Source organism: Plectropomus leopardus, chromosome 16, assembly GCF_008729295.1.
Source record: "Plectropomus leopardus isolate mb chromosome 16, YSFRI_Pleo_2.0, whole genome shotgun sequence".
NCBI lineage: Eukaryota > Metazoa > Chordata > Actinopteri > Perciformes > Serranidae > Plectropomus > Plectropomus leopardus.
Genome location: NC_056478.1, coordinates 7,661,221 through 7,805,399, shown reverse-complemented (window position 1 = coordinate 7,805,399; position 144,179 = coordinate 7,661,221). Strand labels below are relative to the sequence as shown.

Below are 144,179 nucleotides of genomic sequence, written 5' to 3'. Positions count from 1 at the left end.
TATATTCCAAATTCTAAATATCGACAAAGATTTTACTTTTTTTTGTAAATGCATATTGTCTCCAAATATCAGTTATTGGTCTCATCAATGACTATTAATCCCCATTGGTATCGGCCCTGAAATATCATCGGTTGACTAATCCCTAGTCTTGTAGCATAAAGAAAACACCACATAGAGGTGTTAAAAACTTGATTTTCATTGGCGGGGACGAAAACTATCTGATGCTGCTCTCTTTGTCCTTGTCCATCTGTCTCTGTCCTCCAGTAATCCTAATTACTGTGCAGTGAACAACAATTATGTTCGTAATTGCTTCCTCTCTGGCATTCACCAAACACACACACACACACACACACACACACACACACACACACACACACACACACACAAACACTCTTATCTGCTTGATTTTTCAGATGAATCCCATCTCAATCTGAAACAGGTGTGTTTTTTTATCGTGTCTCAGGAGGGACAGCAATCAACACGAGACGCCAGGGACAACACCTTCATCTGTCACTTTGGGCACTCATCTCCGCTGTTCTCCCCTTCCCTTCACACCTGTTCTTCCCTCCTCGCCCTCTCGTCCTCGTCCTCCGTCTCCCGGCTCCTCGTCACAGAGATAAGATCGTCCGACGAGATTCAGAATGATAAGGTCAGAGATCACTGCGCTCGCACACACTGATACACTTAAACCAGAGAGGCATGCAAACACCGGGGACACACACCCCACCCGCTGCCCCAGATGTGCTTGGTTACCATGGCAACCCCACATGAGGAAATGAAGTGCGCTGTGTGTTTGTGCATCTGTGTTTTGCACTAAGCCTTTCATTCAGCAATAATTGAATGTGAAGGAAGGTCGGAGCAAAGAGTTGACTGTGCATACCGTTTGCTGCTGTGGTATTGACTTTACAGGTCTGTGTGTGTGTGTGTGTAGAGGTGTGCGTGCGTGTTTGGCTTTTTGTGTCTGTTTGCAGGTAAATAAACAAAAGGGGCAAAGATGCTATCTCTTTATACAGAGAAATCCTTCACGACTGTAACTATGTCATGAAACCACAGAGTTAAATTTGTAACTGAGGCTTTAAAACAGAGAACAGTGTATTTTAAGCAAGTCCTTTAAGCCATATGACCACGTAACTGATCAACAGAATTGCTTGTATTTGACCATTAATGTCGCAGTTTGAACATGTGGTTGTGAAACCATTGCAGTTGAACAAAAACTACAAACTACATTTAGAAATAAAGATCATGGTTAGCCTTTAAATAAATATTTTTGTTGTCAGCATATCTCACGTGACATATGTGCGATGGCACGTCATTCAAATAACATAACGTTTACTTTGGTTTCACACAGAGGCACAAACACCAGTCTCCTGGGTAAATGTCCTGTGTTTGTTAGACCCATCAACCTCCCTTCCCTCCTGCTGTAAGCGGGCTTTGTCGTACTTTATCATTGATGTATAAAGAGAACTGGATACAGCGTTAGAAGCAAGGACTCGTTCATTTCTGGAAAGCTGCTCCGTTTCAAAGGAAACTAAAAAAGTTCTATTTCCCTGTTATGAAATGAACCAGATCTGCCCACTAGAGACTTTTGGCGTCTGAGCGGCTAACTTCCAGTTTAGCGCTCCACTGACTTGAATGGGGATAAAACCATTAATCATGTGGCTCTTTTAGACTTCAGAAGGTTATTGGACCAAAAGTATTACATCAAGAATGCATGATAATATCAGCACGTCATCTGTATCAGCTGATATTCGCTTCAAAGTAAACTATCGCAATCAGCAAACATGCTTTTTCTTGTTTTGCACAATGAGTGAATATCATAAATGAATAACATTGTATTTTATGTCTTAATCTACTGGTAGGCCATCAAGATAAGAATATGCATAATATAAGATGTTAATTTCAATACAGAAGAGACTTTGATTGCTAAAATTAGGTAGGAAAAAAGTGGATATATCTATGCTGTATTGTTAATCGGATAAACGTGTTGTTATACATCAGATGCAAAAAAAAAAATCCACTGTCATGCATCCCTAGATAGTATCCTGATAGAGAAAGGAGTCATTTTGAGGAGGTTGTGATGCTCAAAAATAAATATCCATTGATTTATAAATGTCTCTTTCATAATATAAACCACTGAGAAAAAGTCTTTTTACGGTGTTGGCCACAATGTTAAACTGGCTTTAAAGCACAGTGCTGTGACTGGGGCCCTGGTCTGTACGTCACCTGACTGAGTCTGATGGAGTGCAGTTAGTTTTGGAAGTATTTAGGTAGATCACCAAGTTATTTGAATTTATTCTCCAAGTATCTTGAATATCTGCAGAAAATTTCATGACAATCCATCTGATAGTTGTTGATATATCCCCCTCTGAGCCACAAATGGAGGCCCAAGAGAAAAGAAAGACCAAAGAAAACATCCTCTGAGGATCACAAATGATTATACAGACTTTAATTGGAATTTTTCCGATAGTTATTGGGATTTTTCAGTCTGGACTAAAGTGGTGGATCAACTGACATTTCCAGTCAAAAAGTCGATATTGCCTTTTTATTGTCTTGTGATCTTGCATGTTTGACTTAATGTTTATTCCTACGTTAACTGTGTTGTGTTTCATTGCTATCAATGTTTAGCTGCAAACAGAAGCTCTGTAGCTCACTCAGTTGCTTGGTCATTCCACAAATAAATTCCCCACTCTTTGGCAACCACAGTTTTTGCCCTAGGATGCTAAATTTTTGCATGACTATAAAACCCCCCCTGTGTGAGTGAGGGTGTGTGTTTGTGGTCATGCACATTAGCTAAAGGGGGCACTAAGGTTTGTAGTTGCAGCTATTGCAGATTTGTTTCCTTACTTCCTTACTGGTTTGGTTTGACAGATTTATCTAACATGTGGCAAAAAAAGAGTTTCCGAAAGAGTCTTTTCTTCTTAGGTATTTTGGTTGTGAGTGGGAAGCAGTAATCTTTACTGGAATAGATGGCGCCCTTTGAGCTCATTGAACATTTTCTCTAACTACCCCCACTGTATGATCCTCCACTGTGTGATCCTTCTTTTGTCTTGTGATGGTTAGGTGGGATGCTGGGTATAAAAAATTTTTTTTTGTCCATTTGTGTATGTGTGTGTGTGTTTCTGATACATTCCTCTTTGTTGTTTCTAAATAAAAACTTAGATCATGAAGAGGTTCAGGTTAAAGGAATAGAGAAAAAGTGATTTATGACTCTGTGATCAATCCAAGATGACACATTCATATCATACACCAGTCCATACACAGTTCTTTAGACTTCTATACCGCCGTGCTATTTATAAACCCGATTTTCCCACGCAACGCCAGCAGAGCTGAAACACAAACACGCATATGGAACGACAGCTTTACTCGACCATGCTGTGATATGAAAACTCCCCGTGCATCCGTATCCCACAGGCCTGTGTGTTGCCACATTGCATTGAGGGCCAGAGTGCAATGGGTGAGCCACAAGCCCAGCAGCACTTGAGATGACCTACATCTCAGATGGGCATTATAGAGAGATCAAGCGATGACTCACACACACTCAGAAAGAAGAACGGGATTAAACGGCCAGAGTACATGGCATTAGTTGTGATGTGATTAAGTCACAGTTGACCTGAAACTTTAATGAAGAGGAATAATGATATTAAGCTTCATGTCTTGAAAAGTAAAATCAATATTCTTCAACAAAAAGCCACTCTCCTCTAAAAGCAAGGACAACTAAGAGTTAAATTTGCTTTGTCATCAGGATGGAAATCACCAGAGATGTTCAGGTCTCTAATGTACTTAACTAACAGCTTGCATGATGTTTATGTAATGTAGTTACAGCTGACCCAGTGAAGATCGAATGTAATTGAAAGTGGATAAGTAGGATGATTGATTATTGGTCTTAACCTTATTGTTTTTCTTCTACACGGACTCAAATACTGTGCTGAGGGGAGTAAGAGCAGCTTTCAACGTGAACAATGACGGCTCACAGAGAAACCTCAACCTCTCGAAAAGTCTTCACCGGCAGGACTCTCGTTCTGGTAACTAAGAGGCATTTAATCTCGCCTCGGAAATATTGTTTGTTTATTTGCACATAAACATGTAAAAAAGAAGGAAAAATGACAAAAAAAGAAATGAAACAACTGAAACATTGTGCAGGAGAGTTTAGAAGCCAAAATTTGCTTATGGAGATACCTCCCCATTAAATACGTATAATTGATCACAAAAAGGTAAAGACAAAGAATGCATAATTGATAAAAAAAAGTTTAAGAGTGGCAGTGATAAAAAGGTGATAAAAATGTAAACAGGAAAACTTTGTGTCTATACAAGTGAAATGGATTAAAAATTAATGAACTACCTGTCTGTTTAGCTCCTAAATACTCTTATTTTCCATCAAGCAGCCCTTTTGTCCGATTTTGGATGTTTTTTCGACATTGTATAGTTTTCAGCTGTTTTTTGGACCTGCCATATTTTGTCATTTTTCTCCATACTATAATATGGCATTTTCTGTATTTTTTTTCAACGTGGTATTTTGTGGGTTATTTTTAGCCATGTTTAGGTGTTTTTTGAAATTGTATACTGTTACATTCTATACTAAATTGATTTTCAGCTGTTTGTAGGAATTGTCATATTTTGACATTTTTTGCCATACAATAGCCTTGCTTCTTTGGTCATTTTTTCACAATACTAATTTTTGGGGTTTCTTTTCGTTTTTGGATGTTTTTTCACCATTCTATACTATAACATGCCTCTACATGCTACACTAAGTATTTTTCAGCTGTTTTTTGGACATGTCAGTTTTCGCCATTTTTGCCACGCTATAGCCTTGCTTCTTTGGTCAATTTTCGACATGCTATTTTTTGGGGTTTCTTTGGGTTTTCAACATTGTTTGCTATAACAATCCTCTACATGCTGTACTAAGAGGTTTTCAGCTGATTTTGGAAAATTTCATATTTTGACATTTTTCTCCATGCTTGCTTCTTTGGTCATTTCTTTGACAAGCTATTTTTGGGTTTTCAGACAATATTTGGAGATTTTTTTCAACATTGTATACTATAACATGACTCTTCATGTTATACTAAGTGGTTTTCAGCTGTTTTGGGGACATGTTATATTTTGACATTTTTTGCCATACTATAGCCTTGCTTCTTTGGTCATTTTTCCACATGCTATTTTATAGGGCATTCTGGTTGTTTTGGATGTTTTTTCACCACTGTGTGCTATAATATACCTCTACATGCTATACTAAGTGGTTTTCAGCTGTTTTTAGGATATGCCAATTTTCACCATTTTTGCCATACTATAGCCTTGCTTTGTCATTTTTTCCACAAACTATTTTATGGGGTATCTGTCCGTTTTTGGATGTTTTTTCACCACTGTGTGTTATAATATGCCTCTGCATGCTGTTATTTTTTTTTAATAAATTTTCCATACTATAGCCTTGCTTCTTGCATACTTTTTTCGACATGCCATATTATGATGTTTTTAGCTGTTTCTTCAGCTTTCTATGCTATGGCGTGTTTCAGCACGCTATTTAATGAGGTTTTGAGCAGTTTTCAGCTGTTTTTGGGACATGTCATTTTTTGACATTTTTGCCATACTATAGCCTTGCTTTTTTGGTCATTTTTTTTCGACATGCCATATTATGTTGTTTTCAGCCATTTTTGCAACTTTCTATGCTATGGCGTGTCTGGGCATGCAATTTAATGAGGTTTTAAGCATTTTCCATCTATTTTTGGGACGTGTCATTTTTTGACATTTTTGCCATACTATAGCCTTGGTTTTTGGGTCATTTTTTTTTTTCGACATGCCATATTATGTCGTTTTCAGCCATTTTTGCAACCTTCTATGCTATTGCGTGTTTCAGCACGCTATTTAAAGAGGTTTTGAGCAGTTTTCAGCTGTTTTTGGGACATGTCATTTTTTCACGTTTTTGCCATACTATAGCCTTGCTTTTTTGGTCATTTTTTTTGACATGCCATATTATGTCGTTTTCAGCCATTTTTGCAACTTTCTATGCTATGGCGTGTCTGGGCATGCAATTTAATGAGGTTTTAAGCATTTTCCATCTGTTTTTGGGACGTGTCATTTTTTGACATTTTTGCCATACTATAGCCTTGCTTTTTGGCTCATTTTTTTTCGACATGCCATATTATGTTCATTTTAGCCATTTTTGCAACTCTCTATACTATGGCGTGTCTGGGCACGCAATTTAATGAGGTTTTAAACAGTTTTCATCTGTTTTTGGGATGTGTCATTTTTTGACATTTTTGCCTTACTATAGCCTTGCTTTTTTGGTCATTTTTTTCGACATGCCATATTATGTTGGTTTTAGCCATTTTTGCAACTCTCTATGCTATGGCGTGTCTTGGCACGCTATTTAATGAGGTTTTGAGCAGTTTTCAGTTGTTTTTGGGACATGTCATTTTTTGACATTTTTGCCTTACTATAGCCTTGCTTTTTGGGTCATTTTTTTCGACATGCCATATTATGTTGGTTTTAGCCATTTTTGCAACTCTTTATGCTATGGCGTGTTTCAGCACGCTATTTAAAGAGGTTTTGAGCAGTTTTCAGCTGTTTTTGGGACATGTAATTTTTTCACGTTTTTGACATGCCATATTATGTTGTTTTGAGCCATTTTTGCAACTCTCTATACTATGGCGTGTCTTTGTCACGCAATTTAATGACAGTTTTTAAACAGTTTTTCAGCTGTTTTTGGGACGTGTCATTTTTTGACATTTTTGCCATACTATAGCCTTGCTTTTTTGGGTCATTTTTTTTCAACATGCCATATTCATGTTGTTTTGAGCCATTTTTGCAACTTTCTATGCTATGGCGTGTTTTGCACGCAATTTAATGAGGTTTTAAACAGTTTTCATCTGTTTTTGGGACGTGTCATTTTTTGACATTTTTGCCATACTTTAGCCTTGCTTTTTGGGTTGCCCATTTTTTCAACATGCCATATTCATGTTTTTAGCCATTTTTGCAACTTTCTATGCTATGGCGTGTTTCAGCACGCTATTTAAATGAGGTTTTGAGCAGTTTTCAGTTGTTTTTGGGACATGTCATTTTTTCACGTTTTTTGCCATACTATAGCCTTGCTTTTTTGGTCATTTTTTTCAACATGCCATATTATGTCGTTTTCAGCCATTTTTGCAACTTTCTATGCTATGGCGTGTCTGGGCACGCAATTTAATGAGGTTTTAAGCATTTTCCATCTGTTTTTGGGACATGTCATTTTTTGACATTTTTTGCCTTACTATAGCCTTGCTTTTTTGGTCATTTTTTTTCGACATGCCATATTATGTCGTTTTAGCCATTTTTGCAACTCTCTATGCTATGGCGTGTCTGGGCACGCAATTTAATGAGGTTTTAAACAGTTTTCAGCTGTTTTTGGGACGTGTCATTTTTTGACATTTTTGCCTTACTATAGCCTTGCTTTTTTGGTCATTTTTTTCGACATGCCATATTATGTTGGTTTTAGCCATTTTTGCAACTCTTTATGCTATGGCGTGTTTCAGCACGCTATTTAAAGAGGTTTTGAGCAGTTTTCAGCTGTTTTTGGGACATGTCATTTTTTCACGTTTTTTGCCATACTATAGCCTTGCTTTTTTGGTCATTTTTTTTCGACATGCCATATTATGTTGGTTTTAGCCATTTTTGCAACTCTCTATGCTATGGCGTGTCTGGGCACGCAATTTAATGAGGTTTTAAGCAGTTTTCAGCTGTTTTTGGGACATGTCATTTTTTGACATTTTTGCCATACTATAGCCTTGCTTTTTTGGTCATTTTTTTTGACATGCCATATTATGTCGTTTTCAGCCAATTTTTGCAACTTTCTATGCTATGGCGTGTTTCAGCACGCTATTTAAAAGAGGTTTTGAGCAGTTTTCAGCTGTTTTTGGGACATGTCATTTTTTGACATTTTTGCCTTACTATAGCCTTGCTTTTTTGGTCATTTTTTTTCGACATGCCATATCATGTCGTTTTCAGCCATTTTTGCAACCTTCTATGCTATGGCGTGTTTCAGCACGCTATTTAAAGAGGTTTTTGAGCAGTTTTCAGCTGTTTTTGGGACATGTCATTTTTTCACGTTTTTGCCATACTATAGCCTTGCTTTTTTGGTCATTTTTTTTGACATGCCATATTATGTCGTTTTCAGCCATTTTTGCAACTTTCTATGCTATGGCGTGTCTGGGCACGCAATTTAATGAGGTTTTAAACAGTTTTCAGCTGTTTTTGGGACGTGTCATTTTTTGACATTTTTGCCTTACTATAGCCTTGCTTTTTGGGTCATTTTTTCGACAACATGCCATATTATGTCGTTTTCAGCCATTTTTGCAACTTTCTATTCTATGGCGTGTTTTAGCACGCTATTTAATGAGGTTTTGAGCAGTTTTCAGCTGTTTTTGGGAATGTCATTTTTTTGACATTTTTGCCTTACTATAGCCTTGCTTTTTTGGGTCATTTTTTTCGACATGCCATATCATGTTGTTTTGAGCTATTTTTGCAACTTTCTATGCTATGGCGTGTTTCAGCACGCTATTAAATGAGGTTTTGAGCAGTTTTCAGTCTGTTTTTGGGACATGTCATTTTTTCACGTTTTTGCCATACTATAGCCTTGCTTTTTTGGTCATTTTTTTTCGACATGCCATATTATGTTGTTTTGAGCCATTTTTGCAACTTTCTATGCTATGGCGTGTTTTGCACGCAATTTAATGAGGTTTTAAGCAGTTTTCATCTGTTTTTGGGACGTGTCATTTTTTGACATTTTTGCCTTACTATAGCCTTGCTTTTTTGGTCATTTTTTTTCGACATGCCATATTATGTTGGTTTTTAGCCATTTTTGCAACTCTCTATGCTATGGCGTGTTTCAGCACGCTATTAAATGAGGTTTTGAGCAGTTTTCAGCTGTTTTTGGGACATGTCATTTTTTTCACGTTTTTGCCATACTATAGCCTTGCTTTTTTGGTCATTTTTTTCGACATGCCATATTATGTTGTTTTCAGCCATTTTTGCAACTTTCTATATACTATGGCGTGTTGGGCACGCAATTTAATGAGGTTTTAAGCAGTTTTCATCTGTTTTTGGGACATGTCATTTTTTGACATTTTTGCCATACTATAGCCTTGCTTTTTTGGTCATTTTTTTCAACATGCCATATTATGTCGTTTTCAGCCATTTTTGCAACTTTCTATGCTATGGCGTGTCTGGGCACGCAATTTAATGAGGTTTTAAGCAGTTTTCAGCTGTTTTTGGGACGTGTCATTTTTTGACATTTTTGCCTTACTATAGCCTTGCTTTTTTGGTCATTTTTTTTCGACATGCCATATTATGTCGTTTTCAGCCATTTTTGCAACTTTCTATGCTATGGCGTGTTTCAGCACGCTATTTAATGAGGTTTTGAGCAGTTTTCAGCTGTTTTTGGGACATGTCATTTTTTTCACGTTTTTGCCATACTATAGCCTTGCTTTTTTGGTCATTTTTTTTGACATGCCATATTATGTCGTTTTCAGCCATTTTTGCAACTTTCTATGCTATGGCGTTCTGGGCACGCTATTTAATGAGGTTTTAAGCAGTTTTCATCTGTTTTTGGGACATGTCATTTTTTGACATTTTTGCCATACTATAGCCTTGCTTTTTTGGTCATTTTTTTTTCAACATGCCATATTATGTTGTTTTCAGCCATTTTTGCAACTTTCTATGCTATGGCGTGTCTGGGCACGCAATTTAATGAGGTTTTAAGCAGTTTTCAGCTGTTTTTGGGACATGTCATTTTTTGACATTTTTGCCTTACTATAGCCTTGCTTTTTTTGGTCATTTTTTTCGACATGCCATATCATATTATGTCGTTTTCAGCATTTTTGCAACTTTCTATGCTATGGCGTGTTTCAGCACGCTATTAAATGAGGTTTTGAGCAGTTTTCAGCTGTTTTTGGGGAATGTCATTTTTTGACATTTTTGCCTTACTATAGCCTTGCTTTTTGGGTCATTTTTTCGACATGCCATATTATGTGTTTTCAGCCATTTTTGCAACTTTCTATGCTATGGCGTGTTTCAGCACGCTATTTAAATGAGGTTTTGAGCAGTTTTCAGTTGTTTTTGGGACATGTCATTTTTTTCACGTTTTTGCCATACTATAGCCTTGCTTTTTTGGTCATTTTTTTCGACATGCCATATTATGTTGTTTTCAGCCATTTTTGCAACTTTCTATGCTATGGCGTGTTTTGCACGCAATTTAATGAGGTTTTTAAGCAGTTTTCAGTTGTTTTTGGGACGTGTCATTTTTTGACATTTTTGCCTTACTATATAGCCTTGCTTTTTTGGTCATTTTTTTTCGACATGCCATATTATGTTGGTTTTAGCCATTTTTGCAACTCTCTATGCTATGGCGTGTTTCAGCACGCTTTAAATGAGGTTTTAAGCAGTTTTCAGCTGTTTTTGGGACATGTCATTTTTTTTCACGTTTTTGCCATACTATAGCCTTGCTTTTTTGGTCATTTTTTTTCGACATGCCATATCATGTTGTTTTGAGCCATTTTTTGCAACTTTCTATGCTATGGCGTGTTTTGCACGCAATTTAATGAGGTTTTAAGCAGTTTTCATCTGTTTTTGGGACATGTCATTTTTTGACATTTTTGCCTTACTATAGCCTTGCTTTTTTGGTCATTTTTTTTCGACATGCCATATTATGTTGTTTTAGCCATTTTTGCAACTTCTATGCTATGGCGTGTTTCAGCACGCTATTTAATGAGGTTTTGAGCAGTTTTCAGCTGTTTTTGACATGTCATTTTTTTGACGTTTTTTGCCATACTATAGCCTTGCTTTTTGGTCATTTTTTTCGACATGCCATATTATGTTCGTTTTAGCCATTTTTGCAACTTTCTATGCTATGGCGTGTTTTGCACGCTAATTTAATGAGGTTTTGAGCAGTTTTCAGCTGTTTTTTTGGGACATGTCATTTTTTGACATTTTTGCCTTACTATAGCCTTGCTTTTTTGGTCATTTTTTTCGACATGCCATATTATGTCGTTTTCAGCCATTTTTGCAACTTTCTATGCTATGGCGTGTTTCTGGGCACGCAATTTAATGAGGTTTTAAGCAGTTTTCAGCTGTTTTTGGGACATGTCATTTTTTTCACGTTTTTTGCCATACTATAGCCTTGCTTTTTTGGTCATTTTTTTTTGACATGCCATATTATGTCGTTTTCAGCCATTTTTGCAACTTTCTATGCTATGGCGTGTCTGGGCACGCAATTTAATGAGTTTTAAGCAGTTTTCATCTGTTTTTTGGGACATGTCATTTTTTGACATTTTTGCCATACTATAGCCTTGCTTTTTTGGTCATTTTTTTCGACATGCCATATTATGTCGTTTTCAGCCATTTTTGCAACTTTCTATTCTATGGCGTGTTTCAGCACGCTATTTAATGAGGTTTTGAGCAGTTTTCATCTGTTTTTGGGACATGTCATTTTTTGACATTTTTGCCTTACTATAGCCTTGCTTTTTTGGTCATTTTTTTCGACATGCCATATTATGTTGTTTTTAGCCATTTTTGCAACTCTCTATGCTATGGCGTGTTTCAGCACGCTATTTAAATGAGGTTTTGAGCAGTTTTCAGTTGTTTTTGGGACATGTCATTTTTTCACGTTTTTGCCATACTATAGCCTTGCTTTTTTGGTCATTTTTTTGACATGCCATATTATGTCGTTTTCAGCCATTTTTGCAACTTTCTATGCTATGGCGTGTCTGGGCACGCAATTTAATGAGGTTTTAAGCAGTTTTCATCTGTTTTTGGGACATGTCATTTTTTGACATTTTTGCCTTATACTATAGCCTTGCTTTTTTGGTCATTTTTTTTCGACATGCCATATTTATGTTGGTTTTAGCCATTTTTGCAACTCTCTATGCTATGGCGTGTTTCAGCACGCTATTTAAAGAGGTTTTGAGCAGTTTTCAGCTGTTTTTGGGACATGTCATTTTTTGACATTTTTGCCTTACTATAGCCTTGCTTTTTTGGTCATTTTTTTTCGACATGCCATATTATGTCGTTTTCAGCCATTTTTGCAACTTTCTATGCTATGGCGTGTTTTGGGCACGCTAATTTAATGAGGTTTTGAGCAGTTTTCAGCTGTTTTTGGGACATGTCATTTTTTGACATTTTTGCCATACTATAGCCTTGCTTTTTTGGTCATTTTTTTTGACATGCCATATTATGTTGGTTTTAGCCATTTTTGCAACTTTCTATGCTATGGCGTGTTTTGCACGCAATTTAATGAGGTTTTAAGCAGTTTTTCATCTGTTTTTGGGACATGTCATTTTTTGACATTTTTGCCTTACTATAGCCTTGCTTTTTTGGTCATTTTTTTTCGACATGCCATATTATGTCGTTTTCAGCCATTTTTGCAACTTTCTATGCTATGGCGTGTTTTGGGCACGCAATTTAATGAGGTTTTAAGCAGTTTTCATCTGTTTTTGGGACATGTCATTTTTTGACGTTTTTGCCATACTATAGCCTTGCTTTTTTGGTCATTTTTTTTTTTTGACATGCCATATTATGTCGTTTTCAGCCATTTTTGCAACTTTCTATGCTATGGCGTGTTTGGGCACGCAATTTAATGAGGTTTTAAGCAGTTTTCATCTGTTTTTGGGACGTGTCATTTTTTGACATTTTTGCCTTACTATAGCCTTGCTTTTTTGGTCATTTTTTTTCGACACATGCCATATTATGTCGTTTTCAGCCATTTTTGCAACTTTCTATGCTATGGCGTGTTTCAGCACGCTATTTAAAGAGGTTTTGAGCAGTTTTCATCTGTTTTTGGGGACATGTCATTTTTTGACATTTTTGCCTTACTATAGCCTTGCTTTTTTGGTCATTTTTTTTCGACATGCCATATTATGTTGGTTTTAGCCATTTTTGCAACTTCTATGCTATGGCGTGTTTCAGCACGCTATTTAAATGAGGTTTTGAGCAGTTTTCAGTTGTTTTTGGGACATGTCATTTTTTCACGTTTTTGCCATACTATAGCCTTGCTTTTTTGGTCATTTTTTTTCGACATGCCATATTATGTTGTTTTGAGCCATTTTTGCAACTTTCTATGCTATGGCGTGTTTTGGCACGCAATTTAATGAGGTTTTAAGCAGTTTTCATCTGTTTTTGGGACATGTCATTTTTTGACATTTTTGCCTTACTATAGCCTTGCTTTTTTGGTCATTTTTTTTTCGACATGCCATATTATGTCGTTTTAGCCATTTTTGCAACTCTCTATGCTATGGCGTGTTTCAGCACGCTATTTAATGAGGTTTTGAGCAGTTTTCAGCTGTTTTTGGGACATGTCATTTTTTGACATTTTTGCCATACTATAGCCTTGCTTTTTTGGTCATTTTTTTCAACATGCCATATTATGTCGTTTTCAGCCATTTTTGCAACTTTCTATGCTATGGCGTGTCTGGGCACGCAATTTAATGAGGTTTTAAACAGTTTTCAGCTGTTTTTGGGACGTGTCATTTTTTGACATTTTTGCCTTACTATAGCCTTGCTTTTTTGGTCATTTTTTTTCGACACATGCCATATTATGTCGTTTTCAGCAATTTTTGCAACTTTCTATTCTATGGCGTGTTTCAGCGCTATTTAAAGAGGTTTTAAGCAGTTTTCAGCTGTTTTTTGGGACGTGTCATTTTTTGACATTTTTGCCCTTACTATAGCCTTGCTTTTTTGGTCATTTTTTCGACATGCCATATTATGTCGTTTTCAGCAATTTTTGCAACTTTCTATGCTATGGCGTGTTTCAGCACGCTATTTAAAGAGGGTTTGAGCAGTTTTCATCTGTTTTTGGGACATGTCATTTTTTGACATTTTTGCCTTACTATAGCCTTGCTTTTTGGGTCATTTTTTCGACATGCCATATCATGTTGTTTTTGAGCCATTTTTGCAACTTTCTATGCTATGGCGTGTTTCAGCACGCTATTTAAATGAGGTTTTAAGCAGTTTTCAGCTGTTTTTGGGACATGTCATTTTTTGACGTTTTTGCCATACTATAGCCTTGCTTTTTTGGTCATTTTTTTTCGACATGCCATATTATGTTGTTTTGAGCCATTTTTGCAACTTTCTATACTATGGCGTGTTTTGCACGCAATTTAATGAGGTTTTTAAGCAGTTTTCAGTTGTTTTTGGGACGTGTCATTTTTTGACATTTTTGCCTTACTATAGCCTTGCTTTTTTGGTCATTTTTTTTTCGACATGCCATATTATGTTGTTTTAGCCATTTTTGCAACTTTCTATGCTATGGCGTGTTTCAGCACGCTATTTAAATGAGGTTTTGAGCAGTTTTCAGTTGTTTTTGGGACATGTCATTTTTTGACATTTTTGCCTTACTATAGCCTTGCTTTTTTGGTCATTTTTTTTCGACATGCCATATTATGTTGTTTTGAGCCATTTTTGCAACTTTCTATGCTATGGCGTGTTGGGCACGCAATTTAATGAGGTTTTAAGCAGTTTTCATCTGTTTTTGGGACATGTCATTTTTTGACATTTTTGCCTTACTATAGCCTTGCTTTTTGGGTCATTTTTTTTCGACATGCCATATTATGTTCATTTTAGCCATTTTTGCAACTCTCTATGCTATGGCGTGTTTCAGCACGCTATTTAATGAGGTTTTGAGCAGTTTTCAGCTGTTTTTGGGACATGTCATTTTTTGACACGTTTTTGCCATACTATAGCCTTGCTTTTTTGGTCATTTTTTTTGACATGCCATATTATGTCGTTTTTTCAGCCATTTTTGCAACTTTCTATGCTATGGCGTGTGTCTGGGCACGCAATTTAATGAGGTTTTAAGCAGTTTTCATCTGTTTTTGGGACATGTCATTTTTTGACATTTTTGCCTTACTATAGCCTTGCTTTTTTGGTCATTTTTTTTCGACATGCCATATTATGTTGTTTTAGCCATTTTTGCAACTCTCTATGCTATGGCGTGTTTCAGCACGCTATTTAAAGAGGTTTTGAGCAGTTTTCAGCTGTTTTTGGGACATGTCATTTTTTTGACATTTTTGCCTTACTATAGCCTTGCTTTTGGTGGTCATTTTTTTTTCGACATGCCATATTATGTCGTTTTCAGCCATTTTTGCAACTTTCTATGCTATGGCGTGTTTCAGCACGCTATTTAATGAGGTTTTGAGCAGTTTTCAGCTGTTTTTGGGACATGTCATTTTTTGACATTTTTTGCCATACTATAGCCTTGCTTTTTTGGTCATTTTTTTTTGACATGCCATATTATGTTGGTTTTAGCCATTTTTTGCAACTTTCTATGCTATGGCGTGTTTTGGCACGCAATTTAATGAGGTTTTAAGCAGTTTTCAGCTGTTTTTGGGACATGTCATTTTTTGACATTTTTGCCTTACTATAGCCTTGCTTTTTTGGTCATTTTTTTCGACATGCCATATTATGTCGTTTTCAGCCATTTTTGCAACTCTTTCTATACTATGGCGTGTTTCTGGCACGCAATTTAATGAGGTTTTAAGCAGTTTTCATCTGTTTTTGGGACATGTCATTTTTTCACGTTTTTGCCATACTATAGCCTTGCTTTTTTTGGTCATTTTTTTTGACATGCCATATTATGTCGTTTTCAGCCATTTTTGCAACTCTCTATGCTATGGCGTGTCTGGGCACGCAATTTAATGAGGTTTTAAGCAGTTTTCATCTGTTTTTGGGACGTGTCATTTTTTGACATTTTTGCCTTACTATAGCCTTGCTTTTTTTGGTCATTTTTTTTCGACATGCCATATTATGTCGTTTTCAGCTATTTTTGCAACTTTCTATGCTATGGCGTGTTTCAGCACGCTATTTAAAGAGGTTTTGAGCAGTTTTCAGCTGTTTTTGGGACATGTCATTTTTTGACATTTTTGCCATACTATAGCCTTGCTTTTTGGGTCATTTTTTTTGACATGCCATATTATGTTGTTTTTTTAGCCATTTTTGCAACTTTCTACTCTATGGTTTCAGCACGCTATTTAATGAGGTTTTTAGCCGTTTTCACTTGTTTTTGGGACATGTCATTTTTTTTTACATTTTTTGCCATACTATAGCCTTGCTTTTTTGGTCATTTTTTTTCAACATGCCATATTACCAAACCATTTTTGCAACTTTCTATGCTATGGCGTGTCCAGCCACTCATTTAATGAGGTTTAAGCAGTTTTTGTGTTTTTGGGACAATGTCATTTTTTGAGAATTTTTTGGCAATACAAGCTTGGGATGGTCATTTTTTTTAAAACATGCTCATGGCAGCTTTTTTGCAACTTTCTAACTATGTCAAAAGCTTAGTTTTTGGGCATGTCATTTTTTACCTCAGTACAGGAGTTACATTTACAACACATGCAGTGTAAGCAAGATAAAGCAATGTCACCAAAAGCACACAGTGATTTTGTTCTTCTTTTATCTGGAAGTTCCGTCGTTTTTCATCCCTCTCTCCATTTTTCCATCTCTCCTAATTGGCTGGCCTTGGGGTGGGTAGAAACTTCCATGCTTTTGTGTCATGTTCAGGTAGAAGCTTCCTCCTCCTGCAGCTGGAGAATTTCCATCCCTCAGCCAGTTTTCCTGTCCATAGTGGTTCAAATGGCTGCTATGCTGCTTTTTTTGGTCATTTTTTTTAAACATGCCATATTAGTCAGGGTGTGGCCTTTTCAGCATGTTTTGCAACTTTCTATCTATGGCGTGAGCACGCTATTTAATGAGGATCTTTGCGAGCATTTTCAGCTGTTTTTGGGACATGTCATTTTTTGAAATTTTTGCCATACTATAGCCTTGCTTTTTTGGTCACATTTTTATACATGTCAATATTATGCCGAAAAATGACATAGCCAGAATTTTTGCAACTTTCTATGCTATAGCGTGTCCAGCACGCTATTTATAGTTTTAAAACGTTGTTTTAACAAAGCATTTTTTGACATCATGCATTTTTGAAAAAATGTTATGTTTTTTGAATTTTTGCTTTTACTATGGCCTTGCTTTTTTGACATTTTTGCCATACTATATAGGCTTTTTGGGTCATTTCTTTTTTGGTCATTTTTTCGACATGCCATATTATGTTGATTTTTAGCCATTTTTTGCAACTTTCTATACTATGGCGTGTCTCGGCACGCAATTTAATGAGGTTTTAAGCAGTTTTCATCTGTTTTTGGGACATGTCATTTTTTGACATTTTTGCCATACTATAGCCTTGCTTTTGGGTCATTTTTTTGACATGCCATATTATGTTGGTTTTTAGCCCTTTTTGCAACTCTCTATGCTATGGCGTGTTTTGTCACGTAATTTAATGAGGTTTTAAGCAGTTTTCGTCTGTTTTTGGGACATGTCATTTTTTGACATTTTTGCCATACTATAGCCTTGCTTTTTGGGTCATTTTTTTTCGACATGCCATATTATGTCGTTTTCAGCCATTTTTGCAACTTTCTATGCTATGGCGTGTTTTGCACGCTAATTTAATGAGGTTTTGAGCAGTTTTCAGCTGTTTTTGGGACATGTCATTTTTTGACATTTTTGCCATACTATAGCCTTGCTTTTTGGTCATTTTTTTGACATGCCATATTATGTTGGTTTTAGCCATTTTTGCAACTTTCTATGCTATGCGTGTGTCTTGGCACGCAATTTAATGAAGTTTTAAGCAGTTTTCAGCTGTTTTTGGGACATGTCTTTTTTTGACATTTTTTGCCATACTATAGCCTTGCTTTTTGGGTCATTTTTTTTTTTTGACATGCCATATTATGTTGTTTTTAGCCATTTTTGCAACTTTCTATGCTATGGCGTGTTTTCTCACGCTAATTTTAAAGAGGTTTTTAAGCAGTTTTCATCTGTTTTTGGGACATGTCATTTTTTTGACATTTTTGCCATACTATAGCCTTGCTTTTTTGGGTCATTTTTTTTTGACATGCCATATTATTGTTGGTTTTAGCCATTTTTGCAACTCTCTATGCTATGGCGTGTTTTTCAGCACGCTATTTAATGAGGTTTTAAGCAGTTTTCATCTGTTTTTTGGGACATGTCATTTTTTGACATTTTTGCCTTACTATAGCCTTGGTTTTTGTCATTTTTTGTCATGTTTTTGGGTCATTTTTTTCGAACATGCCATATTATGTTGGTTTTTAGCCATTTTTGCAACTTTCTATGCTATGGCGTGTTTTGTCATGCTAATTTAATGAGGTTTTAAGCAGTTTTCAGTCTGTTTTTGGGACATGTCATTTTTGACATTTTTGCCATACTATAGCCTTGCTTTTTTGGGTCATTTTTTTTTTTTGACATGCCATATTATGTTGTTTTTAGCCATTTTTGCAACTTTCTATGCTATGGCGTGTTTTGCACGCAATTTAATGAGGTTTTAAGCAGTTTTCATCTGTTTTTGGGACATGTCATTTTTTGACATTTTTGCCATACTATAGCCTTGCTTTTTTTTGGTCATTTTTTTCGACATGCCATATTATGTCGTTTTCAGCCATTTTTGCAACTTTCTATACTATGGCGTGTTTTCTCACGTAATTTTAAAGAGGTTTTAAGCAGTTTTCAGCTGTTTTTGGGACATGTCATTTTTTGACATTTTTTGCCATACTATAGCCTTGCTTTTTGGGTCATTTTTTTTCGACATGCCATATTATGTCGTTTTCAGCCATTTTTGCAACTTTCTACACTATGGCGTGTTTTGCACGCAATTTAATGAGGTTTTAAGCAGTTTTCATTTTGTTTTTTGGGACATGTCATTTTTTGACATTTTTGCCATACTATAGCCTTGCTTTTTTGGGTCATTTTTTCGACATGCCATATTATGTGGTTTTAGCCATTTTTGCAACTTTCTATGCTATGGCGTGTCTCGACACGCAATTTAATGAGGTTTTAAGCAGTTTTCATCTGTTTTTGGGACATGTCATTTTTTGACATTTTTGCCATACTATAGCCTTGCTTTTTGGGTCAATTTTTTCGACATGCCATATTATATGTTGTTTTTAGCCATTTTTGCAACTCTCTATGCTATGGCGTGTTTTGTCACGCGTAATTTAATGAGGTTTTAAGCAGTTTTCGTCTGTTTTTGGGACATGTCATTTTTTGACATTTTTGCCATACTATAGCCTTGCTTTTTGGGTCATTTTTTTTTCGACATGCCATATATTATGTCGTTTTCAGCCATTTTTGCAACTTTCTATGCTATGGCGTGTTTTGTCACGTATTTAATGAGGTTTTGAGCAGTTTTCAGCTGTTTTTGGGACATGTCATTTTTTTAACATTTTTGCCATACTATAGCCTTGCTTTTTGGGTCATTTTTTTTTTTGACATGCCATATTATGTTGGTTTTAGCCATTTTTGCAACTTTCTATGCTATGGCGTGTCTTGGCACGCAATTTAATGAAGTTTTAAGCAGTTTTCAGCTGTTTTTGGGACATGTCATTTTTTTTGATTTTTGCCATACTATAGCCTTGCTTTTTGGGTCATTTTTTGACATGCCATATTATGTTGGTTTTAGCCATTTTTGCAACTTTCTATGCTATGGCGTGTTTCCGGCACGCAATTTAAAGAGGTTTTAAGCAGTTTTCATCTGTTTTTGGGACATGTCATTTTTTGACATTTTTGCCATACTATAGCCTTGCTTTTTGGGTCATTTTTTTTGACATGCCATATTATGTTGGTTTTAGCCATTTTTGCAACTCTCTCTATGCTATGGCGTGTTTCAGCATGCTATTTAATGAGGTTTTAAGCAGTTTTCATCTGTTTTTTGGACATGTCATTTTTTGACATTTTTGCCTTACTATAGCCTTGGTTTTTGGGTCATTTTTTGTCATGTTTTTGGGTCATTTTTTCGACATGCCATATTATGTTGTTTTTAGCCATTTTTGCAACTTTCTTTGGGACATGTCCATTTTTTTTTTCTTTGCTATGGCGTGTTTTGTCATGTAATTTAATGAGGTTTTAAGCAGTTTTCGTCTGTTTTTGGGACATGTCATTTTTTGACATTTTTGCCATACTATAGCCTTGCTTTTTGGGTCATTTTTTTGACATGCCATATTATGTCGTTTTCAGCCATTTTTGCAACTTTTATCTATGCTATGGCGTGTTTTGTCACGTAATTTAATGAGGTTTTGAGCAGTTTTCAGCTGTTTTTGGGACATGTCATTTTTTGACATTTTTGCCTTACTATAGCCTTGCTTTTTGGGTCATTTTTTTTGACATGCCATATTATGTGGTTTTAGCCATTTTTGCAACTTTCTATGCTATGGCGTGTTTTGTCATGCAATTTAATGAGGTTTTAAGCAGTTTTCAGCTGTTTTTGGGACATGTCATTTTTTGACATTTTTGCCATACTATAGCCTTGCTTTTTGGGTCATTTTTTTCGACATGCCATATTATGTCGTTTAGCCATTTTTGCAACTTTCTATACTATGGCGTGTTTCTCACGTAATTTAAAGAGGTTTTAAGCAGTTTTTTCAGCTGTTTTTGGGACATGTCATTTTTTGACATTTTTGCTTACTATAGCCTTGTTTTTTGCTCATTTTTTTTCGACATGCCATATTATGTCGTTTTCAGCCATTTTTGCAACTTTCTATGCTATGGCGTGTTTTCTCACGTAATTTAAAGAGGTTTTAAGCAGTTTTCATCTGTTTTTGGGACATGTCATTTTTTGACATTTTTGCCATACTATAGCCTTGCTTTTTGGGTCATTTTTTCGACATGCCATATTATGTTGGTTTCAGCCATTTTTGCAACTTTCTATGCTATGGCGTGTTTTCAGCACGCTATTTAAAGAGGTTTTGAGCAGTTTTCAGCTGTTTTTGGGACATGTCATTTTTTGACATTTTTGCCATACTATAGCCTTGCTTTTTGGGTCATTTTTTCGCCATGCCATATCATGTCGTTTTTCAGCCATTTTTGCAACTTTCTATGCTATGGCGTGTTTTGTCACGCAATTTAATGAGGTTTTAAGCATTTTTCATTTGTTTTTGGGACATGTCATTTTTTGACATTTTTGCCATACTATAGCCTTGCTTTTTGGGTCATTTTTTCGACATGCCATATTATGTTGGTTTTTCAGCCATTTTTGCAACTTTCTATGCTATGGCGTGTTTCGTCACGCAATTTAATGAGGTTTTAAGCAGTTTTCATCTGTTTTTGGGACATGTCATTTTTTGACATTTTTGCCATACTATAGCCTTGCTTTTTGGGTCATTTTTCGACATGCCATATTATGTTGTTTTTAGCCATTTTTGCAACTTTCTATGCTATGGCGTGTTTTGTCACGCTATTTAAAGAGGTTTTGAGCAGTTTTCAGCTGTTTTTGGGACATGTCATTTTTTGACATTTTTGCCATACTATAGCCTGCTTTTTGGGTCATTTTTTTCGACATGCCATATCATGTCGTTTTCAGCCATTTTTGCAACTTTCTATGCTATGGCGTGTTTTGTCACGCTATTTAAAGAGGTTTTGAGCAGTTTTCAGCTGTTTTTGGGACATGTCATTTTTTGACATTTTTGCCATACTATAGCCTTGCTTTTTGGTCATTTTTTTTGACATGCCATATCATGTTTTTTAGCCATTTTTGCAACTTTCTATGCTATGGTGTGTTTTGTCACGCAATTTAATGACGTTTTAAGCAGTTTTCATCTGTTTTTGTGACATGTCATTTTTTGACATTTTTGCCATACTATAGCCTTGCTTTTTGGGTCAATTTTTTCGACATGCCATATTGTGTCATTTTCAGCCATTTTTGCAACTCTCTATGCTATGGCGTGTTTTGGCACACAATTTAATGAGGTTTTAAGCAGTTTTTCAGCTGTTTTTGGGACATGTCATTTTTTAACATTTTTGCCCTTACTATAGCCTTGGTTTTTGGTCATTTTTTTTCGACATGCCATATTATGTCGTTTTCAGCCATTTTTGCAACTTTCTATGCTATGGCGTGTTTTGTCACGCAATTTAATGACGTTTTAAGCAGTTTTCATCTGTTTTTTGGGACATGTCATTTTTTGACATTTTTGCCATACTATAGCCTTGCTTTTTGGTCATTTTTTCGACATGCCATATTATGTTGTTTTTAGCCATTTTTGCAACTTTCTATGCTATGGCGTGTTTTGTCACGCAATTTAATGAGGTTTTAAGCAGTTTTCATCTGTTTTTGGGACATGTCATTTTTTGACATTTTTGCCATACTATAGCCTTGCTTTTTGGGTCATTTTATCGACATGCAATAGCATGTTGTTTTTAGCCATTTTTGCAACTTTCTATGCTATGGCGTGTTTCGGTACGCAATTCAATGAGGTTTTAAGTAGTTTTGAGTTGTTTTTGGGACATGTCATTTTTTGACATTTTTGCCATACTATAGCCTTGCTTTTTGGGTCAATGTTTTTTCGACATGCCATATTGTGTCATTTTCAGTCATTTTTGCAACTTTCTATGCTATGGCATGTTTTGTCACGCAATTTAATGAGGTTTTAAGCATTTTTCATCTGTTTTTGGGACATGTCATTTTTTGACATGTTTTTGCCATACTATAGCCTTGCTCTTTGGGTCATTTTTTCGACATGCCATATTATGTTGGTTTTAGCCATTTTTGCAACTCTCTATGCTATGGCGTGTTTCAGCACGCTATTTAAAGAGGTTTTAAGCAGTTTTCATTTGTTTTTGGGACATGTCATTTTTTGACATTTTTGCCATACTATAGCCTTGCTTTTTGGGTCATTTTTTCGACATGCCATATCATGTCGTTTTCAGCCATTTTTGCAACTTTCTATGCTATGGCGTGTTTTGTCACGCAATTTAAAGAGGTTTTGAGCAGTTTTTAGCTGTTTTTTGGGACATGTCATTTTTTGACATTTTTGCCATACTATAGCCTTGTTTTTTGGTCATTTTTTCGACATGCCATATCATGTTGTTTTTAGCCATTTTTGCAACTTTCTATTCTATGGCGTGTTTTGTCACGCAATTTAATGAGGGTTTTGAGCAGTTTTCAGCTGTTTTTGGGACATGTCATTTTTTGACATTTTTGCCATACTATAGCCTTGCTTTTTGGGTCATTTTTTTTTCGACATGCCATATTTTGTCGTTTTCAGCCATTTTTGCAACTTTCTATGCTATGGCGTGTTTTGTCACGCAAATTTAATGAGTTTTAAGCAGTTTTTTCATTTGTTTTTGGGACATGTCATTTTTTGACATTTTTGCCATACTATAGCCTTGCTTTTTGGGTCAATTTTTTCGACACATTATGTTATTATATGTTATTATTATATTTTTAGCCATTTTTGCAACTCTCTATGCAATGGCGTGTTTGTGTCTCGGCACACAATTTAATGGTTTTAAGCAGTTTTCAGCTGTTTTTTTGGGACATGTCAGCTTGTTTTTTTTTTTGACATTTTTGCCTTACTATAGCCTTGGTTTTTGGTCATTTTTTTTTCGACATGCCATATTATGTCGTTTTCAGCCATTTTTGCAACTTTCTATGCTATGGCGTGTTTTGTCACGCAATTTAATGAGGTTTTTAAGCAGTTTTCATCTGTTTTTGGGACATGTCATTTTTTGACATTTTTGCCATACTATAGCCTTGCTTTTTGGGTCATTTTTTCGACATGCCATATTATGTTGTTTTTAGCCATTTTTGCAACTTTCTATGCTATGGCATGTGTTTTGTCACGCAATTTAATGAGGTTTTAAGCATTTTTCAGCTGTTTTTGGGACATGTCATTTTTTGATGTTTTTGCCATACTATAGCCTTGCTTTTTGGGTCATTTTTTTTTTCGACATGCCATATTATGTTGGTTTTAGCCATTTTTGCAACTTTCTATGCTATGGCGTGTTTTCAGCACGCTATTTAAAGAGGTTTTAAGCAGTTTTCATTTGTTTTTGGGACATGTCATTTTTTGACATTTTTGCCATACTATAGCCTTGCTTTTTGGGTCATTTTTTTTCGACATGCCATATCATGTCGTTTTTCAGCCATTTTTGCAACTTTCTATGCTATGGCGTGTTTTGTCACGCTATTTAAAGAGGTTTTGAGCAGTTTTTCAGCTGTTTTTGGGACATGTCATTTTTTGACATTTTTGCCATACTATAGCCTTGGTTTTTGGGTCATTTTTTCGCCATGCCATATTATGTTGTTTTTAGCCATTTTTGCAACTTTCTATTCTATGGCGTGTTTTGTCACGCAATTTAATGAGGTTTTGAGCAGTTTTTCAGCTTTTTGGGACATGTCATTTTTTTGACATTTTTGCCATACTATAGCCTTGGTTTTTGGGTCATTTTTTTTTTCGACATGCCATATTATGTCGTTTTCAGCCATTTTTGCAACTTTCTACGCTATGGCGTGTTTTGTCACGCAATTTAATGAGGTTTTTAAGCAGTTTTCATTGTTTTTGGGACATGTCATTTTTTGACATTTTTGCCATACTATAGCCTTGCTTTTTGGGTCAATTTTTTTTCGACATTCGACATGTCATATTATGTTATTATATGTTATTTTATATTTTAGCCATTTTTGCAACTCTCTATGCTATGGCGTGTTTCGGCACGCAATTTAATGAGGTTTTAAGCAGTTTTCAGCTGTTTTTGGGAAATGTCATTTTTTAACATTTTTGCCATACTATAGCCTTGGTTTTTGGTCATTTTTTTTCGACATGCCATATTATGTTTTTCAGCCATTTTTGCAACTTTCTATGCTATGGCGTGTTTTGCACGCAATTTAATGACGTTTTAAGCAGTTTTCATCTGTTTTTGGGACATGTCATTTTTTGACATTTTTGCCATACTATAGCCTTGCTTTTTGGGTCATTTTTTAGACATGTCATATTATGTTGTTTTTAGCCATTTTTGCAACTTTCTATGCTATGGCATGTTTTGTCACGCAATTTAATGAGGTTTTAAGCAGTTTTCAGCTGTTTTTGGGACATGTCATTTTTTGACGTTTTTGCCATACTATAGCCTTGGCTTTTTGGTCATTTTTTTTTCGACATGCCATATTATGTTTTTTTTAGCCATTTTTGCAACTTTCTATGCTATGACGTGTTTTGTCACGCAATTTCATGAGGTTTTAAGCAGTTTTCATCTGTTTTTGGGACATGTCATTTTTTGACATTTTTGCCATACTATAGCCTTGCTTTTTGGGTCATTTTTTCGACATGCCATATTATGTTGTTTTTAGCCATTTTTGCAACTTTCTATGCTATGGCGTGTCTCGACATGCAATTTAATGAGGTTTTAAGCAGTTTTCAGCTGTTTTTGGGGAATGTCATTTTTTGACATTTTTGCCATACTATAGCCTTGCTTTTTGGGTCATTTTTTTTCGACATGCCATATTATGTGGTTTTTAGCCATTTTTGCAACTCTCTATGCTATGGTGTGTTTCAGCACGCTATTTAAAGAGGTTTTAAGCAGTTTTTATCTGTTTTTGGGACATGTCATTTTTTGACATTTTTGCCATACTATAGCCTTGCTTTTTGGGTCATTTTTTCGACATGCCATATTATGTTGGTTTTAGCCATTTTTGCAACTCTCTATGCTATGGTGTGTTTCAGCACGCTATTTAAAGAGGTTTTGAGTAGTTTTTAGCTGTTTTTGGGACATGTCATTTTTTGACAGTTTTGCCATAATATAGCCTTGCTTTTTTGGTTATTTTTTGGTTTTAGCCCTTTTTGCAACTTTCTATACTATGGTGTGTCTCGGCACGCAATTTAATGAAGTTTTAAGCAGTTTTCGGCTGTTTTGGGAAATGTCATTTTTTAACATTTTTGCCTCGTAGCCGTGGTTTTGGGTCAATTTTTTTGACATGCCATATTATGTCGTTTTCAGCCATTTTTGCAACTTTCTATGCTATGGCATGTTTTGTCACGCAATTTCATGAGGTTTTAAGCAGTTTTCATCAGTATTTGGGACATGTCATTTTTTGACATTTTTGCCATACTATAGCCTTGCTTTTTGGGTCAATGTATCGACATGCAATAGCATGTTGTTTTTAGCCCTTTTTGCAACTTTCTATGCTATGCCGTGTTTCAGCACTACTTCGTCCTGCTCTTCCGGGGGACCCCGAGGCGTTCCCAAGCCAGCTGTGAGACGTAGTCTCTCCAGCGTGTCCTGGGTCTTCCCTGGGGCCTCCTACTGGTGGGACGTGCCCTGAACACCTCACCAGGGAGGCGTCCTGGAGGCATCCTAATTAGATGCCCGAGCCACCTCATCTGGCTCTTCTCAATGCGGAGGAGCAGCGGCTCTACTCCGAGCTCCTCCCGGATGACCGAGCTTCTCACCCTATCTCTAAGGGAGAGCCCAGCCAAACTCATTTCGGCCGCTTGTACCCGCGATCTTGTTCTTTCGGTCACTACCCAAAGCTCGTGTGACCATAGGTGAGGGTAGGAACGAAGATCGACTGGTAAATCGAGAGCTTTGCCTTTCGGCTCAGCTCCCTCTTCACCAAGACGGACCGGTGCAGAGTCCGCATAACTGCAGACGCTGCACCGATCCGCCTGTCGATCTCCCGTTCCATCCTTCCCTCACTCGTGAACAAGACCCCGAGGTACTTAAACTCCTCCACTTGGGGCAGGACTTCATCCCCGATCCGGAGGGGGCACGCCACCCTTTTCCGGCTGAGAACCATGGTCTCGGATTTGGAGGTGCTGATTCTCATTCCAGCCGCTTCACACTCGGCTGCGAACCGATCCAGTGAGAGCTGAAGGTCGCGGCCCGATGAAGCCAACAGGACCACATCATCTGCAAAGAGCAGAGACCTAATCCTGAGGTCACCAAACCGGACCCCCTCAACACCCTGGCTGCGCCTAGAAATTCTGTCCATAAAAGTTATGAACAGAATCGGTGACAAAGGGCAGCCCTGGCAGAGTCCAACCCTCACCGGAAACGAGTTCGACTTACTGCCGGCAATGCGGACCAAGCTCCAGCACCGGTCATACAGGGAACGGACAGCCCGTATCAGGGAGTCCGAAACCCCATATTCCCGGAGAACCCCCCACAGGACTCCCCGAGGGACACGGTCGAATGCCTTCTCCAAGTCCACAAAGCACATGTGGACTGGTTGGGCAAACTCCCAAGCACCCTCAAGGATCCTGCCAAGGGTCCAGAGCTGGTCCACAGTTCCACGACCGGGGCGAAAACCGCATTGCTCCACCTGAATCCGGGGTTCGACTATCCGGCGGACCCTCCTCTCTAGTACCCCCGAATAGACCTTACCAGGGAGGCTGAGGAGTGTGATCCCCCTGTAGTTGGAACACACCCCCCCGGTCCCCCTTCTTGAAAAGAGGGACCACCACCCCAGTCTGCCATTCCAAGGGCACTGCCCCCGATGTCCACACAATGTTGCAGAGTCGTGTCAGCCACGACAGCGCCACAACATCCAGGGCCTTGAGGAACTCCGGGCGGACCTCGTCCACCCCCGGGCCCTGCCACTGAGGAGCTTTTTGACCACCTCGATAACCTCAGCCCCAGAGATAGAGGAGCCCACCCCCGGGTCCCCAGGCCCTGCTTCCCCAATGGAAGGCGTGCCGGTGGGATTGAGGAGGTCTTCGAAGTATTCCTTCCACCGATCCACAACGTCCCGAGTCGAGGTCAGCAGCGCCCCGTCGCCACCATACACAGTGTTGACGGAGTACTGTTTCCCCCTCCTGAGACGCCGGATGGTGGTCCAGAACCTCTTCGAAGCCGTCCGGAAGTCGTTTTTCCATGGCCTCGCCAAACTCCTCCCATGCCCGGGTTTTCACCTCGGCGACCGCCGCCGCACTCCGCTTGGCCTGTCGGTACCTGTCTGCTGCCTTCGGAGTCCCACAGGCCAAGAAGGCCCGATAGGACTCCTTCTTCAGCTTGACGGCACCCCTTACCGCCGGTGTCCACCAGCGGGTTCGGGTGTTGCCGCCCCGACAGGCACCAACCACCTTACGGCCACAGCACCGGTCGGCGCCTCAGCAATGGAGGCACGGAACACGGCCCACTCGGACTCAATGTCCCCAGCCTCCCCCGGGACATGGTCAAAGCTCTTCCGGAGGTGGGAGTTGAAGCTCCTTCTGACGGGAGACTCTGCCAGACGTTCCCAGCAGACCCTCACAATGCGTTTGGGTCTGCCAGGTCTGACCGGCATCCTCCCCCACCATCGGAGCCAACTCACCACCAGGTGGTGATCGGTTGACAGCTCCGCCCCTCTCTTCACCCGAGTGTCCAAGACATACGGCCGCAAGTCCAACGATACGACTGCAAAGTCGATCATTATACTGCGGCCTAGGGTGTCCTGATGCCAAGTGCGCATATGGACACCCTTATGCTTGAACATGGTGTTCGTTATGGACAATCTGTGGCGAGCACAGAAGTCCAATAACAAAACACCACTCGGGTTCAGATCGGGGGGGCCATTCCTCCCAATCACGCCCCTCCAGGTCTCACTGTCGTTGCCAACGTGAGCGTTGAAGTCCCCCAGCAGAACGAGGGAGTCCCCAGAAGGAGCACTCTCCAGCACCCCCTCTAAGGACTCCAAAAAGGGTGGATCCTCTGAACTGCTGTTTGGACCATAGGCACAAACAACAGTCAGGATCCGTCCCCCAACCCGAAGGCGGAGGGAGGCTACCCTCTCATTCACCGGCGTAAACTCCAACGTACAGGCACCGAGCCGGGGGGCAATAAGTATTGCCACCCCTGCCCAGCGCCTCTCACCAGTGGCAACTCCAGAGTGGAAGAGAGTCCATCCCCTCTCAAGAAGACTGGCTCCGGAGCCCAAGCCATGCGTCGAGGTGAGGCCGACTATATATAGTCGGAACTTCTCAACCTCGCGCACCAGCTCAGGCTCCTTCCCCACCAGAGAGGTGACATTCCACGTCCCCAGAGCTAGCTTCTGCAGCCGAGGATCGGACCGCCAAGGTCCCTGCCTTCGGCTGCTGCCCAGCTCACATTGCACCCGACCCCTACGGCCCCTCCTACGGCTGCTGAGCCCACGGGAAGGAGGTCCCATGTCACCTCTTCGGGCTGTGCCCGGCCGGGCCCCATGGGTAAAGGCCCGGCCACCAGGCGCTCGCCATCGAGCCCCACCCCCAGGCTTGGCTCCAGGGGGGGGGCCCCGGTGACCCGCGTCCGGGCAAGGGGAACTCCGAACCATTGATTGACATCATCATAGGGATCTTGTGAGCTACACTTTGTCTGGTCCCTCCCCTAGGACCTGTTTGCCATGGGTGACCCTACCAGGGGCATGAAGCCCCCGACAACTGAGCTCCTAGGATCACTGGGACACGCAAACCCCTCCACCACGATAAGGTGGTAGCTCAGGGGTAGTTGTCCTCAAAAAAAAAAAAAAAACATGAAAATGAGTCCTACTATAACATGTCATAAAAAAAAAAAAAAAAACTTTGTAAGGATGATCTTGAGATATTGCATTGACAAGAATGCAGGCACAAATGGAGTGGCATTTCTAAAGTTCAATTTTATGCACTCTTGCTGTTCAGGCAAAAATTAACTAATTAATCTATTTACTTTTTATTTTATCTATTTCCTTTTTAGTTTATCAACGAAACATGACTCTCCAACAAGTTTTGAATACTGGCTGTAAATAGGAGAATGAGACTGAAAACATCATCAATGTTTCAGTTCTCCTGTGTGCTGTAACACCCCAAGGCACCACTTTAATTAGAATTTGATTTACTGACCCAACAAATATTCCCCCAGGATTTGGAATCAACTCTTTCTCTCACTATTGGGTTTATCGCCAATTGTCATATGGCAAAAATCCCAGATCCAACTTGCCGCCAAAGTCCTAAGTGTTCTTGGCTCAGAGCTGCACTTTCCACTAAATTCAATGCATATCTTTTTTAGAGATATCCCTCTGGCACAAAGCGGGGAAACAATCTAATAATGTCTCTTTCTCTCAATTTCCAAACCACAGAAGGTAGACTGAAGCAAACTGTAGATAATGGACTCCCCCTACTGGTGTAACATGTTATTACTCTACTGTAATTTGACAAAGTGGCTTCGCTCACCCCTCTCAGAAACTGGGACTGCGGTCAGAAAGTTTAAATAATCTCCTTTCCTAACCACTTGTCCTTAACCTCCAGGGAAAACGTCCAGAGGTCAAGGAAAGATGTGGAGACTTCATCAGGACTCAGGAAAAGACAATAAAGGTGTTCAGAGAATTCGACTGCACTTCTCCTGCTCTGTGATGATGCAACGGTGTATGTTATTGACGTGGATCTGCTGTGATGAAACTACAGCGTTCACATGATGGACTACAAAAAAGCACATCCTCACTGGATTGGTGTGTATGCAGCAAAAAGGTTTATCATTTATCATCATGAATCCTTATGTGATTTTGTGAAATAGCCTAATAAATATGACAATGTGTACGACATGTTACATCGACTACTGTGCATATGATAATTCTTACATTTTAAACATGATGAATTGGAAACACCAGTTGTCTTAAAGCATCCCCTAGTGTTATTTGCTGATTCTGATCTTAAAGGCTAAAGATGTTTATTGTCACTATATTTTCACTAGAAGCTCTATTAGAGAGAACAGTCAATTGTAAATATTAAATACACATAAAACATGATTAAAAAAATAAAAACAAAATGAGAATATAAAAGGTGCTCCAGTGTATCCTATACTAAGGGAGATTATAAAGGAAGCATTGACTCACCTTTTCTTCATATTAGGAGAATTTGAACAGCTCTTATCATGGCAGCCGCTCAGGTATTTCAGTTCATCTCACTCAGTTAGGAACCTTCCTCAGTTCAGGTGTTTCTCTGTGAAAGATGACAGCTAAACAACAGAGTCCAAGGCAATACAAATCAAATGAAAAGCTTTTCTAAACAGCTTAACAAGCAAACAATTTTAATAATAATAATAATAATTACATTTTGGCCGGATTCATTCAAAGACGGAAAGATGCTTTGCCAAATACTAATAACATATAGATATTCCTTGATTTCGACAGACGCATCTGCTGATACTGCTTTTACCCGTTTCGGGACCACTTCACCCCATTTATTGGCTAAAACGATATATAACTCAACTTTACGTGCCTAATTTGTTCTGCAATATCACAAGAAGTGGTAAGTGTGTTTAAATCTACCACCAAATTAAATTTTACAGAGTAGATAAAATAGAGTATTTACGATAAGATTCGAACCGGCGATCTCTTGCATTTTAACCAAATAATTAGTCCACTGAGCTAAACCTCATAATAATAATTGTATGGCTTGATTTCCATATATGTATTTGGCAATACTGCTTTTACCTGTTTTAGGACAATTTCCTCTCGTTTATTGTCATAAACGACATACAACTAAACGTATAACTAAACGAAATCGACCTGGTCTTTTGTACAAAAGCTTGACTGATAGATGAATCGAGCCCATAGTCAACTAAGTTATTTTCGGGGCAAAATTCAGTAACGGCAGCGACGTCTGTCGGAAGTCGACGGATAGATGAGTCCGGCCAATATTCCTTGATTTCGACAGACGCATCTGCCGATACTGCTTTTACCTGTTTTGGGATCACTTCACCTCATTTATTGTCAAAAACGACGTATCACTCAACTCTACGTACCTAATGTGTTCTGCAATATTACAACAAGTGTGTAGACTGTATGAATCTACCGCCAAATAAAATTTTATGGTGGAGATAAAATAAAGTATATTCGGGTGGATTCAAACCAGCATTCTCTCGCATTGTAACCAAATAATGTGACCACAGGAATAACCCTCTAGTAGTGCTGCCATGTAAAATCAATGTGGAGTTATGCATAAAAGCTCGACTGATAGATGAGTCCAACCGATAGTTAACAAAGTTATTTTCAGTGCAAAATTCAGTATCGGCAGCGAAGTCTGTTGAAAGTCGACTGATAGATGAGTCCAACCGATAGTTAACAAAGTTATTTTCAGTGCAAAATTCAGTATCGGCAGCGAAGTCTGTTGAAAGTCGACTGATAGATGAGTCAGGCTGATATTCCTTGATTTCGACAGAGGCATCTGCTGATACTGCTTTTTACTTGTTTGGGGACCACTTCACCTTATTTATTGACAAAAACGACATATAACACAACTTTACGTGCCTAATTTGATTGGCAAAATCACAACAAGTGTCTAAACTGTATAAATCTACCACCAAATTAAATTTAATGGCATAATCAAAATAAAATGTACTCACCAGGATTTGAACCACCAGTCTCACAATTTCTAACCAAATACTCAGTCCACTGAACCAAAGCACTGTTCATGAAACTGCCATCATATTATACATACTAACGGTGGTGACATCTGTCGGAAATTTGACTGATAGATGAATTGAGCCAATAGTCAAATGTCTAAACTGTATGAATCTACAGTCAAATTAAATTTTACGGCATAAATAAAAGAAAGTATTTCCAATAACACTCAAACCCGCAATCTCACACATCATAACCAAATGCATAATCCACTGAGTCGCATCCTGCATATTTCAAGTAGTATTTGGAATTTCAAAACTGCAATTCATTTGGCAGAAAAATAATAGTAATTTTTTGTCACTCCAAGAGGGTCTTTGTACTGGTCGGTGTTTGGGCTCTAATGAAATATTTGCTCTTGACTTAAAAAAAAAAATCAATCCAAATTATGTTTGTTGTACAAAATATCTCTGTACACCTTAGCATGCAAAAAAACCCTCCGAACACTTGGTTGTTATTAGTCATGGAATATGACAACTGAGCAAGTTTTTTTATTTGTATCAAATAATTTAAGTTTCTCACTATCACTGTCCCCATTCATATTTTAAGAGACTAAAAAATGAGCCTAAAAAGTTTGAAAACTGAACGACAGTACAGAGTTGTTGCTATAGAGATGATGCACTGTCAGATTTTTTGAGCGTTGCAGACCTGCGCATTGCAAGTAGTTGCATTTTTAACTCGTTCTGTTGCAAATGTTTGGTCTGAACAAGGCTTTATTCGTCCATACAGATACAAAGTAACCAGAGTTTTGAAAAATGTGAACCTTAGAAGGTGTTTTAAAAACTAATTTAATCTAAGACTGTATTCATGTGGATGAGCGACCTAAACTTAGGGGAAAAGTATGTTTACAAAAGTATCTGTATGCATGCAGACAGAATTTCTATGCACTTACCGAAGCCCCGTCAGTGATTCATCCTGAGTTTCTCAAACAGAGTCAGCCAGGGTTTAAGTACAAGATTTAAGTTCAGGAAAGACAATCAGATCTTGTTTATAGAAATGTTATTTCAATCTTTACTTTGAGCAAAATCCACCTCAAAGACAAAATCAAACTCAAAATCATGATGTCTACAATGCGGTTCTGTGTGCGAGTCCACTGTCATGTAACCATGTGTTTGTGTTCACCCAGGCCACCTACATAGGAGTATGTGTGTGCTGTGTGGAGGAGGGGGAGGCGGCGGCGGAGGACGATGACAGCGAGGAGGTGGGGGGCTGCGGGGTGGAGGAGGAGGAGGCCGAGGACGTGGAGGCAGCAGTGGCAGCTGATGATGAAGTCTCTATCTTACTGCTGTGAGTGATGAAGCGCAGTCGCAGCTTCATGGCCGGACGCAGAGTCATGATGATTTTCTCCACCTAAAAAGAGAGAGACAGAGAGAGAGACAAGGAAAAAGACAGAAAGGTAAAGAACAGAGGTGAGTACACAGATGAGCAATGTAGTGATAACCAAAAAAATCAGGAAAGAAGCTAGATTGGTTTAAGAAAAACAAAATGCATGATTTGGATTTGGGTTTAAAGAGACAGTTCACCTCTAAATCAAAAATACATCTTACTTGTAGTGCTAGTTAAGGAATGTTAGAGATGTCTGTCTTCTCTACCGATAACGTAACTAGATGGCACTTGGCTTGTGGTGCTCAAAACGTAAAAAATAAACCAATTCAACAGCAATGTCTCAGAAATCATGACTCGGTCTTGAGTACCAGGTCATGATTTCTGAAAGAGAAACTGCTGTTGAGTTTTTCAAATTTATATTTTTGGCGCTTTGAGCTCCACAAACTGAGTTTCATCTAGTTCCTTTATATTGGAGAGAAGACAGACACCTCACGCCAAAACAATCTAAACTGATAAATAGCACTACAGGTGAGTGAAAGAATGTATTTTTGAGGCAAACTTTCCCTTCAAGGCTGCTCAGTGTTCAAAGAGGGCTCCCTCTATTAAATTAATTACTTGGAAAGACAATTCAAGTACACTTGATGAAGCCTCAAGCACAAATGGAAGTACTGCTTTATCTCCTCTAATTAACTCTGGGGTCGGACACTGGTGGGGAGCTCGCTCTCTGTACAGGAGGTGACAGATTCAAGCTAAAAATGGAAAACGAAAACACGAAACTGTCTCCTGAGGAGCTGCGAGTTCACAGATGTCACCGTACTTGAAGTCTGGGTGACAGTGATCCCAATTTGTCTCTATTTTTAGTTTTTCCATTAGTTTGTTGGTTTACTATTAATGTAGGTTACAAAAAAATGTATGTTCAATGTTGTGCTTTATTTTTTTAATAAAAGACACTCACCTGCTCCTTCACGCTGTCTCCGGTGTACATGTATTTGATGTGATAGAGGAAATCACAGATTGGGTCCATGTAGCTGAGATGTTGGCAGTGTTGGTCCACCGCCTGGAGCATCTCGTAGAAGGCCACGCCAATCTGAAACACGCAAACACGAGGATATATACATAAAAAAAAAAACTACAACTAAAGCACAAATTTTGTAAAAGTATTTGTTGATGCTGTTGATTTATTTGCTGTTAATGAATAAATTTGCTAAAACCAGACTAAAATTAAAAGTGAGTTCAGAATCAAAACTAAAACGTGACTTTACATCAACTACGATTATCAGTAAGTGACAGAAACTACTTTTAAAATTATTTTCAAAATTAGCATAGCACTACTGCGCATTAATTTGTGTTTTAATAATTATTGTGCTTGTCATATATGGCCAAACTTTTGTGTGTACCTCCAACATGCATCGTGTCCTCTCTTGCTGGAAGCGCTGCAGGAACGGCCCCACCAGGTGATACACGTAGAGCAACTGGAACTCTGTCTGGACGACGGGCTTCAGCGTCTCCGACAGGAATCTACACACACAGACACAAATTCATGATAACAACATTGAATTATATGTGGTCTTAAGCAGTGGTGGTTCCTAGCTGGTGTTCGTGGGTCATGGGACCATTCTGAATGGACCACAAGTGACCTGTAAACATGTCAAGTTTGTAAAAAACAAAACAAAAAACAGGTTATTTGGAACTACAGGGAATTTCTGGAACAGAGCTTTTATTCTGAAGTGCCATTTCTGTTTATTCTTGCAATATGTTTCATTTTTTTGTGTTTTAAACCGTGTTGTTTACATTCTGTGAAATAAAACTGAATATGTGGTAATTTGTAATGTGTGGACCTTAAACTAATGACTAAGGTTTAAATCTGGGCCTGTGACTTGACCAGTTGGGAACCGCTGGTCTAAAGAGCATAAAGAAGGATGCCAGGGTGAGAATAATAGGACAGAGACTGAGGAAGACTTCCTTACTTTGGGATCAGAGACAGCTGTCCGATGGACGAGTGATGCCACACAGCGTGCGCTAATGCCAGCACGTAACTGCAGTTCATTTCGCTGTAGCTCTGGTGGCAGGCTGTGAAGTCGAGCAAGGCGAAGGGATAACCCGCCCACTCGGTCTCTGACGTCAGCGCTGGAGAGCTGATCACTGACACGATGCGGTCGTGGAGGACGATCCAGTACGGCTCCTGGAAGAGAGGAAATGGAGGAGGTCACGGTGAATGAACTCCACATGAAGTCATCAAATAGTTAAGGACTGGGGTGATTTTTTTTTTTACAGGAAGTGCAGTTATCACAAGTCCAATAGCGTTCATCCAAGCTGTGATGTTCTCTCTGGGAACCAGAGGCTGGCTGAAAGAAGAAAGAAAACATGATAAATAACTTACATCAAACTCTTGGTACAAAACACACTCCTATTAAAATGATCAAAATTATCTTCATTTCATCTTCATTTTGATTTCTCCAAAATTTTCCATGATTTTTACTAATCCCATGACTTTTCCAAGCCTGGAAAATGTGATTGTGAAATTCCATAACTTTTCCAAGTTTTCCATGACTGTGGGAGCCCTGTAAAGACAATCTGAGCTGAACTGTCTGAGGTTTTGTACCTCTTCAACACGACATTGAGCAGAGCGTTGCCGACATCTTTTCCCGGCACGGCTAAAGCCATCAGCTCCACGCAGGTGACGTGCAGAGCGTGGGCTGCAGGGTTGGGGAACTCGTTGAACCTCCAGTCACAGTTGGGGAACGGACCCGGTGACTTGCCAGCCATGGGTGAGAGAGAGTTAAGGAGGGTAAAGATCAACAAAGCGCGGCGCAGCCAGAAGGCGGAGCAGCTGCGCCCGGTTAAAAAGTCACTCCCGGCTCCCTTACAGTGGAGATGGGGAAGAAAACAAAAATGGGGACTAATTTATCTTGCATCGTGCTGTACTTAGGTGGAGCGTAACATATCAAGTATTAAATTAATCTGCACATGCTCCACTTCAAAATGATGAACTTTTCTATGGATGTCAATTTCTGAGCTATGGCCAAGGTCAAAATGTGGCCTGCAACAAACTGTAACGCGAATCCAAACTTTCAGCCCCTCCTGGCTGGATAAGAGGAGTGAGACATCAGCAGAAAATGACTGTGCAAAACTGTCAATAAAACAGATTTTTCAACAATTGTACATCCCCACAACTACGAGAGATCCCCAAGCAATAGCAGTGCACACAAAATATTAGGCTGATTGGTCCGGTAGTTTGAAAAATTAGTGGCGGACAGACAGATGCACACACTCACCAAATGCATGATCAAAAAATAAACTAAAATTAAGAAAAATGTTAAATACAGTTTTGCAAGACTAAAATTTATCCTATCCTTTAATATTTTATATTTTAGTGCTCTGTAAAGCCCTTAAAATATCCCTGTTGTATGAAATGTGCTATACAAATAAAGCTGCTTTGCCTCTGTTGTTGCAGCTAAACTGGCTCCAATAAAATCCTATGGGACCTGGGATTTCATTAACTTGAATGTAGAAATTACAATCCAAAGAGACATTAGGGGAAACTGGACATATTGGCAGGAAGGTAAATAAATTATTTAGGTGCCCGGGAGGCCTGTGACTTTTTATTAGCCAGGATAAGGATTGCTTAGAGAGGACAGTGATGGATCCATTCACACACAGAAGGAGATTAATGAAGGATATTGTCCACCAGACGTCCAATCAGCTTGCAGTAGTAGGTGTCATCAGGGATCCACACGTTGTCCTCTCTGGGGTTCATGCCAAACTTCAGGTAGGTTTCACTCAGGCACCACCCAGGGGTACGGTTGTCCTATAAAAAATACACATTTAATATATCTGAAAATAAATAAATAGGAGCTGTAATTACACATGAAAAAGAGACCAACAAGGAACTTCACACCACACAGATGCTTGTTTTAACCCTTTGAAACCTTAAAAAAATGGTTTAATTTCTTTCGGAAACATGGGGAGAAGGTAATGAGCAATTTAACAAGACGTGGTTCAAAGAAGAGCAAAACAATTGGTTAAAAAGTTACAAGAAATTTACCTGAAAGAAAAAAAAAATGTGTGTGTGTGTGTATTTACTTTATATATTGTATTATATTTTTTTCTGTAACAATTTTAAATATCAAATTATATTACATGTAGTTTTCTGTGCATTTTTCCCTATTTTATTTAGATAACTTTCTCTTAATTCTCCCTTGTTTTTAAAGCTAATTTTAAGGTCATTTTCTTGTCCCCTTGACTAAGTTCTTGCAATTTGTGATGCATTTTTTTTTGCCAAGTTGGCCACTGCCTTTTTTCAAAATGTTTCAAAGAAGATATCATATAAATTTAATCAGGTTTCATGGGTCAAATAGCTTGTGAAAGGCGTCTGAATGCAGCGCAGGAAAACTGTTGGTGATCTAGGTTTCAAAGAGTTAATAAACAATGAGTCATCACATAATGAGCTTTTGTCTCAGATGTGTTTATCTTTTTTTCCTTCATCTTCCCTCTGTGTACCTTCAGTGAGGACATGATGGCGTGCACCAGTTTTCTCTTCAGGTTCGTTCTGTCTCTCAAATGTCGCTCGTAGTAGTGAAGCGTGTTGTACAGGTAGGTGACGGGTCGGTCTGCGCACAAACAAACAGGAGTAAATACACATCAGTGCGCAGAAACAACGATCTACAACTAACATTCACATCCCAGGAGAGCTTCCTCATTTCATTCATGTAATAATTCATCGCTGTTATTCTTTCAAAACCTGCTCCCTCGTTCATCCACACGGATATTTTAGGATAGTTTTACACACCGTGAAACTTGTACAGTCCTCCCAGATGGTCCAGCAGTGTTTCCAGAGACTTGGAGACAGGAAGAAGCTCCAGGAAACGGTGGATGACGATGTCAAAGACGGGCAGGAAGCGCAGGCACACGTTGCCAAAGTATATGGGCAGATACTGAGGCTGGAGCTGCATGGGAGGGTTGACTTGGTCCGCAAGTCCCTCGAAGTACAGCTTCTCCGGGTATTTCTGGTGAAGGATCAACAAACACTGATGACCTCAGATCATAGACATGTGACCTCAGATTATGTAAAAAATAATGGACATAGCCACTATGACATCACCCATTGCTTTGAGGGCTGCTTTTTTGAAGCCTTGAATTATTGACTGTTGTCATCCTGGATTTTACAAACTGTTTCTTTTTTGTACAAAAAAAAGGCGAGTTTTTTGTACCTTGTGATAGCTCATGTGCTTGTTGTGCCAGTCGCTCTGCAGCCAGTGCTCGGGAGCGTTCTCCTTGACAAAATCGTTGACTCGGTTCCTGAAGTCGTTGGGCTTCAGCAGCAGGAGCTGGATTATGAAGTAACAAACCTGAGCCTCGTTGCCTTCATGGCTACGCATCGCCTGAACACAGAAGAAAAGTGAGACACAAAGCATGGGTCCCATAGTATTTATGAACATTTCTCTGTATGCACATTTGTCCTCACCAGACACAGGATTAGTCTGTCCAGGGTGACTATGTTGTACTTCCAGACCATGTCGTTGAGGATCTCAATGCACTTGTTGAGTTGCTGTCCGCCGGCTGATGTTGAGAACTCATAGACGAGGAAGTCTGCAAATGTTCTCACGTGAGCCACGAGTGCGCGAGCGCCGATACGCTCCAGGACCCTGAGGGACACAAAATCAGGCTGCAGTTAGCCAATCATCCCAAAACGACTCTGTCTGCTCCAGCTGGATCAATTAACCACAGATGTTGTTTAGAGACTTGAGGTTACCCCCCCACACACCCCTCCTCGGGCCAATTAGTGCATATTTAAAATGCCAGAACATCAGTGGTGAGATGCATCATTACCACATGCTTCATCAAAACACACTCTGTGGTGTCGGGGACTCTGAATACAACGTGGAAAAATGCGTTAATGATAAGGACTGGGACTCTGCTCTAATTAATCTATGTAAATTCACAGACTTGTTTTTAATTTGACATTTTTTTTATTTTTCTGTTGATCAGTATCAACCCTAATTACTTCCACTGTGTTCAAAAATAAAACCCGAATTTCTTTTAAATTTTTCATGTGTTACTCGTACTTTATATCGTCACTGTCAGGCGGAAACCTTAACCACTACTTTTAAGGAAATGAAAAAAAAAAGTAACATACATACTTGAACACTGCACCGAACACTGTGCCGTTAGGGTTTGTATTGCATTTGTATTGTATTATTGTATTGCATAGTTAGATACTTGCATGTATTATATTATTATCAATATTTTTACCAAAATCATGCTCAAGTGCAGTTATGAAGTTTCAGCTGGATGACGTGCCATTTTAATAATCCTGTTCCATTTCTCGAAAGGCTTTGAAAGATTCACTGTCCTTTTTAATGCAAGAAAACAAGAACGATATCCGGTGCATGAAGTCGATAAGTGCAAAGGTGAACGTGGATCAGCAACAAAAAAAATGTGAGAACCCAAACTAAAATGCAGGTGAACAAGTGAATAAAAATCATTATTATTTCTCGTCCAACCCGTAAGAAATCATAGTGTCCATCTTATTGTGGTACTAATTATTGTTTATGGTATGATTATGTAGTATAATAGGTAAGATAAGCAATAAAAAACAAATGCATACATGGCATCTACAGTTGATTTACAGGGAAAAAAGAAAAATAAAGTATGGAGATACAAGGTTTCTATACGAGAGCAACAAATATAATAAATGTTTGTGCGTGAACTCTGTAAAAGCGTATTTGTAGACACACAAAATCATGACACTGAACCTGAAGCCTATCTGGTTGATGTGATCCGTCTCCAGCAGCATCTTCCACAGCAGACAGAGGAACAGCGGGGGGGAGCCCTGCATGGAGAAGTGGGTGATGATGTCATTCTCGTTGGCCATGGACTTCCACTTCCTGTACTCCTCTTCCACGTTCTTCTTCAGGTTGAATCGAGACTCCTGAGGAACATTGTTCTGTTTGAAGAACGCCTGAGAGGAAGAGGGAGGGCGGAGTGATTAAAACAAGATCATTGCAGCTGAGATTAAATAAAGCTGAATTTGTCGTTGACGCCTCTGTGACCGTGGCTCACCTGCAGTGGAGCAGGGAAGCAGGAAAGTGTGTGTGAGGCCCAGTTATGAGGTGTGAAGTTCATGATGGTCTGGAGGATGTCTTTACACCAAGTGCCATGGATGGAGTCGGACCCTGTGAAAAAATCTACACACAAACACAAAGCAGGAAAAAACTGCACAGTGAATTAAATTTACAGGTAAGAAAGAATGAACAAGAAAGGAAAGACGCCGACAAACTTGAGAATAAAATGAAAGATCAAAACAAAGAAAAGGACAAGTCAAGTCAAAGGTCTAAAGGAGTAAATGCAGAGCGAGAGCGACCTGTGACGTGTGTGGCTCTGGCCAGGGTGAGGATCAGGGCTCGGTTCAGCTCCTCAGACTCTGCCGACAGAACTGTCTTTGGGTCGTTGAGGAAGCGGGTGAACTGCGGCTGCACCTCTGAACTCCCCAAGGCTGTGATCAACCGCAGAGCCGTGCTCTCGACACTGAGGACAGAGACACAAAGACAGCAGGACATGAGAGAGAACATTATATTCCTGATGACTGTATTTGTGTGATAAAATGTATTGTAGAAACTGAGAAATTCTCGTTTGCTGTGGGAATACTGAACTCAATGCAAATGAAAATGTGTGCTGGGAAATTTTATGAGTTTCAGTAGTAATTAGGGATCGGAGCACATCCGATTTTATTGCACATTGTGATTACAAAAAAAAAAAAAAAAAGAAAAAATAATCCACACACACAATAAAACGTAGCAATTTAAAACACGTCAAAGCAAACAATGTCATGCACGGCCAGGTAAAATGCCTGAGCTCATATTCGCGTATGTGCTCAGGCACTCGTAAGCTACTCATAAGCAGAGTGTTTTAAATCGTGATGTTTTGGGAAAAAGCATGTGTTTGGGAAGTATCGAGCATACAGTTACAATGAGACTTATCCTGATTATGCTGCATGAGTTTGTAAAAAGAGGATTTGATGTAGATCGTTTCACTGGCATTGCGTTGCTGGGCAACAGCTAGGGTCCAGGTTCACTCTCTGTCAGTTGATGTCGTTCACATATAACGGTTATGAGAGGAGCTTGAAATATTGATACTGTCTTAAAATTACAATTTTATGGTTTATACTTTTAATTTATTAAGATTTATATTTTAAGATCCATTTTTGCTTATTTCCCATGTTGTTTTTTTTTCTTTATCTGACTGATTGACTGACATATTCTCTAAAAGATTTTAACAGGAAATACAAAAGGGCCCATTTCGAGTGTTGACATTGTAATGTTTGAGCTGTCTTTGGTTTTGCTATTTTTAAAACCCTTTTTACTTCAACTCATTGCAAATGTTTGCCTTTTTTTGATTCTTTGCTCACCGGAGGCATGTGAGAAAACAGTTTTCTTCAAAGATTTAACTTGACACGCGGAGACTAATTGATATAAGAACGTTCATTTAATAAAATATAAAATGACTCCAGTATATTTTAGTGACATCTAATGAGTTTGCAGCATTTTTTGATGGTAATTGAGATAATATTGTGAAACATAAGTATTCTGTCCAGGATAATTGTGTAATGAAGTGGTCTTATGTTGCAGTGCCTAATGTGAGTAATCCTTTAGTGAGTTACAGTGAGTATGCTGGATGTAAGTCCACATTACCACAGATGCAGCTGGTTCTGGTTGGTCTGGGGCACGGCAGCAAGACTGTGCAGGTGACTCAGCAGCTGGACTCTGTAGTGCGGCTGGATGTGGTGCATCCTGTAGCTGAACATCTCCAGTAACGTGTGAAGGATTCCCCACGCGTGAGACTTAAACACGTTAGGCAGCAACTGGCCTGAACAGACAGAGTGTCAAATTATTCAACATGTGTTTGTTGCCCCAAGAGACAAATTCAACACAAATGCTCTGAGCCAGCCTGCTCGAAATGCAACCCAATGGATGAGCAGTGATGACTGAATATAGATCAGACTAGAACGTGCTGGAAGAGTTATACACTCTTACAAATTCTGTACTGCGACTCTGAAAAACTTCTCTTCAGGGAACAAAATGATGCTATACTGAAATGAGGTATGCAAATCACGTTTTCTCCATCTGAGCTTGACAACTTTGCAACACAGCGGTGAATTTTAATGTTTCTATCACTCACTGATGAATCCTTTGATGCCGAGTGACTCGATCTCCATGTAGACCAACAGTCTGCTGTATGTTTCTACCAGTGCAGGGGCCAGAGCGATGCTGGATTTGGCGTGGGCCAACTTTATTACCCGCGTGGCGATACTGTGAATCAGACTGGAGGCAGGCAGAAAGGGACAAAATTAATGCATTTCAATAAACTGTGTAGTTCTCTGTATAAATCATTGTTAATTCCTTTTTTAAAATCATATTATATCATTTTTAAAGGGTAACTTCAGTATTTTTCAACCTGGACTGTATTTTCCCATGGTTTGTGTCTACGTGAATAATGGGAACAGTCTTTAAAATTGGTTCAGTATTGAGTGAGAGCTCTGCAGTCAGCAGCCCTCAAACAGGCTGCAATGTAACCACTCTGGGCATTGGTGAAGGGGCGACTGCAGCATCTGTTCTAAGTGATGCATGTGCTTGTTTTTGCCACTGACAGGCTCAGACTATTTTAGAGGCATCTGCAACATTATGGAGAGGAAAAACTTCTGTGAAAGAGTGAGATCCCTTTTGTTTAACCAGAAGCAACACTGAAATCACCACTGCAAAAACCACCAGACATTTAAATAAACAATCATTTTAGCCCTTATAGAGGCAGCATATTTTCACATCTAACTAAGTGAATTTCAAACTAAACAGAGATTTTGATTGTTGGACCAGTGGAAAGATGAACCAAGATGGTTTATTTGGTTTCTGTGGACTTTAAATGAAGTGTGTTTTACTATGATAAAATTGCTGTTAATTTGAATGGAGTCTAGTGGGTTTTTGTACTTGAGATTTTGGACAAAAAGGTCTATCCCTGTGGGGATCCTTTCCATAATGTTGTAGGACACTTAGAATAAAAAACTAGGCTATAAATGGCAAAAAAAACCCTCTTTTTGTGGATGTAAAGTGACACAAAAACATGAGAAAATACTGTCCAAGTTTCCCCTTAGTTCATCTCTGCATCCTTTGCTTTCACTGACCTCATCTTTGCATGCACCGTGAGTGAATCCAGCAGGTTCATGGGCAGCGGGGTGACAGACCCGGACGCCATGCAGTTGGTGCCGGGTAGGTTGATCCTCATCGATCCGTTACCATAGATGGTCTCTACCAGGACGCCCATCGGCAGAGTGAAGCACTCGGAGTTGGTGCTGTAGGCGTTACACAGCAGGGCGATCTTGTAGTCGGACATGCCCAGAGTCTTGTTTCGCAGAGACTGCTGCAGAAACCTAACGGACGGGAGGGAGGGGGACAGGTATTATAACTGGGTACTTTATTTTGGTGTACACTTGAGGTATGTATTGTGTAAAGTACATATTACAGAGTCTTGTATTTTAAAAGTGCGTACTCATGGTGTAGTTTCAGAGAGTGTGGTATGGGTATCTGTAGTTTGGAGTTGTCGTTCTGAGCTTTGCGGTTCAGGTGGATCCAGATGCAGGTCATGGCGAAAGAATGAGTCGACTGGGGCTTGTTAATGTCTGGAACTGGGATGCACTTGAGAGGGAGAGAAAGTGCGGATACATGTGATGGTTTTACATATAAAGTCCTTACTGCCACTACTACCAAAACTTCTACCTCTACTACTGCACTACAGCAAAAAATATATCAATAAATAAATAAATAAAATTAAATGCTATAGAAAATATGAAAAGTAAAATACAGTCTTGGAAGATGTGTACCTCTTTTTCTGGGTAAAGCAGGTCGAAGAGCTTCATGACAGGCAGGAAGTCAGCTAAGGCGTTCTTCTGAATGCTTCCTGATATGAACTGCAGCAAGACCCACATCAGGTGGTCCCTTCCTTTAATGAGACCTCTACCTGCCAGCTATAAAGAGAGAGAGAGAGAAACTCAACATCAAGGGACACAAGAATTTATACCTGTTTCCTAATTCAAACACCCACTCTAAATTTCATCTTTAATAATCTTAATTTTGGGTTATACATAGCTCTTTAACGGATCCCAACAATTGGTTTTTGAAAAATATGTTACCTAAATACTACCTAAGCTGCTTTCCGGTTGCTTCTTTTGAAGCACGTTTGGTTTTAGTGTGAAAATGTATTTCCTTTAAGCAGTTTTAGGAAGCATTAAAGATGAAGGTTCAACAATGGCTGCTAGATAGGATTATCTTAAAAATGTGGAAATCTTAAGATTTTTTTAATGTGTTATTTTGCATCTTGAGCTAAAGTATGTCACGTAGTTCTTGCTGCGGTCGAATTCCTCTTTTTGCATAGGGACGTTCCTAACTGAGTGAGATGAACCAGAAGTAGCTGAGCGGCTGCCATGATAAGAGCTGTTTAAATTCTCCTAATATTAAGGAAAGGTGCGTCAATGCTTCCTTTATAATCTCCTTTAGCACAGGATACACCAGACCATCCTTTACCAAAGGAAAGGAGAGAATCCGCCCCACAATTCTTTGCAGCAACAACTTATGATGGGTGACATCGGCCACTAATTGGGGAATCAGCTGTTTCATGACATCACAGATCCACAGTCTGTATGAGCCGAAACAACTTTAAAACACGATCACGTCAACATTGAGCTGTTTACAGAGCTGCTTCTTAAGCTGTTATATACACAGGCTTATAATCACAACAGGTGAGGCAGAGGTTGACCTATTTGTTTCAAAGTGTCTGTTAGAAAAAAATGAAAAAATAAAAAATGTGCAAATGTAATTCATTCCTCTGATCTGACATGATAAGTACAAGTGTTTCGGTCTGCTAAACTGAGGAGATTTGCGGTGGCTTACATAAATCAGCAGCTTAACAGGCTGAGAAAGACCAGAGAATAGCCTGGACAGTTTTGGAGCAGCTTTTATATCCATAAACTATCTTGGACGCGAGGGACTTCTACTGCAGGGGCAGTCATTTTTATGGCAGCTAATAATGGAGCGGACAAAAAGCAGACGCATGAGATGTCCAGGGAATGCGAGTGGCTTCAGCAAAGAGAAAACTTAATGTCTGACACCATTAAAAAAAACAGCTTGTTATATTAGAAATGTTGACACATGCAGTCCGGAGAGAAATCGTATCTGAGGTGAGGAAGCCACATTGTTGAAGCACTGCTGTCTGAGCAGGTTTGCTCTGGTTCATGTGAGTGTGTGCATGTACATGGTCATGTAAGCACGTTCATACTGTACACTACCTCCTAGAGATAATATGCTCTTCAGCACGTTGTCTTTTTTAGGTATCTACTGCAACTGTACGTAGGCCTTTAAATCAAGCTGTTCAGCAACTTCAGCTCATGAGGGTGCCTACACTGCAAAGTGCAGACACACTACTACTATTCCCTGTACTTATTAGTGTGGATGCTGAAGCAGGTAAACTAATGAGTACAGGGTTATAAACCACTTTTAAGTCAAAGCTAAAAAAAACAATCCTTTTTACACTGCCTACACCACCCACTGAAAACATATTTTTAAAATGGATTTTAATCATTTTAAACCATTTTTTTGATCTTTGCATCTCAAGTCTGCACTTGTGTTTTTTCTAATGGTGATTTCTATTTGTAAATGTTTAAATCATTTAGTAATTAATTTTACTGTTTATATCTCTTTACTCTTTTTCTGTAAATCTGTATCCTTTATGATTTTTTATATATTATTGCTCTGTAAAGCACTTTGAATCGCCCTGTTGGATTAAATGTGCCATACAAATAAAGCTGCCTTGTCTCTGATCATTTTGAACTTTGCTTTTCGGCAGAAACACTATATTCCCTGACAAAAGTCAAAGTCTTGTTGTATTTTGTAAACATATGTGAGAATATTGTGAATAAACCAAATCAAGGCAAGATCCTCTTCCACTTTAATAGGATCACAAACTCTTCCTTCCTCTGCTCCTCTTCCTCCTCTTACCTTCTGATGTAACGACAGCACCATGTGAGGGAAGCTTGCAAACTGAAACAACACAAAGAAGATGAGCTGGGAGGAGAGGTGCTGCCACAGCAGCTGGCTGGTTCCCCCGATGTCGGCGTCAAAGTGTTCCTCGGTCTCGGAGCGCTCCATGGCGTACACCACGAGGTCCACCAGCTGCTCCTCCAACACCGGGCAACGCTGCTTATGCTGAGGGGGGAGGACGGGAGTGTTAAAGGATAAAGAAAATAGTGGGCAGGAGACAGAGGAAGTTAAACAGAGAAAAGGAGGGAAAAGACATCAGAGGACAGAAAGAGACAAAGGAAAAGGAATGACATAAAGACAGAAGGAAAGGAAGGGAGAGGAAGGACAGACAGAGGGAGGGAGAGAACGTGGAGAAGATTATCGTTAAATGACACACACATTTTTTTATGTTTCACATGCAGCACAGCATCTCCTTCCTGCCTCTGTCAGCTGGGTAAACCATTTATCTTTATCTGCAAATGATCTGGTAATTTTCTTTTCATGTTATTATGCTAATCTTAAATGTCCACATATTTCCAGAAATTTTCTATTTTGTAATTTGGACATCATGATAATGGTTCTAATACTTACATGTAGATTAATGTGCATTTTCCATATTATTAAATATACTAAATTAAAATAATGCAAATAATGTTAATTCAAACATACTGTAACATTAACAAAAATAAAACTGAGCTCTGCAAAAGTCCTGTGCAAGTATTACCTGTTTTTCTGGGATGACCGTTTCATGTCAAGACAAAATGTTTTCATATAGAACGTAATAATATGTAAATCTCATTGCAGTATCTGAACCAACAATGCTGTAACTTGTATAGGTGAAGGGGACTTTTGATGAAAGAGGGAAGACGAGAGGAAAGCGGATTAAGAGAAAGTCAGAAGAAATGGCTGAGGGGGGAGGATGGAGAGAGGCAGAGATAGGGAGGCAGATGATGAAGGGAAGGCAGGTGAACAAGATCTTAAAGGGATAGTTTCAGATTTTTTAAAGTGGGCTTGTATGAAGTACTTATCCACAGTCAGTGTATTGATACAGGAGATGGTGGTTCCCAGTTTGGGAAGGCAGCAGCACTGGCAGAAGCAAAACAATAAGTACTGCTGTGGACGAGGGCCGCAGTAAAACGGTTTCTGCCCAGCAGCATTAAACACTGACTTCAGGCCGTATAGAAGAATTCACTAAGTGCATGTTCATGTGGGCCAAGTGGACTCATCTGCATGAGCTACAGGAGGGTCGGCAGATTATTGGCCCGGCCAATTATCGGGGCTGATATTTGGCATTTTGCTAATTATCTGTATCAGTGTTTCATTGAAATGATTGCCAATAAAATTAATTAATGAAAAACTGTGCGTATTACACTCAACCAACATAGGAAAGGCAGTCTGCAATACATAAAAAGAGTGTCAGCATGGGAGAACTTTTACTTTTCATTAAACTTTATTAAAAAAAAAAGTTGCAGGGACTTTGCTGTAAATTATGTTGAAAGTTTCAGATTTGATTAAACATTTTCTAATGCCATTTAAATATTATATTCCAAAATCTAAATTTTCGACAGAAAAATGTATTTCATTTTATTGTAAATGCACATTGCTTGCAAATATCGGTTATTGGTCTTATTAAGTACTTATGCTCAGTATCGACCCTGAAAAAAACAATATCAGTCGACCCCTTGGCTAGAGTCGACGTAACCTGAGGATAACTTTGTAACTTTGAGTTGCATATAAAATATTCAAAGTAACTGACATTGCAGACATGATTTCATGTCCAAATGGTCTTGTGTTATTCAGATATCTTCCTATTAACCAGCAGTGGGAATCTTTACTTCACCCACCAGACAGACAGAAGGAGTGTGGATCTCTGCAGTGGCTGCCACTGAAGGACTTTTTCACACAACTGAGACACAAAACAGCAAACAGCACACCACAGAGCAGCACAATATGACACACAACAGCACTGCACAGCATTAAACACCAAACCAAATCAAACCAAACCAAACAGTGCAACGCGTTCCTGCATGCAGGCTAACTGGGTTTGGGAAGGTGGGAAGGTGGGAAGGTGGTGTGATTGGTAAGAAGAGGAGAAGCTGTGAGGCTGACCGTCACTTCTCTTCCTCTGCCACCAAACACACACACACACACACACACACACACACACACACACACACACACACACACATGCTCACACAGAAAGAGAGGGGAAAAGAGAAAAACAAAGAAAAAGAGAGAGAAAAAGAGAAGGATCCACAGGCTACCTTCCATCTAAAAGAAACATCCCAAAGCCAGTATCCTAGCAACATAAAACCACACCAGTGGCTGGTTTAATATCCACCTCCACTACAAACATACCAACTCAACCAACCACTAACAGATGTGTATCTGGACAAACATTTTCACGTGTCGCAACCCACAATTTTTCCCCATTTTAGCATCTACATGCCACTAAAAGTGATCACTACAAGTTACCAACCACTGAATAAGTTTTTAACCCGTCTGCCTGACAGCTCATGTCAGACTGAGTTTAAAAGCTGTGTTACCACTAAATTGTCAAGTAAATTTTAAGCAAATTTTTGAAATATATTGCAAAACAAAGAAGAAAAAAAAAGAAAATAATTATATGCGTTTCTATCAACAGATTTTGCGCCTTTTTAAAAAAAAAAAAAACTAGGGTCCACAAAGTGTAGTTTCGTCATAAATTGGAAGTATAAGCTACACTTTGCCAGTAAACAGCAAGAAGCAAGATGTTGCCAACTGCAAATAAAGCAACAATTGTCCATGATTTTTTCAAATTAATGTAGTGATTCTAATGCACGGGAAGAGAGCAACAGCAGAAACAGCCAGTCATTCAGTGAAATGATTTCTATGTCAGAATTTATTCTGCAAAGATGTGCATATGATCTCTTTTTTCAACAAAACAAAAGAACATTTCAAGCAAGCATGGAAACCTTTTGGTGCAATTGAGGAAGTTTTGGCTTTTTTTGTGTTTCCATACAGCTTTTCTAATGCAATTCTTCAAAATGTAATGTGCTTATGGAATCACAGCTCTTGGGATGACTGACTTTTGTGGCTTGAAATGCCTCTATCAGTAGTTGTTTCTGTTTCTGTTTTATATAAATTATTAATAAATCATGTAAACCAATTATCTGAGGAGTGGGGCACAATGTAATGCTTTATGGAAATATCCAAATAAGTTTGAATGGAGACATTTTAACATAATTTTAAAATGATAATTTAAAATAAACAGGCAGAAAAGCTGTTGCTGCGTAACCTTCGATGCAAAAGGTACAAACTGTAAGAACAAAAAAAAAAACAACCCAACAACAACCAAAAAAAAAAAAGTCACAAGAAACCACGCGTCAACCAATAAACATCACATGACACGAGGTCGGAGTTCACTCATCCACTCAGACAGCCGATAAGAGTGCCAACCTGGGCAAAACACTGGTCAAAAAAACACAACAAAATCCACACTTTGACATGTCTTCTATTTTTAAGCTGCCTGTGCAAATGCAATTAAAATTTGTACACTGCTATCCAAACTTTGTAATTACAAAAAATATCACTCCATCCCAAACCTGGAAAGACAAGACGAACCTCTGGAAAGTAGATAGATATATAAAGGAATAAATAGTAAAGTTAGCAGAGCGTGAACATGAGAAATTACCCACCAATAATTTAAGACACCTTTATCATTCTTTCTAAATGCAATTAATTAACTGGATGGCACAAGTCGCATGGTAATAAGGTTCACTAATATACTGCAGCATCAAAAGTTAGTTTAGAGTTTAAGTAGAAGACATGGCAATCAGATAATCAGAAGATCCACCAACTCCTAAAGTCTGACTATAAATAAACAGATTGATAATTACTAAAATGATCTGCAGAATTGCTGATATATAAGAAGAGTTGATCTTTCTGTAACTATTGCAGTGTTCATGAATTGCAAAGTATAATGAAATGTAGTGCAGCATGAGTCCAAAACACTTTTCAGTCTAAATGGAGTTTTGCCCAGGTCAGCACATCAGAAAGCAGCAAAAAAGGTCAGACACAAGAGGACCTCGCTAACAACAGGCAAAGACCAGACTACATTCACACATGCAGTGCAGCAGGACTTGAAATGTCAACAGCAGGGTTTAAATCAGAAATACTTTGTGTCATGTTGTTAGCTGGATTCACAGACCAGGCTGGGACTGAATACACTGTTTTCCAATGACAAAAACGACCTTCTACAACAAATTCAGTCTGAAATTAAAAACTGTTTGATAAGTGTCAGTGAGCTCAGCTGACATTAAGACAACCTGGGTTGTAAAGTAAAATCCTATCGATCAATAGATGGAAATTAGGCACTGACAGCTGGATGGCAAATATATACAGAATATAAGGAATCAGATAGTCCAAAGCTTTATTCATAACGTTGACTTTGCATGTATCAATTCTTCAGTTATGGGCAAAAACATGTTTTATGATGTCACTGTGACCTTGACCTTTGACCACCAGAATTTGATCAGTTCATTCTTGTGGCCAGCTGTAATTTGTGCCAAATTTGAGGAAATTCCCTCAAAGCCATCATCTGATATTGTGTTCAGGACAATGAGCCGGTAGCAAAGTTGACGACCTTGACCTTCGAACACCTAATTCTAATCAGCTCATCATTGAGTGTAAGTTAATGTTTGTGTCAAAATTTGAAGAAATTCTCTCAAGGCGTTCTTGAGTTATCACTTTCACAACAACGAGACAGACGAGGTGACAGGGACCATGACCTTTGACCACCAAAATCTAATCAGTAAATCCTTGAGTGTAAGTGGATGTTTGTGAAAATTTGAAAAAACTCCCTCATGTTCTATCGTTGGCACGGAGGCATATAAATCTATTTTGGCTCTAACACAATTATATCAAAAAGGCTAACTCATTTAATGCGATATATCATTTTATCAAACGGAGGATTTTTTTTAAAGATTTTTTTTTTTTTAATGAATGATACAATGAAATCTCAATAGCTTCATTGCAGCCTTAATAAAAAGTATTTACAAGCAATTCAAATATCGCAGAAAAAAACTGAATTTGGGCAGTAAAACATCGAACATCGAAGAGCTGACTTACTATTTCCTTTTTATGAGCATTTGTGGTGACCTGTAAGTAACGGCTTATTCACCTTCACAAAAGCTTGCACTATTATGATATGCCATGACTTCTATTTGGGGAGGGGTTACTTGTTTTGCCCAGAATATCGTCTTACATACAGACACTGAAGGTTGGCCATCTGCAGCCTCAGTTATTAAATTTTATTGTTTTGTGTACTCTGCTGCATTAAACTCTGAGATAAGGTAGTGCATGAAGCAGATTGAAAATTTACTTTGCACACAACCTTATTATTTGAACAAGCCATCCATGGTTAACGATCCATAAAGTCAGTCTGTCCATTGATTAACCTGCTGCCTCTCGTTTATTTTTATCTGTGTTCATTTGGCTACATCTGTCTCTTTGTACTGAGTATATCTCTATGAAGCCCTGCTGTGACCATCTCAAGCTCTGTAGCATTTCTCTTCACTCCATCGCAAGGTTTCTTTTTTTTTTTGTCCAGTTTCCCCCTTTTTTTTTCCTTAAAAAAGAGCTAAGAGTCCAAAGGGCTGGTTAGTTGGTTGGTCAGCAGACCAGGAAGAGGAACACCGACATACCTGGGCAATGTTCAGAGTCTAGAGAGCGCATGGCAGAGAGACAGACACAACACACAACCAGAGGACAAAAAAAGAGAGAGAGAGAGAGAGAGAAACAAAGAAAGAAGGAGAAAGAAACGGAAAGGGGAAAAAGGGAGAGACAGAAAGAGAAAGTGGTGACTAAGGAGCTAGGCTGTTCGCTGTCGGTCCAGCACAGTTAGAATCAACTCAGCCAATTCAGACACACAAACTGGACTCTGAGTTTTATGTCCAATATATGTGAAATAATTAAAATAATTCTGGTTATGAGTATTGCTTTATGATTAAGAAAAACCGAGCATGGCTGAGTTGAAACTGCATGAACCGAACAGGGAAAACTAACACCAGTGCATTATGGGTCAAGCTCACAGCATTGGCTTGCTTTATAAATGGATTTATATAGCTGTGTTAACAGGACAAAAAGATAGGAGATTGGAGAAAGGTGGGGAGGAGAAACAAAAAATAAAAAAAGAGAGGAGTATGAAGAAAAGGAGCAGGTAAAAACAAACAAAAGAAAGAAAGAGTTAAAGAATAAGACTGAAAAAAATGAGAATAAGGGATAAAGGAACAGCGGGAGCAGGAAGGGGAAAAAGGGAGCAGAGAGAGTGGGGTGGCAAAAATTAAGGAGAAGAGTCAAAGTGAAAGTGAAAGGAACGGTGAGTGCAGGTGGTACAGAAGTAAAGGAACATAGAGCAGAGGAAAAGTTTGTCTTACCTGCTTGTTGAGTCCCAACATGTTGCACACCATTTCTCTTGAGTATGGCTGTTCTAACACATAACGCAGCAAGCCCGTCTGCGGCTCAAACAGGTCCTACATTACAAAAATAAAAATGAAAATAAAAAAATTATTGCTGCTTTTGTGTTTGTGTATGTGTGTGTGTGTCTGTAGTAGTGGAAGAAGTATGCAGCTCCCTAGCTCTTTCCCTACGTACTAATATCACACTATAAATATTCTGTTCTGTATTTCTAAGTCAAAGAAAGTAAGTGTATTCAGGAAAAGGTGCTTAAGGTATTAAATAAATTAAATCCTATGCAGAAAAACCTAAAAAAAAAACCAACAAAAAACAAAAAACAAAAAACACACCCCTAAAAAATGCTCAAAAATTTTCAAAAAAAGAACAAAAATGACTTTGAAACAGTTGTTCAATTAATTATTTCAGCTGTATTTGTATAAACTGTTTGGTAATTTAAAACAGAAAATATTAACTCTTCTTGAGATCTTACGCAAAATTCTTAATTTACGAAGTAAGTCGTGACTAAAGCTGTTAAATAAACATACTGAAGTTAACAGTACAATGTTTCCCTCTGAAATATACTCCAGTAAGGTACAAGTACCACAAATTTGTACTTGAGTACAATACTTTAGTAAATGTACAAAGTTACATTCCTCTGTGTGTGTGTGTGTGTGTGTGAATGCCTGTGTCGTGTACGTGTTAATGTGATACCTTGTCAAACGGGAGCATGCCTCTCAGAGGGAAGCGCAGAGTAGTGGGGTCTAACTTCCAGGAGTTGCAGATGGCCCCGCTGTTATTCACCACCGGTAACAAACTGCACCGTCCTGTGGACACATTCACACACTGACTGACTAAACAGACAACCTGCACATTTAACCCCAGTTTAAAACATGTTGGGACGGTGTGTAAAAAAAAGGAGGAAAGGAAAATATTCATATTTTTTCTCCTTTAGATCATGTTTCCCTTTTGGTAATATTTCGGTTTCAAAAAGTAATGGACTTCAACAAAGCCTCAGCAAAGAAGAGTTTGCCAAAAAACAAGAACCCTCGAAAGCAACACACACTTCAAACTTTATGTAGCGGAGCAATATTTTTTTGTGTTTATGAGTCTCTTACCACAGATCGAGTTGATTCTGGCTGTGGGTCTGAAACTGTCCACAAAGTCTGATATCAAACTGCCAAGAAGCTACAAACAAAAACAGAATAAAAGAGAGAAAATGCAACCGAAAGATTTGTCATATGAGAATGAGAAAGCTCTGAACATACTCAAGAAACCTGCTCTTACCCAGTGTGACAGCTGTCCCTCTGGGTACAACTTTCTGATTTCTGTGACGGCAAAGTAGGCTGGCAGGAGGCACGCATTTCTGTCTAGGATATACTCTACCACCTGGAGTACACACAGCGTGAGACACTTAAGTTATAGATTTGGTATGCTTACAGATAATCATTCAAAACAAGCCGTCAGTGAAAGACAAATCACATATAATTGCATTTATTAAGTGGAAGATAGAAGGAAAAATACCTCTCTGGCAGCAAGAAGCTGCTGAACTATCGCTGAGCTCACAGTGGTGGGAATGGTTTGAATTTTATCCAGTACAGCTTTTAACAGGTCTCGAACACCCTAAAACACACACACTTTAGATCAGAACATATCATATATATAAGAGATAGTATTTGTAAAATTTTATGATACCCAAATGGAAATATTTAAGAGCTTCTTATCAGTGAGCTTGCTGATGTATTGTCTCAGCTGTACTTGTGTGTGTGAGTGTGTGTGAGACCTTGTAGTCCACCCCTCCAATGATCTTGCGAATCAGTCTGAAAGTTAAGGCCCACAGCTGAGTCCTCTCCCATTCCAAACTGTCCGAGCTTATCAGAGCGACACACACCATCCTTCAGACAGACAGAGATTCATTAGATGTACGACTAAGACAAAAACAGACATAACAGATAAGAGTGCTAAAAATTTGCTTTATTTATGTCACAGCTTTCAACAGATTAAAGGGTAAGTTGTTTTTTTTTAACTAAGAGCCCATTTTCCTGTGTTTTTTTGTTAAAGTAACTAATCGGAAAAACTTTTTTTTTTTAATTGGTCCAGTATTGAGCCAGAGGGCTGCAGCCAGCATCCACAAAACAGGCTGCAGCATCTCATTTTTGACAATGGAAGGCAATGAGCATGCAAACACATTGACCAGTTTGTTAGTAAATAACCTAAAAATATGACCCTTTAGATAATAATTAGACACCGACTAAAAGAAAACTTGTGCATTTTTCAACTCGGACCATATTTCCCATGTTTTTGTGTCTTAGTGACGAATGGGAACAACAGTTTCTGAAATAGGTCCAGTGTTGAGTGAGACTCATGCAGCGGAGAGGAAGGCTGCAATGTAACCACTCGGAGCATGTTTCTATCATCAACGTACGTTCAATAAAAGTGTTTGTTTATGCCTCCAACAAGCTCAGATTATTATTTAGAACGTATGAAAAAGATCGCTACAGAAATAAACTTTTTTGTTTAAGAGTAAGATCCTTTTTGTTTAACCAGAAACAGCCCTGAAATCACGCCAAAGCCACCAGACTCAATTTAAATAAACAGGTAATTTTTAAGTGTATAGATCCAGCCTTTTTTGCATCTAACTGGGTGAATTAAGGATTTATTTGGATCAAACCAGAGTTGGTGGTTGTTGGAACAATGGAAAGATGAGCCAGGAGGGCTTTTGTAAGTGTTAATTTGTTTTTTATTGACTTTGAATTCAGTTTGTTTTAAGATGATAAATTACTGTTTATTTAAATGGAGTCTGGTGGCTTTGGTGATTAGTGATTTTAAGGCTTTTTTTGGTAATTAAAAAGGATCTTACTATTTCTGTAGAAATCCTTTATCTAATGATGTCAAACACTTAGGATAAAAATCTAAGTCTGTAATTGGCAAAAGCAAGAACTTTTAGTGAATGAAAACTGTGTGCACATGCCTAGAGTTGTTACATGGCAGCTGCAGCGCTCTTATTCAAAACTGTTAAAAAATTGTTGTTCCTTTTTTTTCACTTAGACAAAAAAAAAAAACCAAAAACATGCAAAAATAGGGTCCAGGTTAAAAAATACCAAACTTAACCATAATACTTTCAGTATAGTATAATCATAAACCATAAGGATGATTAGTCTATTCTAATTATATCTAAAGGCCATCACTGACAATGATAATGTAGCCTAAATCAACAGGATAACATCGGACTCAAAGTGTCAGTTCATGCATGCTGCAAACCTTTGTGTGTACGAGGGTGTGTGTGTGTACCTGGGTGGTAACAGACTGGTTTCCACAGCCATCGCTAGACAGTCGTGGAGAAAGGAGATCCTTTTGGGACTGTGCTGGCTGTGTATGAACCGCACTATCCACTGCACACATTGTTCATGAGACTCCTGCAAAAAAGGGAGGGTATTGAAAAAATGATCCAGCCATTTATTTATCATTTTATGTGCGAGTGTGTGTCTGTGAGCGTGTATTTAGACACCTGTGGTAGCGTCCCCCAGTACTGTCTGAAAGCTCCGAGACAACTGATCAGTTTAGTCCTCTCGTCCTCTGGAGTGTCCATGAACATCCTGAAAAAACAAAACAATATTTTAGCTTGCAGCAGTTTATTTTACATTTTATTATTGTAATGTATTTTGGTTTTTTTTAATTAACATAACATGTCTAACAAATCAACATCACACCTTTTACTGTGCAAATACTCAGACCTGCTTTAACCACATAATTACAAAACAACAGGAGGTGTGTTTGGAGTCATCTTACCCAGCAAAGGCCTCCTCTATCATCTCCGTTTTCTGTGAAGAGGGAGAGAAAAATTAAATTAGGGAAAATTATGGGGGAGGACATGACAGGGTTTTTTTTTTTTTTTTAAATTTCTCTTCTACACAAGGTTTCCGCAGATCCTTAAATAGTCTTTAAAGGCTCAGAATTCATTAATTTAAAAAAAGGCCTTAACTTGTATTAAAATATCAATTAAAAGTCTTAAAAATGCTAAACCATGAGTAGTATTTTGTGATTTTTTTGCTGATATTCCATTCTAATATCTCATAATGATTGGTAACATATGGTTTTGTTAGAATAAATTATCGATAAGCTGTAAAAACTGTATAGTTACAACTAACAGCTTTCTGTTTCTTTCTTAGTCATAATAATCTCAATGATAATAATTCTCTCCTCCGTTGCCTCAGTAAATAGTGAGTATTTCAGAATTTGCTACAAAGCAAAACTGATGCTGGTGGAGATTAAGGTGAGTTTATCTTATTCAAACATTGTTGGATCTGAAATCCATCTTCTCTTATCTAGTGTTATTCCTCACCCTAAAAGCCTCTAACACTATCAACAGGAAAATGAACCTCCAGAAAAACTTGTAAATTTGAATCAACGTCGCCATTAATAGCACGAAAAAATCGCAGTTAGTTAAAAATCAAAACAGCTTTTACAATAAGGCAATCCGTAACTTTAAGGTACATTGTAAAAGTGAGTAAGTAAGTCTGCGTACTGAAAAAAGTGCAACGAATTAGCAATAAAGTACGTGAACACAAAACGCTAAATCTAAAACATCCGATTTATTTAAATACTAACGTTACGTTAGCAATGAAAACGTGCAACTCGTAGCTGTTAGTTTACATGTGTATGCTATGTTATTACGTATTTGTATGTGAAAGCTAACAGCATCTAGCTGTTGTTGTTGTTGTTGTAGTCATTCATTTGCACAGCAGGTTTCTGGTTGGACACATAAAGGCTAATGTTGTCTGACATGCTAACTAATGTTAGCTTTAAACCCGGTTAATAAAGATGCAAATTACCACAACATCTTCAAAGATGCTCTGGAGCTGCGTTTCCATCGAAAGCGCCATGTTTGCATCAAAAAGGTGTCGGTTTTTAAACAAACATCACACAAATCAACTCATTTCAGCAGGAGCAAACGATGCTACCGACAAGCTACATGCTAATAGGCACTGGAATCAAAACGCCGCCAGACGTGCAACTGCAAAAAGAGTCCGGAGAGACACCGGAGACACAAGATGCAAAGTTCCGCCTTGTTTTGTCAACAGTAAGGGTAACCGCTGTAATGATAACACATGCTAAGTATAATATACTTTTATAAAAAAAACCCAAAACAAATAATACCATACCAGTCGACAGATCTTTTTTATAAAATAATTTTAATTACCATACCAATTAAATTACCAATTTTTATAGTATATAGGCTAATTAATTATCTGACCTCCTAATGTGAATTTTCAAATAAAAAATAGGCTACACGAAGACACTGAGATGTTTTGCCTACAGTCCATGATACAGACACACCCTTAGGGACTGTTTGTCAGTTATGAAGGGGAAGGGGGTGGTGCAAAATGGGGGAAGCATGTCAAATGTATATATTTTTTAGCACTGGATAGGGACTTTTGTTTTTATTTATCATATTCCATTTATCATAGCCCTAAACTCTAAAAATGGGAATTATTGTTGAATTTTAAAATTTTCCATGGTCTTTGTACGCTTCTGTCAGAAAAAAAACATGACTAAATCTGTGCTTAAAATAGTGATATTTCATCAAAATAAAAAACAAATGCGAAAAATAAACCTTTTGTTCTAAATAACCAGCATGCACGACAACAGTGGAAAAACCACTGCTTTTTTCAGCTTCAGGATTTCATCTTCAGGTATAAACTTAAACATTAAAGGGTTCGTTTTTAAAATCTAGCAACCAATTGACGGCGGGGGGTTCATGCATTTTCCCTGGGTCACTCAGGAAGGCTCAAATGTTTTAATTTGGTGATGTAGCCTACTTTTAACAAGAGAAGGCTAGGCTTAGTCATTTGTGATGCAGGAGATTTAACCAATTGAAACCAGGGCATATTGGCTTTTTTTTTTTATGAACATAGGAAGAAGGCAATAATCAACTTCAGGAGAAATCATCCAGAAATTAGTAAAAAAAAAAAAAAAAAAAAAAAGCACAAGAAAATTATCTGGAAATGATCACAAACAAACAATTGCAAAAAAAAAAAAAAAAAAAAAATCAATAAACGGGAAAGTAAAAAATAAAATAAACAAAATACAGAAATGCTCTGAAAAAATGCTATTTTTAAAAAATATATATATAATAATGATAATTATACATATATTTCACATTTTCCCGAGCTTTAAAAAAAAAAATCTTAATCTACTAACTCTTGCCAAATTGCTTTTTCCCCAATGTTTTTGAAAGAAATCAAACCAGTCTGCTTTCGGTTTAAATGTTTGTGAAAGTGAATACAGCACAATAAAAGTGATGTCGATTCAAGTTTCAAAGGGTTAAAGAACATTTAAATGAGTTAGTTCTTTTACCCAGTAGGCCAGGATCAGATAACATTTTCCACCAATAGGAGCAGGTCTTAGTAATATGTTGTAACACACACACACACACACACACACACACACACACGCACACACACACACACACACACACACGCACGCACACACACGTGTACGGGTGTGTCAGGTGCACAAACAAGTGCGGTCACATTCCTTCCTCATTCACGGAAACGCAGGTGCTGTTTGCTAGAAGGTGGCTGAGGTGTTTCTGGTTACACTGACATATAACCATTCGGACCCTGATATACTTCCTCCTTGGTCATGTGTTTTCATTAGTTCATTTATTATTTAATCGCGTGGAGAAACATCGGGCCGGTGACGCGTGTTGTGTCGGAGGAGCTGAGCTGCTGCCGGAAGGCTGGAAATGTTGGTGTTTCTTGGGAAATTATGAAAACATGACCGCTCCGTGCAGAGATGTGGACAGTGGTGTTTTTTCTGAACCTGGTGACTCTACATTGTACAGGTATGGCAGCATTAAACTTACATTATGAGTATTTTCCTTCTTTATTTACTCATTCTTTACCTCCTTACCTATAAGACCCTGTAACTACATGCAGCAACTAACGTCGAATCAAGCATGTAGCCTATTACATTATTATAAAGTTACTTTACTTTGAATATGAGAACAAGTGAAACATTGTGCAGATTTATTGCACCATACTGATACCGATCTGAATCTGATTTATAGGGCTCTCTTATTGTCCAGGTAGTTTTATGGTGTTTACCCAAATTTAATCTCACACTGTTTCATCATTACAACCCGCTTTACTCAAACAAAGAAGCAAACAAATGAATTCATGGTGTCTTTTTTACACCCATCCTATAAAGTTATAGTTGCATGCTTGACACACTAATAATAAATGCCATAAAAACTTATTTTATACATACGAAAATTAAAAAATCAAGACTCAGAATTGCAATTGTTTCTAAGCATTTAGCGTTTCTAAGTATTTAAACATTTGACCCCTAACTAAATTGTTTTTTTCTTGAGTTTTTCCCCCCAAAAAACATGGGGAAAAGGCAATGAGCAACTTCGTAAGAATTGTTTCATAAATTGAAGAGAAAAAAAGAAGCAGATTTACAAAATGACTTTTTAAACAGCTATGGAAAAAATGTACAGGTAAAAAAAAAGCTTGAGAAAAAGTGTATTTCTAATTGTCATAATTACATATTTAAAACTTTGTTACAGAATCATTGTACTTTTAGCACTTTCTTGAGCTGCATTCAGACACCTTTCACAAGCATTTAACCCTTTGCAAATTGGTGTGATTTTTTTAAACATGAAAAAAAAAAAAAATAAATCAAGCAGCTTTTCTAGGGTTTCAAAGGGTTAGTAATAAATAACAATAAACACTCAATTTAGGCATATTAAATAAACATCAAGTATCAAAATGGCAACTATTACTATGCACACAGCAGTCAAGGCTTACTTGACTTACTTTGTGCTTGTGTGTCATGAGTTTATAAGGTAGGGCAGACCGTGGGTCACTGAGCTGTTATTTGGGTGTGTGCGAAACATGGGATTAAAATGAATAATGTGTGGAATTTAAATTCAACTCTCAGAACTACAAAACTGGTTCTCAATATGAAGATGACTTTTGTCAGTGTGTGGTTCATGCACCTTTTTTTTATGACATGTCATATACACAGAGAGATTAAATTTGTTAAATTCAAATGCTGCAATGTAAGGGAATTAACAAGGAAAATACAGCTGTAAAGTACAAGTGAAAGTTAAAGAGTCAATCAACCACTCTGGAAAAAACAGTTTCAAAAATAGTGTTGCATGACATGAACAGAAACTGGTAAAAAAACACATGTTGCGTCATTCTCGATCTCTTTCCCCTCAGTCTCGTCCTCTCCTCCCAGCCCAATCAACGTGATCTTCACCTCAGTCAACCTGAGGAATGTGCTGCAGTGGTTTCCTGGAGGTGGCACTCCGAATGACACACTCTTTACAGTGCAGTACGCCATGTAAGTGAAGATTTTAGAGTTCAAAGGTGCAGCTTGTAGGATTTTTGGGGGATGTGTTGGCAAGAACCGAATACAGACTATTTTTTCTTTGGTGTATAATCACCTGAAAATAAAAAATATTTAGTTACATTAGAACGAGCTGTGTTATCTCTACAAAGAGCGCAGGCCCTTGATTTGTTTTTTGTTTCTTTGAACAGAACATAATGCAGAAAATAATAATAATAATAATAATAATAATAATAATAATAATAATAAATAATAATAATAATAATAATATAGCACCTATAAAAAACAGTTGTTTACAAAGTGTTTTGGCAGACAAAGCAAAAGCAGGAACTCAGGGAAAAATACAAATAGACGTCAACAATCAAGCCAAACAGAGAAAGCAACAAGAATAAAGCAAATTTTTAGAAGTTTTTTAGAAAATATAAAAATAAATGCAATGAAAGACGATAAAAGAGGAAATCTAACAAGACAAGAAAGAAGAGATGATTAGTTATTTGTAATGATTAATTCCCAGTTAAATTCATTTTTGTTGATTAAGATTAGTTAAACTATAAATTATCTTGCCTCCATTATATATGTGTTTTTAGTAGTATTTGATAACCATATCTGAGGGTTAATTGCATTGCAATTGGATAATTAAATATTAGCATCAGCCACAAAATCCAGCATCAGTCAGCCTCAATTTTTTTAGTGTTTTCACTGGTTTTAGTCACCTGGTCTGTTTTTTTTGGAGAGAAAGAAATCTCTGCAGACAATTCAAAACCTCCTGAACAATGAACACTGAGGGAATTTTAACCAGCAGAAATTTAAGATTTAAGTGCAATCCTGCTGCTGGATGTCACTAAATCCCTGTAAATTGTACACGTGGTTCCTTTAAATTTTACGAAGATAGTAATAAAATGTGTGCATTTAACCAAACGAGCTGCAAATAATTCTAGCTGCAAAATTTCTATTTTTCCTTCTTCTTTGTTGGTACTGGTGGACTTTCCTGGTTAAAGGTAAGGTTATAAAGGGCTTATCTTCAGCAGGTCTCAGAGGATTTACCGATGAAAAGAAGACAGAAAAAAAGGGGAGGAAAAACAAAAGAAACACGTAACTAGATCTAATGTAAAGATTGTGTAAGCTTTTGCTTTAGGGGGAATTGCAAAAGAAAAGGAGTGCATTTTGAGCTCATTTCCTGCGTTGTTATTATCCCAGCTTGTGAGAAAACTGAGTCCTCCTCTGATCTGTGTGTGTCTCCTCTGTGTTTCCACCCTGCTGGGACGGACAGGATAGGATGTCCCCTATAATTAACCCCACCTGTGTATATTGTTTGTGACACTGCCAGAATAAAAACTGACGAAGGGTCTCACCTCAAACATCTGGATTAAAAAGTCAAATTGGAGTGTTGTCCTCATCTTTACTTTATTTCTGTCCTCTGTGTTTCCCAGCTATGGGGACAGTGTTGAGGACAGCAGAGGAAGACGGGTGCAGTGGAGGGCGGTACGGCGGTGCACAGAAATAGTGCGGAGCTGGTGTGATCTGAGCAATGAGACGTGGGATCTGGAGCACGGATACTATGGCAGGGTTCGTGCTGTGAGCCAGAGAGCGTCCTCCAAATGGGCTCTGACAGGGAGTAGATTCGATCCAAAGACGGACAGTAAGTTGAAGTGACATTCTCAGGAAGAAGGCCGATAACCTTGATGACATAGTTGATACTCTTACTTTACTTCATCTTTAGATGTTTAAAATCTACTCCTTTGTCTATCTGTATAGCTACTTTTGGCCCTCCACTGGTTTCTGTGGAAGTAGAGGACAACAATGCTGTCATCACTATGAAGGGGACCAATGAGACATCAGCCTAACAACCACACCCCAGCGGTGTCCATGGCAACACTCTACCCCCAGATGACTTACAACCTCTCCATCTACAACACCGATCAAGGCCAGACGGTGAGTATATATATATATATATATATATATATATGCCTGGATCGACATTAGTTTACATGTGCAGCGTTTCAGACACTTAAACCACAGAAAATTTGATTTCTTTTTAAAAACATGGAGAAAAATGTCAATGAGCAACTGGCAAGAAATGTACCACAAATTGAAGAAAAACAAAAAAACAAAAACAAAAAGGAGACAAGAAAATGATTTTAAAATTAGGTGTGGGGGATTATTAAATATTATTTCAAAAATACAGAAAAATGTCCAGGAAACCATAACTCTATGTAACAGAACAAATACAAATAAAATATATGTATATGTTTTTATTTTTAGCATTTTCTTATGGTTGTTTTTTGTTTTTGTTTTGTTTTTAGGTAATTTTGTTGTATCTTTTACTAATTCCTTGCTAATTTTTGGACCATCTCTTAAGAAGTTACTCATTACCTTCTTCCCATGTTTTTGAAAGAAATCCTGCTGATTTGCTTCTTCTTGAAAGATTTCTCTCAATCAAGCACAGCTGAGTATCCTCCTATACAACTGATTAATCAAAATATGTGCCTGATTTTTAGCACCATTTCCCCGTGGTCTCCAGTTACAAATATCGCCTAATGGACTACAATACGAAGTATTGCTTCTCTGCCAAGACCAGTTTCGTGTCCATGCCAGCCGTGTGCCAGTCCTCAGAATGGCACTGCATAACAACGCCTCAAGGTACATTCACATTACATGTGTGGGAAAGAATATTGTGCTCCCCAGTTTCACGAGCAGAAAGGAATGTGACTAAACGTGAAATGAAAGAGAGGCGAGAATAGTTTGTGCCTGAGACGTCTTCTATTGTTTGTGTATGAGTTGTCAAGTAAGAAAAAGAGCCTTGTTTTCATTTTGTTGTGGTTTGGTGTTCACACAGTGTTCACTGTATGCACTTGTATGCACATGCTTGTATGTATTTAAGAGATAGTTTGGATCTTTTGAAGTGTGGTTGTATGAGGTGTTTAACCAAAGTCAGGGTGTTAAACACAGTAGATGTCAGTCAGCATCGCTCCAGTCTGGAGAAGCAGGCTGAAGCACCGACACTGAGGTTAAGAAATGTACTGCTGTGGATGGGAGCAGCAGCAAAAATATATTTGATCTGACAAAAACAGTGATTTTCTTCGATAACATGGGGGGAAAAAAGCCAAGACCAGTTTGGCATGAAATGACCCACAAATTACAAGAAATTAGTAAAATGTGACAAGAAAGTTAACAAAAAAATAGATTTTTTAAAAAGGGGAGGATTATTAGAAAATTATCCCAAAAAACAGAAAAATGTCCTGAAAACTATATTTATCACAATTTTATATTTAAAATTGTTACTGAAAAAACATATAACAAAATGTATAAAATAAGTACACTTTTTTTTAATTTTTTTCTAGCACTTTTTAGGTCATTTTATGTTTTTTTGTCTTTTTATTTTTTTCCTGCATATTCTTAGGCAATTTTTAAGCAATTTTTACTCATTTTTTGCTAACCTTTGCACTATGTTCTTGCTAAGCTACTTGTTGCCTCCTCCCCATGTATTTGAAAGAAATCAAACCAATTTGTTGACTTTGGTGTTTTAAAAGATTGGTTCAAACTAGTGTCCTGACTGACATCTACTGTTTGTAATACACTGACTATGGATAATAACCTGATAATAACCCAACTTCAATGAATCCAAACTATCCCTATAATGTCCCTGATCCCTGTCTTCCTCTAGACCCTGTGATTGACCAGCTGCGGTGGATGGTGTTGTGTTGTAGTTCCAACTGTGTGCATCTCTGTGCTGGTGGTGGTTGGCTACCTTCTCTATCGCTACGTGTCGGGAAAAGAACAGAAGAGCCCATATTTTCTGGTAACCGACTCTCTAATATACTGGTACTTACATGGCACTGAGCCTGTGGCAACCCTGATATCAGATATGCTGATAGATTATAACTCATTTGGCTGATAACCGATACCGATATCAATATATCCACTTTTTCCTGTCTAATTTTATCTGTTTGTAATATCAACAAAAAATAGGCATGTTGGCTGATTCCAATATTTCATTTTAAAGCTAATATCTGCCAATATTATGGTGCATCCTGAGTTATTACCATCTCTAGTGATGAATAAATAATAGTTTCTACTATTGCATGATAATATTATGTTAATTTCCAAACTGTTTAAATAACTTATGGTCACTCTTTTACTGATACACTCTTTCTACTTCAAACACTAGAACCCGCCTGCTTTTCATCCGCCACCTTTGACGCTCCCACCTGAGAGACCCAACATCATCCTCATCACCGTCCTCAAAGACCTACCACCAGAAAGTGGCCAATCAGATCCTGCAAACGCCAAGCAGCCGTGTCATGTCGCACTACCTCCACCAGGATACTCCTCCCAGAGGCCTGAAAAACCCCCCCCCCCCCCCCCCCCCCACACTGCCACAGCTCGAGGAACCCCTGGATGATCTGTCTGTCGACTATGCGTTTGTTGCTCCTAAAGTTGATATCAGCAGAAAAGATGTGACTAATCAGATATGTGGACAACAAAAAAATGCACAGCAGGAGAAAGTTACGAGAAGAAAGAGTGGAGAGTTGAGGACGGGCACTTTGTCGGACACACGCAGACGGATATGAACACACTTTTACAAGCGCATGCATGGTCACAGCCAGTGTTACCACCATCACTGTCTCTGCAGGGAACATGTGCAGGAGAGATGAGTAAAACTGAGGAGGATAGAGACTTTCCAGGTTTATTTCTGAACACAACCCCACAATCTAGCCTCTTTGGTATTTCTTTAAATCTAAAAACAAATGAGGGAGCAGGGGAGGAAGAGGTGCATGGAAGGTTAAGAAAATTTGGAGAGATAGATGTAAGTGTGGAGGAAGAACGTGAAAGTGAGGAACTTCCCCTTCTTTCTGCTTACACCTGTCAGAACATCACGGCCACGCCGACCTCCTACGCTGACCAATCAGATGTCTTACCAGACGACTATGGTGTTCTGAGAGTGGCTGCAGCACATAACATAGAGGGGGATGATGAAGAGGAGCAAGAGGGAACTATTTGCATCAACTGGGATCCCCAGACCAGGAAACTAGTGTTGCCAGAGATGGCATTGGAGTACAGCGAGAAGGGAGGGTTGGATGAGTTGATGCAGGGAGATAAAGGGAGGGAGAAGAGGATGGGAGGAGGAGAAGAGGAGGGGTACTGCATGAAGGGCGAGCTGAGGTTAGAAAATGTGTTTGTAAGACAAGGGTCCGAAGAAAGGGCGGAGGCAGAGAGGGAGGGAGAGAAGGAGAGAGCAGGGGGAGCAGGGTGGGAGGCAGGCGGATGATTTGTTGACCAAATGGAATTTGGTTATCTCGATGGACGAGTAGATGATATTCATCACTATATTTACCCCCAATATTACGCAAAACGCTCCTTTTCTGTACTTACAATATGCACTTAATCCTTTAAGGTCCTCACTAAATAAAAATAAATAAATAAATAAATAAATAAATATATATATATATATATATATAATTTCTTTGGGGCAATAACAACAAAAGTCACTTTTTTTCTTCAAACAGACCCTATAGTTTAAAAAATAAATTAAAAAGCCCTCTACCAAACAGTTGAGACGTCCCTTCATGGTATTTGTAAAAAAAACATTTAAAAAATTAAAAATTACAGACCATTACAATGCTTGTAATTAGTTAGTATAAGTTAATATGTATTTTTTAAAAATTGCAAATTTATTTTATCTTAGCATCACTACCTTTTAGCACGACTTAGACGGTAAAAAAAATAATCACAATTACGAAAATCATTTCAGTATTGATATGAGGATAATATAATTAACTTTTTCTTTATTCTTAATCTGTTTTGTTAATTTCAAAAGGACAATCAACTGTTTGGCAGAACATCTTTTTAAGAAATTTGACCCATATTAGATTTTTATTTTTTGTACAACGTTACATTAATCTGTTCTTCAAGACTTCTGAAACTGTAAAATATCGACAAAATATGCCTACTTTTGAAAAATGAGATACCTCAATGGATTTGTAATACAGTTCGACACATTTTTCATGAAGGTATAGTAATTTAAAATGTGTTGTACCAAATGGCTGAGGTTATGATAGACAAAAAAAATCAGAAAAATATCATTATACAATATAAAAATACATTATACGTGATGATATCAGATTCTTAGAAGCACTTTTTACTGTAGTCGGGCTACTTTCATACCTGTGAATGCTGCTGCTTTATTATGAATATCAAGCCTAACTATTACACGAATCAATGTGAATACTTATGAAGAAATCACACTGTGATAACTCTGAAGGAAATTAACTGTGTTAACTGTAATATTTTATCAAGATATACTACACTAATGAGTGTTTTCTGTATTTATTTGTGCTCGATATGAAGTCAGAGAGCTTCTCAGAGATAACCAGAGGTACGGGACTCGAGTCACATGACTTGAGTCAGACTCGAGTTGCAAATTTGAGGACTTGAGATTTGCTTGACTAACATCAATGAAAGAATCAATGTTGACGTTGACTTGGTACTTGTGACATGAGACTGAAGCTGAAGACTTTGATAGTCTAGTACTGTTAATAACTTTATTAATTTATTCACAGTATTTACATGAACTTTAAGTAAATTTGGTAAATTCTATGAACTTTAGTTTATAAATTCTCATAGTCTATTCTTTTTGGTGTTATTTGATTTAATTACATAAATGACATTTTTTTGGCTTACATTAAAATAACTTAACTCAACTGGATGGAAATGTTATATTTAACGGAAATATGTAAACCTGACAAAAAAGACCAAATAATTACTTTGAGTGTTGAACAGCTAGGGCAATCTGGTAACTTCTGAAAATTACATCACTGTACTCTAATGCAGCCTTTAAATTGGGAAAAGACTATTACAGTATCCAAAATCTAAGACGATATCCAGTCTCATATCACAATATTGATATAATATCAATACATTGCCGAGCCCTACTTTGGTGTTTCCTTTTAGTTTTGCGGTATGTTTTTTTTGGTATTCTGTGTAACAATGGTTTACTGTGGATATTCCATGACTCTTTATTTCCATGTTTACTTGATAACACTGTCTAGCCCTCGTAGTTGTGAGTAGTTTTGGGGGGTTTCAGCATCAGTCTGTTTCTGTTTTTGTTCCAGGTGAAGCACGTAAACAGTTCTTGTTTAAACATCTTGGGACAGTGTTTCTTTGTACTTTGTGTTTGTGGTAAACTGTGCTGAATCATAATGTAATTAATTCCTCATTTTCTCAGTCAGATATTGCAGCATTCATTTTTGATACAAATCCACCCTTGCTAAATATGTTATAGGAAGGAAATACTGATATTTAAAGTAAAATGACATGTATTTTAGTGAATAATGTGTTCATATGTGATGGAGTCAAAAGCACTTCACTCTTTATAATTTTTTTCTACTCAGTGTAGAGATTTTATAAATAATGAAGCTGCTTGACCTATGGTTTGTGTCAGTTATATATGTGTTTTTATTATTAGTATTATTTAATTTATACCACAGAAAAAAATCAACATTATTTTTGCAATCAACTTAATTTTTTTCTGCAAACAAATAACTGTCTGCAGTGCAATTTTACAACACTTTCTCTTTGTTCTTGTCAGCTACATTTTGTGTGTATTTGAGCTGAGATCTTCAAAAACTTGTTTTATGCTGTCTTATCTACAAGTTATGATGTACTTCTGGATTCCATCTACCTGAGCTTTGTTTGTTATTTAGATGAATGCTTTATAGATTATGCGTCATTAAGTAACAATAGAGGAAACCATATTTGTGTGATAGTTGTTCCTCCATTCTCTGTTTGTTTTACAATGTCATATGAAGGAAGCTTTGATCTTCACTGTATTGACACAGTTACCGGTATTGTCTTTTCGCATGGACACATTTGGGGACTTTCGGGCAGTGAATTATTGGAAAATCTCTTCCTGGACAGTGGACAGTATCCAAAGCCATGTGAGAATTATGAAAGTCTACAGGTGCATTTAGTTTCAGATTCATGTAATTACACAGCTCAGGTTATCTGCGACGTGCTGAGAAGTTTGGTGCATGAAGTTTTTTTCATTTTGTTTAAATGTTTTTACTATGGGAAAACAGTTTGTGATATTTTTGTTATAGTTTTGTATGTTGCAAGACAGAATTATTGTATATTTGAAAAAAAAAAGATAATAAAGTAAACTTGTTGACTATTTCCTTTTCTCACCAGAAGTGTTTTACTGTGTTTACCAGCTTTGACAGATTCTCGTGAAGAGACTACAGCTTCAGAGCTCTAGCATATTTGGGGAAATGTACACAGTGCATGGTTAAACTTTAACTTTTGTCGCACACCTGCCTTGACAAGAAGAGAGTGAATAGAGACATCTACTGGTCAAACTGCAAACAGCCACCATTATATTTCCCTTTAAAAGCAGAGCTGGGACAGTTATTTTCACATCCATATTAACTTTTCTCCCTCCTTTTCCATGCATCTGATATCATCTGCTCAAAAAATGTCCTCAGACATTTACAAATAATGATTATTGATACTGTGACTGCCAGTGTACGTGCTATCACTGCTACAAAAATCAACAATATCAAAACACATGAAGCCCTGTATTGAAAATATGACCTAGGTAAAAGTTTACAAATATTATAATCCAAAGTATCAAAAGTAAAAGTACTTGTTATGCTGGAAAAATGACCCCTGTGAACAGTGTTTAAAAAGGTGTTACACCACAGATACTGAATACATGCCTGAATATGAAATGTCATTAGTAACATAATCCATTCACATTACTCAAACTATGTCATCTAAATAAATCTACTGGATTACTTTTGGAATACTTCAATAATGAACTCATTTGTCTGGATCTCACATTTCTATGCTGAAAACACACAACAAGGTCCTGTTGTGAATCTTCTCTACCATTTGTCTCTGATATTGAATGAATTTTAAGTAAATGTTGCACAAAATGGAAATACAGAAAGTACAGTTTTAGAATAAAAAATATACTTAAATTATCAAAAGTATAAGGAATCAATATGCAGAATATCCCATTTCAGAATAACCTATTATAAAGTTGGATTATAAATACTGGTGCATTGTTATTATTTATTATTGTCTTTTTTGGTGCTCGCGGTTTCAGTGAAATTAGCTGAATAATTGAATTGACTCTTGCCAAGCTAATGATGTGTGCAGCATGTCCATATTGTCCATATTTAGTATATATACATACATGTATATATATATATGTAGTAGATAACAAACATAATAATAATAATAATAATAATAATAATAATAATAATAATAAAATGAATTTAGAGGGAGAAAAAAGAAAGGGGGGTGGGGGTTGTCTCTCTATATAGAATTGATTTTTTTATTTTTTTTAATTCCTCTGACTGAAATGTTGGTTGACATTGAAACCCGTATCTACCTTTAGGTGGCGCGCTGCGGTTTAACGGCGAGCTCTCCTCCTCCATCATGGCGTCGCCCTGCCCTGCTTCAGCTCCAGCATCACTGGGCGGGACCTCGGTGAGTCTGGCAGCCAGGCGTTGGGCACTTCCGCCGGGGTCGGGTTTCCTTCAACTCGGCATTTAAATTGAGCTGCAGGACATCAGCTGCTGCTACATTCAGCTCCGCGCTGTGACAGAAAATAACCCTCAGCACGCGCAAAACAGGCCACTCTTATTTTCTGTCAGAAAAGCGGCGCAAACATCTGCGCGTCCGGAACAGGTCCGGGTTTGTTTGGAGGGCAGTGGAGCGCGAGCGGCTGAACAATAACGGGCTCGGCGCATCATTTTTGGGATTCCTCTCCTCTCGGATAGCGGTAACGTGACGTTGTGCATGAGCGGAATGATTTAGGCTTTTTCTGGGTAGTGTTTGTTTACTGAAATAGACTGGTAAACAAAAACAAACCCACTGAATGCGCTGTTTATTAGGCCCTGGTGCACAAGTGGCCTGGACTTGGGAGGACCGATGGACTGGGTGATGAGAGTGCATCTGAAGGGTCAGGTTTGAATTCTGATCATAACATACAACAATTTGGATTTTTTTATGTTGTTGTGGACATTAACATACATAAAATATACTCAAAATATATAGATTTTACTGGGCCAGATATAACATTAGACTAAACCTCAATATTATTAACAACAGTCACCACCCAGTTATTGTGGCAGGACAGACTGACTGATATTTCAGTTTATTCATTTTTTTGTCTTGAGACTTAGATAAAATATCTTACATATAACTTTTTGTTCTAATAGTTTTTAAGAATATTTGCAGTAAAATATAACCTGCAGAAAACAACTGTTTTCAGAGAGTTTACGCCACTAAACATTGCTTTGTTTAGATTTAAAAGTGGATCTTAAGTTATTTTCTTAAATTCAATTAGAGCTTCATGTGACTTTTTCAAACTTTGGAGCTCTTCTTGTCTTATATGTGAGGAAATCATCATCACAACCTTGAGACAGGCATCCATCCTTCAAGGACATACCAAAATTATAAATATTTCAGCATAGAGCAAGTAAACAAAACCTGCCACAAATAACAAACAGCATCTTTGACCAGTTAAAACTTCACTAGTCTACACAATAAGCAACCAGCAGCCATGTTCAGCTGGCTTGGAACCGACGACCGGAGGAAGAAGGAGCCAGAAGTCTTTCAGACCGTCAGTGACGGACTGAAGAAGCTCTACAAAACCAAACTCCTGCCGCTGGAGGAGAGCTACAAGTTCCACGAGTTCCACTCTCCGGCTCTGGAGGATGCAGATTTTGACAACAAGCCCATGGTCCTCCTGGTGGGACAGTACTCCACCGGCAAGACGAGCTTCATACGGTGAGAAAAGCAGATTTCACATGCTCGAACACACGTATGAAGAGGTTCATATGGAAACAGGAGTCACAGATAAACACATGAGGCCACCAGAAAGACAGAGGGAGAGGCTGACACACCCAAACTGACTCTCCGCTCTCAGAGCTTCACCAGTGAAGCCGTTTTTAAGAGAGCGTTTATGGGACAGAAAACAACTATGAAAAGAAAAAGAAGTACAAAAACACCAACAGCCTAACTGCAAAAAGCCACACCTCTGCAAGATTTATTAAATCCACAAAATGTTTATGTGACAGCCAACATAAAACACACATGCATAACGTGGAGGCAGCGCTGTGTGGCACTGCAGCCCTCCCTAACAAGATGTGTGTATATCTACTTTTCGTGTGTGTGAATGGATGATAAGACAGATCAGGGTTTGCAATTTGGACCTAGTTCATAAAAAATCATCTGGTGGAGATAAGAACTAGCTCTTTTAAATGTACAGGGACAGTTATTATCTATTATCAGAAATGCATATTTTGACTCTGAGTGTTGGAGATATCAGCCGTAGAGATGTCTGCCTTCTCTCCAGTGTAATAAAACTAGATGGCACTCGACTTATGGTGCTAAAAGCACAAAAAAAGTTTTAAAAAATTGGGAAAACAATGAAGAAAAAAATAAAATTGAGAAATGAAAAAAGAACAATTCAACAGCAATATCTCAAGATAAGTCAAGATAATCCACAGACCTTGTTGTTTTCACAGTTTAATGATGGAACTATTTTCTGTCTCCTGAACTAAACTGCCAACCGTAAGTATGAATCTACTCGTGCTCATGACGGAGCAAGATGTAAACATTAATGACGTCCATTACAGCTGAGCCGTAATGTGTGTTAGCTCAGCAGTGCTAGGTGAATTATCAGTAGATGCACACTTCCTCCTTCACGTTGATACAATTAGTGGGTGTAGTTCAGTGAAAAGAAAATAGGTCCAACATGAAACAGCAGTATACACGTTCCAAGGTATATTATGGTATGAAGATTAGGGGCTATCATACTGTGTACATTTGCTCATCAATGGTATTGAAAAAAATGCATCTAGACAGAGAATCTCGCCTTTATTATTTTGTTTTTCTTATTCAAAAGGGAGACTTTTTACATATATATTACATGTACACAGCATTAAATAAGCTTTCAAACTTCTGTTATAGTAATAAAATGCTTGTTCAACCAGAAATGACCTCTCCATCTCATTCTTTTAAGGGTCATCCTGGCTGATAGTAATAACAATTCTGTAATACCGTGAAACCAAAATATTTTCGTCGTCCTACTGTGAAAATCAAATACTGCTGCAACCCTACATTAAACTGCTCACAACAAGGTCTGATCTTAAGTTACCGGGTCAAGATTTCTGGAAAGAGACGTTGCTGTTGAGGTTTTCATGGGTTTTTTTTGGCACTTTGAGCACCACAAGCTGAGTGCCATCTAGTTCTGTTATACTGGGAGAAGGCAGACATCTCTATAGCAGATATCACACTCAGCAACTCACCAAAACAATATAAACTGATAAACAGCACTGCAGGTAAGAGGAAAAAAATGTTTTTTTGATTTTTGAGTGAACTTTCCCTATAATACAACTGTTAAAAAGCAGTGTTTGCTTGCTTATTACTCACTACAGAACTCCTTATTACAAGGGTATGACTGATCAGTCATTTAACCCTTTAAAACCTGAAGTGACATAACTTTTCTTTTGCTGCTTTCAGAAGCCCTTCACAAGTATTTAAATATTTGAATCATGAGCAAATTTGTCTTATTTCTTTCTAAAACACGGGAGGAAAAAGGCATGAGCAAATTGGAGCAAAAAAGAAATTAATAGATTTAGTGATTTTTTTTAAAGAGCTAGGGAAAAATGTTTGATTATAATAATCCTAATTACATATTTTAAATTATGTTACACAATTATTATATTTTTGAGTACTTTTTCCAGGTATGGTTTACCTATTTTTTTGTTTGTTTACTTTCTTTTAATTTATTTTTTTTGTTCTTGTTGTTTTTCTTTTTTCAGATTTTCAGGTAAATTTCTTGCTAATTTTTGGTTCACTTCTTTTGTTGCTCATTGCCTTCTTTCCATGTTTTTGAAAGAAATTAAGCAAATTTGCTCAGGTTTCAAAGGGTTAAAATAATTCTAGAGAAGGGTGCTACATACATGCGTTATTGTTAGAAATTCAGATTTAGTATAAAAATCTGCATATTCAGAGTTGTGTGCTCTGGTGTTGGTATATGTGTGTGTGACAGCGGGAGATATTAGCAGCTGGGTGTTGGGCCTCTTGAACCGCAGGACTGCTGCTAATGACCTGCCCCTCAGACACACACACAAACACACACATAAACACACTGGCTTGCAGAGCATAGTGGGTAATTAGTGGGGTAAGACTTTGAAAGCCAGAGAGAGGATGCTGTTAGTGACTTCCTGCTATAAGACAGGACAGCGTAGACATCTTTTTCCTCTTCTGTCTCTCAGTGATACTGTCTTTCCCTGTCCTTTTTGTCACTCTTTCATCCAACGACAACACCCACGAGTCAGCAGCCTGACCCCACAACACCGACATTGTAGCAGTAAGATGCAGAATGTACAAACTGCTGAGTAACCCTCGGTCAGCAGCTCTTTCATTTCATATCACAGGGTGCCAGACTTTCAGTGTGGGAGCAGTGCAGGTAGAAATGTTACATTAAAAGCCTTTTTTAAGTCATATTTGGCTTGATTTGAAAACGAAAAAGTCTTGTGAATAATTGTCTGACAAAGAAAGAGAAAGTAGATGGATGAAAAGGTGGTGGTGGAGGGTAATGTAGTCTCTTGTCTTTCGCGGTTATTCAGAGGTCAGTAATCTGAGCCTGGCTTCAGTTTAGGGTTGAAATTTATTGATTTTCTAATTTTGCTCCAAATTTTGCTTGTCTTTCAAAGAGCAAATTGTCCATAGAACCCACATTTTCCTTCAAGGTGACCGGAAACATTTGCCACTGCAGACATTAAGCATAACGTCTAGTTGTAGTCTTCTATTCTCTTTGCTCACAGGTAGATTTTTAACATGCTCTAAACCTCCTAAACTGGAACTGTGAGGTTATTTGTTGGTGGAGTTGGTTTTCTACCATTTGTTCCCTGTTAAAGTTTTTTTTTAGTTATAGTTAGTTTTTTTTTTTTCACTGCAAAAACTACTGCCAACGGCCAACTAGCATATACACTCTGTGCTTATATGAGAGGAAATAACTCTCTACACCAGCAGGTGGTGAAAGACTGTTCTTCATTGAAAAAGGAAACCGTAAGAATGTCAGGACAAACTCAAGATACAAGATACTAGTTAATTGCTAGTTAACTGACAACACAGCCCAATGTTAAAAGAACAAATGATATTTACTTCGCACGTAAATGGACACAAACAGTTAAGAACTATTCCTGCTAAAGAGCAAAAGATAAGATATCTAATATTACAAGTTCGTTTTGATCTCACGCCCTCTAGACTTTAAGCGTTCGTTTGCTGTCTTAAGTATGTTTCTCATCTCGTGTTCTGCTAATCAGTAATTTGTCTCATTGACAGACTCCACCGGCTCAGCCAATGATTCAGCATGCTGAATCAGTTGAAAAACAGCCGACGAGGGCCAATGGTGCGGGATACACCGCAAAAACTAGGGAAACAGACAATCAATGTTAAGTCAGCCTGACATTAACCAGCAGCTAACCGCTGGCTTGGTGTGTCAGGACCTTGAGCCAGAAAATGCACCAATGCACATGCAGCTTTGTCTGATTCTGGTCTGACTGTAACTGTCATATTTAAATATCGCTAATGCAACAGTAATAAAAATGTATTTATTTTTTGGTGCACATTTTGTTTGCTGTCCCTGTTTTATTATGTTAAAAAGTGAGAAGGCCAAGAATTGGTTTCCAGTTTCTCAAAATAGTTGCAAATGGCAATCTGGAAACTATCACTGTCCAGCTCTGATAAATGAAATGGTAAAACATGAGCTGATAAGTGAATTGCATGCACACATAGTATGTATCAAACATGCAGTTGTACACATGCTTTGCACAACCTCTCTGCACAGAGAGATGGCTCTACCAGGCACTGCTAACTCCTCTGACAAGGTGTGTGTGTGTGTTTGATGAGAAGATGTATAAGTGAAGCATCTCTACATCTGTTAGCAGTTAAAAAGCATACACATCCCACACTCACGCTTTAAATTTATGGGCCTTTTAGCTATAAATCTTTTGCCTAAATCTCCTTTTTATGGCCAGCAAGCACATTGCTGGGATTGTGAAACTCGACAGAAACACACTAATCTTCAGTGTGACGTCACTGAATTAACAGATAAGGATTCAAACTTTCACACCTCAAACATATGAGATGTAAGTCAGCTGTGTTGCCATGGCAGCAGTAACAGACGAGGTCAAAAGTTTGCATCAGTGGTAAGTTTCAGCAAAACATATTCACGGTGTTCTTAGGGGAATTTATTAAAGGTCGCCTAAAAAATGTGCCCAGTCAAAACCATACATGCATAAACTTTAATGGTAGGTTGTCCGTCTTGTCTTAACCTTTTTCACCTCATTCAGCTGTTTTTCATCATCAGTTAGCAAAACAAGGGCACGACAGGGTCCTAAATTTGACCACTCTTCTCGCCCGTAAACTCAATCTAATTCTTGTGCAGATTTGTCTTTTTTGTCCAGTTTGAATATTCGTAATTTTAGTAACTCCAAAACTAGGTTTGGTGCGTTTTAGGTTGCTGGCTATGCTTTCGTCTTTATTGTTATTGTCCACTTTTATCAGTTTGCAGCTTGTCGGTGCCAGAGTCAGACACGGTCATCACCACTGACAGTGCTCACCACGCTCTTTGTGTTAAATGCATTACTATCTCGCTTTCAAACATTTTTTTTTGCTCATTTAACACCACTTTTGACCAAATACTTCCATGTATTTCGCCACAAAACCACAAAACAAAAAAACTTTACTTTATGCTGCTGAGTTTGGAGCCCTAACTTGGCTTACTTTGTGCTCAGCAGCCCTTGATGATGTCAAATTCCCCTAATTTCTGTTCCAGCAGCTTCTAATTCAAGGCAGACCTGGTTTCTGTTGAATATTGAATAGCTTCTTACCATCCAGACCAAAAGGCCTGACAGCATTTCTTTCAGATTAGAGCCTGCATATGTGACGCACATCTGCCCTGATGCTCTCAGTTCACCTTGGGGAGTCAGTCAACTCATTGGAATGATATAACTGATAAAAGGCCAACACGCAGTTGTGTAAGTGGAGAATTACCCCTTGTTGACTCAGAAACCCATGTCTGAAACTTGTATATATTCTCTGTCACAAATGCTGAACACATTTACATAATTTTCCTTATGGGGGGGTTCAGAAGACCATTTTTGGGACTTAAAAGCTTTAGCAATAATCATTAGTGAATATTCAAAGGTTCATTGTGACACAAAGCTTATCAGTGACCGACTTCGGCAGAACTTAGCACCGCTTTGTGTGTGTGTGTGTGTGTGTGTATGTGAGAGAGAGAAAATGATAGAAAGAGGGAAGAGAGGGTGGAAAGTGGACTACTGTATGAAATGTTTCTATAGGTTATCAATAACTTGAACACATCACTAGATGCAAAGAAAGTACTTCACTACAGTTGCCAGCTGTGGCTTAACATCCTCAATTATTCTTACCTGTTCCTTTTTTTTTCTTCGAACAACCAATTTAAAGCTTGAAGCAGGAACTGCACTGAAGACAGTGGCCTCATCCGTGTTTGACACTTTCCACTTCCTTTCGGCTCTCTCCATCAGTTAACTATTGAAAAAACAAAACAAAAAGAAATTATTCAAAGACTGATTAAAACATCAATTACCATGGAGAAGGTAGAAGCTTCGAAGTCCTATTTTAAACCCAGACAAAAACTCAAATTCCATCTCCAGACACATTTTAAAGTATGTAAAAATACCGTGCTTTTCCAATGCTGTTGTTAGCTCCCTGTACCAACTCTGTTCTGCGCTGGAGGTTTCAAGTTTTTTTGCTGTTGTTTTGACGTCTGTCCCTCTGTTGATATGTGCTTCCTGTATTAGACAACAATTAGCTTTGGTAGTGGTGACGTACATAATCTATCTTGCCCAGCGAACATTTGAATCTCAGATTTTAGGGAATTGTGCAGATACCTCTCAAGTGAACTGCACAGATTCAAGTCAGTATAGTCAAGGTCAGACATTTTAGAGGATATAAACAGAAGGAAAAAACACATTTTTGAGTGGCCGGAGGAAAAGTTGATATAATACTTACACTAATGTCATATTACTTCATATTATATACCTTCTTCTAATGTCACCTGAGAGTATGCTGGCTACACATTCTCTTTTTTGTCACTATCAAAAACATCTCTTGGCTTGTTTTGTGTAACACTATGCCACACTATCTCACCTACAGCTACCTGTTGGAGCAGGATTTTCCCGGTATGCGGATCGGCCCTGAACCCACCACAGATTCCTTCATCGCGGTGATGCACGGCGACATAGAAGGAGTCGTCCCGGGCAATGCTTTGGTGGTTGACCCCAAGAAACCTTTCAGGAAGCTGAACGCATTTGGAAACGCGTTCCTCAACAGGTAAACACACTTTTGCAAAGGTGACATGCTGATAGCTGCAGGTATCTTTGGAGGTGTGTGTACTGAAAATACAGAGTACCAAGGTGAAGTATGTGGGCGCAGGGGGAAAAGATTGGAAACTAAAGGGAGAGTGAGAATCCACGCCACAGCTCTACATTCCTGTGTGATTGAATTTCCCTCTGCTCACTGGTCAGGCTTTTCTCTTTTAATGGCGGTCTGTGTGTGTGAGAGACAGAGAGAGAGACAGCCAGTCATCTTTGCAGAGTCATGCTTCTGGAAAAGGAAAAAGTGCCAAAAACGCTTTACTCTTGCGGTAATGTCCTTGCTGTGAGGGCCCACAACTGCTGAAAGGAGACAGAAGAAACGCTGACTGTCAGTGGGGATGAGGGGGGTTCAGAGTGAACCTAACCAGTTAGTATTTATACAGCTGGAGACGGAGCGATAGAGGAGAAGGAGGAGAAAGAGAGGTCTGGAGGACAATGTTTGTTGTTAAGACATTTTACACTTCTGTCCAGTTTCTTTTAACTCTCTTTTCCTTGTGTGTGTGTGTGTGTGTGACAGGTTTGTGTGCGCCCAGCTGCCTAACCCAGTGCTGGAAAGCATCAGTGTGATTGACACACCAGGGATTCTGTCAGGAGAGAAACAGAGAATCAGTCGAGGTAAGACACACACTCTTTTATCCTCCTCTATTTATGTTAATGAGTGTGTGTCCGTGTGTGTGTGTGTGTGTGTGTGTGTGTGTGTGTGTGTGTGTGTGTGTGTGTGTGTGTGTGTGTGTGTGTGTGTGTGTGTGTGTGTGTTCGTTCACTGGATCCATTCAGCTGCAGCCCCCCTCGTCCCACTGAACTCTGAACCACAAAGTCAGCATTTCCTTTGGATGTGTATGGCTGTGTGTTTATTTTAGCTTTTAGCTATCAGGAGGATTATGCTTCATTCATTTCAAAGAACAGGAAGCAGCGACAGAAAGATGAGCTTTGAGTGTGTTCTCTCTTACACACACACACACACACACACACACACACACACAAAACACACACACTTATATTTTAAACTTGGCTAAAGCAGGCTGGAGTATCGACAGGAGCTAAGCAATGCAAGCATTATTTAAGACACCTAAAAAGTGTATGCTATACTCATATTTTTACTGCTTTACCTTTCTTTCACAAAGCCTTTTCCGACAGTGAGGCTGTTAACACAGCGGTACATTTTTTAGCTTTCGTGGCGATACTCCAGCCTTCTTCTCGGAACTGCTTTCGTGTTGACTGACATTTACTGTATGTGATACACTGACTACAGATAAGTACCTCATACAACTAACTAACACAAATCTGGACTATCATTTTAAACCCTTATGGTCAACAAACAGTGCTCCAAACTTAAAAGAACTTATCATTTATTTTCTTTATTCATTGTTCCTTCTCTTATTTTTTTCTGGACTAAGGGGTGAAATAATATTTTCTGTAGTGGTATCTATAAATGTATTCATTTATTATTATTATTATTATTATTATTATTATTATTATTATTATTAACAATTTATTTTTGAATTTATTAATTTTTTATTTTCCCTTTCTTTTTTAATTTATTCATTGACAATTTAGAATCGGTGTTCTGTGGTTGGCTGTGGGTATCTGTGAGTTTGATAGTGTTTTGATGGGATCAATGTGTTGTTATGCAGGTAAATGTCATTTGGGGTTTCTTTTGTTGTTAATTTAATATTGTCAATGAATAAAAAAACATTATTAAACACAAAGCTTTAGCTTTGGGAAGGAATAAAAATTCGGCATTTGCGACAGCTAATTTCAAAGTTATATCTGAACACAAAATGCAACCAGAGAACCATTAAATCGCTCAAAGGACTCTATTTATACTTCATCCCATAGTGAGTTTTACTGTGGTGGTGCGGCTACAACATAAAAACTTGGACAGTTTTGTTGTGAAAACACTGTGGTCTCTGAGACATTTAAAATGATCACATTGGAAGACAAACTTCTTTTAAAACTAACTTTACAAAATGTTGGAAAAAGATACCAGATTAATCCGATGCATGTGTGCAATTATTGCACTATTTCAGATAAATACAGATGTTTTTAATGACTTCTGATTCTCATGACTTGTAACAAACGTTCTTTTAAGTCTAGTTCTCTCAAATAGATGAAAATATAAGAAGCAGCACGCCAAGGGCCGATTGAAATAAATCCTGAAGAGTGTCACATGGCCATTTAATTTAATTATGACTTTTTTTTCTTGATTCATCCCATCTGTTTACACAAAAACCCATTCATCTCAATTGCATGCTACTCTCTGCTTATCTATTGGTGTTTTTATATCTTAACACCCAGGACAGCTCCTGGACATTTTCTTGCAAATTAAACTATTTTTCAAAGTAAAGCCCCCACATTTCAATCCAATCTCTACATTTTGGGATGAGTTAACTAGCTGTGGACAGATCCCAGCCATGGTGTTGAACCGAGTGCAGAAACTACAGTTTGAAGAGAAATTTAGGTGTGAATGGCCTCCAAGAATTCCCCTCGGCTTTCTTACAGTGTGATGTGTGTCTTGCACGGCTGGCATTCCCAACGCTAAACAGAGGTATTACCATACCAACCGCTAACATGAACAAAAGAGCTTGGATAATAAAGGACAGCGATAATTTAGTTCACCCACTCTTCCACTGTCCATTTTTTCTTCCTCTGTGATTCTGTCTGTCCAATTTCTCCTGTTGTTTGTATTCGAGTGTTAATTTTGCACAGTTTAAAGTTTTCTAATGCCAAGTGGGGCCCATACTCACTGTCTCATCTACCCACACTGTTGATATTTGTAATATTGTCCGTTATGCCCCAAAGCTATGGAACACACACTAGCAGCTCACAAAATATTTTTTTTAAGAAAGCTGAAAACATATCTGTTCGCTCCAGACTTTAACTAGCTTTGACTTTCTGATACAGGTCCAAAACTCTTTCTTTTTGCACTTAACACTGCTGCGATTCTTTGAAAATGCTGTTTCTTACTTGATTTTATGATTTACGGTTTATGATTTTAAGATTTATGATTTTGCTGTCACATAATGGTTGTTTTAAACTGTTTATATTATTAGCGGTTGTCATCACAACACATTAATTAGTGAATGCTGACAGTGTGACAAAAAAGAAAGTGGGTTTTGTATGTTGAATAATTCAAAGGGGATCTATTAAGCCTTTTCTTATTCTCTGTCATATAGTACAATGTTAGTGTCACAAGTTCATGTTAAATGTGACCAAAGTTTAAAATAACGAGGTCATCGTATGTAAAAGTAATTCCTTGAAAAACCTCAGGCTTCAGACCATTCTGAATACTCATTTTCCAGTGTTTTTTCTACTTTCGAGACAAGCTGATGATGATGATGGTCATCTGCTCCAGGCACACTACTGCAAGTGTTTCCATCATCTATACTATAACATGTAGCTACATGCTAACATCAGAGAAAAAAGTGTCTGTGCTTATGTTAATTTCCCCGATGTCAGATCATATTCTTGCTGGAAACATGTCTAGTTGTGAAGATTTTGGTGTGCATGCTTTTATTGATGATTTTTCACAGCAGAGTGATGCTGTTCTCCATTATGGTCATTCTGGCTGCAACTACACTGTTATACATGTAGTCTTGGCTGCCGATTTTATTTAGATCTCCCTGATTTCAGGTCAAATTCCTGCTGTAACATGTTGTTTAACGGTGATTTTTCATCATAGTTTTTGCTGCTACACTATGTCACAGTCATCTCCACAGCTGCATTGACACTGCAGATATGCCAAAATATGAACGTCTTAGAAACACTGACCAATCAGAGTAGACTGGGCGAATAAATGTGCTCCAGCACAAGACAGTGTGAGGCAAATAAAGTGTTTTATGAACACTAAAGCATGTTAACATGTTCCCCCAAAATACACATATAAACCTAAAAGTGAGCATAACAGGTCCTTTTTGAGCAACACAAAGTAAAAAATAGGGGTATTAATGCCATTACAATTATCCCACTTCTGAACACCAAATATGTTGTGTTGTAATTATGCTTTTGTTAATACACAATACTGTAGCAGTATCAATAGATAAATACTGAATGTAGAGCAGATCCTGGTTCAATAGAAACCCTTTTTGCTTTTTTATTGTATTCATTTATCTGCACTCAAAAGAGATTATACTTACAGATGAGTTCAGGTGTGAACTCCATTATGGGCTCCTTTTTATTATGATAAATGAAGATGATTTCTCCTGCTTTGATAATGAGGCAGTATTTCTTTTGTTGTCCCAAAATGACAGTAATGTTGTGTTGATGTGATAAAATATAAAGGCCTGCTTATACAGTTCCAAAGACTAAATAAGTAAAAGGAGCATATTGTGGTCATTGAGTTCAGCACATTACTTCATAGCAGGGTTGGGTCTGGATTAATGTTTGTCATGAGAACTTCTCTGTGCAGCTTTTCTGTTGAGAAACTGAACGCTCTGTCAGCACCGACAGAATATCAGACTTTGTTTACAATCTGAAGTAGTTTAATTAAAGCAGACCCACATCATCTCTGTTCTACTTTCTGTTTTTTCGGTCAAAGTGTCCCGCCAACGTGTTGTCAAACCAAATAAACGGCACAGTGAGATGTGACCCTGCTGTTGTGTGTTGGATATAAAAAAATACAGGTTGGATCTGTCTGAGTCAGCACAGCTGTGTTTTCTCTGGGGACAGAGTGTGTGTGCAGCTTTTGTTTGTGTGTGTGTGTTCATTTTACTTTCAGTTCCATCCATTTGTTTTGTGCATGTTATGTTAACATGTGTATGTTTATCTGTATGTTGTGTCTCATTTTTATACTTTTCTTTCACCCTGTTGCATTGTTTTCATCACCGTCTGTGTTTGTTTGTGTCCAGATGAGGAGTCAGGCTATAGCTGCCTACATAGATGTCCTTATGGAGGTATTGTAGATAATAAAACTGGGCATCAACAAGCTGTAAAAGGGCTAATTAAAGCAGTACTTTGAAGAATTTTTGGACTGTTACATGTTCTTCATCAGACTCTTGCCACATGGTTTTGGGGGAAAACATGTCTATCCCTGAGTTTGCCTCGTTGGGTTGCTGGAAATTTTTGTCAGATTCGTCATATGTTTTCTTTCAGGGTTTTCCTCAGCAAGATAATTCAACAGTTACTTTTCAAGATACTGTGAGGTTAATTTTAATGATCAGTAAAAGAGCTCACTCAGGCAGAGCAGCTGTAGGAAACACCTCGCTGATATTTCTTCTTGTGCCACCATCTGATTAATTACCCCTTAACTAACACATTTTTTTGATGATGAACTATCTTAAGAGCTAAAGGATGTACTGACATTTTTTGGGGGGCTGACACCTTTGTTACTTACTTTTGTAAGTTTTTTGCCAGAGCGTTCTGCCAACATTAAACCAATATTTCCAAAAACAAGTGCGAATTTAAAATAGCTACAACCATGTTCCCACATGCATCCACGCGATGCCCTTTCTGCAAGTTTGCAGAAACAGTTAATCAGCTGTCCTTTGGCCCACGACCAATCTTTCCACAAAATCTTTGGCCAATCTGTGCATGCATTTGGAAGTTATGTGCCTTTTTATTGTCGACCACTCCTATTACCATGCCCCCATCTAACCAGTTGACATGAACACAAACACTCACCTTCACATACACACATACTTGACCTCTGTGCCAAATTTCAGCCTCCCAGGGCAAAAACTGTGGCCACTAAAGGGTGGAGACATTTTTAGAGCCAACCAACCAAGAGCGAGCTGTAGAGCTGCGGGTTGAAGCCAAAAATAATTATTTGGTAAACAAGTTGAACCAAATTTTCTTAGTCAGCCCTCACAGTTTGATGAACTTTAGACAATAATATTGACTCTAGTGTCATCTTCCAGCCCAAATATTAGCTTTTTTTGGGGGGGGCGGGCTATACTTTAATACACCACCATTGCCAGGACAAACTTCATATTTTTTCCACTTTTTTCTGTATAAAGACAGAACAAAGGAAAGACAAAGAAAGGAAGAAAAACTTTTCAGCTGCAGTGTAATGAACATTGCAGGATCTAGGTTGCAATAGAGGAGCATTAGACTTTCAATCTTGTTTTCCCCACATCATGTGAAAAGTGCTTCCTGTGAAGAATAATGCACTAAAATTCAAAATACCAAGGTCTCTCTCTTTTAACCCTCTATAGCTTTGCTCAAGCAGCAGTCTTCTTTCAGCTGTGCTCATTCAAGATGGAAAGAAAACCAAATTTCATGTTTTACATACTTATTGCTACAGCAGCTAAACTTCTGCTCACATCCCAGTGAGGAATTACTGAGCACTCAACAACATTTGCTCTAAAAGATGGCTACAAAATACAAAATACATTTAAGCATCATGTCAGCAGTATCATTTAACATTAGAATACATATACATATGCAAATATACATAACCTTTGTGAAAATCATTTGCCTTGAATGTAAACTGTTCCTCTTCTGGGAGAAGCAGGAGTGCAGCCACAGTAGCAATATCAGCAGTTCAGCAAGTATGTGAAAATGGGATTTTTATCTCAGCTGTATAGTGACTCCACGTGAGTGCAGATTTAGATACATTTAAAGTGACAAAATGTTCAGCACTTGTAGATTTAGTTTCCACTTTGAGGGACTTTGAGTCTTTCACAAATATACCTCTTTAGTAAATCTACTTGACACCAAGTGTATTAACATAAAGCTTCTTCCTTCTATCAACTGACAGTAAAACTCCTTTTATCCCCTAACGTCAGCTGTAACAGGTTCACTCTTGACTCTGCATCTTTCATGTGTCCTTCAGTGTTGGTTGGAAACTTTAGCTCACTAATCCTTCCTTCTGTCCTTTTGTTCTTTGTTCTCCTCTCATATACTGTGGAATTTGTCCAGTTAAGAGTCAGTTTCGTCCTTGTGTAGGTCGGAAAGTCAAAGGAGGCAATGATGTACTCCTGCTGACAGCCTTAATCACTTATTCATTTATTCATGCATTATGTCGGCATTAACTCAATCACTCATGCATGCATTCATTACTGCCATGATTGCATTTTTTAAAATGCAGCCAAATAAGACAATAAAAAATCATTGTTTTTGGTTTTGCTTCTCATTATTTAGTTTTTAAAGGCCATTTAGTTGATCCCTGGCAGGAGCGCCTCCATCTGTAAACACACATTCTTTTCACTCAGCATGTTGTAATGCGGGCCTCCTTCTTATTGCCTCGTCTCTGACCTGCAGCCATTGCAATGGTTTCCTCTTGGGGAATATTGCAACATCAGAATTATGGTTCATTGCTCAGATCATGGATTATACAAAGTGTTGATCATCATAAAAACTCAAAAGTAGCATGAATCTGAAGGGACAGTTCACCACAAAACAAAAAATGCATACATTTTTCCTCTCACATGTAGTGCTCTTTATCATTTTATATTGTTTTGGTGTGAGTTGCATAGTGTTGGAGATATTGGCTGTAGAGATGTCTGCCTTCTTTCCAATATAACAGAACTAAATTAATGTTTACATCTCGCGCCGTCACATGAGTAGATGCATGCTTCCTTCTGCAAAGCAATACGGTTAGATGTATGGTAGAAAGAAAGTAGTTCCTATATGAAAACTGCTCGAGTAATCGGGTCATGACTTCTGGAAAGAGACATTGCTGTTAAGTTTTTCAATTGTTTTTTTGTTTTTTTTTTGGCACTTTCTGCACCACAAGCTGAGTGCCATCTAGTTCTCATATATATGAGAGAAGGCAGACATCTCTACAGATGATATTTTCAGCACTCTGCAACTCAAACCAAAACAATGTAGACTAATAAGTAGCACTACAAGTAAGAGTAAAAATATGTATTTTTGATTTTGGGGTGAACTGTCCCTTTAAGCGCCTCTATTTAATACTATTCTGACACTATTATGGGATGGGAGCAAAGAAACAGGAAGTGAAAGGATACAAAATTAATTATCTCTTTTTTTCTCACACTGTTTTTATCTTAACCCTGCCCTCCCTTATGTGAAATCTTAATTTACATTTACTATTATTTTACACCCCAACCACCATTGTGGATCCTCCTCCTCCTCCCCCTCCTCCTCCTCTTTCTCCCTCTATTCTTAGGCTATGACTTTGCGGCTGTCTTGGAGTGGTTTGCGGAGCGAGTGGACAGGATCATACTACTGTTTGACGCACACAAACTGGACATCTCTGATGAGTTCTCAGAGGTGATAAAAGCCCTGAAGAACCATGAGGACAAGATCAGGTACTGTGGGGCTGTTTGACGTTTAGACATGTCCAATTCTGGACAACAGAGGGGTGAATAGTTCTTGTTAGCAGCTCTTTGCATTCACACAATTCAGTCAACATCAACACTGATCTCTTGTGTAATTTTTGCCAGAGTTGTGCTTAACAAGGCTGACCAGATCGAGACCCAGCAGCTGATGAGAGTGTACGGTGCCCTGATGTGGTCACTGGGGAAAATAGTCAACACTCCTGAGGTATAGTAAACACAAGGAGTCTTGACTGGTGTTTGTTGTCAGATATCCAGTTTTTGGCAAAAGGTCAGAGGCTGAGCATGTGCCAAGTTTCAGCATTATACTGGTCATCCACCACTTGTTGTGGATAGTATGGATCATACTCTTTAACCAAAATTTCTACCTCTGTAGGCATAATTTCGATAATGTTGTCAGACACTTATGATAACAATCTGATCCTGTTAGTGGCAAAAACAAGCACTTTTAGTGGATGTAAATTGACGGTGCACAAATGCCCGGCTTGGTTACACTGCAGTCTGTTTCATGGCTGCCAGCTGCAGCAGTTTTGCTCAATACTGAACCAGTTTTTTTTAAAAAAAGTTGTTCCCATTAGTCACAAAACCATGGGAAAATAGGGTCAAAGTTAAAAAAAGAAAAGTTCACCTTTTAAACAAAATGTGTTTTTTTTTTTTAAGATTATTTTTCGGGGCTTTTATTGCCTTTAATCAAGAGGACAGTGTGAGTGTGAGAGGGGAAAAGAGAAAGGGGGAGACATGCAGCAAAGGGCTGAGACCAGATTTGAACCCCTGGCCGCTGCGGCGAGGACACAGCCTCTGCACATGCGGTGCCGCTCTATCCACTGAGCCACCAGGCACCCAAAGAGTTTTTTTTTTACTTGGTGTCTAGTTTTCATCCTATTGTCAAACATTAGATGCTGTTAGTTGACTTCCTCTCTTGTCTCCCTCACTAACAGGTGATCCGCGTCTACATCGGGTCATTTTGGTCCCACCCTCTTTTGATTCCAGACAACAGGAAGCTGTTTGAAGCAGAGGAGCAGGACTTATTTAAAGACATTCAGTCTTTACCGAGGAACGCGGCGCTTAGAAAACTCAACGATCTGATCAAAAGGGCCAGACTAGCCAAGGTAAGACACAATAAGTGAAACATAAATACTCCCTGATGGAGAATCTGCTTATTGGACAGCTGTAACTGACAGGAGCAAGAGAGGATTCTTTGTCTCAGGATGTTATTTGACAGTGACGTTTAGGTTTTCAGCACAGGTGTGTGTGTGTGTGTGTGTGTGTGTGTGTGTGTGTGTGTGTTTCCTATTTATTCTTCCCACCACTCACTTGCTCTCCCCACCCTGTCCATCTGTTAACCTTGACAGAAAAATCTTGTCGCTGTCACAGAACCAATAGAGCTAGACAAATGTGGCCATTCTCCTCTGAGTGAATTGCTTCTTGTTTCCTCTCTGGAGAGGAAGTCAGGTACGAGAGACGACAGGCGCTGTCCATTGTAGTTCGAGGAAAGGCAGAGGATGTATGCTGCACGCACTCAAACACACACAGATTTATCAAACTGTGAGTTGAACGCAGTTTTCCTGTTTGACGGCTGATAGGGTGTGTGTGTGTTTCGTGATGAGCTTCAAGGACACGAGGTTGATTCAGGGAAACACACACTTATCACCACAGTAACACAATAAATATGGGTTTTCCCATTACTTTTGAATTTGTGTTGAATATTAAAAACAAATGCCAATAAAGGTAATCTGGGAGATTTACTGTATGACTAATCTGGTTAAAGGAGTGTTTCATGTCCCAAGACTCCAGGGTTGCAACAGTCTGCTGCTTATGACATTGCATGTGAACCATTTATCAAAAGCTTTTATCCAAAATAAATGAAAAAAAACAGAGAGGGAGAATCATGAGAGGAGTTTAAGAACAGGACAGACATAAAACACAAAGAACCTTAGTTCATTTAAGGATTTTCTCTACATTATTTGTTGAAGAAATCATGTTTTTTAGATTAAAAATTTGAAAAATGGTTAGTGCAGATATGTGATTGCCTGCTAGTATGTTGTAGTCCAAACATTGTTTATAATTCAGGGTCCAATTTTAATCCATTTCTGTAAAATATTGAATAAACAGCATGTGTAATTTATCTTTCTCCCATTACATATGTGTCCCATGAGACCGAATGGGTGAACTTTTTTTTTGTCTTGTGTTTTTGTCTCACGAGGAGTGAACAGTTAAGCCACGTCAAGGTTATCATAACGAAACATTAAGAGATTCTTACACGAGCATTACAGGTAGTCAAAAACTCAACTGCCTCATTTCATTCACAAAATGACCTGTTTTGGATTCAAAACAGCAATAGACAAGTTTGCTCCCCCTCCATGCACATGCACAAGGAAATCACAGGAAATTATTCATGCATGTGCTGGCTGAAAATTAGAAACATATTTGCGTGGGTACAAGCATAGCTACACAAACACAAAACATAGTATTTATGATATAAACGGTTACACATGCTCTTTTCGAGAATTTGAACTTTAAATACTAAAAATATAGAGACAAACTTGCTGTCCCAGTTAATTTTTAATGACTGAGCTTTCACTCTCACACCGCAGGTCCATGCCTACATCATCAGCGCACTGAAGAAAGAGATGCCCTCTGTGTTTGGGAAAGAGAACAAGAAGAAAGAACTGATCGCCAGTCTGGGAGATATTTACAAACGCATAGAGCGAGAGCATCAGATATCACCTGGAGATTTTCCTAATCTGAAGAAGATGCAGGTAAACGGGAAAGAGCAAAGGAATGTAGATTTTAAGATAGATGTTTTGAAAGATGAGACCTAAACTTGTTTTTTTCTCTCCCAGGACCAACTCCAAGCTCAGGATCTCAACAAATTCCAGCCTCTGAAACCCAAACTCCTGGAGGCAGTGGACGACATGCTGGCCCACGACATTGCAAGCTTAATGGTCCTGGTTCGCCAAGAAGAAACACAGCGTCCCAACCCGGTTGTGAAGGGCGGTGCGTTTGATGGCACCTTGGATGGTCCGTTTGGCCATGGGTACGGCGAAGGAGCCGGTGAAGGTATTGACGAAGCAGAGTGGGTTGTCGCACGTGACAAACCTGCTTACGATGAGATTTTCTACACATTGTCTCCCGTCAATGGGAAGGTGACGGGAGCCAACGCCAAGAAGGAGATGGTGAAGTCAAAACTGCCCAATACGGTGCTGGGAAAGATCTGGAAGCTGGCAGACATCGATAAGGATGGGATGCTTGATGATGAGGAGTTTGCGTTGGCCAATCATCTGATAAAAGTGAAACTGGAGGGACATGAACTGCCAGCAGAGCTACCTGCACACCTGGTGCCTCCATCCAAGAGGAAAATACCAGAGTAAATGTAAGATTACATCATCCCCTGTCCTCAAAACCTTTAAGTAGACCCACCTCATTCGCCCAGAGAAAAATATCCCATTTAAACAGGAATATTCCTGTAGCATTATAGCAAGAAAACTACAAGTGAGGAAAAATTGAACAAAATTAGATCCCATTTCCCAACTCCACTCTGTTGCTACCATTCAATATCTGCAGTCTTTTCTTAGTTTCAAGATGCAAATATTAGAACAAAATATTGATTTGCTTTGAAATAAAAATAAACAAAGATAATGCTGCTTGTTTGTTAGCATGTGGATTGAAATGCTACATTTCTGCAGTGCTGAAATGGCCTTTACCAGAGTAAAAAAAAAAAATCTGAATCTTTATGAGTCCTCTTGCAGCGAAGACTTTAGCCAAGTGTCCTCTTTTGTCTTTAAAGGTATAGTTCAGATTTTTTGAAGTAGGATTGAATGAGGTTCTTATCCATGTGTCTGTTGGCATGCCCTCAGTTTGGAGAAACGACAGGAGTGCTGACATGGAAGTTAAGCAGCATATTGCTGGGAGTGGGGGCAACAGCAAAATGGGTTTTAGCCACTAAAAGAAATCCCACCATAAAACATCAGTAACAGTTTAAGTGTACGCCACACTTGAAGTATTTTCAGTGCTTTACTATTCATCTTAGAGCCTGTTCCAACAGGAAATCCATTAACGGCTTCAGTTCCCCATCTATGCTCTCGTCAAAGTCACTAGACTCCACTGAGAAAAACACATATTTTAACTTGCTGAACATGGGAGCTGCTGGTCGACCTCTGCCTCCATTGGTTAGCTTATTTGGGTTATTATGTGACTTTAGTGGATCTGAACAAACCCTTTCCAACAACAAAGTCACACAATAACACAAAGTAACTAATTGATCAAGGCAGGAGTAGACAAGAAGCTCCTGTGTTCAGTGACATTAAATCACTGTTTTTCTCAGTGGAGTCTGGCTTTGAAGAGAACGATATAACGGCTTTATTTCCCCATCGTAAATTCCTGACCAACAGCAAATATAGCGGACATTTAAACTGTTATTGGTCTTTTTAGGTAGTTAAAACACATTTTGTTGCTGCCTTGTCCACAGCAGTACACTGTTTGGCTTCTGTACCAGTACTCCTGCCTGCTTCTTCACACTGAGGGCGTGCTGACGGACATATGCTGTTTGTAATATACTGACTATGGATAAGTAACCCCTATAACCCTACTTTGAGGCTGATATTTTAGGAGATGGTAGGTAGAACAGGTGTTAGACATGTTAGCACAGCAGATATGGTGATTAGTAGAGAAAAACATAAAAAAATCTAAAATAAGAAGCACTGTAATAGAGAAAAAATGCAATTAAATCCAAACTACTGGAATCAAAAAGCAGAGATGCAACAATGTGAAGACAAAAAAAAAGATTTTGTCGCAAGTATCATTATGGGAGAAGTACGAATACAAAATATTATTGTATTACTATCTGTAATTAATTCAGCCAGCTCATGTTTGACTGCAGTATTCCACACGGCCAACAAAAACATGTCACAGTTCTTTCATCTTGAGGTCCTGTGTTATTTTTGGTCTCCTGGCACAGCTCAGGATTCTGGTTTTGTTTCATGGCGACATATTAAACAGCTACAAGGATTTCCTGATGAGTGGCTTGAGAATACACACAGAGAAATGTGTAAAAGCACACATACAAACACAATCCTGGTTGTATGGTTTGTAATCAGAGGAGTGTTACACCTCCGATTATTATAAAGAAAATAACCTACAGCAACATTTTTAAAAAATTAAATAGTATGTGCAGATGTTGGTATTTGTTTAAATGACTTTGCCATCATTTGCTGTAGCACCTGGACTGACATACTGCAAAGAAGAAGGAAAATGTTTCTCTGATGGGAAACAAGAAGGGGGAATCTCAAGATGACAAGTGCTTTGTCTCTTTTATTTTTACATCGTTCTTAATTTTATTAAAGGAATACTTTACCCTTAAAATTACCATTTGTATGTTAATTACTCATCCCGTGTTAAGTTGAATTGTTGATTTTTTTTCCTTGCATCCCTCCAGTGAACAAAGAATGCAACTGAGAAAATTCTTGATGAATTCAAGTAAAAGGTGTCTGCATTTATCACATATGCTCAGTACTTCCCAAACAGGCAGCCCTCTCCCACAGGAGACTGAACCAAAAGTGAAACTGATCTTCAAAGCCAGACTCCATTTACAAAATCAGTAATTTTACCTCACTGAATACAGGAGCTGCTGGTCTATTTACCTCAATCAATTAGTTTATTTGTGTTATTGTGTGATTTTGGTGGTTAATAAGTTAGGTCTGATTCACCAAAGTCACACAATAACACAAACGCACTCAGTGATTGAGGTAGTGGTAGATTAGCAGCTCCCGCGTTCAGTGAGGTAAAATTACTATTTTTGTCATTGGAGTCTGGCTTTGAAAATAGATTTCACTTTCAGTTGAGTCTCCTGTCAGAAAAGGTTGTCTGTCTGGGAAGTATTAAGCATATGGCTGAAATAAATAAAACTTAGATTTTGCTGCATGAGTTGTGTGAGGGTTTGTAAAAATGTGTTTTGATATAGTTTTGGAGTTTTAATGCAGATATCCAGTTTTTGGTTTCCTTGATCACAGGAGGCATGCGAGAAAAACATTCCCTTCACTGATTCGGCAATTTATTAATATACAAAATGATCATTTTGGTGGTTAAGTATTCCTTTAACATGTTTGGAAATACTGTGACTATAATATGGAACTATATAACGAGTATTGTTTGGACACACGAGTGTGCGGACATTCTCAGTATAAATGTATTTTATGGACTTTGAATGTTGAATGTGCAGACGTTCACGGTTCTGTGTGGGCACATCCTGACTATTGTATGTATTCATATGACCACATGTATCAGTGTTATTATTTGTAACATATATGTATCAAGTCTTAATCATCTCACAGGCGACTGAGTCAGTGGATGAATGGATGAATCAGTTATTGTTCACCTTGTGAAAGTGATCTAATCTAACCTAACCTGGCAGTCCAGAGAGTGAACATGCAGCCGTTTGCTTATTTTGTGATGATAACAAAATACTAATCGACATATTTTCAAAGAAAGTTTGGCGTTCCATTTCATGTGTTTAAATTGTATACATGTAATAAATGTAATCTGATTAACTGTAGCAATATGCCAGTATGTATGTATATACACGTTAGGACCCTGTTTGTGGTTGATAAGTCTCAATTATAAGATTAAACACCAAACAAATGAATTTGGGTTCCCATATAAGAAATGTTCGCTTTATGAGTGAGACAGTATGCATAATACAAAATTGACTCAACTGAAATATTCCCATGTTTCCCTCCCCGTGTGTCTCTGTGCTGTTACTGTGAATCTACTGTACATAAAAAAGACTGTTTGCATTCCATGAACAAAGTTTGCGAAATCATCCACATCATCTTGAGTGCTTTATGCATCACTTGCTCACATTTAACAGACGAGCCAGATCAGATCAACAGAGTAAATATTTTAAAAAATGAAATAAAAGAAAGGATGCTTGTTGACTGTGGTGTTCTCTGCAAAACAAAGTCCTTGAAGTTGTTTTCATACCCTGACAGATTGCAACATGAAGTCCTGTGTACTGGTGAACAGATTTAAGTGGAAACACTGGCGTTATGGTATTTTTCATGTTTTCTGTTTTAAGATGGTTATGCATTGCTAAATCTTTACTTCACTGCTTTTCCGTTGACATAAACAACTGTCCAAAAGTGTAATAAAAATTCATTTACTCAACTTTTTTATTGCCCTGGTTTGTTTATTCTGAGCTATCAAAGAGGTCAGTGGCTCTAATTTCAAATGGAAAAGTTATACATTTGTATATAAAGCCGACTTCCTTTATCCTGATCCGCCACGCGTACTAATACTACTAAATGCAGTAAATTTTCTTTGATTAAATTGTTAGAAAAAGAAACATTCTGCACTTAAATACAGCGAAGTAGATCTCAGGATGAATAGTTTGTGTCTTCCACTCTAATATGATATCTTGAGTGACATAAAAAAGTAACTCAGTTATGACAGAACGCTTTTAATATTAGATCATATAGTAAAATATTTTTAAAAAACATACTATACAGAATTATTGGTCAATGTCTGTAAACACACTTGCCAGCGAAAGTAAAAGTAAAAGCTTTTTGGAATTATCTCAGCCACTCCTAAACAGATGTTGTCAACAGGTGTTTTGTGCTTTAATTGTTTTAAAAGTATCAGTTCAGGCACAGTTTTGGCATTGGTACCACTTTGAAAGTATTGTTGTAGCACCTCTTTTAGAAATAAAAATAAATAAAAAAAATACCCTATCCTAGTCATCATGCTAAATTCTACCAGAATAGCAGCCTACTAAATATGCTAAATCCCATCTGTAGCTGTTTTTGGATTATTTTACAGCAAAATTAGCAGCTACATTCACAATCTCAGTCATGATCTGATGGCTGGCCAAACAGTTGTGGTTTAAGCATGAGTTTTCTGGTTTAAAAAAATACAATTTTAAAAGCGGGACACACAAAAACAGAATTTTAAAGATTTTCTCCAGTGTGTCTTTAAATAAAACTAAAACACGCAATAACAACTGCCAGACAGACTTAATAGGAAATCAAACACTTTCTTTTTTCTGTTTTTCTTAATTTTCAGGGATGTATCACTGATATTACACTCAAGAGAGTCTATGAATTGCAAAGACATGGAGTATTCAGCTCCAACTATAAAAAAACAGGATGTATCTTGAAGGAAAAAAAACGTCTTCATATCAACGCGTTAACCAAAGGCGTTTCTCTATTAATGCTCCAGTGAGTTGAATACATTATGAATGTGTTGTGCAATGGCCTTTAAAATGCTCTGTTATGTATTTCCATGAGGAGCAGTTTCCATATTATTAGCAAGAGTCACTGACATTGACCATAACATGACAAGAGGTTAAAAAATGACAGGAAACATACCATGAAGTAATGAAATATTAGTCATTATTGTACTATCTGGGGACTTCCTTATGTGTGTGTATGTATGTGACAGGAAGTCAAAGCATCCCCTTGGACTGTGAGACCCTTTAAATATGTACAGATACACACACACACATACACACACACACACACACACACACACACACACACACACACAGAAGATGCAGCACTCTCTCCTCTCACACAGGAAGTTCTGTTCTTGTTTTCCACTTCCTGTCTGTCCTACCTTGACCCTCACCGACACGCACATGCACCAAGCACACATATACACATATTTACTGCATATTTACTGCATTTGCAGTATTGCAAAAGTGTAGTTTCATTTACATCCTAGAGGCCACTTGACAGAAAGTACCTAAAGGAATTAATGTTTTGGAAGTAGATTTAAAGGATGCAGAAAGTGAAAATCAAGCTGAACTTGCAGCTGTAAATTATGCAGAAGCAACATTATTCTTAATTTTTTCAGATTTTTTCATTTAAAATAGTGATAAGAAAGTGTACACGCAGCTATGTTTTGATGATATGTGCGTGTGAGTGTTGGAATTGCAGTGGTGAGTGTTCAGGAACTATTCCTAAACCATAAAACTAAAATAAGCAATAGGAAAAAATCCAATAGTAAATAGGAAAAAGTAGCAGGACAACTATTTTAGGTAGAGTATTGTAGTCTTTCCTGGAAACTGCGGAGAGATGAAACAGAACGATGGAGAGAGACTGGAAACAGACAGCGAGGAGGAAGAATTTGGAGTCAGCTGCAACGTGTTTGTCTCTGGTTTTTGTGGGTATCTTATCTTCTCAGGAGGAAACCCAGACTGTCTTGAACTGGTTTGTCAGTGGTAATATATGTGTGGACGTCGGTCAACAGTGATATATGAGGGTTTATGTGTGTTTGCGTGCAGTGAATGTATATGATAGATGTGTGTGTTTGTCTAGTGGAGAAACACGCATGAGGAAGCTATACATCAGGATTAAACGTATACGCCCAGACACACGAGGGAACTGCTGTCTGAGAATAACTGGGTGGGGATGATGCTCTCAAGCATACACACCCAAATACACACAACATGTCACTGTCATGAGTCTGTTGTAAACATAAGCTAACATCACCCGACAGCTACGGGGTAGAAAAGATTAAAAAATGCAGAATAATCTCAACTTAAAGTCCAGTTATTGGCTTTTTTTCACTTGTTGTTACTTGCAAAATGAGTATAAGGTGTAATGGAGGAGAGGAGAAGAGAAAGTTGTGGATAAATTAACACCCTACATAATGGACACACAGGTCACACCTCTTCATTGGTTTTTAGTGCTTTTTCTATTCTATCAATATGCTGACTCATTTGTTTTTTTCCTGAATCTCATTAAGGTTACATGACTCTGCTGCTTTTGATCTATTAATTGAAAATGTTGTGTGGTGTTGGTGTGTGATGTAACGCAGAGGTAGACTGTGCAGTGGGTGTGATGGTGATCTCTGTAAAAATGTTTTTAGGTGGTATTTCAGGCGATTTGAAAAACCATATTCCGCAAAACTGCAATGGAAACACATTGGTCGCATGATTCTATGGTTATGCGCTTGTCAGTAGGAACTGGCTCCCTCGGGCATGATGCAGCAGGCGCCACAGGAGGCGTTACTGCATCGCATCACTCTTTAAAAGTTGAGTGGATCGTCTGAAAGTTTTGAATAACAATTTCTCTGTGAATCTGTAGACTATCACCTCCCAGAAATCCCTCATACGTGGCCACTCCCACGTATAAGGGGCTTGCCTTTCCATTATCACTCGCATGACACGCCTACGTCGTCTTCAATTAGAAATAATGAAGTCTAGTGTGAAGGCTGCAATAGAAATAAACCTGCTAATGTTTTCAGCATCCATAGCCATGTTTCTTGAAATGTTATTGCCAGAAAAGTTGCATAACATCACTCAGCAGAAACACAGTCATCGTGTTTTATCAACATTTTGAAAAACTTTTTGCGCAAATCTGTAATGGAAAGTCCCCTACTATCTTTTTTAAGTTGATCTGTTTGTTTTTATAATTAATTTAAACTTTGGTACCAGTCCAATAAAGTCTATACCTCTTGAACCCTTGACATTAAAGGCATTAAAATGCATGGTAGAGTAAGAAAGATGTTTTGCTTTTTTGAGACAGCTTTTTTGTTTGAAAACAAGAATTTAAAAGTTAAATGTGGCTTTTCCCCGGGTTTTCTTCATTTTTGAAAAATTCCAGTTCTGTTCATTTCCAAGCCACTGCAGTCCGACCTGAGACGGCCTGCTGGCAGACAGACATATTCTACCTCTGACAGTTACTGCGGTCAGCTGCTTCTTGTCACCTGCCAGACCTGAGCTTCACCAGGAGGACGTTTACTTGTGTTAACTTCACACAATCCCCCCAGATTTATCCCCTCTGTGCAGACAGCTCGACCAACCAATCAGAATCAATAGTGCAGCAACAAGGACACGATCCTTCACCAGCTTCCCATCAACAAACAGAGACAATTTTGTTTGAACACACGAACACATCAAACCGAGGAGGTCCCTCGGCCGGGGAATGAACCTGGCTCAAACACAGTATCTGAGTACACTGACACATCCCCTTGTGACTCTCTGAGTCACGACACATCGCTGCTTCAAAGAGTGCGTGCGTGGTTGAGGGCGGAGTGGTCACGAGGTTGGCCGGGCAGTGACAACCTACTGTTAATTGCTCCCCTGTTGCTATGGTGACAAAAGTGTGAGCAAGGCACGATAACAAAACAAAATACAAATCTATTAGAGTCACAATTCACTCTGTGCAGCTGACAGTACTAAGAATTCGACAAGAATATAATTGTTCCTGTTAACTGTCTACCAGGGTTTATTCATATTAACTATTCATTTAGTCACATCATGAAGTGGATTAAAAAAAGAAAATTAAGATGAAAGTGTTGTTACAAGTATGAACTAGGAATAACAATTAATTGACGACCGATTAATTGGTTGTTAAGTATTACATAGAACGTGTAAGATTTAATCGATCACTCGATAGGCTACACAATCTGTCAAAGTATTTGCAATATGTTTCTGTGAGCTTTGATTGAGGAAAAAACGTATATGGTATTATTAGAAATAAGCAAGGTTTTTATGTTGTTTTTTTATTCCAAACAACGATGAATCGATTAATAGCTTGTTCATTTTACCAATAATAGATGGTGCCACAAAAAGCGATGGTATTTTCACCAAGCATCACTGCATTCCAGGGAAAAGGCAAGGAAAAGCAGTTTCTTATTCAGACATTACTTAGTTTCCTGCCAGGAATAGTGCCACAACAAAAAAGACATCCTTGTGTTTCCTGCAAGGACATTGCAGGATAACGTTTTTTATGCCCAAACATGATCTTTTCCTGACCATAGTCAAGTGGTTTTTGTGTATAAAAGTTTCAACGTACCTGCACCATGATAACGTACAAAAGGAAATTAATGTTTTGCAGAACGTATAATGTCCACATTTTTTCTGGTGATTCGGTTGCCTGGGTGATGGTTTTCGAGCAGAACTTCACCTACCACCAGGGAGGACAGAGAAAGGAAATAGATCAGACGAGGTCAAAGCTCCAGCAACATTTGTAGTTTTAGTAACAGCTTTACTGCAATAAGCTGTTTCTAATACTAAAAGTGTTGCTGGAGCTTCGACCTCTTTCGGCTGGGTTGCCTGGTCAAGGCGGGCAGCAGCAAATATAAACAAAATTGCAGACGTTGCAACAACAATAAAGTATCCTGTGAAGTAAACTGGTGCCAAATATTAATTATAAATACAAAGAATGATATTTGAATTGGTGTCAGGTCAGCTGTTTCTGCAGTGTTTGTGTCCTGTGGCTGAAGGAAGTAACAATTGTGTGTTTTAAAAGTAACCCCAAGTCCTTGTGGCCATTCCTTGAACCTCTTCCTGGCTAAAACTGAGGCCACAGAGGTGTCCACATCCTGACACACACACACACACACACACACACACACACACACACACACACACACACACACACACACACACACACACACACACACACACACACACACACACACACACTGTACTAGCTCATTTTTTAGATGCTACAATGTTCGTCCATTTCAAGCTGTTCACGTTTGAGAAAATCTCTTGTGGCTTTTTTTTGCCAAACAAGTCTAAACTTTGACCTTTAAAATAACAAGCATCATTGTTCAGCAACCAGGAAACATTTCAGAAATACACCACCTTTTGACCGAGAGTAAATTTAACCATTCAGGTAACGCACTGCAAACTTTTTATTTTTACTTCATACTGTGAACTTTTGTACCTCCCCTTGACAAAATCCTGCACATTTCTGCTTCTTCGAAAACTTTTTTTGACAGATATTTTGCACATAAATTTATGCCTTTTTTTCATTTTGTATTTTGTTCTATTCTATATTTATGTGTCTTGACTTTTGCAGTACTTGTTTTTATTTTACTTACTCTCATGCTTGTATGTTTGTTGTTGTGCTACAATAAACCTTTGCAGTAAACCTCATTCTCATCTTACTTCAGACTCTGAGTGGACAATACAGGTAATTGTGTTAAGTTAACAATTTCTTTTGTAAATGTTATGTCTAAAAATAATGCTTAGTCTTGTGTCAGTTCTGACTGTTACTGGTAAGTCTGGTTTTTGTCTTAATCACTTGTTTTAGTTGTTGCCCATACAGTCTCATACCTGTATGGGCAACACAAGGATACTTCACATTCTTGTTACACAGTACGATAAGACATCATATCACTCTATTGTGATTAAACATTTCCTCGTATAAATTATAGTTTCCACCCAAGAGGCGTGGCAGTTGACCTTTAGGAAGTTGCCTTATGAGAACTCCAGATAAAATGTCGAGCTTATTTTTTTTACATTATTGATTTCTTTGTAAAACAAGACACAACTCAGATATTCTACATCCTCATGAAGCCGTTTCTCCTCCTACGGCGCCAGACAAACACGCATTCAAGAAGTTGATTTTAATGTCAATGTTAATCAGTTTTTGGACTGTGTCTGTTAAAGAAACTGTAGGGGGAATTCCATTAAATTGAAGTCAAGTTTTTACGCTCGAATTGTGTGGTACATTTAGGGGGATTTAGTGGCATCATTTGGTGAGGATTGCAGCTCACAACCAGCTGAAACTTTCCCTTGTTAGAATTCCTTCACAGATCATTGTTGAGGAAGTTTTTAGCGGAAGCCGAATAATCTGCAGAGGTCTCTACCTATCCAAAAACAAACAACAGGTGATTAAAACACTGTAAAAAGCTGTTTCACATTAAAAAAAAAAATTAAAAATCTGTGATTTTTCAATGTTCCCGTCATGGAGGAGTTGCGTCTACATCCTGTCTACATCCAGTGTTTGGTGTGTCTGTTTGGGGCTGCTGTAAAAAAACATGGTAGTCTACATAAACAAGGACCTGCTCCCTTATACAGACAGCTCATTCTAAAATAACAAAAATGTAACCATTCTCATCCTCCGCACTGGACCTTTAAGTCAGTCACCTAATGTTCCTATGAAAAGTATTTTCTTTTGTTCAGTTTGTGCCAAATTTGGTGATTTTCCTGTAAACCTGCGCCTGTTTGTCTGCGTGTGCATGCATGTGAGTGGATGCACGACATGTAGGAACGGGAGTTTTCATCATTATTATGTAAGAGTTGTCCGAATGCGGAACTCTCCGATACGTTATCAAGGGGAACATGATGTTTTTAGGGAGCAGGCACCAGACTGACTCAGCTGAGACAACTCTATTTTGACTTGTTCAGGCTGAACGGTAACCAGCCATCACTACTATTGTTACTGATTAATATGAGAACAGGGTGTTCATGATACAAATCTGAGTACATTTAAAATCAGTATTATACTGTTATACTGCAGATTTTACACATCAAGTTTTGACATCATTTTTTTTTTTTTTTTTACAAATTTAAGGCTTTTGTAGTTGCAACATTTAAAACATGTATGTTTTCCAGGGAAAGAGAGTCCAATGAAAAGTGCTATTAAGCTGCATTATGGGAAGTGTAGTATTTCAGTTTTAGTTTTAGTTTTCAGAGCTCAAGTCATACTTAAAATTAGAATATCTCTATTTTTACCTATCTTGTTTTAATTTGTCTCTTCTGAGTTCCCCATCTTAGAGCTGGGGCAAGCAGTTTTATTTTGGCATCATCGGGCAAAAATCCCATAATAAACTTTGAGCATTTTGCAATTCAGAAAAATAGAGTTGTGCACTTCCTGTTGGCTCTGTTTTAAGGCTTTAGGAAATCTAAGCCTAGACGGGAGACTTTGGCCAATAACAGATCATTTCAGAGGTGATGTAGTGGTCTGTATTATATGTATTAGCCTAATTAGTGAATTTTCTGTGACTGCCATTACACAAATTAGGCCCAGTGCTGCCACTGGCCACCTACCCACCGTGACGGGGCGACGGGAACGTGAGGTGGTTAACAAGCTAATTTTTGTCTCATATGTGGCCTGAGACACAGAGAGTGAGGGAGCAGGGCAAGGAGGGGCTGAGCAAATGTGTTATTTCACAATGAAATAAGAATTAATATGTTAATGCATGGGAGACACTGGGTTACTGTATGAACCATGCATATACGCCCGTGATCGTCTGGTGGGAGGGGCACAGGATAGAGAGAGAAGAGCTGCAGGAAGAGGATGTATTTTCAAATTATGCTCTTTTTTCAACCCTTTCCAGATTTCTGCCTACACTAACTTTAAAGGGATAGTTCGGGATATTTGAGGTGGAGCTGTATGAGACACTTATGTATAGTCAGTGTATTACATACAGTTGCTGGCAGTCGGCTACTGGTTTGCGGGTACCCCACAGGGGTTGATAACAAAACATATTTTAGCCACTTTAAAAAAAGCCTAAAAATCAATATCAGTCTCAGTGAATGCTATATTTAGAGTATTTTCACTGCTTTACTTTGCTGTCACACAGCCTTATCCTTTGACACTACATTTCTCATCTCTCGCTGGTCAGCTGTTTGGGTCAGAAAGTGCTGTTAGCGGCTGTTACTGACTTAAACAAAACTTCACATTAAAAACACTCAATGCATCATCCATTAGACTGATATTGCATTGCTAAAACACGTTCTGATATCAACACCTCTATACAGCATGGTGATGCTGAGCTGTGGGGTGTGTGCCCCGCCTGTTTCTGCAAACTGGGAGCATGCCGACCGCCAGTTACCGTAGGTAACACACTGACTATATATAAGTATTTTAGACAGCGCCACTTAAACAAAAATCCTGAACTATCACTTTGACAGACGTACTAAATCACTGGAATACTTTCACCTTTTTCAACAACTGAGAAAACTTTCTCCACTGGTTTTCGGATTGGTTTTTACTGTCAGTATTTTATTCTAAAGTCCACATTAGACCCACAGTCACTTCGCACCATCAGTTCTTGCCCCAACTGTTCTTTAATTCTGCTTTCATCAAGACTTTTATAGCCTGATATATGGACATGTTGTGCTTTAATTGTCTAATTTTGCTCTGTTGTCTGTTTAGGGCTGAGCATTTTTCCCGGCAGGCAGGGTAGTCGTCCCGGAGAGCGAGCACGCTGACTGAAAACGGAGGGAACAGTGTATCACTTGATGAATGAGCGTCTGTTATCTGAACTGGTCAAGGGCCAGGATGAGGAGAGAGGATGTGCAGAGAGGAGACGGTGGTTATTGTTTGCTAAACATTTTCCTCTTTAACAGACAGACAGGATGGATTCTCAGAAATACTAAACTGGAATATAAACACACACAGTGGTAATAAAAGCCTGACGGTATTTTTGAGTACAATCAAAAAAATGACAGAAGAAACGTCACACTCAGTGGCATCTCTTCATTATTATGAAAATACAGAAATAAGTTCCCATCCATTCCAAATATCCAAAGAGACAAAATTTGACACACTTTAAAAAAAAAAAAATCCGAGCTCAACTCTCTACTTAGATAACCCTCATTTCTCAGTCTTTCTGGTGTTAACCCTTTGAAACCTGAGCAAATTGGCTCAGCAAATTCCCAAAACATGGGAAGAAAGCATTAAGCAAAGACAGAAGAAAGGACCCAAAAATTACCAAGACATTAGTAAAACATACAAGAAAAGTACCTGAAATTAGTTTTTTAAAAAAGAAAGAGAAAGTGAAGAAAATGTGCTTAATATAATCATTTTGTAACATGTGATTGAAATAAATAACAAGAAGAGACATGGCAAAGACTCCTCTCATCACGCCTGCTCTCTACATCTCTGCTGCCTCCCAGTGCTCATTTTGACACTGTCACAATTCAACCGTCATGTTCAAAATCTAAAAATTTAGGTTGTGTGGTTTTTAGAGCAGATGGAGGTAAATGTAGTTTACATCAAATACCAAAATCAATGAATCTCTTTAGTTACATGTACTGTTTATTCCTTTATTCAGTTTATTTTCATCAATAAAGAGAAATACCTAAAATAATTGAGGCTCTGGCTCAGTGTAGTCCTCTTAAAACAAGTAGAAACTCTTGTTATATATCTTCACTGGAATCCTGATACATGTTTACTGAGAGATTTAAAATGTCTATTCAAATGTCCTTTTGAACCAACTGCTAGTTCTTTTTGCATTAACCATGTTGTTGTTGTGTCCTCCTTTTATTCTGCTAACTGTAGCTGCCCTGTTTGTGAGGCTCGTCACCCAGCTGAGGTGTTTTCACTGCTCTTTTAGACTAACACCAAAGCTGCAACTTCCGGACCTGAAAAATGAAGCCAACACAAAGTGCCAAAAATTGCAGCTCATCAAATGTCTAATTGAGGCTGGCTCCAAAACTGAGTAAAACCCTACAGACCTCCATGTGAAAATACCCAACTTCACAGCCGAAATAAATATGTTTGCTGCCTGGTACAAAAAAACTGTTTGGGTCTATAGCTAAGTTCATTCACGACAACTGTACAGGGAGTTAGTTTATATAACTCACCTGGTTATATCTTATTAAGGCTTAAAGTTACACATATTTAAGGACAGCACTTCTTGAGTGACAGATTGTCTGTGAGGCGTCGCCACAGTGTGCGAATCAGATCCACCCCTCGCTTTTCCACAGCCCAAACCTCTACCTCCAAATATGGTCACCTCTGGCTCCAAAAAAACCAAGACGGTGGCAACAAAAATGCCAAACTCGAGGCTTCACGACAGCAGTCCACAAACAAATTGTTGATGTCAATGTTGCTATATCCATTATTCATACTGTCTGTGGCTCTAAAAAACTACGATGGCGACGGCCAAAATGCCAAACTCAAGACTTCAAAATGGGAGTCCACAAACCAGTGGATGACAGCATAGTGGTTACATCCATATTTTTGTACGGTCTATAATCAACATCTAAGGATAGGATGATGATTTTGGGTTATCAGCTTATTGGCTTTCTTAATGAGAGTTTATCTCTAAGACGATTTCAACAAATGTCCGCAGCATGTGAAATATAAGGTTACAGCCAGCAGCCAGTTAGCTTAGTGTAGCATCTAAATTTAGAAAATACTTCCATTATTATTAGTCATTAGTTAGTTAGTTAGTTAGTTAGTTAGTTTATTTGCACATTAAAAGAAGGAAATAACAATACAAATACGATTAAAATAAAACGTTGTGCAGAGGAGGTTAGAAACCTCAACAGGCTTATAAGAATACCTCCCTTCAGACAATAACGAGTTTTAGGCAGCAACACAAGTTAGATAAAATAGAATTATATATTTTCAATAGCAAAATAATTTCTGATTCATTCGAGAAGTGTTACAAACATTTGTTAAATGAGTGACCTTTTCAAGTGTTTTTTAAATAATACCTCAACTATTGTTATGCACATGACTGTTATTGCCACATACATAAACTACAATACATGCATGTAATATACATAATATCATAAACAACATTTATCAATATTCATATGTCTATTACTATTGTTATATGTTATGTTATTGTTACTTATAATTGTTGCTGGGCATCTCTACCCCTCTCTCTCTCTATCTCTCTTTTCTACGTATCATTTTGTCATCTACTGTAATTAACATCTATTACACATCTGTCCATCCTAGAAGAGGGATCCCTCCTTTGTTGCTCTTCCTGTGGTTTATACCATTTTTCTTAGTAATCCTATGTGGGGGGGGGGGGGGTTTCCTTCATCACTGTGAGGGTCCGGGGACAGAGGGATGTTGTATGCTGTAAAGCTCTCTGAGGAAAATTGTGATTTGTGATAATGGGCTTTATAAGTACAATTGACTTGACTTGACTGGAGACTGGAAACACGGCGTAACAGCGAGCCTGGCTCTTCAATTGTCTGATTGGTCATTATGTGACACACTTGAGATAAGAACCAAACTCGCAACCTGAGTACGACTGCATCCAAAGGGCCTGCTGCTTTGTCATTTTCAACACGCTTCTCTTAGGCCAATTAGTTCTTCTCTCTGATAAACTTAGATTGAATTTTTCTTGGAGTTAGTTTAAGTCACAAAAATCCGAAAAGAAGGCAAGAAGCTAAGATAAGCTAGTTTGCAAGGAGCCTCAATCGATCTGCCACGCTGGCAAATAACACCGCCTTCTCCCGACCATCGTCCCCACAACACCACCCCAATTTGTGAGGCAGACTTTCCATTTCAAACTTTCCAACCAAACCTCAATTTACTCAGGTGATGTCATTTATCTCCAATTATTGGCACCTTTCTTTCCAGAGCTGCAGAAAGCTTTATAATAGTGTTTTGCACAATAAAATTGGATTCTTCTTTGAGATTATTTGGTGGGGTTGAATCTGATCTGTTTTCTATTCGTGTTAAACATAATCTGAGTTCACGAGGTCCTGCTTGTAGTTATTTTGCTAAAGATTTTTAGGCTTGTATCTAGAGGACATCAAACAATTGTCTAAAATATGTCCGTGCGAATCTAAGTCAATACTAGGTCAAATTTGCTTGCTGAAGAAGATTTTTAACTCTACTGGTTTTTACACGTCCACCATGTAAGCGTGCTGCTGTTGTTGCATTACACCCCTTCCTCTGTTACAAACCACAAGTTTCCGTTTAAGTAGTCAGGGGGGTGAATTTCTGCACCCTTTGCTGTTTTGTGTTTGTGTGTCTTGCTGTTGTAGTAATCTGTATGTTTCCCTTGATCTCTATCTATACCGATGACTTGAAAGAAAATGTGTTTAGATTTTTTTCAAACAACAGTAACAAACAACACACAATGACAAAATTTTCTCGTGAGAATATGATTTCTCTTCATATGACCTACTTTGTGGTAAGTTATGTATGCTATTGTATGTGGTAAAGATAAATGATTTTAATAGAGCACACTCGATTCTACGTGTGTGTCTCACACCATATTACAATGGTGTAGGGTTTTTTTGTCAACACGGATGGTCATGCATATGAAATGGGTGGTTTGGTTTCCCTAATGAAATTTGATATGTCAAAATTTTAACTTCCTGCATTCGGGTAAATTTGTATGCACCAATGTGCCTTTTCTGCATGAACTTATGTTGAAAATGACAGGTTTTATTAAAATAAAAGTCCTCTGTTACTTTCGTATTTTTATTGGGGGGGACAAATGAACATGGTCTAAATACTAAGGGGGACATGTCCCCTCTGTCCCCCCCAAAACCTTCACCTATGCTGAATTAGAATATAACGGGGGCACAGGTGAGGCTAACGGGTTACAGTGCTGATCATGAAGTGCACCACCCCCGGTTCAAGTCTAGCTAGGTGCCTTCCCCACCTCCACCCCTTATTCTCTTTCCTCTCTCGACTGTCAAAAATCTCTAGGGTGATCACTACAATTTTTAATACAAGAAACAACAACATATAAAATATTTATAATCGCATGCTCGGGTTCCAACAGCTTAAGAAAAGTGGGATTCTACTTTCCATCTGTTACAACTTTACGACTTTTAAAGGATTAAATCAAGACATGTTAATACCAATTTAGGCCTTATTTTGTGATTAATTATTTCAATGCCTTCTAAGACTGTTTAAGGATCTGCAGGAACCCTGAAATGGATACAAACTATTTGGACCATCAAAATACAGCTATTCCAATGTATTCTAACTTATCCCAATATCTGTCAGTGTTAATTTAGCACCAATATAGTCAAAAATGTCTTTATTAAATGTCTTTATCATCATATAATAACTGAGATTCATGCAGAAATTAAACTTTTGTCCCACAGATGATCTTTTTTTCCAGGCCACAAAAGTCATCAAAAGTCACAAAGCAGAACTCAGACTTGTTTGTTGTTTTAAAAATAAAACCAACAGAAGTTTAGTTCTTAACCTATGTGCTGAATGCTGTGCATTGACAGGCCTGTCAGATTTTGACTTCTTAAACAGTTGTTTTTGCTTTGTTTAAGTAACCTTATCTTATTAAAACTTTATACTCATTACTCAGATTAAAGCTGATATTTCCTTTATTATGTTTAATTATTTTATACCATATCTGTTATACAACCACACGAACCAGCGGGAAGTAATGCAACTCAAATTTTAAACCACAGTGCATCTGCAAACTGCACACTCACACACATGCTAAAATTACAGAGGGACAGATATATTTTCTATTTTGTAGAATCTGCTTTCACCCACAGTTTTCTCTCCTTCAACCCTGACTCTTTTACCCCCGAATGTCTTTACTGAGAAGTATTCACCACAAGACCACACTTGGTTTCTTTTTATTTTTTAACTGTGTCATGGAACTTGCTACCTGCAGCACCCCACCCCCCCAACCCCCCACCCACCATCCACACACACACACACACACACACACACACACACACACACACACACACACACATACATACACACACACACAGCATAATAAAGGTTGAGGGGCTATGAGTGAAGCGGACAGAAAGAGGACGGACGCATTCAAGATAACAAGATAAACGGGCAGACCAGCTAGACAACAGAATCTGATCAAGATGATGATGATGATAAAAAACCCCGTCACTCTGCTGACTTTAGCTTTGCTTTTGTCATCTCTTACTGTCCTGGCATATCAAGGTAAACCATTTACATTCCACTTTTTTTTTTGGAGGTCATGTAATAATGTCTAAATTTATCTCTTGGGGACCAATTAAGTTTTCTCTTATTTGATACAAAGCAGTAATTATAACATCTATTTGGTAGATATTCAACTATGCTAAAAAATAAATACATTTACAAAAAAAGAATTTATTATTCTACAACAGACAGGCAGCCACACACCACTGTCCAAAATGATAATTAGCAAATGTTATCATAATCATAAATACATTTTAAGGTTGTTTTTTTTTTAAGGTTTTTAAAGTTTTCGTTACCTATTTTAATATTACAGTGTGCTAGTTTCTTCAAGTGCTGTCGTCGTAACCCAGCAGAAAACGGCTCACGGGCAAATATAACAAACGTTGATGTCTTATTCTGTCATATTTGACAAAAAGCCCACATAAAGTTTGAGTAAAATGTCAATTATTTATGTTGCTCTGCATGTGTAATTTATGTAGACAGTAGCTTCACTAAATATTTACACTATAAACTGTATAGTTTTACTTGCTTGTGATAAATAATATAATGTATTAGGAAATTAGTTTTCAAATTTTGAGATTTACCCCCTGATGTTTTTATAACTACTGCTTATAGTATTACGTTTACTGCAGTTCTGAGTGGGGTTTGCATTGCCACACCCCAGCAGAAGCCGTTGCTTGACACATCAGGCAACATCAGTGTCAAATGCTGTACTGTCTCTATTTCATAACATCCACGTGTATTAAAAAGTGGAACACTATAGTAACGTAGAGTTATCACTGTCAATTACAGTTTTAAGTATGTAAAAAACAAACAAAAAAAGTCATGAAAAATGTTTTACTATGTCATAAAGAAAGTTAAAAAAAAACAGAGTCAGTGTGTGCACTTTTCCTGTGCAGCCCTCAGTCACAGTTTGCCTCCCAAAACTGGTGCTCAGTAATTTAAACTTTGAGAATTCCTGGTCTAAGATTTTTGTTTCAAAATGCTCTAAAATAGTAAGTTTCTAAAAAATTTACGAGGGAATTCACCCCAGACTCCCCTCAAGGGTTGGGTACAGAGGGTGTTGATTGGAAATGAGATGTTGCCTTGGCTCTTCCTGGGTCTTTATAAAAAATAAACAAATAAAAATAAAAAAGTTATGGTTTTGTATTGAATAGAGTCTTTTTAGGTCCATAACATTTTTATTTTTGTTTGTTTTTTCAGGCGGCTTTGGTCCGAACGAGTGCTGTTTTGACTTTATCTCCACACGGCTGCGTAAGGACAGGGTGTTGAACTTCACATACACAGACAAGCGGTGTTCAATGGAGGGCGTGCTGTAAGTGTCTCATCTCCTGCTGTTAAACTTCAACTTCACATGCCAAGAATCACAATCATAATCCAACTAACTGGCCTCATATACCTGAATATTCCAAAAAACAACTACAACAAAAACTTTTGCAATGCTAGAACATGTTCACATTGAACATTTATGCAAACCACCGATACAGTTAAAGACAGATTCACATATAAACAACAAATAGTAGCAAATGTAGAGTAAAGCCTGTGTATAAGTTTAAATGTTAATAAAATGTATTGCAAATCTAAAATGTGTAATAGAAAACACCACACTGCTGTCACTGAAAACAATCTTTGTCTCTGTTTTAGCTTTAAGATGATGAACGGTGCTGAAATCTGCGCCGACCCGACTGCGCATTGGGTCAAGACTCTCATCAAGGCCAAAGAGAAAGTCAAGACCAACTGACCCAATTTGTGTTTTAACGCCACACTTAAAAGCTCATGGAGCTGACCAGAAGCAATGGTGTAATGATAATCTATCTTCACAGCTTTCTTTTTCTATACACAATTTTTTTACTGTACACTCAAAAGCAAAATAACTCCTCAAATGGCTGCTTTTTTATCACCTGTTCTTTTGTCAGTTTTAACGTGGTTTCAGGTGATGTATCAAAGGATTGTTTTCTGACATAATGATTAAAAAAATGCATATTATACAATTTATTTTCTCTTTGTTTTAATTCACCATGCAGGCCAAACTTTGATCAAAGGTAATTATGTTCCATGTTACTACATTCAACTTATACATGCCATCTACATTATACTGAAGAGAAGCCAGACATCTCTACGGCCGATATCTCCCAACACTCAGCAACTCACGCCAAAACAATCTGGACTCATATCTGCAGCACAGTTAAGAGAAACAATTTGTGTTTTTGATTGAACTATCCCTTTAAACAACAGTGACACATCAAAGTTGATATGGTTTCTTGCAGAAAAGCCACAGGAAATTCAGATCTGCACCACAATGGCTTGGCACAAACAATCAGATTTAACTCTTTAGCTCATCTCTCTCAGTTGGTGTGTGGTTTAATGTGTAATGTACCTTTGTAACCAGCAGGTGTCACTCCTTTCTATAGGTAAAAGCAAATGTTTCACATTAGTTTCCAAAGTCAGGCTTTATTGCTCTGTGTCAACTGCAGCAGAAATGAGGAATTGTTTAATCTAATTTTTAATTGGACTCTTGAGAGCGGCTCAGTGAGATGGTGTTTGAAGCATCTAGACTCTGTTTCTCATCAGCTAAACCAACATTTATTCAGTTAAGGAGTTTAGCACTGAGTCACATGTGACAACTTAAAGCCCCCTCAGACAGCCTCTGTCTGAGCGCAGTGCTAAAATGATAGACTTGAGGGAAAACAATGTAGGTGACAAGCGTTATAAACCAGACAGTGGGCGGCAAATTTCACTCCCAGTGCTTACTTTGTTAGACTTCCTTGACATTTTTTGACAAACTGACCTGAAAATCTCCTCCTGCCCCAGAACGACACCTCAAATGACGTCTATGCGGTGACATCATCACCCAGCTTTTCTTGAAATAGTGTCAGACCCAGATTTGTATTTTTATAGCTGCTACTCTACATGCGACTTCATATGTGTTTGTGCATACAAAATGATATGAGCGCATTTATGCAATAAAAGCTCATGTCAGAAGGCTTTAGACTCACACCGCAGGTGACCCATTATACAAGATGGTCTGATTAGGTCTTTGGAGGACTTGCTGCATAGATTTACATGTTAATAAGGGAGAAAATCAGGACAGCTTGAGTGCTGGCAATTGTGGAGATCATCAGCAATCATTTTAATAAATAAAAATGATTAAAGGTCACCATATCTCACTTAAATGCTTTGGATTTGCTGTCTGATGGGTGAAAATGCTCATTAATGAGACGACGAAGGGAGTCTTGGAGATGTCCTATTAAATTAGCATATAAGCATGTCTGTCAATGTGACCTACCTGTAGCCGAATGAAATGAGGACACGAGCAAACAGCCTGCGGTTTTTACAGTCACCAGTGATGGAAGAAGTATTAAGATTCTTTACTTAGGTAAAAGTACCAATACAGTAGTGTACTAATACACTGTAAAGTAAAATCTCTTCATTAAATTCCAATTTCAGTAAAAGTATATCAGAAAAATGTAGTTTAAATATCATAAGTAAAATTGCTCATTGTGTGAGTGATATCATTACAGTGCATATATATGGCATTTAAACCTCTGAAACCTGAGAAAACGGGTTTGATTTCTTTTAAAAAATACTGGATAAAAAATAACAAGCAACTTGGCAAGAAATGTCCAACTGCAAAAAATGTGTATAAGGTAACAAGGAAATGATCTGAAAGTTAGCTGAGAGGAGGGTTATAGATATTTTTTTTTTTTTTTAAAAAAAAGGTTAAATTACCAAAAAACTATATCTAAAGTTCTCTTAATTATATATTGAAAATTATGTTACAGATTTCTTTTTTTTTAGCACTTTCTTGAATTCATGTTGTTTTTTTGTTTTTGTTTTTTGCTTATTTTCACAAAATTTTCTTACTATTTTTTTAAGCCATTTCTTGTTGGGTTCCTTGTCAGTCTGTTAACACAAGTTTAACATACTTTCATGTTTTGTTCCACGGCATAAAATACATAAGTAAATACCCCACTTGCAAACTTTGAAACTTTTATGTGTCTTTAAAAAGATGGTTGCGATAAAGTGGCAAAATGAGACTATAGAATGTCGTCAAGCTGGCTTACTGCCTCAAAGTGTTGGCAACGTGACAGTAGTGTAGTTTGTTGTAGTTTGGCATTAGCTTTTTATTTCTGGCGACTGCATTTAAGCTTCAAAAATCCTGAAAGTGGTGTAAATTTGTGACGAGTATCTTGCTGAACAAAACACGTAAGTATCATAAACACTTGTTTTTCCCCATGCTTATTTTTCTGCAATGATTCAAAATCCAACGGAGAAATCCCATGGGTTTTCTGACGAGGAAACCAGGACAGCATTAGCTTACAGGTTTGCCTACAGAAAAACATCATCCCTGGGGTACTTTATAATCATAAATAATTCAAAATTAACTTAATAAATGCGCCTTTGGTTGACATGTTACAAAACGTCATGTGGACTGCAAAAATAATAACACGTCAGTTTTCAATTGACAAAAAGTCTAAAAACAATATCTGCTCCTCAAGTTATAATCTTGTCCTTATAACACTTGCAGCTATTTCACAATAAACTGTGTGTGCACATGCTCTAAAGAATTAGTGAGGTGGAGACATTCTCACTGCACATTTTTATGTTATAAATGCCAGTTTATGTGGACATGGTTTTTGTATGTACATATCATCTATGCATCTGGCCCCTGAAGTATCAGCTTAAGCTAAAGAAATCACCACTATTTCCTGTATGAGAAGAAAGAACGTTTGTGTCACATACATTGTACATGTGGTATCTTTTCAGATGTAGTGATACATAAACACATGTAAGTCACAAAATAATGACTCAGTGTCCTTGAACTGTAAAAACCTCCAATGTTTGTGAGCACAACAGTGTTTCTGTCTTTCCAGCATGTTCCAGCCGCTTAATCCAAACAACAAAATAGCGCTTGTCCCTTTAAAAAAAAAAAAGCTTAATGAAAACGGTATCAGCTATGATAAAATCGCTTGGGGAATTTTTGTGCCATCACGAGAGAAAATGAAGAGAAGGAAGAAACAGAAAAGCCAGCAAAAGTCAGCTGATAGTCTGAAAGAAGAAAGGCGAGAGAAAAACAGTGTGTGTGAACAGTACAGTCATTGTGGTGATGATCCAGGCAGGGTGAGGGACTCAAATGGATGCCATCAGGAGCATGCGCACACACACACACACACACACACACACACACACACACACACACATATACATGACCACACATTAGGTTAAGTGCAGAAGGAGAAATGAAACTGTAAATCTAACAAACCCAACAGATGTGCATTTCTGAGTCAGTGGTTTTACTCTAAGAACCCAAATGTCACTTTAAGACAGCTGGCATATAACTTTTCTTATCAGGTTGTCATGGTAATAAGCATCAGCACATGACACTGCATGCCTTTCGCTGAATAGTCCAATGATGACTGAGTTCAGCAGTCCAGATCTTTCCAGTCCTTCACTGTCAGACACACGATAATGCTGCTTTGCATGACAAAGAGACGTAAAAACCACCTTCTACAGCTGCAGCAACGATCATTCGTGTTTCAAAAGAAGATTAAAAAGGAAATTAAAAGTGGGAATTGAACAGAAATTAGGAGACAGGGAGAAAGAGAGATCAATATCTTCTGTATAATTACCTACAGCTTCCTGGGTTGCTAGGATACTAAATAGAGATGAGAGAGAGGGGAACGAGACAGACAGAGAGAGGGACACTCACGGAGGCTGAGAATGATTTCAGGGTTGCACTGATTTTTCTTTGTGTTTTTTTGCCACTTGAATTGAAGTAGAGCTCGCGCCGCTGACAGAGTGAAGAGAGGAAAAGGAGAGAAGGTGAAAAAGTGAGATAGAGGGAATTAAACGAAAGTCAGACACGAGGGAAGGAGGGTGGGTGGTTGAGGGGACAGAAAGATATGTCTGGTCTTTAGGGGATTTGGTTGCATGAATAATTGCTGAGATATTGATACCGCCTTCAACTCTCCCTCCTCCTCCCCAGTGTTTTCTGTCATCCATCATCCTGACCGCCCTCCGTTTTTATCATTTATAATCCCTCGACCACTACCTCCTAGCGTCCCGTCACTCTTCTCCTTGTCCTGATTTGTGTCTCTTTTGTCTCTTTGAATGTTTTCTGCCTTCTTTCCATTCTTATTTCTTCTCTGTCTCCCATGCTGCCTTTCTTTGTTAACATTAGGGATGGGCATTTTAAGTTCATTTCCATATTTGAGTTCTTGCATTAAATTATTATAGAGTACTCAAGTATTCACCAAAAAAATAAATTAATGTAAAGATAGGAATGAAAATTATCCAACAATAGAAAACAAGTGCAATTTTAAATTCATTCATTTAACAATCAAGCTTCAATTAGCCTATTTGACTGTAAATTGAAAGTAAATATAAGAAAAATCAACAAACTTTTTTTGTGGCTGCTGTTAATGTGACGGGTTAAAGGCAGGACTGAAGGACTGTCTCCTGAGCCACTCTCTCGCCAAGTCAGTTCACCATTTACCCGTCACGAGCTAACACGGCAGCAGTGGCTAACGCTCTGCAAACTCTCACCAACACCAAAACAAGTCGATTCTGTCATTAAACTCCTTAATAACCGTTAGCCATGTGATGCTGACAGTAAGACCTGTTGGTGTGTGTGCGTGTGTGTGCATGCAGGCAGAGTGTCACCATCTGCTCCCCGGTGTGGAGGTCAGACTCCGGTAGCATTGGTATTATTGATAAACAGAAGCCCTTTTTACACAGAGATCTTGCTATAGGACCACAACCAAGTCCCTTCTTTATGCCTCCTTTGCATTTCTACACAGAACCAAACGGGATAATGAGGCAAGGGAGCACTGAGAGAAGCAATACATTGCATGCCGCTTTACTTTAAAATAAAATCCTACCTTGTAAAAAAAAAAAAGAAAAAATGAAAGTACGTTGAATTAACACTAATGTCCAAATAAATGAGAACTTGTGCACTCATGCCCATCCCTTGTTAATACTTGTGTTTAAAGCTATAAATTTGGTTATATATTGACAGGGTTGAGAAACAATTAGATGTGAAAACATGCTTTACAATATCTACTACAGTATTAGAACAGACTGAGAACACTTGCAATTGTTTCTTTTCTCTAAGTCATTCCTGTCTGCTTTCTTCAGAGAGAGTGAATGAATTAAATAAATTAAAATAAACCAAACGCTAATCTACTAGCGCAGAAAGCATTCTCAAATATTTATTTTTGAGTTTGTTCTGTACAAAAGATTATGTGAATGAGAGGTGAACGCATGTATGCCTTTAATCACTTCAGATGCAGTGAATGAAGGCTTGAATGTGAGTGGTAGCATGAGATTGGTGCACTGTTCCTTTAAATGGAGGGAGAGGATGGGGAGAGAGAGAGAGAGAGAGAGAGAGAAGAAGAGAGGGAGTGAGAGGGGAGACGTAGTAGAAAAGGGGGGTTGTTGTGTGCACTTTCTCTTTGTCCTGGAGAGGTGTGTGGGTTGAGCGGGATTTGACCGAAAGAAGGAAAGTGACTTCAGAGGAAATTGCTAAAAAGATCTGCACATCTTTTGAGGATTTTTCTTCTTCCAATATTTTTAAGGACGAACTGTCACTGACTCAACATGTTGGATATGGAAACAACTGCCCAATCTCACTGATCTCTGATGCTCACTTTAAAAGGACTTAAAGGGATTTAAATGAGGAGAAGTCAACAGTCTTGAGGAGATTTTCTACAAGAAAAAAAAAGTCTTGTTTTACTTCTGACTGTTTCTTGGTGGGACTTCAACAGCTGGATCAGTCTGACGCTTTTTAAAGTTGACTCCAGGAAAATATCACAGGATATTTCATTGAGTTAATAGTTGCTATTGGCATTTTTTGATGTTGCAAATTCACCATAGCTTTACACTTCTCTGGACAACTTGTTGATGTTATTTATTTGCCAGTGAATGACACACTGCAGGTGGTGACTTGTGAGGCAACTGTGAGATGTACTGCTGAATATTTGATGTAATTCTCAAAGGATATAATCAATCAATCAGCAGTGTTTTTGCCTTGGTCGAGAGGGAGATTGACTGAGAGGAAAAATCATTAAGAAAGCTACCTCAAATACCAGCTATTTACAGTCTTAAACCAGAAAGAGGAAAAGAGATGGCACAGACAGAAGGAGGAAAAGAGCAGGGGCGTGTCAAGACCGGGGACCAGCTTGGGGCCAAAACTGCTGCTGGAGCCCCGATAGCAGGCGGAGGAGTGGTGGTGGAGGTCAGGGAGAAAAAGGGACCTCTGCGGGCTGCAATTCCCACAATGCCTTTCCCTCTGGCTGTCATCTGTCTGTTTCTGAACACCTTCATACCTGGACTCGGTAAGTTGTGAATCACACTTTCCTCCGCTTCCCATCTGCAAATTAATTTGAATTTCTGTTTGTAAAAGTAAGAGGAGTTGAGAAACAGACAGAGTCCCACATGCACAAAGTTAAAGGAAGAATTAATGCACAAAATGATCATTTGATTATTAAATTCAACCCCTTTTTTTAACCTTGTATTTGTTAAAAAAAAAAAGTTTGTTTTTCTCGTATGCCTCCACAGTGATCAAAGAATCCAAAATCAGAAACTATATCAAAACATCTCATTACAAATTGTCGCACAACTTATGCAGGACAATCCAAGTCTCATTTATCCGGTCATATGCTCAGTAATTTCAATTTATTGTTAAAACTTTAGTATTTAAAACTGAACTCAAAATGAAATTCACCTACAGTCTCTTCAAAGCCAGACTCCATTGACAAAAACAGTAATTTTACCTTTACGAAAACAAGAGCGTCTGGTTTACTGCTGCCTAAACCAGCAAGTCTGGTTGTGTTAATGTGTGACTTTGGGGTTTTAAAGGGTTAGTTCGGATTCACCAAAGTCACACAATAACACAAACATACTACCGATCAGGGCAGCAGTAGACCAGCAGTTCCCATGTTCAGCGAAGTAAAATTAATCTATTTTCCGTGAGATCTGGCTTTGGAGAAAGCATAAATAACTTTCACTTTCTGTTCAGTTTTAAATAGTAAGATTTAGAGAAAATGCATCTGTTTAGAAACTGCGGAGCATATGACTGGATAAATGAGACCTGGATTAAACTGCACGAGTTGTGTAAGAGTTTGTAAACAGATGTTTGGATATAATTTTGCTAACGTTAAAAACGGACTCTTTTGATCTCAGTTCATCAAGACTTTTCCTTGTTTTTGAATTTTTTTTGTTCCCAGTGGAGGCATGTAAGAAAAAAACAAACTTAAAAGGGTAAGAAATTGACAGAAATGGTAATTTGGGAAGTGAGAAATAGTGACACAAGAGACAGAGTGGTCATGAAACTACGAGACCGTCACAGTCATGTTTACAATAACAAGATAAACAAACACGAGGGCAGTCAGAGAGGAATGTAGATTGACCATAAAAGTTACATGGAAAGTTTGCAGGGAGTGCCAAAATTTAGTTTGGAAAATAAAGCACAAGTCTCATCATTTTCACACACAACTAAAAGCTCTCTCTGTCTGTGCGTGTGTGTATATCTGTGTATTTCCTCCTGTGTGCATACATGTGTCAGAAAAAGTGCAAGAAAGATAGAGACCCCATTCACAGCTCGAGTTATAATAAGAGTGTCAGGCTGTAAACACACAGCTTCAGTCTGCCGAGTGCTAATGCACAGAGTGATGTGGTGAGGTGAAATTGCACAGCTCTGGGTATAAAAATCCATCACAGGTGTTATCATTATGGGCAGCGTCATCGTCGCTGTGGGCGGATACACCATCACAGCGGGTAGAGACATCTTCACTGTGAGCTAACTTAACATTTGTGCTGTTATCATGGGCAGAAATCTTTACACTTGTTTTCAGATGTGACTTTGGCAACAATTTAGCAACTAATTTTAGATGGTATTTAAACTGTATCAGGACAAGTATGTGTAATTTTATACACTGTGAATTCTGGCATGTTTGTTGGCTGTGAAATGATGATCAAACCAAGTCATTCAACCGGATCTTTTTTTTGGAAGCAAGGTCATAATTTTACAGCAAAATTAGCTCTTTATCTGGCAAAATGCAGGTTCATTTGGGCAGGTTGCTCACCCGACTCATCTCCATATCTAAGTTTTTATTTTTAAGATCATAATATGGAAGCATAAACTGCAAAAAAGTGGAATAGTCCCCATAATGTCATCCATTGGTTTGTAGAGTCGCGTTTTGAAGCCTTGAGTTTGGCATTCTGATCTTCACCATCTAGTTTTTTGGAGCCTGAGTGGATGGAGTTTGGGAAGAGTAAGAGGTGGACCTGATTGACGATAGGGTTGGGACCGTGTTAAAAATCGGTTTGATTTTAAGCCAAACACTGGACCAGTTTATCGAATTTTACCAGGTGTCCCACATGACGCAGCAGTCAATCCTGAATGGAGCATAATGACACCATGTCCCAACAGAAAGCGAGTGTCTTAGTATCATGTAGCATCGCATTACATTGGAGCTCTTTGCACACACTGAACCCATTAAATATGCACCTCTGTCACTTAATGTAAACAAATCACATAGCTATCAGCTGTGCGCTCAAGATCAAACCGGAGACTTAAACACTTATTCGCTATCTTCTTACATTTGTAATGTTACTTTTTAAAACAGAAAACACACCTTTTATATTGCGATATTTGCTGAAAATTACAAACATTAGCCAACAGCAAGAAGCAAGAAGCCTAATGTTAGGTTGCTCTCCTCATTTCAGCTTCACAAATCAACCGGTCCTCGTCCCCAGAGGCGCTTTCAAAGCCAGTGACAGGAATAAATAGAAACACAGCGTCCGTTGACTAAGGTTCAGCTCACAACAGTGCTTACAGCCAGTAAGGACAGCTCTTTTGTTGGCTTGAAATCAAAAATGTTGCTATATTGGCAAAGTTTTAGTTGTTTTAAGAGAACCACTCTGCTCCTCTCATTAGCCCAAAATCTAAACAAACACAGCAAGATGTTTCCTCTCCCTTTTAGTTAGTTTATCAATGATATTATATTAATTTGCTGTCATATTGTATTGCTAGTGCAATTTGAGTTGGATTTTGCACTGTGAATTACGCTTTTTTGACATTGAAAGGCTGTGCCTTGTTATGACAAGTCTGTTCAGTTGGTCTGCATAAATTAAACCGCTTTGCGGACCAGCAAAAATGGAAATCGACCCAACTCTACTTGTGGACATAGCTGTGGTAGAGACTTGTCAATCACAAGGTAGCCGCGGCCTAAAGCATCACCTGCTTTATTATCTTTTTTACTCTAAATGGAACCATGATTTACAACGTAAACATCACACTTGTGGAAGAACACTTGAAACTAGTGATTGAGACCATCAACTCGTTTCCTGGGGTAATTAATAAATAAAAAAAATAAATAAACAAACAAACAAAGAAGTAGAGTCATTTTCTCAAAGGCTTCTGTGTAACTGAACTAGTGGGGTTGCTTCCTGCTGGCCGTTATAAATAATGTAAGTATAAGGCACTTCAACACTATCTTCACTTTTCAGGCTCAGAGATGACCTCTTGGTAACACACCATAGTATTGGACAAATTTGGACAATAGAAGGAACTATGCACGGGCGATGTCATGGTATTACGGCATACCACGGTATTTAGAAATCCCTACGGTGTGATTTTAAACACCATCAAAGATACAGACCCTCATATTTCTATTAACTTCATACTGAAGAAGCTGCAATAAGGATGTTTTGAAAACTGTGCGCATCAGCGTGCCACGGGAGCGTAGCATGGTGCAACAGGCAGCTGAGCTGACCACGTGTGCTAAAGAGAATAAGCAGCCAGTCAACAACAGCCTGTGTTGTTCCCGCAACAAAAGAGAGAGACCACAGGGAAAACAGCTTATTTTCACACTTACCCCAATGAAGTAAGGGATTATATCGACCAAACAGAGTTGCTGATTGTCAGAACAGTGCAATAACTCACTAAATGACTAACAAGACTGATTAACACAGTTTTGGTGAGCTTTATTTGGTTCTGCTGTGTTTTAATAAAGTGTGTTTTACAATTTAACACAGTTGAACTAGTCTTTCGTTAAAGGAGTGAGACATTAATTCAAAATGTGTGTGGCTGTCTTTGTCTGTGTTATAAGAAAAATAAGTTTAAGCATATGAACTTTTGTTGACATCTTGTGAGTGTATTGTGTATCAAGTAAACTGAAAATGGCAAGACAGCCTGCAGAACACATTGAACTCGCTGGTTGGCAGTGTCAGGAGAGGGGGAATAGCGCTGCACTCTGATACCATCACATACCGTATACCTCGGTGTAATCCCAGGAGGGTATGAAAAAAAATAGATGCCGCCCATGCCTTGAAGAAATGTCAGGGGATCACCAAGGTTATTGCAATTAATTCTGTGGGGGAGCACATCTGTTAAAATGTTCATGGAAATCTGTACAATCAGACCAATATTCCTTGGACTTATGCTAATAATAGACAATTCCAAAAGACATGTCCAGCATGAAATATTTCTTCCGAAGTGGCCTCACTTTAATCTGGATGTAACCCATTGGTGTATTATTAGATCTGGATATCGGACCCCTAGATCCCTAGATGGCGCCTATTCAGTCCAATGGGAATTGCTCGCCTGGCGCGTAGCCCACCCCCGGTTGGTGGCCCGGTTTTAATTCAGTGGTGTGTAGCCCACTGAATATGTGTGATATGTTTCTCCCTCTGACCCCATCAACAAGTTCCCACTCTGCCTATCGACAACATCAGCAACATCAATTTTAAATCTTCTTGTCTCAAGGAAAGATTCACAAATATTAAACCTCTATGGATCCGACATTAAAAGATAAAAAAGAATCATAATTTAACCTTGCTTACAGTTTAAGGTAGATAGGTATTCAAAGCACATTTTCTGATGACATTTATTTTAAAATGTACAGCTGTTATCATTCAGGAAAAGATGTTGCAATAAGATTATTTAAATATTCATGAAACAAGTTTTTTATATATATATTTGGCCAAATTAATGGTTATATTAAGTGAGGAAAAAAACAACAACTTTAGAATAATGGATAAATTAGTTAGAGCACTTGACTAATCAACCGGGAAAAAAGGATCAATAGGTGCAGTCCTCAAAGACACTAATGTTTAGTTGTGATTGAAACAGTCAGAGAGGTTTTAACTGTTTGTAGTTTGCAGTGGTGTTGAACTGAACGCATTATATCGAGCACCTTTCTAATGTTTTGCTGTTTTGTTTATTAAGCTCTAAAAATGTCAAGATTGAGATCCTCTAACAAACTCATTCATTGTCTCGTTCTTTCACTGTGTGTATTTTAATGCAGATTAAGAGTATTTTCTATTGTTAGGATGCCTCTGTCCTCCTTCCGTCTAATTCCCAGTACTTAATCCTTCACTTGGATTAGCAAGTATTGTATTGTACTGCGTATTGTAAGATTATATAACAATATCTGGTGGCCAAACTCAAAGACAGGGACACTCATTCACTCTGGTTTAGTAAATTTTAAATACATAAACAAACACACACACACACACACACACACACACACACACACACACACACACACACACACACACACACGTTTACTGAGGTCACTTCATTGGAAATTACAGACTTACATTCTTTTCTGTAGTTTCCTGGAGACTTAAACTAAACCCAGACTTTATTAGTGACCGAAAAATCAGCTTTTTGCCCATTAGGGACATGGTTTATGAGCGACAGCAGAGCATCAGCCACATGGATATGTTGATCCTCACTTTATATATGACAAAGCCTGTGGAGACAGACTGACTCAAACACAAACACACAATGCACACATCCACTGTCACTAAGTGACACACGCAGACATTCACAAGGAGTCATTCATTAATCTAGATTAGCTCAGTGGTTCAGTTCAAAAGCAGCAGCACTTAAAATGATAATGTAGAGGAATATATTTTAAGAATAGAATACAATTGTGTAGCAGTTAATGAAGTAAAAATGTGCTAAAGATCAAACACTGTGTGAGGAGAAGACAGAGATAAAGAGGAGAAAATCCACACACGGAGATACTTCAGATGTTTTTCCCTTAAAGAATTAAAAGACTGGTGTCTCCATAGCAATCACTCAGATCTGACTCAAACACCAAAAAACCTATGATGTCTCCTCTCCACCCCTCGCCTCTGATCTGTTGGTCAAAGCTTTCTGGAGACTTATTATGTTTGTTTGTCATCTTGGTTATTTTCTCTCTCCGTTTCCTGCGGAAAAAAGCTTTAGATGCCAAATTTTGAATCTTTTCTCTTACTCATTCGCTCTTTTTCTCTCAATTTTACACACATTCAGAAAAGCCCTCTGCAGTAAATGTCCAATCACACTTGAAAATGTCACAAACAGATGTGTGAGAAAACAAGGTCAGAAAAAAAACACCATGACCCACATATTCAGTTTCTTCCCCTTTTGGTAGAAACGTCTCCCTGACACGTCGCCTCGATTGTCCCCAACATGTATGAAAAAGCATCAAGGCGACACCTCATTTAGGTGTGCGAGTGTGTATGTAGGCTGGCCTGAATGCCTTGACATTTCATTGAATAGCTGCGGCTAGTTGCCATGACAACGCTGACTGAAATGAACACAATGTATGCGTGTGTTTGTGAGTGTGTTTCAATGCCATTTGGGTCTAATTGACTGAAAACAGTGGCATTTTCTATTCAACTGTCTACAGCACTGTAAACTGACAAATAATATAGGACACTTATGCAGCACAACAGATGCATGAAGTCATTTCAGGACATTTTGTGCTTTATGTTTGCTGTTGTAACATCGCAGTGAAAAATAAGCTGTGTGATGCGAAACATTAACTGGATCACTTAAAAACTCACCTGCACTTGAATACTCAACGCACATCTTTTAATGATAAAACTGATACAATGGTACACATGTTGGGTATTTGTAATATCATATACTCATACATTTGTTCTCTATTATATGTAGCTGCACTGGATTAGACTACTTTACGTCTACTGTAAAAGCCAGTGTTATGAAGGTTACTTCTGAAATGTAATAGGTTACAGGTCATTGCCCTGTTAAAGATGTAATAAGAAATGTAACTATTTCAATTATTTCTTCAAAGTAATGTGACTGACAGATTTTATTAGTTTTCTATGTTTTAACCCTTTGTAACCTGAGTAAACTGGCTTTATCTCATGGGAAGAATTTACGAGTTACACAGAATTGCCTGAAATTTAGCCAAAGTTCAGATCCCATACTTCTATTTTACTAGATAATATAGCTGCACAGTGCACACTTCAAGAAGACTTTCGTAAGAGTTATCAAGCTGCTTTGGGAATCCGTAACTTGTTGATCATTTGAATCAGCAGCGTTAGAGCAAAGTGAGAGATTAAAAACTAATAACTTAAATTATTATTATTTATCTATTATTTTGAGAAATAAAGAATAAATTGATATATGAACAATCTCTAACTCTCTCTCCATCTCCTCACCTCTACAACTGTCTTCCTTTTCAAAACATCAAGGACTAACATTACGCATGAAAAATTAATGTTAGCTAGTTAACTTCCTTTTCATCTACAGTATGTGAAACTTACTTCAATATGCTTATGGAGACAGGAAAAAGAGACTCACTGTCATACACCAACAGAGAGGTAAAAAGTACAAGTTGCGGATGTGGGAGTTAAGTGCTGTAACTATTCCTTTGGTGAACAACAGCCAGGAGCAGACAGGAAACCAGAGGTACAGTACAGAGTTGTATGGGCGGACAGAAAAAACATTTGTTTGTCCGGGACTAGATTCTGCTAGGCTAAGCATATTTTTAAACTTCAGACAGAGTCAGACTACAGGGTTCCTTCATCTAAAGGCATGTTAGATTTAAGCCTTTTTAAGACATATTTAATGCTGCTTTGAATGAAATTTAAGACCCATTTTACAACAACCAAATTGACAATCAGTTGCTTCGGTACAATTTATCTATTATAACATAAAACATGACTTTTTTGGTAACGTTCATGCAAGGGGAATTCAGCAGATTTTATATAGTTAAAATAATAATGATTAAAAAAAATCCCATTTCCCATGTTTATATTGGCCCTGCGATGGTCTGGCGAACTGTCCAGGGTGTACCCCGCCTTCCGCCCGATGACAGCTGGGATTGGCTCCAGCAACCCCCCCCCCCGGCGACCCTCACGAGGACAAGCGGTTACAGAAAATGCAGAAAATGACTGACTGACTCATGTTTATATTAATTAATTTAATGTCTTTCAAGACTTTTTAAGGATCCGTGGGACTAGCTGTTTCCCTGTTTTCAGTCTTTTCGCTCAGATAAATCAACTCAGGTTTAGCATAACGCACTCCAATTATAACACCAATTCTGTGTGTTGAATTTGTTATAATTGGTATTGATTTTCTGACAGAAAGAAAATGTCAAATTATTCCTCTAAAATTACTTGATTATGGTTACAAATAGATGTAGGTTACAGTTAAAAGAAACAAATGTTGACTTCTGGTGTCAACTTCAGACTCTAGCAACCATTTCACATACAGTGTGACTGAGCCATTTAGAGGTGTTGTTTTCTGACATATTCAAATAATCAGGTTTGAATCTTTCTAAGTGAGCCTCAAATGTGAGAAAAAAAAGTGTGTATTTCCACATCATATAGCCTATATGAAGAGTGTATGTTCTACCTTTAGAGCTTTACAGCTAGCAGAAGATTCAATCCGACAACCTTCTACTCTCTGGTCAGCTTGTTTTAACGCTACATTAATCCTGCCTGAAGTCATGTTGCCAGCACCTTAGTTCACCCCTGCAATGTAATGAAAAACGAGTACCAGAGAAGCCGTTAGTCAGTGGAGTGTAAACAGATTAACGAGTTGTTAGCCTCTAAATAATTACAAATAGTTATTGTGAAAGAAACCACTGCTCAACGCTCTAGTTGTGTTTCGATTTTTGCCATAAGAGGTTTGGAAACTGTGAGGGTTTGACACAAACGGCTACAGTGAATAAATGATTTGACCCTCAGTGGTACTGTGTAGGTGGCAGAGGTCACGTGTGTGTGTGTGTGTGTGTGTGTGTGTCTGTCTGTGATTGATGGTATGTGATAGTGGAGACACTGCATCAGTGTACGCCGTCATGTTGAAATGTTGCCTCTGGATGTTTTTGAGTGTGTGTGTGTGTGTGTGTGTGTGTGTGTGTGTGTGTGTGTGTGTGTGAGTCTGTGTGTGCGCTTTAGGACTTCTGTTTTTATGAGGACAGAATGAGCTGAGCATGAGGATGAGGAAAATGCTGCTATGTGAGGGCATAATTGTTGGTCTTCTTTTCCTCAATTTTTTTAGGGTTATTAATAACTCTAACTTTAAAACTACTTAATGTTATGCTGGAAATCACCACCCTCGTAGTGTATTCTGACTCTGATGATTAGCAAAGTGACTTAAATCATAGGAAGTCAGTAGGTGCAGCTTTACTTGATTTCAGTTCAGCAATTAATGTTATTGTCTGTGTGTTTAAATGAATGTGTGTGGACCCCAGAGAAGAATAACCATTGCTTATGCTGGTACTAACATCCAAATAAAGAAAGGAAGATCAACACATCAGCTGCACATACAGTATTGTAAACGGTTGTCAAGCAGACGAAAGGCTCTATACTGCATGACAAGACCATACTGTTGATTTAATTGCTGCTGCTGAGGTGTTACCACAGATGCAATGGTGTACAAACATTTCATGGGATGGCAGGATGCTTTAGTGTCTTTTGTGACCTGCTGTGTAACATCTCTGTTGCGCTTGATGTTGTTTGTGCAAATGAAGGCCAGGGAAGTCAGTTGTTTCCTCTAAATCAAAGGCAGACTGCTCGTTAAATCAGAATGTCTTGTTTTCTATTTCCACACTTGCTAATTACAGAGGATGCATGGTTGTGAAGCAGTCCCCAGGAGCAACACTGGGCTCTCAGGCGGTCAAAAGATGTTTTAATCCACCTGTTTTTTTACCCATTTTCATGTGCGAATTAAAAACCTGAGTAGCAATGCCACAAATTCCCCAAAATATTTAATTTTTTTAAAAAAGTTTCTACGTTAGGGGGAGGTGGATCAATAAAAGATAAGTGCAGTGGAACTGATTCACAGAATAAGTTACGGTGTACAGTCATGTCGTACTGTCATTGTATGAGCCAGTGCAAACTCTCTTCATCATCTCTGGATGACTTTTATTATGCTTATGTATGCAAACAGTGCAGTTACTAGAACACTTTCAAGAGCACACAGTTGTTCAAAATGCTATTTTCATTGTCCAGAGTGCTCTCTACCACTATACACCCGGCTGTTGTCATGCAGTGTTCACACAATACCTACGAAATCTAATGCACCAGAATTCATTTATAACCCACCCCAAGCTGACAGGAGAAAAGAGGGAAGTGGTAAAGAGAGCGAGTGAAACCAAGTGAACTTTAATTATTATTTTTTGGGGGGATTTTTTTATGCTTTATTATATTAAGGAAGAACTTTGAGTAATTTTAAGGTTTGTCTTCACCATGTGTCTTTTTCTAAACCTGTCCTATGCAATTTTATTGTGAGTAGGTAACGCAACAACTCCCAACAACGTCTCTTTTCCTAACCCTATCCTTACTAACGCAATCTTCCAAGATCTCTTTACCAAAACTTTACATAAAGCATGCAACTTTACATTAAACACAATACCCAACCATATTTCTTTTCCAAAGCCCAACCTACGCAGTTTTACTTACCTAAACCTAACCTGTGTAGATTTACTTTCCTCACCCAAATCTACATAAATTTAGTAACCTAAACCTAAGCTACATAATTTTCTATTAAATACGAAATGTGACAATGCTCAACCATGTTTCTTTCATAAATCTTACCTGTGTAACTTTATTTGCCTAAACCTTATCTATGAAACTTTGCATAAAAGTTTGTAATTTTATGTGAAGTACAAAGCATGACAATGCCATTCATGGGGCACTTTATCATACAAAATCTTGTATGCGCTTTTTAGTGAAATATCATATGAGTCATTGTCTGAGGACACGTTGTATACAGCCATTGATTTCCTTAATTAAAGGTTTGACGGGCACTCTTACTTCTATCATCCCTCTTGTTCTGCACTGGCACCAGACTAAAGAAGTAGTGCCTCCTACTGCTTATCATGCACCAACTCCCAATATTTGCATAAGAGTAGTGGAAGAAAAAGTGCATAAATTTGCATTTTCAGTATCAGATTTTTTAAAATTTGATTAAAATGTGTGCTTAATTTAGATTTGGAAACGCACTTACTGTCGTTATTTCAGAATATGTGATATAAACCGGTCCGGAGCGCTTTTTTCACAGAACATTACAAAAGACACAACTGTGGCAAATACCCCCAAATGATTGTTACTCAGAATATGATCATTCTGGTCCAGCAAACTGCCCAATACCGATTTATGGCACACCTTTTTTTCTCCTTTGTCTTTTTTCTCTTTTCCTTCTCCCTCTGTTCTTCTCTCCCTATATGTCTCCTTCTCCTTCTCTTTCTGTCTTTCACACTCTTCCACTCCATCATTAACCTCCCACACTACCAGTGGGTGCTTTGTGGAGTTCTCTGTGTAATTATAGTCATTAGTCTGGGTAATATCTAGGCACACAGACATAGACACACACACATGCCCACACACACACACATCTCCCACATGTGACATACAGGGGATCCAAGAGCTTTTCACACATGCCGGATTGTTAGAGTAGACTTCTCAAACCGAGAAGATTGAAGAATTAATGAACCTTTATTATTGCGGTGGATGATAGTTGAGCATGTGTATATTCAATTTTTTATCTAACTGCACACATGCATAAGCTGTTTCCTTCATGGTTTGCTTTGTTAAGATCAATTAAACTGCAGTTTAAAAGGCGCTGTTTGAGGTCAGCAGCTACAAAGTGTGGAGCAGTGAGATTTTATACTTTTGATACTGTCCGTTGTTTTAGAATTAATATTTCATTAAAATAACATTTCCCTTTGAACGATTTGCGACATTTCCTGTAACATCCAACGGCTTCTGTGTTTAAAGCCATGAACTATTTTGTTTCATTTGCTTCTGCTCATGAAAAAAGGAGACATTGGTAGGATAACGAGAAAGCTAAGAAATTTGATACTGATCTCTTCGATGCCAACAACTAGAACAACAGCAGACCAGCTTTGCTCCTAGAAAGCCCCACTGTCCGACATATCAGGTGAATTTTCCCTCGGCATTAGAGCTAAAAGGTTTGGTTGACAGTGTATTAAAGATGCTTTCATCAATATTGGTATACCAACAATGGATCAAGTGACAACATGCACTGTGAAAGGAGTTACTGGTAACTGGAGGCAAGCAGGAAAACAGCAGAGTCATGTTTCATTATTGTGGATCAAACCTGGGCAACTTGTACAAGCGCCTGTATGTGCTATTAAAGCACCGTGCCAATCATTGTCTTCTCTCCCATACTCTGAGCCATATCTAAGTGGCGTATGGTCTATAGCAGCGGCCTTCAACATTTTTCAAGCCAAGGACGCCTTAGCTGAAACTGAGAAAGGACTGTGTGCGACATATGTTATATAAAATTGCATTGCATATTACAGGGCGGATGCAGGATGTCAGGCACAAGGCCATTTCAGCCTCAGGCTGCGATTTTGACCTGTATTTTTCTTTCAAGTAGGTCAGAGAGGAAACTCCACTTTCACAAAGACAAGTTGTTGCAAAAGGCAAAATGTCTCAAAATATGATTCATGTTAAGGTCTATATTTAGACATATTTTTGAAAAGAAAAACAAATCAAACATCTTTTAAACGGCCTGTGTAAGACCTATGGTCTAAAGTGCATTGTACAAGTGCATTTAGGGCGTACTTTGCTAGTTAAACAGTGCATAGTCTTGACATCAAGTAAGCCGCAAGGGGTAAAGGGCTTTTATTAATTCCCTTCATTAATAAAAGGTGTGTTTTGGGCGTAACATGAATTCAACCAATCAGACTGTCATCTTTCATCCCCTTTAACAGGGCGCCTGGTGCACTGCTTTTATATGCCGCATTCAGCAAATTAGTAGGCGAGCGTTGTTTTGCTGAGAGTAACGCAGTGAGAGCAGTGATATCAGTGCAGCTAATACTGTGAGACACTGATCTTTACAGCATCTGTAGTTTGTTTAATTGTTTTATGTTTTAGTATTTTATAGTAGTTGAGAGATATGTTGTATTTTACGATATAGCCTAAAAATATAGTGATATTAGCCCTACTAACATGTGAACATGCTAACAACTAAAAGGTGATAATATGTCAGGTGTTATGGATACAGCTTGTTTTTGCTGCCCCCAAGTGGCTAAATAATTGGTTATTAAGACATTTAAAAGCTGAAATATAAGTTATTTTTTGGTTATTATTTCTCTGATGTGTATATTTTTACATTTTCTTAAATGAACTATAAAACAAAACAAGCTATTTAAAAATGTCACTTTGGGCTTTGGGAAATTGTTTTTGCATTCTTGACATTTTATATATAATGAATAAAACTGTAAGCTGCAGCCCTAATTGAATTAAATGTTGATCATGTGAAGCACGTCCGACTAATACCAATTCCTTTTAACGCCGACGACAGAAACCTACTGTTAAGTGACATGTTAGAAACATGACTGGTATCTGACAAACACACCAGACCTTATGAATCCTGCCAATGGAAGTGATGTGTAACCATTTGGCCACCAGCATGCTGTCAATCATGGCTCATGTGTGGAGGTGGGCCGCTCCACCAGCAGCCAGAGCATCTGCTGGTGGGCGTGGCCTCTGTGACCTGAAAATGTTTCTGTCTGATCAGACCATATCGGCTTTGGGTGGAATCTCATTTTAGCCCACTGATGCTCGTTCTGTGAGATGCTTTGAAATAAGCATCGGTTAAAAGCTTTAAAGGAAAAGTGCATTCATTTTTTCTTTTCCACATGTAAACATTGCCTTTTTTTTTTTTTTTGTTACTTTGCTGGCCTGCATACTATTCTGGGATGTGCTTGTACCAAAGTTTGACTTTTGCAAACCATTCCAAATAAGGTCAGTGTAGGGCATGTGAAAGTAAATATTATGGTGTACATTTAGATTTGTCAGAGATTATGGGACGAGTTGAGTACATTTGGTATGTTTGTGTTTCTATAGCAAGAATCATTACGACAGATCTCCGTTTTTAGCTTGCCTGATAACTTAATCAAAGAGAGAGATATAAATAGAGATGCAGACAGAGAGAAAAACACACCGAGAGAGGAAAATTGATAAGAAACTTCAGCATGAGTCGATTTTGGCCTTTCTTCACTCCCAAGAAACAAGATGCAGCTGACAGACCAGCCGCTCTCTTCCTTCCCTGCCCCCAACTGCTCTGCTTGCTCTGTTACTTGAATTTCTCCAATGTGACAAGAAATGGAGCTAGCCTAAAGAGACGGACAAAGGCCATGATGCACACAACGCCCACTATGCATTTCTTGTGTGGCATTCAGTATTTGCAGCATTCAGTTTAGAATTTGCAAAGAAGTACAACAAGCCTGCAGCAGGAAATATCAGCTGATTCTGTAAATAATTTAGAAATTTGTTGAAATGAAAAAATGCCCTCGACTTAATGAAAAACACCTCACATTCAGACAGTTTTGCTTACAACAGTTTATACTCAATGAGACTTTGTGAATAAATGCTGACTAAAAAAAGCTTATGTCATATCCCGAGTGGAACCAAATGAAAGATTAATGTCTTATTAGTGACACTTTTATCCACGATAACTGCTGCAATACAGAATCCCACCAAGGCTGTTTTTTCAGTCTAAATTCAATCAATGTAAGCTGGCATGTTTGGGATAAAACTTTAACATGCTAAAAGACCGATGGATGTGAGGTAAAATAGAGTAAATATTACACAATTCTGTTGGCATATGGGGGGCTTTAAATGTGTTTGGGAACAAGATTTGTGAGCATCATTTGATGATAAATGGGATGAAATCTATAATCAATTCTGATGAACTGTTATATCTGTGGACGTCAAAAATGTGCAGTTTGTGGTCCATGTGTTTGACCTATAACCACCAAATTTTAATCAGTTTATTCTTGCAACCAAGTGGATGTTTATGCAAAATTTTGAGAAATTCCATAATGAGATAAGATACTGTGTCATGCTCACAAGAATGACACGGATGAATGATCACAGTGACCTTTCACCACTAAAATCTAATCAATGTATCTCTGAGTCCAAGTGAATGTTTGTGGCAAATTTGAAAAAAAATTCAAGGTGTTTTCGCAGATATCACGTTCACAAGAATGACACAGACGCAGTCACAGTGACCTTGACCTTTGACCTATGACCACCAAAATGGCACGCTTTCTTTCTGCTGTCTCCCGCAGGGTATTTTGATGCAAAGGTAGCATGGCGTGTGTCGAAGTGCCGCTTTACATTCGACCGTTTCATCGATGCAATTTTGTCATTGCAAATTAGACACACCACAGAACCTGCTCTCTCCACAAAGGCGAATTCTTCGGTCCATTCGTCCTGAAATGTACGATACTCCTCATCTTTTTTTCTTTTCGCCATCTTCTTCGTCGAAGGGTTAGCTTTGAGCTAATGACCGAGCAGACTGATTCAAAAGGGGGCGTTTACCTGTTTACCCAGCAACGGCCAACGTAGGCTATTATCATCCAATTAAAATAATGGACAATTGCTCCTGCAGCCAACTGCAGCCCTGAACAGGACATGAGCAGTGAAAAATCGATGGATGGATTAAAACAAGTGAGAATATTTTGTTTTATCTGCGAGCCAGATGCAATCATCAAAAGAGCAACACCTGGCTCGCCAGCCATACGTTCCTGACCCCTGCACAAATGCAATCAATCATCCACTCGGCCAATTACCAAAGCTCACCTGTGGCCCGTTATACACAGACACCACAGCAGACGAGAGAGGGGAGGATCCACAACACATGCACAGAGAGCAAGTACACAAACACATGAATGTTCATATTATTGTACAACAACCAGACTTCATAGGATGGGTTTACTAACTAATGAAAAATAAAAAAAATAAAATTCTCGGTAGGACGCTGCCGGTGTTGCTAAGTGTGTGTTTACTAAGAGACAGATCAAATGTACATTACATGTAAAAAGAAGAATTCTCAGTTGTTATGGCGAGGTTCACTACAGCTGCTAAAACGATACTCAGGTATTGGAAGTAGAGCTGTGCAATACGACGAGATGCAATGTCTGATGATAAGAAAAAGGTCTATCGTTTCTTATTATGCTATATCATTTATATCGTTTACGTCATCTGATAACACTTTGCGTACATCCGCATTGTCGAGGGGGTGTCTGCACAAAGCGCAGCACCAAAACAAACCAACATGGAAGAGCTGGAAAGCGATTCTTAACATAGAGACTCAGCACAAGACACTGACACCATTGTTTTTTTAGCCACCAGCATGAGACTCGCTTCAGCATTTCATTTTTCCCTTTCTCTCCAGTGGCTCTCTGCCTCTCACAGACACACACACCGCTTTGATTTATTTAATTACAGCAATACTTTATCTAGGTTGAATGTACTTTATTTAACTTTACACTTTATTTAAGATTGTAACAGTATTTTATTAAACTTTATTATAACAGTACAGTGTTTCCCATTAATAACCAAGACTATGGCGGGCCGCCATGGTCTAATTTGTCTTGCCATAGTCTCAATGGAGTGATAAGTAGGAGCGGTATTAAAATATATACACCGTTGGGTTATTTATAGCACAGTAGAGGCAGAGATGAGCAGCACAACGTCTATTAAAAGTGAAACTAAACTGTTCACTCTGCTGGGCCTAAAACTCTCTTTCACTGACAAAAATCTGCAAATATCTTCTATCAGTCATCGATCTGATGAGCTGTGAAAGTCTCAACAGATCAATAATACCCCAAAAAGAACTCCACATGCTCCGCTGCATTCACAGACCCGACCACGGATCCAATGTAATGTCTCATCTGATATGTTAACTTGTCAGTACAAACCCATTTAAAATCGAAGAATTAAAATCACTGTCCCATTCACAAAATGAATGCTTGGATATCAGATAGGCTGAAGCAAAAACCGTCACAATCAGTGTGAAATAATGCCAATAAAACCCTGCAGGCTAGTATAGTGATAGCTATGTAGACAAATCTGAATATGTATCATTGATAACATGAGGCAGACTTGTGATATAAGAGTAAAATTCATACTCTATTTATATCCTATTCCTGAGGGAATGTTGTCATGGAAACATCCCATAATGAAATAATCTGATTGTTGTGCACTGACACACACATACACACACACACACGTCTCCCTGTGTGGCATAGCTCACACACACACAATCAGTGCATTTACAGTACAATAAGCCGGGCCTGGGAAGGTCCAGGTCTCCAGATAACAAGATATAAAGTGATATTGGATTTTATTCAGGCAGACAAGAATTGTCCTCAGAGATAATCCTATTTTCAGCCAGGTGGCTGTGAGTATCGGTGTGTGCACATCTTTCTGTGCTCTTTTCCACAGAAAAGATCCACTGCTGCTTAAGTTAGGCACTCACAGACGGCGGCCACTTACACTGACACATTTACTCAAGGACGCTGAGTGGACGGTGAGAGATATCGCTGTGTCAAACAGCTTCACTCCACAATCTGAACCTGTTATTTCTTCTGGGCAGAGGAGAGTTTTATTCTCTTTCCCATGTTTTTTTTTGCTAATGGAACTCTCTTATGTGTCACCTGACATTTCATGATATGTTTGGTTTTTAGTGAAATATCTTGACATCTATCGAATGGATTGTAATGACATGTGGTAGACATATCCCAGCCCAATTGCCAGAAGAAAATGTTGGCTTTGTGCATTTCTGCAAGCTACAAAAACATTACATTTGCATGTTTCATATGTACCAGAACACCATTTCTAAAGTGACATAGTATATATGTAAGTATATAAGTTGACTTTGTCATTTGGAGGTGGATGGCATGACACCCAGGCAAGACACCTGCCAAGTTGCAGACCACAGTTCAACACCAACAACTACAAAACCAGTATTAATTTAGTGAGTCATTGCTGTTTTTTCCAATGGCTTTTTAGGCAACATACAGGGGTGTTTTCAAGTGATCCATCACTGTTTTTCCACTTGGGATAGAGTAAGAAAAAGTGGTTGTCTATTTTTGTTTAATCCTTAAATTTCCAGCTCAGCTCCTACATTAAGTCTAAAATATACTGTGGAAACAAAATTTTTAAATTTATACTGTTCAGTACAAAAAATGCGCCACTGAAACATACTTTAACTGCAATGCATGCAATGCAATGCTATGCATTGTATTATTTCTGGGTATTATTCTGGGTTTTTGCCTTGGAATTAGTCATTTTTCTATTGTACACCTGCTTTTGAACCTAATTTTGAATATAGAGAAAATACATGCTATTTCTATTAGGCCCACTGTCAAAATCAGTGTTACTGCAAATAAGTGACACATTTCAGGCTGTGATTGTCTAAAAATCTTTGCATGAAATATACTGAATATAATTCATTTTCTGCATTTTTTTCCTTGTGTCCAGTACTAAGCAACACAAAAGTAACTGTAAAAGCTTAGACAGGTCAGTGAAAAAAACCCAGGTTTGGTGGCTAAAAAATGCAAACTGCAAAACTCCACAGTGTATCAGCTGAAAACACCTAGGTCATGTTGCACAAACTGGGAAACGCCACAAGTGTCAATAAAAAACACTCAGGTTCTGTGGTTCAAATGCTGCTAGGAAACACGATGATCTGTCGGTACGAATCCGCCAGGTTCAGTCAAGTCAATTTTATTCATAAAGCCCATTTTCACAAACCACGGTTTGCCTCAGAGGGCTTTACAGCATCCCTCTCCCTTTGGACCCTCACATCACCTAAGGTAAAACTCCCGAAAAAGAACCCCTGTAACCGGGAGAAAAAAAAAACAAAAAACAAAAACACACACACCTGTGGCATTGCCATAGTGGGTCGCCAAAAAAACTACCTGTGTTGTTTACTGTTCTTGAACAGTGGTCGGAGGCTTGGCAGCAGTCTAGCCTCGGTGTCACGCCATCCACTATATACAACTTCACTTTACAAATGTTAATGTGATACATGTGAAACTTGCAAAAGCAACAAATCAGTGGTTTGAAGAAAGGTACAATGCCAACATTTTTTTTGGTGACTGAACTTTGTTTTCATTAGAGACAAACACTTATCTCCTCTGGCGTATTTCTCTGGAATCTCTCGTGTCTTGTATATTTCATTCGGAAATTAACCAGAGCGGAAAACTCCTTCCAAGTCTTTGCATCTTGGAGCCAAATGCACTGTTGTAATAGCAAAGTACCACAAAAGCACCACATCGGGACTGTTAAAAAACAAACCTTTTTAATGAACCGGCAAGTTTTATTTTTTGGTAACGGGATGTTTTTGCTGTTTTTATCCCACAGGTACCTTCATCTCAGCGTTCACGGTGCTGTGTGGAGCTCGCAGCGAGCTGATCTCAGAGCGAGGTGTTTGTTGTGTGTTCTGGCTCAACGTGGCAGCAGCCCTCATCCAGATACTGACAGCTGTTATCATGGTTGGATGGATCATGAGCATCTTCTGGGGAATGGACATGGTCATCCTGGCAAGTCAGTACTTGTCTCGCTGTGTTTATCTTTCTGTCTGACAGTCTTCAGTTCTCTTTTATTTATTTTGGGCTTGTCTCCTTTTTCTTTTGTCTGTCTCACACATGGCATGCCGTAGGTGGAGTTCATCCAAGCAGCAATAAAATATTCACAACATGAAAATCAAATTACAATAGGCTACTTGTGCAGAAACTCAGTGTTGGTGTCACACAAAGGTCACGGTTAGAGCCAGCTCAGCCTTTAGAGATGTGTGGAAGCTGGCCAAATGAAACTGTTATCACTTTTTCTATGACACACTGGTGCTTTTTCTTACATGGTATTTAAACATGTAAACTTGTATTTGCAGTGTTAATTTTGGCAGATGGTTTAGATTTAGTCTTAGTCTTCTGGCGCAAAAGTTTTAATCACGTTTTAGACATTTTGTTTTTAGTTTTAGTCCAGTTTAAGTTGATGTGCACTCATCACATTTTATTTATTTTATGCATTTATCTCTCTAAACTACCTCAATAAAGCAAATACAGGTATTTAAATTTTGGAATCAAGGAAACAGGTTGTATCAAGTGTTGAAATTTTATTCACAACTACTTTTTTCTATAACTACAAATAATTTGTCACTGAGTTTTTGACAAGATTAAAGGATGATTTACGAGTACACACTTCAATCTCAAACAGAATCTCAAACTCTGAGACAACTCAACAACTTTTTGTACCCAGGTTCACTGCAATTTGTCAATCAAACTGTTAAGAGGCAGAGAAATAACTTTATTACAGACTGAATTCCTTCTAAATCTGCAACATGTTAGTCTGGAGGTTAAACAGATGTCATCCCACAGAGTCTGTAATTAAAACTGTATTTTCAGATGTCAAAGAAAACTCAGCTGAGTTCAGACTGTTTATTTACAGCACAGCTACACCGAGCCTCCTACCTGCCTGTCAAACAGCAAACAAACCATAAACCTTCTCTAGACGGTCCGAATCTGAGTTGAGTCCTGCAGGGTTCAACAGTCTGGCTGCTGCTCGGTCTGCTGCCGCTCAGCAGCTAACAAGCGGAGCTAGCTGTTAACAGCCACCGCTACACACAACAAACTCCACAAGTCCATTCAACAGTTCCACCATCCGCAGTCAGACACACACGGCTGCTTCCTTACTGCCAAATTACAGTTTACAGCTCATGCTAACGGCTGAGCAGTGTGAGTGCTTTGCAGGCTAACAAAACATCCTGGCGTCAACTACTTACAGGCAGATTTGCCAACCCGCCGGCCCCTCGATATCATGCCACATTCTGTCTGATAGCCCACCACTAACGTTTTAGTCTCATGGCATCTCGTCAACAAAACAGAAAGGCAAGGTAAATTTATTTATATAGCACATTTCATACCTATAGGCAACCCAAAGGGCTTTACAGATTAGTCTAAGTTCATTTTAGGCCAATCACAAGACACACAAAGTAATATCAATTCAATTTTAATTCAATATATTAAGTCAAATATCACAAATCAAAATAAGCTCGGAGGGCTTTGCCTTACATGACACCCCTCTGTCCTGTGACCCTCACAGAGCATCAGGAAAAACTCCAACTCCAAAAAAAACCTGTGGAGAAGAAATGATGGAAACCTCAGAAAGCGCAACTGAGGAGGGATCCCTCTTCAAGAATAGAAGAGAAAAACTAAAAAAGAAACGCTGTCAGAGTTTTATTATCACAGATCAATTTTTAGCTCTTGTCTCAAATCATGGAAACAAGGTTGCGAGTATGTTTCATCATACTCTCTGTTAAAAAATTAACAATGTCACTTTGCAAGTTATTTTTAGTTAGATATTCAAAGTACAAGTCTGGTGGTATTTCATACTTTTCTAGATTTCGACAAATCCAATAACAAACCAGCAACGAACCGATCCTGTAGATTTCTGCCAGAAAGCCCTTTCTAAAAAAATCTATTAATTTAACCCAAACCACAACCTCATATTAGCCTAACCAAGAGTTTGTTTTTTGGTAGAATGCCCTGAAATCAAAAGCTGTCAGAGCTGACGATCGGGAACAAAGTTTGTCAAACTTTAGGTACACATTATCAGCTGTTTGATAACGAAGTCAAGCCGAAGGCTTATGTTATATATCATCATTTACAAGCAGAGGTTTGTGCATCTAATAAGCAGAGTCGCCACTGAGCAGGTACACTCAAGCTACAGGCAAGAGACTGGCAAAGACAGAAGTGGGATTCATTTGCATGCCAGTATTCATAGATCTACATACACTAAATAAGCATAAAGGTGTAGAGCTACAGCTAAGCTATTTTAAGGCATGAGGGTTTTTTTTAGAATAAAAAAACACTAAATATGTAGCTTTGGTGAAGAGAGTTAAGTTTAAATCACTGCCCTGAAGGAACTTTAAGATTTATGTCTTACATAGGTACCAATGGGGCTTTGGGCTGAGTGCCACAGACAGGTTGGTTAAGCAATAAAAGACTACGAATCTACCAGCCATCTAAAATGTTTATAACTGTTCTAAATAGCTTCACTCCATGGACAAATGCCAGCACTCTTGGTGGAAAAAAAATAGGTATACATCTTCAGACAGTCTCTCAGACAGTGTTGCACTTTGCTGTTCGCATGAACTTGTTGGTTTTGGCATTTTTGTGGGAAAATAAAATAAATATAAAATAACTCCAGCCAAATTGTAACTGCTCTGCACGACACTAATGCTTTTTTATTTTTCTTGCAAATTCATAAGAAAGAAAGAAAGAAAGAACAGAGGTAGATGCAGAGAACAGAGGCTGGGTAGTGTAGTGTGTTCTCTCAGGCACTGATGCATGAACAGGCGCACGCACGCACACGCGCACACACACACACACACACACACACACACACACAAACACACACACAAACACACAAACACACACACAAACACAAGAAGTCACTATTCTCTCTTCACCGTTGCAGCCTTTGAATTTCCACAGTGCTCCCCCCTTTGTGTGTACTAGTGTGCATTTGTGAGGTAATTGCCGCCTGCGTGTGCAACCCAGTGTGCGTTGGTACGTACATGCCTGCGAGATTCTGTGTGTTTGTGTGAGGTACAGTAATTGTGTGTGTGTGGGAGTGAGCGGCCCCCCGCAGTGCGTTTTTGTTCACTGCACCCCACTGTTTTTCAGGCCCCCGGGCACACGTCTTCTTATTCAATTGTTGCTGCTTTAAATCCATACTCCTGTTAGTGCCCGCAGCTTGCCGCGCATTGAATATTTATATTGAATATGAAAACGATTTCCCTGTTACCACTGGCTGAATTCATGCATGCCGTTTCTAAGATCAATTATTATTCAGCTATTCATCACCACAATACATGTCTGTGTAGCTTTGGGATGCTTTCATTCAGCTCTTTCTTCCTCCATGCAATGAATCATTATTTCTTTATTTCTCCTTCCCTCTCTGACGAGCCTATCTTTGTTTCTATACCTCCATCTCTACTCGTGCTCCTCTTTCTTGTACCCCGCTGCCTCTCTTCTCTTGCTGATATCTATCTAATGATCTTGGTATTATCTTCCTACCACTGATCGCCTTCCTTCAACCTCTCTCTCTATCTAATGATTGCTCCTATTTGATCTTGCTCCCTCTCTTTCTCACATTATTCCTCCCACTCTCTGCCCATCTCCTCGTCTCCCTCTCCGCCTCGGTTTCTTCTTCGTCCTATATTTCTTCTTATCGATCCACCAAACTAGGGTTACGTTATGGAATGTGTGTTCATTTGATCATGTAATGTATCTGATTTAAAGGAAGGTCAACTCATGTTTAAAGGTTTTTAATTTTCTGTTGAAAGTTACTAGAAATTTTCTTTTTGTCCAAAAAGCCTGTTTTGTGCCCCCTCAACGTCTGTGTGATAATACTTGAAAAGCATTGAACAGTGAAACTCATCGCTAACTGGTTTTCATCGCTAACTGTCTCTCTTGTCTCTTCTCTCCTCCCTCTGTTCTACATCTTCACAAACTGAAGTTTCTGATGGTAGGTGTTTCTATTTTTTCTCACTCACTAACATGAATGAATTATTGAATGGGCCCCTGGCCTTCACTTACAAAATGTCACTCAAATTAACAAGTACCAAGGTCAGGTCAAGGTCAGGTGCTAGGTCAAAAAGTTTGCTTTCACTTGCTCTGCAGCAGCTGCTCCTTCCATCAGTCCATCTGACCAGATCGACAGATCAATTCCCCCACAACCCCACAACTCAAGCTCCTTAATCAGCTGCTGAGAGTTAAAAATAATAATTGAAAAAAAAAACTCATGGTGAGTTCTGTCTATGCTGCATTTTAACATCCACAAAGATGTCCAAAATAGAGAGGGGACACAGACGGACAAAAAAGTGACACTCACATAAGGAAAAAGAAAAGACGCAAAATTACCTAAAAGAGACTCTAAATCACCACAAGGTCACCAAATCTACTACATCATGACACAAAACAACCATAAGGAGACACAAAATGACTACAAAGTTACACAAAACAACCAAAATAAGACACAAAATTATCTCAGACACAAAATCCCTTAAAAAAAACACACAAAATTACTACAAAGACACCCAATCTACAACAGGTCACGAAATAAACACAAGGACAGATAAAATGACCACAAGGAGCCACAAAACGACTAAACAGCAACACACAACAACCAAAAAATACACAAATTTACTTCGATAAAACACAAAATGACCCCAAAGACACCCAAAGTACTACAAGAAGACACGAAAACACAAAACAACTATAAAGAGATTCAAAACCACCACAGTCAATGTGTCTTACTCCTGTGTGTCGGGGCCCTTTGCATATCTGTGCCTGGGGCCAATACTCTTATAATCCGACTCCTGCAGCAAGTTCATGAAACTGTTGAATTATGTGTACAGGCACATCACAGAAAAAATGAATAGTCAGCTTTACTAAATTTAACAGATTCTGAATGAGCCAAAACAAATAACCACATTTTCCAGCCTTAGAAAAAACTAAAATAAATATTTACTCAAAACTTTCTCATGATCTTTGATCTTAGTCGGCACAAAATTATGTTTGGTATCTCACAAAAATCTCATGAGCTCAAGCATTAAAGTTCATTCTTGACCTTTGAAATGGTTGTCGCAGTAGCAACAAGCTCTCAGCTTCTCCCACAGTCCGTCCCCTCGAGGCAAACTAATCAACTGGTGCTGAAGTGAGCGTACAAAGCGACAAACCTTGTCCTGGTTAAAAGCAACACTTTTGGACTTAGCAAACAGATATAATTCATGTATTTATTTACATATATAGTGTGTGTATAGTGTGGATGTGAGATCCAATAAGACACGGTCAATCGAGATACTCTGTCAGGTGTAAATAAACAAGCAAAAAACTGTCCACTTGTAATCGGATCAATCATGACTCATATTAATAACAGGTTAAACCAGGCTCAATATTTCCAACAGGGATTCCTACAGCTTAAGGGGAGTTAGATTTAAGACTTTTTTTAAGACTTTTAAGTGCCACTCAAAGTAAAATTTAGGACCAGTTTTAAAATAACCAAAACTGAGGGGAAAAAACATAACTGAGATCAATAACTTACTAGATAAGAAATGTTTACTTCAACACAAAATATTTCTTTTTGGTCAAAAAGTTTTATGATCTATTTCAGATGCTTATGTTATTTAGGTTTGTGTTTGCCCTGAAAAACTTCATTTCATTCAAGTTCATTTTTTTATTTAATCAGATGTGGTAAATGTTCATGAGTGTTGTTGGTTACTGTATCCTGATCTGCCTAGCATTAAATTCAGAAAGTTATTAGAGATTAATAGATATAACCAATCATTTTGGGATTTCACAATGCAATGTCAGAAAAAAATAATACATAAAATCTTTCTCCCGGTGTAATAGCATTTTTAAGACATTAAGACATTTTGATACCAATCAAGGCCTTATTTTTAGATTAAATAATTTAATGGCTTTTAAGACTTTTTAAGGATCTGCAGGAACCCTGTTCCAATTTGTTTAAAATTTAGTTAGACTGGTATTGTTTACCCCTTTTGGGGAACCTGGCTAATGGCTTGCCAGCCAATAAAGCATTAGATCTCAATGCTCCAGCTGAGCTCCTTTATGGCTGTTGCTTCCATTTTTCTCAATTAAATGAAAAGCAGAAAGGCAATTATTGTCAAAAGTTCAAAACAAATGTTTACAAATTACACTTAGTGCTTCAAAACCCCCTTAACCGGGGCCATAAAAGCCAGATAATAGATTTTACAATTATTTCTATTTCAAGCATTCAAAAGTCTCTCTTGTCTTCCTCAGGCTACAGAGACCAAGGTCTTCCTCAGGACGTCTAAGAGATGTCCCTCTCCTGTTTGATGGATCACATGGACAGTTTGACCTCTTCAACCTCCCCGATGCCCAATGGTGACCTTTAGCTTTGTGACGACCTGTAGCCGCCTGTCTTTCGAACGCCGGCCCACAGAAAGAAGCACTAATGGGAAAATAAATTTGCCACTTGGGGAAAGAGAGAAGAATCAGCTGACTGCTTCTAACTGCACGCTGCTGATTGGCTGAGGCAAAGGAGCAGGACGAGGAAAAAGAGACTAAAACTGTACAGTCACAAGGAAAACAATGTGTTTGTATTTTGTTGAGTAAGTATAACTGTGATTTTTAAATTATCTTTTTTTTTAATCATTTTTATTTGATCTATTTGGGAAAAAAAGTGTAAATCTGTAAAAACTTGTAGACCAATCTACATGTTTTCTACATGACAGGATGGAGGGAGGAAATGAAGAAGGTGTGCTGGCATGACGGAGAGAATTAGGATGCTGATTTGCAAAGTTTATATCTGTATTATTAGCTTATGTGTTTTGACAGATGAAAAAATGAAGGAAAAAGAAAAAAAAACATTGTTATGTCGCTCATAACATTGTTTCCAGAACCAGCGTAACCAGAGTTCCCACTGCCTCTGAAGTGGCTGCTCAGTGTAGCAGCCACACCGCTAAATGACGTTTATTTCAGTGTTAGGTGTCACTGGATTCATCGTCGTATGATCTGTTTCAAGGACTAACTTTACGGTTAGCCTCCAGTCTTGATTTAGTGGCCTTTCCATTGTGATACTGCCACGCATCACTGCTCTATAAAACCTGTTCCATCTTCTCTAAATCTTTCAGAAAAAAATGTGCTTACAGTTACTACAAAATCGTGCAGATTTCCCATTACATTTGACAATCCCTGAGCCAAAAATCAATAATTATTTAAGCGATGAATGTGGAGCAAACACGTCTTCCACTAAACAAACTCATCAAACAACCCACAGAACGCATATTGGTATTTTACATTTCTGCAAACCACAGGCATGTTAAATTTGAACATTTCATGTTAAATTTGTTCATATGTAGCAAATTTGTTTGCACTTAGCATTTATTTAAGTTTCAGTTTTCAATTTTGCGTTGCTACAACATTAATTGTGGCTATGTTTAAGTGCAAAAAACACTTGGGGGGTTGGGGTTAGGAAAACAGGTTTTGGCTTAGAATAACCATTTTAGTCACCAAAAACACAGCTTTAAATATTTTTTTTCTTAAATTACTGGGGGGTTTTAACAACAAACACAGTTGGAAATGCCCCAACATCTCATTAAAAAACAACAAACGACTGGAAATATGCCGACGTCTCGTCAAAAAATATCCAGTTTTGTCATAACAAACACGGCTGGAAATGTCCTGGTGTGTAGTTAAATAACATCTGGTTTTGATACATCAAACATGGCTGATAATGTCCCGATGTATCGTTAAAAACAACCACCCTTTGTCTCAAACAGAGGTGTCCAGCGAGGCAGCTGCCTCTGCGAGGCGTCACACCATCCATCATGCCCTTTTCCTCCCCTACATGTAATCTGATCTGTCACTTTAGAAATGTTTATTTTGTAGGAAATGTACAAAATGTAACATCTGTAACTTGCAGAAATGTACGATGCCAACATTTTATTCTGGCGACTGGGTTGGATCAGACTATAAAAGGCTCTAATACTTTATATTCAGTATAGTGAGTTTGTAGCTATTTCATTTGAAGGTAATGTTTTACTTTCACAGCAAACACGTCTTTAACACAATGAGTCTCACAGCTGGTCACAAGATGTGTGTCATCCTGAAACTGTAGTGCTGTGT

At 38.3% G+C, this 144,179-nt stretch overlaps 5 protein-coding genes across 6 annotated transcripts; 4 read left to right on the top strand and 1 right to left on the bottom strand.

The window, feature by feature from the left end:
* Window positions 1–33,158: 33,158 nt before the first annotated feature.
* On the bottom strand, window positions 33,159–57,976 carry med23 (mediator complex subunit 23). 2 transcript variants are annotated; one of them, XM_042503297.1, is made up of 31 exons: window positions 57,828–57,976; window positions 56,785–56,816; window positions 56,504–56,591; window positions 56,287–56,411; window positions 54,779–54,890; window positions 54,520–54,618; window positions 54,283–54,384; window positions 54,114–54,183; window positions 53,710–53,822; window positions 52,980–53,075; window positions 52,248–52,265; window positions 46,543–46,749; window positions 44,373–44,516; window positions 44,042–44,187; window positions 43,677–43,922; window positions 42,680–42,822; window positions 42,193–42,367; window positions 40,866–41,029; window positions 40,565–40,689; window positions 40,258–40,463; window positions 38,967–39,147; window positions 38,713–38,883; window positions 38,292–38,508; window positions 38,003–38,112; window positions 37,184–37,310; window positions 36,105–36,270; window positions 35,775–35,847; window positions 35,470–35,684; window positions 34,900–35,020; window positions 34,458–34,589; window positions 33,159–33,526 (listed from the first exon to the last, which is right to left on the bottom strand). In XM_042503297.1, the coding sequence occupies exons 1-31, from the start codon at window positions 57,876–57,878 to the stop codon at window positions 33,308–33,310; spliced, it is 4,194 nt and encodes a 1,397-aa protein (XP_042359231.1). In that variant the 5' UTR covers window positions 57,879–57,976; the 3' UTR covers window positions 33,159–33,307. The 2 variants fall into 2 exon arrangements, with proteins under 2 accessions (XP_042359231.1, XP_042359232.1); XM_042503298.1 differs by lacking the exon at window positions 52,248–52,265.
* Window positions 57,977–59,557: 1,581 nt separating this feature from the next.
* il20ra (interleukin 20 receptor, alpha) lies at window positions 59,558–67,052 on the top strand. The gene is given in 12 exon segments (XM_042503630.1): window positions 59,558–59,842; window positions 61,227–61,350; window positions 62,787–62,995; window positions 63,112–63,176; window positions 63,178–63,288; window positions 63,855–63,996; window positions 65,021–65,054; window positions 65,056–65,155; window positions 65,525–65,740; window positions 65,742–65,835; window positions 65,838–66,616; window positions 66,618–67,052. Coding segments are annotated over 12 exon segments (1,974 nt in total). The 5' UTR covers window positions 59,558–59,793; the 3' UTR covers window positions 66,669–67,052.
* A 3,860-nt stretch (window positions 67,053–70,912) lies between these two features.
* Window positions 70,913–91,874, top strand: ehd3 (EH-domain containing 3). Its single transcript, XM_042503631.1, has 8 exons — window positions 70,913–72,153; window positions 78,580–78,756; window positions 79,318–79,415; window positions 86,872–87,013; window positions 87,149–87,248; window positions 87,979–88,149; window positions 89,635–89,799; window positions 89,884–91,874. Exons 1-8 carry the CDS (start codon window positions 71,927–71,929, stop codon window positions 90,409–90,411), a joined length of 1,608 nt encoding a protein of 535 aa, XP_042359565.1. The 5' UTR covers window positions 70,913–71,926; the 3' UTR covers window positions 90,412–91,874.
* Window positions 91,875–108,255: 16,381 nt separating this feature from the next.
* On the top strand, window positions 108,256–110,417 carry ccl38.6 (chemokine (C-C motif) ligand 38, duplicate 6). The gene is made up of 3 exons (XM_042503633.1): window positions 108,256–108,426; window positions 109,630–109,741; window positions 110,071–110,417. Exons 1-3 carry the CDS (start codon window positions 108,345–108,347, stop codon window positions 110,165–110,167), a joined length of 291 nt encoding a protein of 96 aa, XP_042359567.1. The 5' UTR covers window positions 108,256–108,344; the 3' UTR covers window positions 110,168–110,417.
* Window positions 110,418–116,220: 5,803 nt separating this feature from the next.
* stum (stum, mechanosensory transduction mediator homolog) lies at window positions 116,221–142,519 on the top strand. Its single transcript, XM_042503632.1, has 4 exons — window positions 116,221–116,762; window positions 135,868–136,050; window positions 140,026–140,034; window positions 142,332–142,519. Exons 1-4 carry the CDS (start codon window positions 116,552–116,554, stop codon window positions 142,364–142,366), a joined length of 438 nt encoding a protein of 145 aa, XP_042359566.1. The 5' UTR covers window positions 116,221–116,551; the 3' UTR covers window positions 142,367–142,519.
* Window positions 142,520–144,179: the final 1,660 nt, after the last annotated feature.

Bases quoted from the DNA above. Each gene is read 5' to 3' on its own strand.
- ehd3 (XM_042503631.1), top strand. From the start codon at position 71,927: ATGTTCAGCTGGCTTGGAACCGACGACCGGAGGAAGAAGGAGCCAGAA. The intron at 88,150-89,634 runs GTAAGACACAAT...CTCACACCGCAG, and splicing joins AAAGGGCCAGACTAGCCAAG to GTCCATGCCTACATCATCAG. The intron at 89,800-89,883 runs GTAAACGGGAAA...TTTCTCTCCCAG, and splicing joins CTAATCTGAAGAAGATGCAG to GACCAACTCCAAGCTCAGGA.
- stum (XM_042503632.1), top strand. From the start codon at position 116,552: ATGGCACAGACAGAAGGAGGAAAAGAGCAGGGGCGTGTCAAGACCGGG. The intron at 116,763-135,867 runs GTAAGTTGTGAA...TTTATCCCACAG, and splicing joins CACCTTCATACCTGGACTCG to GTACCTTCATCTCAGCGTTC.
- med23 (XM_042503297.1), bottom strand. From the start codon at position 57,878: ATGGCGCTTTCGATGGAAACGCAGCTCCAGAGCATCTTTGAAGATGTT. The intron at 43,923-44,041 runs GTACGCACTTTT...CCCGTCCGTTAG, and splicing joins TCTCTGAAACTACACCATGA to GTTTCTGCAGCAGTCTCTGC. The intron at 40,690-40,865 runs GTCGCTCTCGCT...GTTTGTGTGTAG, and splicing joins CAGAGCCACACACGTCACAG to ATTTTTTCACAGGGTCCGAC.
- ccl38.6 (XM_042503633.1), top strand. From the start codon at position 108,345: ATGATGATGATGATAAAAAACCCCGTCACTCTGCTGACTTTAGCTTTG. The intron at 108,427-109,629 runs GTAAACCATTTA...TTGTTTTTTCAG, and splicing joins TACTGTCCTGGCATATCAAG to GCGGCTTTGGTCCGAACGAG. The intron at 109,742-110,070 runs GTAAGTGTCTCA...TCTCTGTTTTAG, and splicing joins TGTTCAATGGAGGGCGTGCT to CTTTAAGATGATGAACGGTG.